Genomic DNA, 144,179 nt, shown 5'->3' with positions numbered 1-144,179 from the left:
TGTGCAAAAAGTAGTAAAAGTGGGATTGCAATTTTGCCACATACTCCATGGCTGTGAATTGTTTGCCAATTTTACTGCTCTGCTAATGCAACAGAGTAGATAAACAAGGCAAATATTTACAGCAACCATAATGAATTTCACGGCTGGGCATCAGTGTGTAATTATCAACATGCAGTTAAGATGTTTTTCTATTTTTCTTAAGACTGTTTGCAGCTAGTGTAACTCTGTGTAAACAAGAGCGTACAATTTTACAGCAGTATCAGCTATGATTGTTCTAAAATACACCGGGTTTTGTAGACAGCTGCTTATAGACGAACTGTTTATATTTTGCAGTGAATAATGCAAGTCCTTGAGAAGTAAGTGAACATAGTTAGTCACCTTTCAGAAAGACAGAAACTATTGTAATACTTTATTGTTTGTAGTTGTCTTTCCTTTAAAAATCTTTACTGATTAGCAAACACATTCAAGACTCTTTACCAGGGTTCGCGCTAAACACTAACCACAGCCAGTTATTATTCTGCTGCTAGTTATTAGAAATCAGCACTCCCTGCATTGCTGTCAAAAAACAGCGGCAGACTTGCTTATATAAACACTTACTAAACCTTTATATAAACACTGACATACTTCTAATATTTTATACAAACATCTGATAATCAAATTAGAACCAAAGTCCGGTTCCAGTACCACATCATAATTACAGAGCATTCTTGTATTTGTACTGAAGTTGGCCAACTCAATGCTCAATATTAAACTCAAAATGTGCTTTCGACTTACAGCCTACATTCATACTGTTTGCGGTTTACAACAATATCTTTGCTGTTTGAACATTAATACATCAGACTCTTAATCTAATCATGTAGTCATTTCAACATTTTTAGCTACTTCAAGTTTAATTTTGATAATCAGACCTCTTAACTCTACTCTTTGCAGGTGCAACTTCATAGATTGATCTACTCCTGACACATAAACTTAGTAAGAGGTTCACCTATTATAGAGTGACTGATAGAATGCACCAAATATCACTGTATGACCCATGTAGCGAATAGCATATAATTTATGACTGGTTCTCTGCAGCCAGATGTTTGAGATACCACCAGAAAGTCTCCCATCCTATGACTTGGGTACAGACAAGACACTCTGTGATGTTTGTCTAAAGAAGAGCTCACCAAGACAAAAAGCTATCAGCTATTGTACTTACTGCTGTAAGAAATTCTGCCCTGCTCATTTAGAGGTACGAGTAATTCCTTTATACATGATAATTTGAGTATGATGTGAGCAGTAGTTCTGTGTGAAGTTGTTAGTATATATTATTCCTTTACATCGAGCTGATGTTGATAACCAAATGCTTCATAGTGATATTCAGCTGCACAAAAGTACAATATGGAGATACTATAGAATTGCAATAAAAGGTTTTTTGCTCATCAGCAAAAATTTTATGCATGCTTAAATTATAGGCTGGACTATTTCTTTTCACAATCCAATGTTGTTTTTTAAAAAACTTATCCCTTTCATAGCCGTATGCCCATTCATGTGAATTCTATGGTCAACTGCCATATGCGCCTTTTGCGAATTTTCCAGCAATTGCGTAGTAATCTAAATTTATTATTTGCTGACAACATAAAAAACAATTTTTAGAACTTGAATGGCATTGACAGTGTTGTCCAAAAATTTCTCTTTAAAATTGGCCTAAATTCAGGAAGCAATTTTAAAATTTTCTTTGGGAATTTCTAACTTGAAAACAAACATTTTTTCCTTTCTGACTATTTAGTATTATTATGGCTTTGGTAAGTACCTCTCAAGTTAGAAAACAGAGAATCACTTATGTTGATAAAATTTGCTAACATAACTACTTGCTGACATTACAGCCAATTAAGATTTTAGTGATTACAGAGGTAATTAAAGAAGCAGCACTGGCTCTGATGGTTGTTAAAGGAATAGTTTGTAAGAGTAAGAGAACAGATGACTCGTTTAGCTTTGGAGCGATGATAGCTTCATATACAGCAGCTTTAGCAATGCATAAAGTATAAACACAATGAATTTTTTGCATAGCACTGTTTGTTAACATGTTGGTAAAATAAAACATATAACAAAAATGTTCTAGATAGAGTTTGAAGCTGAAAAATGTTGTATACATAGCATGAAGCAAAATCGGCAATTTTCGGTAAAATGGCTGGCAGTAGGCCGATTGCTAAATATGCACACGGATGGTAGTGAAAGGGTTAGCGTGTGGATGTGCAGTACTCTTTGATACTTTGTAATTTTAACTATGGTGCCTTTGGTCTATAATTGTAAGTTTTATGTTCATTTTAGATTCTTCATTTTTTTAAAACGATGAGAACTTATGTTTTAAAGTCGTAATTGTTTTATTATTTTGAGACAATAACTTACTGAGTCAGTATAGTGTACAGCAGGACAGCATATTTTAGTCTGTGTCTAAACAACTACTCATCAAGTGTTTGTAAATTAAGAACTATATACGCCTCATAATCGCTAAACTTTGGTAAAACCAACCTGATATGAGTCTGTTCCAAACTAGCTTTATTATTGTCAGATATATATTTTACTAATGACTTGTTCCTTGGTTCTTATTCCTTATTCTACATTGTAAAATAAAAAGGGATACTATCCAAAAAGTTACTGATAGCTCTGATATTTCAGTCCCATGATGACACAATGAATGAGTATCGTTATTGTTACATATATATTTTAAAGATGACTTGTTCCTCAACATTCTGAAATTGAAAATAATAGGTAGTAGCCAAAAGTCACAGTATTGTTTTGGTTTTTATACTTTAGTCTCATGATGATGCACTTGATGAGCATCATAAGATAACAATACTTGACTACTTGGCTCAACAGCAAAAAGCTAAAGTCAGCAGCTGCCCAAAGCATAAAGACCAACAATATGTTCTTGGATGTGGAGTCTGCTATGTTCTCAGCTGCCTGAAGTGTGTTCCTGACTTACCAACCTGTGACACAGGTATGTGGGGTTATTGTAGGTGTTTGTAGGTTTAAAAGTTTTATTAGATTTGTTAAACGCAATATATTAGTTGTCATATGATATCTAATTACTCAGAACACCAAGTCACACTTGATGATATCATCAACAGTCATGTTATCAGTGTAACATGATCAAATTGTATCAAGATATCTGCTTTCGGTTGCAGCGTGTATTTTTCTCTTTGTCTGCAATTATATAAGCAATGCATAAATCAACACCTAAATGTTCTTACCATTTAAAAGAATATATAATTTGTTAGGTAACATAGGTATATATGAACTTATCTTCTTGATTTAGGTTCTATGCATTCTTTGCTTCCATTAGAGGACCTGGCATCATCACTTCTAACCGGGACAATATCAGCTGAGACTTCAGATAGAGATGACCAGTTTGAAGTGCTGTTCAAACGAATATCTAAGATGGTCTCTGAATATGACAGTCAGACTGAAGATATGCTAAATATCATTCATAAAAAGAGAGATGAACAGGTTGGTGATTTAGCTCAGTCTATGTTTGTGTTTAATTCTTTTCTGCACCTCTTGATTTGCGTTTTCAACTCATTAATGTTTGTTTCCTATGTCATAAATCAATCATACATAGTAAGAGATCTAGAATTATTTGTAATTAGGAGCTGGTTCAATACACAAGTATCACACTGACCTAATCTCTATCTCAAGAGAATAAAAGTTCAATGCAGAAGTCTCACTACGACATTTTCTTTAGTTTAAGAGAATCAAATTTAGCTGAAGTATAGTTGACTCACAGCATATTTCAAAGATTTTGAAATTTGAAGTATCACCCCATCTCCCTTTTTTGCTTCTTTAAAGGGAAAAAATCCTAGACTTAACTTTTTCGTCAAATGACCGTACAGTAACTGTAGCAGTACTGGTTTGTATCAACAAATTTTCTTTATTTGCTTTCAGCTTTACTTAGCTTAGGGTACATGGCTGTGGTAATTTCACCGCTAAAATATAGTTTTTGACAAGACTAAAACTCATGCCTGTGACATTCAGTATGGAATATTGACACTCTGACGCCTGCACTGATCAGTCAAATTTAAGAATTTCTGAAAAACTTTACTTATTCCCTGTACTTCATTGACACACGATCTCACAGAGTAAATTAAATTTTGTATACAACCATAGAAATAACTGCATGGATAATTTATCTCTATATTTGTGCTAACGATTATTATAGCATCACAATTATACATTCAATTGTGATGCTATAATTACCACTATGCATATAGTTGGTATTATCAAGGTGGCCAGAACAATAATTCATCATAATTATTGCACAGGTTATTATGAGAATTATGATTATGTGTGTAACTACTGTAACAGTGATGACATCATTATTTCAATAGTGATGTAATCATTATTCTAATAGTGGCTAGAAAGGAAATGTCTTTTATTCAGATTAAAACTGAATCATTATATCTGTGAACTGCCTGAGAAAAAAGTGAGTTTCCAACTTTTCATATAAAGAGAAACATTCATCAGTGATGTTTATATTCATGTTTTGCATCAGAGTTGACTATAACTGTAGATAAACTCACTGAAGGAGCAGTATGATGAAATAGAGAAGAAGGTGCTTGAGAACAGGCAGAAGTCTAAAGTACAAATTACTGATTTCATGGAGGATGTGGTTCTTGACAAGTGGAGAAGTCTCAGGAATCACAGAGAAATGTTGGAGACTAAAATCAAACATTCTCCACCAGTGAGCAAATACTTGAATATCTTTAGTAGAACTATAGTGGAGGTGGCATTCAAATAAAGGCTGGAATTGTATTTTGCCAATGGCTTGTCAGAATTTTGAGAAGATAACTTTTAGTGTTTTTTTACAGGTGAAGCGAATGTCACCAACATTTTGCCCTCATTTTTGGTGGAGCGAAATTAAACCTTTTGGACGCAAAAACTCTGCTAGCTTACCACAATTTTGTCAATAATCTCCTAAAAATATGCATTGAAAAACTGAGAAATATTTTTGCCAGTTGATATACATTGTTTACAATTAGCCTGCAATGATATTAAAACCTCTCTCCTGTTAGATTTTGCAATTTGTTAGAGCTTTCAAGTTTTTATTTCATTCTTTTGAAGACATATTTTTACTTTATATCGGTAGTTACCAATTTTGCATAAAGTTTCATTGCGCTTAATGATATTTTTGCTACAGTTTGCAATCAAAACTAGCTTTTTATGTGCAATATATTATGAGTTACGCCCGTTGATGCATTGTAAGATCAGATTAATTTAATGGTGCTATCAAATAATATGCTATTAATCTGCAAGTTTACAAGTATGATAATCAATCAAATGCTACAAATATATATTCATGAACAAGCGACATAAACAAACCATAAAAAAACATTACATGCAGAAAGAAAATTTAATGTTCGTAAAACAAACATATTTGCATTTTTTGCTCGAATAGCTGCATTCTGATTGTTGCTTTCGATGGAACAAACATTTTATGGTTGTCCAATGCCTTCCACAATGTCTTCTGACCTCAACCTTTCCACTGCATTGCTAAACTAGTCGGTATTAGCATTCAAACATTTTTTTGGCAAAGCAAAACTTTTACACGTTATATGTAGCACAAATGCAACAGGAAAATGTTTCGCTTCCTAAACGTAACTTTTGGCCTAAAACTAGTCGTTCATCTACCATCATAAATGTAAACCGTTTTCATATACATGTACTTCAAAGTATCGAAACCATGTTAAACAAAGAACTACTATTACCTGGGACAGTTATTAATTATTTTTATGGTGTCGCTTTCAAAGTTTTAACAAAGAAAAAGCGAAAAGCTTTGAAGTTGGACCACAACATAATTAATTTTTATTGATATAAATGATGTATTATCAACTAGCTGTGCTACCCGGCATTGCTTGGGTAATAAAAAGGTCTTTGGTCAGAAAATTGATTTGTATTTAACATATAACAACATTTGCCATTCTACCTTTGAAACTACATATCCTAAGAAAAGTGTTTCATGTAATTGAAATAAATTAGGAAAGAAAATGAAAACAACTGTAAAAGTTTTCAAACATTTTCAAACAACTTTTAAACTTCATATCATGAAGAAAATGTTTCTTGCAGGTCAAATCAAAATAAAATAAAATGACGATAAAAAGGTTTAGATGTAAAGGTGAAATAATTAGCAAGTAATAGCAAAATTAAGTCGCTTTTGCTACAATTAAAATAATAGATGATTTGATAATGCAATTAACGCGAACGGAGAAAACAAAACAAAAATCCTGAATATGTACAATTAATAGTAACAATTTTGCATAAAAGTGTGTGTCTATAAAACATGTTACTGTTCCACCAAGTGCTATACATCAAAGATTTGATTTTGGAGACCCTCCTACTTTACGGAGACTCTTCCCACAGAGACAATGTGATTGTCCGCGAGATGAGAATTGGCCTGGATCCCAGATATAGTAATTGAACCTAATAAACAATATTTCTTAACAGGGGCATTATATCGCGTGGCTGCATTGGTGAAGTAATCGGCGTGCGCTATAGCTATAGCCGGAATGCATACAGACGTACAATATACAATGAGATACTGTGAGAAATACAGTATATACATAGATACGCTTTTTTGAACACTTATCTACTCATCACTTGATTGTATGGGTTCTTAAAGATCAAAATTTTCTACACTTCTGGTAAGGTAGAGATGGTGTTCAAACAGAGTGTGGCGCCCTACTTTTCAACTCTTCTCTCATAGTGGCCATCAAATAGAGGTGGCCTTCAAATGGAGGTGATGTTCAAATGAAGGTTTTACGGTATATATATAAGTGATTTAAAGTTTTGAGCAGTTTTAATACATCCTGCATGCTTGTTTGTGCTTGAGCTCACAATTAAATATATTATTATGAAAAAAACTTGGTCTGTTGGGTTATTTGATCGATCTTCTAGAGAGTAAAGGGCTGGTAGAGTCTTTTAAAATCTCATTTTAACATTTGTAACAAGAGGTACAAGTATTGTCTATCAAAATTTTGAATACAACGAGCTTCTACTGCAACAGTAACCTTTTTTATACATACTTCCATAAACTCCTTTTGTATCTTTTTTTTTAATTCATTTGAACTCCACAAAACTTTTTCACTTCATGAAGTTTAAAAGCTAGCATGTTATATGTTGTAGAATTTAGAATGTAATATGTTGTTCATGTTAAATAAAAATATGGTTTCTACAGAAGTAATTTTTTTATCATTTATATTGTTCACAGTTTTCGTATTTAGCAAATACAAAAATAGAATATTTAGTAAATACACACTCCTAATAAGCTAAAAAAGCTATAATACCTGAAATTCCACTGTCATACAGCCCATGACCTGATAATGGAATAAGTGATAATGGAAAAAAGAAATGGTAGTGCTGGTTGTTGAAAAAGTAGTTGTCACCAGGAATTGGCAGAGTATAGTGTAAATGAGAGTTGTTCGAGATGACATAAAATAAATTTGAGGGAGCACGACTTCAACAAGGTGCAACTAACAATTTCAACAAATATAGTTAAGTTAGATAAGTTAGACAAAATAATTAAAGCTGTAGGCCTAACCTACTGTAATGTATGCAGTTTAACAACAGCAATAAGGAAATATTTTTATTATAACTCTGAAATGCATTATTAGGAGTAAAATGTGTACTGCTGCTGTGTACTATACACAGTTTGAAAGTTGGTTGAGTTGAATGTAGAATGGTTTTGATAGTGATCTTTAACAGAAAGCAAGTATGAGCATTCACGCATCTGGAAATTTTTTGCAGACTGGAGCAAAATAAAAGGTGTTCTCGTTATAAAGGGGCATTGTAGTTCGGCCCTAGCTTGCACATAAAATGTAAATAATTTCGAAACAAACAGAAAAATATTAGAAATTTTAGCAACTAAACAACGCCATAGACTGGTGAAATGAGCATGTTTTTCTCCTGAAATGCGCACTGCTAAATAGTTCTACTATCTGTCGCACGCCTTTATTGGCGTACCGTAGACCAATCTTAATTATGATTAAAACAAGCTTTTTAAGTGTTTTTTGGCGATTTTCGGCGGAATTAATCTGTCTATCTATGTATAATCCAATCAGATGGGTAAGGTTTAGGATATTGTCTACACTTTTCAAAGACTCGGTAACATATTTAAATAGGTTTATTTGTGTTTTGTATCGTTATTACACTTAAACAACTCCATTAAAAATGGTTAAATTTGTTGATGAGATTTCGGTACAAGGGTTTGCGATGGCCATTGATAAATAATTCTCGTGAGTTGTGTGCTCATATGCATTTATCATAAACCTCTGAAACAATCGCTTCGCTCGTGTTTGGTTGTGGGATAGTGACATTGAACCAATTTATGTTTATAAATGATCAACAAAAACTAGTTAAGTTATATAAAATCATGAAAAAGTGGATGTTCTCCGAATAAACAGTTTAGCCATTTTTTAACATGTACATATGCTAATCGGCTAAAAACTTGAACATTGTATTCTTTGCTATAAACCACATTTGTTTTTTTCTCACAATTGCTCATGCAGATGCTGTTGGTCTATGTCAAGGTTATAACAGTTTTTAATAAATCAAACATGTAGGATGACATTGTGAGAGGGTTCAAGGAGCTGAAGGAACAAATGGACAAATTTATGGTTGAGGAGTTGCCTAAGCTGGAATTGGGAGGACAACTCCAAGTGAGACAAACAGGTATGTTAAAAGAATAAAAATAAATGATAAAAATTATAGTCGATACTAAGATATCACCATATTGATTATGTTAAAGATAAGTGTAGAGTAAAATTGTTATGTTTACAAGTGAAGAAGCTATCTAATGGTGATTGCTTTGAATGTGCACTGCGTTCAAGGACATGTTAGATATACAAGCTCAACGTGAGAAGTCAAATTATGCTGCAAATTGTGCAGGGGTTAAAAATAGGAAAAGGGATGAGTCGACACTGACTATTAGAAAAAAACAGCAATTCACATATTTGCATACTAATTAATTAAATAGGAATTTATGATAAAAATGGGGGATATTTTTTCTTTCCATCGTTCAATAATCAACAAGTTTTTACAATTTATCTCATATTTAGCTGTAAGTTAACAGAAATGATAAACGCAATTAAAATGCACAGATATGCCCACCCTAGACTTATGCTAGGAGATTACATAAAGAGATCCTGTTATAGTATCTTTGCCCTTGTAGCTTGTAAAATTAGACCGTCTCCTTTTAATGTAAGCTATACTCTCAGACTAAATAGACATATTAGAGACACTGTTAAGATATTTGTGTGCCGAGCTAGTAAATGTTAGCCAGTCTATACATGCATGATCTGCTCTCATGCTAAAATATTATAAAAACATTGTTACAGTATTTTGTTTATATACCTTAAATTTTTGTCCTTCCAAAATCTTTAGCACCTCTAAATTTTGTTAGTTGATAAAAGACTCCGTATTTTTATTATTCCCATCATTTTCATATTACACAATTTAATATGTTAAATTTTATGATACCTTTGATAGCATAGATGATTTGAGCCAATGAGTAATTAAATCATAATTATGTAAATTGAATGAGTAATTAAGTAATCTTTCTTTACTCTTTTCTATGATGTTGTACTGTGCTGCCAAAATACAAATATTTTGTTACTCCTTGAAAGTGTGTCATTATGTTATTATATAATTAATATTTCAGATGAAAAGCGTGAGATTGAGTTGAAGATTGTTTCAGCTGGTAACATAGTGGTTAACAGTAACCAGCACTCTGTAGTTCCTCAACAACCACAACTTCCTTTATCCCGTTTCCCGTTATTCCCTCCAAATTCAATGACTTTACTCATATCCATAGAACTACCATCACCTCCTATATCAGTATGTCAGCACGAAGGAGTTACATATGTAGGATTGCTCAATGGCAGAGTCAGTAGAATTGATAGCAACTACAAGCTGCATGACTCATTGATCTCTACTTCTGTTACTGTTGAGTCTATCAGCCTCCATGAGAATAGACTATACATATTGTCTCGTAGTGAGCCTCACACAGTAAGTGTCTATGATCTGTCAGGACAAGTAATCACAACTTGGCAGCACCCTTATCATAACTGTTACTGTAGCATGCTGACTGTAGCAGCAGGTAATGTAGTGGTTGCTGATCCTCCTAACAAGAGACTAACTATTTATTCTCTCACTGGTAAGACTCTGCGTAACGTCAGCTGCCCCCTTTCGAGTTATAATCAGGTCTCGATATGCACTGGGCATGGTGATGATGTCATCATAGCTGACTATGAGACAAATGAAGTCTTCAGATTTAATATCACTACTGGGAGTGTCATGTGGACTTTCACCCATCCTGATAGGCCACAAGGCCTGGTATGCTATGGAGACTACATACTGGTAGCTGCATTGAACAGCAATATCATCTACACACTCAGCTATCTTACAGGTAAATTGTATGTATGAGGTGCTGGTTAGTAACATTTATTGAGAGTGTCATGTTAGCCTATGAAACATTTCATAATTTATTAAAATGTTTTCGCCAGAAACTGTTTTAAATGTTTAAAAAAAAGTTTTAAAATATTGCTATTAGTATCTTTAAATCCATCATCATTTCAACTCTGATTTCTTCAATTAAATTACAGTATTCTATCCTTTGAAATTTTGTAACCAATCATGGAGATCTCCTTCAACTGTGTTCAAATGTACAATATATAGGAAGTAGATTATTGTCTATAACTAGTCCAGAAGTACTGCCATATGTTGGATAGTTTATGTATAATTTTATATTTATAATTTAAGATGAGTAAAAAACTCACTAACTTAGTAACACAATACAAAGTGGTTATTAGGTTGGTCTGTCAGAATCAGCTCTCCTTGTAGGTAGAGTATACCTCATAATGATAATTAAACAACACCAAAGCAATGATTATTGTATTTAATACTTATATTAACATACTAATAGATAGAGTCTAGTATTGACAGGTACATCATCTTGTTCCTCGTAATTACAGGTTATGTTACAGGTATGTTTGAACAAGTAAACATAGAAATGTGACAGCTTTCCTTTAGTAAGCTTGAGCAAATGTCCAAAGAAAGTCTTATTAAATATTTTATCAAGCAGAGCAGGTCAAGGCTCAGGGTACCAGCTTTAAGTTTGTTGCTCAAAGGACACAGTCAATCCGTGTATTACACCTTAATATAAATGTTAAAATATCTGTAGTTAAAGTTAATGTTAACAAATGGCAGTTGAGGATAAGTTGTTAAAGGTTTACCCACAACAACTTTCACATTACAGTTGTTTGGTATCGAAAAGTTCACCATGTTTTACTATACGGTGTTTTAGGTACGAAATATGTAGAAATGTGATTACACTCTATTAAAAGCTCAGAAATGAACAGTTAATTGCTGCCATCACAAAAATGCCGTAGTTTGGAATCTCTTCATTTTGATGATGTACTAAAACAATATAGTTATAGTTTTGACATGTGATGTTATCACGTGAAATTAAAGGGCAATAAAAAACTCAATATAAAGTGCCCCGTAGCACTAGTTTATGACAAACACTTTTGGTTCTACAGGAAAGCCTGCATCAAATATAGATGCTCGCTTCTTTACAGTTTTGTTTCGGTTTGGTCTGATCATCTAGTCGTAATCTGATCATGTGACCCATATTTCCTGCCAAATAACACGAACAATTTCTGCAGCATTTTTCGACTATAACAGGTAATCAACAGGCCTCACCTGTTTATGAGATGACGATATGCACTCCTTCGAGCTAAGGCTAAAATATTAAACTAATTTTTAGGCCATGTTTTGAGATAACAGTGCTCTAAGTGACATGATTACAATTATGATGAAATAGTTGCGTCAGGACAATAGACATGCTTTAATTGAATGCGTAAAGTGTATTTGTGACAATATTTTGACGAATGAGGCTGCATGAAAGTGTAAAAGCATGCACATTGTGTTCAACTACGTCCCAATTGAGCCGCTTTAGAGAATAACTCGAACATTCAGCGTTTTTGTGGTGGCTGTGGTTAACTGTTCCCTTTTGAGCTTTTAAGAGCTTTAAATCACATTTCCACATATTGTGCACCTACAACACAGCAGAGTAAGACATGGTGAACCTGTCGGACAGCAGACCGCCAAAACTTGTTCAATTTATCAGGGTTTCATTGGTTTATATGCTTATTTTTCATTTAGTCTTTATAGACACTTTTTGCTGAAGTTTTATTTGGTGCCATTATTTTAGTTTTTTGTATAATTACCTGACGCAGTCACCATTTAATTTTAATTGTGGAATAAATTAGTGGAAATATCATAAATTGTTATGGTTATGCTCGTCTTCTTAATGCAAGTTCATTATTATGGGAACTTGGGCATGCAGACGAGTCTTAAAAAACATTAAAACAATTACACAAGTGAATATTACAGTAACATCTACACCAATCATAGCGGTCATTTAAAATGTATGCTGGGTATAGTGGCTACAATAAATAACTCAGCCACGCCCACCCACAATTTTTAGGCTGTTTAAGGCTTTCTGATGTTATGACTACTTTCTAGCAAAATGATGTTAAGCTTTTGGAAGAACTTTCTTCCATAAGCACTATTTTCTCCAAATAATCAATTTTTTAAAATGTGTCAATATTGTTATGGTTTATTTTTGCTGCCCAATTGGTGGTCATGGCAGAATATTTATTGATCGCAAATAGAACCTGTAACTTATCATATTATAGCATATGTAAACGAGTTTGATTGTTTTTATTTCAGTATTATTATAAAATAGAATTACATTAGCTTTTTAATAGAAGTATTATCAAGTACTCTCTGTGTTATAATTAACCGTATCACTATATAATAAGTGTGGATTAGATGATTGTAACAGCAATAATAATTAAGATTTTTTTATACTTTTAATACAGGTAAGAAAGTATCAGAGATGAGAGGTGATGGTATTAGTATTGGTGTTCTCTTCAACCCTATCTATAGCCTGAGTGTTACTGGTCGCACCTTGGTTGTACCGAATTGGATGACGCACAAGTTGCTCTTCTATAAATTGAGTGAGAAATAAGGACCACATTCTTATTAATCATCATATAACAATATTCATGATCAGGTTTCAACAATACTGACTACCCTACTGTGAAGTTATACTAACAGTATCATTATTATTATTATTATCATATTTTTTCTTCCATCAACTTTCTTAGCTAAATGACTGACTGTATGATCTTAAACTGCTTATTGAGATGTAGTGCTGTCACAAGTTAAAATTTACCTTCTGCTCTGCTGCCAAAGCCTTCTTTTGTTAAAGTGATCAAAATATGCCAACGGTTTAGTTTTACATCATGATATTTCTTTCTAAATCATGAGATTTGTGTTCCAACCTTAAATACACATTTTTACATGAAGTTAATATATTTTTGTGATTATCAAGTTATACATTAACAATGATTCTGATATACATCTTCTATTATTTTGATGCTTTTCAATAAGATTTCTGTATCATATTACCTCCCCTTTTTATTTCAATTTTGTTGCATATTAACAGATACTATTTGGTGTAAAATTTTAATACATGAAAACTATTATAGACATGTGAATTGACATGATATGGACATTAAAATCGACAACACATGGGTATGGACGCTGACATGGGAATGGGCATTGGTCACAGGCATGAGCTTAAACATGGAAATGAAAATTAACAGGAAATAAGGCATACACTTCAATAAATACATGGGGGTCATAAGCTTGTTTGTGGGCATCTACATTAGCTGTGTACATAGATATGGATGCAGTCATAGAAAAAGACATATATATATATATATAAAATTGTTTCCTCACCCCGGATACCCCGTATGGGTGGTAAATTCTGCTCTAACTCGGGTCTCCTACCAGAGACCTGGGAGTTTGAGCACTCGCCTCAAGATCTTAGCTGTTCCCAATAGCGCACTTTTCTGCAACTCACCTGAGTTGATCGTTGTTGGTATTTGGGCAAGCCACATTTTATGCGCCAGTGTTATTGCGCCCAGTGCCCCAATGACTACTGGGATTACAGTTGTTCTTACATTCCAGCATTTTTCAATTTCTTCTCCAAGAGGGAGATATTTCTCTACCTTTTCTTTTTCTTTGCTGGCTATATTGTAGTCATTGGGTACTGCTATATCTATTATAGTAGCCCTCTTGTTCTCCTTGTCTACCACCACTATATCTGGTTGGTTTGCTAGGACATGCTTGTCAGTTTGGATGTAGAAGTCCCAGAGGATCTTAGCGCGGTCATTTTCATTGACCTTACCAGGAGCTTCCCACTAGTGTTGTGGTTTATTAAGGCCATACTCATCACATAGACTTCTATACGCAACACCTGCGACATGATTATGCCGCTCAGTGTATGCGTTCCCTGCTAGCTGCTTGCATCCACTGATGATGTGTTGGATGGTCTCAGGTGCATCTTTGCACAGTCTGCATCTTGGATCGTCTCTAGTGTGATAGATTTTCGTTTGGAGTTGCCATGTTGGGAGCACTTGCTCCGGGGCTGCCATGATTAGCGACTCTGTATTGGCCGTTAGGTTTCCTTTGTTCAGCCACATATATGTCTGGTGAAGATCGCCAACCTTAGATATTTGTTGGTGGTAAGCACCATGAAGAGGTTATACATATATATATATGTATATATATATATATATATATATATATATATGTATATATATATATTAATATACCTATTAATTAGGACCTGTTAATATAAATTATATACTTTTGTGATCATAAAACTATACATTAACAATGAGGCTGATAAACATTCTATTATAAGGATGATTTTAATAAGATTCCTGTATGGTGATTACCTCCCCTTTTTATTTATGTTTCGTTGCATGTTGCTAAATAATATTTGATGTGTATTTTTAATAGATGAAAATTATTATGGACAGAAGTTGACATCGGTATTGGGCATGAGCATGGAAATGAACGCGAACAGGAAATTGAGGACTAACTTTGAAAAAAAGTTTTTTTCCTATAATGTAACCACAGCATTTTAGTTAGACCGCCACAAAATAGCTTCTTCACTCAGAACTTAGGCAATTTCATAATTAAATATCAACATATTCAATCAGCATAAGCCTAAGTTTTACTTTACTTAACTCAGCATGAATATTTTGAGAGAACAGACAATTCCAAGTAATAAAAGCTGCCCTGTCACCCTGACAACCACGCTGGTTACAGAGAATTGTCTGACTAACACAAAAGCAAACAAAGAGAAGACAATGTCTGTAAGAACTCTGAATGTACACAACTTGCTTGATGTAAGCTAGAATATCAAGGTAATTTGACTGGCAAAAAGTCTTTGGTCAATTGTTGGTCAATTCAGTAATTGACGCTGTCATTTATTGGTTGTCTTTTCATTTTCTTTGATAGTCAAATAGGAAAAAATTTAAATATTTTTCGGATTAAAGTCAAACTAAAAATAGCTGTCGGAGAATTACAGCTTGAATGTCCTTACATGGGGGATAGTTTGAACGGAGGATGTTTTTAGTATGTGTAAATGTGACTGAGGTGCCTTGTCTCTAGTTCCAAACTATCTGGCAGTTATTTTTGTTACTTTTATATCTTTACATATAATGTGAGGCATTATCTCATTTTAACAAAATAAGTTCATACACATTTGTCCGCACATACGTACACCTACACAAACATGCGCATACAAATGCCCAATCACACGCACAATCACATGCATGAGTACGCACACGCATGCACATGCGCACACACACTCATATGCACACATGAACACACTCAGGTTCAAGAACACAATCACACACATGTATTACAAACTTTTACAATTAAATTCAAATGCATAACAAAGCTTTAAATAAACTGATGCTTTATTTGGTATTTCCAAATTAGAATTTATAAGTTCTCATCTTGAAGACAAAGTTGAAGTGTAGTAAAATACATATTAGAACTTAGATTTAACTGAAGGGATTAGTAAGCTATTATCATTTAAATTAAATTTAACATTTATGTTATATGTCTGTCTTAAAGGTAAGAACTCCTTACATCAAGTACGGCACATGGTTTATTGTAACTCCACATTTCATTGCAGCTCAAAACCCCTAAATACACTAAATACACTAAAGTCACTGCAGGTAACTATAGTTAGTACAATTAACACATTATTATGTTGCTATTTTTAATATAACCAGTGTGTATATTAAATTTTGATGATTTTCACCAAGGATTATTGGCATTAGATAGTTACAATGACTTTCAATACTCCTCTAAATGAAATTTTGGTCTGACGACACCAACAGTAATACTTTTTAAAATCATTTGCTAAGGGTTCATTTGTGTATTAATTATTATTCCTTTTTGTGTTTTTGCAATTTTCTCGAAAGCTGTTTTTTAACATTACAATTTTTTTCCTTTGTAATTCTAAAATGTTTCGTTTTAATGTCAAATGTCCTGTTAGACCTGTCGTTTCTGGTTTGGGTAAATCTGCCAAAGCTAAATGCTTTTTGTTTGGGCAACCGTATTCTCTGGATCAGGAAATGCCGCTACATTTTCTCTTCATTCGGTCAGACAAAGTATCGTACAACAAAACTTTGATATATTGTTATGTCATAACACTGTTGTCCGAGCTGAAGGTGTCAACTCTGAGAGCACTGGCATAGTCAGACAGAATCTTCTTATTAGGGCAGGAGTGGCGGCTATCAAAAAGCTGAGGGGACTGGGAGCTATCATGAACAGAAGGGGTGGAGCCTATTGAAGAATGACATATGGTAAAACCTCTAATTCAATGCCATGGCGCTCTAATTTTCAACGCTTCTCTCATAGTGGTCATCAAATAGATGTGGCATTCAATTAGACGTTTTACGGGATACATAGAAACGCTGTAAAGTTTGAGTAGTCTTAATGCATCCAGTATGCTTGTTTCTGCTTCAACTTATAAATAAATATATTATATTGAATAAACACCTGGGTTGTTGGGCTATCTGATACATTCTGTGGAGAGTAAAGGTATGATGAAGTCATTTACAATATCATTTTTACACTTGTCCCAAGAGGTACAAGTATCGTTCATCAAAACTTTGAGTACAACGAGCTTCTGCTGCAACAGTAATCTTTTTTATACAAACACTTCCAGGAACTCTTTTTGTATTTTTTTAATTCATCTGAACTACACGTCAACATGTTTTTCATGATAGGAAATTTAAAAGTTACAATGTTATATGTTGCATGTGTTAAATAAAAATAAAATTTTTATACAAATAGTTTTTATTATCGTTTACACTGTTTACATTTTGTACTTGTACAAAGGCTACAAAAGGCTACATTTTGTATTTATACAAAAATATTTAGTAAATACTCTCGTTTAACTCTTTCACTGCCATAGACGCATTATTGCGACTTTCCCTGCGTAGTTACCTCATTTTATAATTCGTTGACATCATAACCCACGGTCTTTAGGACTTTTATGAAATTGACAGTGTTGTCCGTGTTTTTGGCTATAAAATTAGCCTAAAATAACCAAGCAATTTTAAACTTTTGTTAGAGAATTTGTAATTTAATAACGAACATTTTTTGCGTGAGTTCATTAATTACCGCGCGTGAGTCAGAAAACAGGTAATTAGTAATGTTGATGACATTATAGCCATTTCAGATTTAGATTTTCGTGATTATACAGATAATTAAAGCAGCAGCACTGTTTCTGAGAGTGGTAAAAGTAATAATTTTGTAAGAGCCAAAAACATGGAAGATCGTTTTAGCTTCGCATCGATCATAGTATCACACAGCTTTATCATCGCACAAAGTATAGATCAATTGAATTTTTGCATAGCAATGATGGCTAAAATGTTAGCAAATTTAAATATGTAACAAAATTGTTTTAAATAGAGATTGAAATTGGAAAAAATACTGTTTACATATCATGAAGCTAGATCGGCAATTTTTGGTAAAATGGCTGGCACTTAGCAGATACCCAAATTTGTACATGCTCAGCAGTGAAAGAGTTAATAAGCTACAAAAAGTTATATTATAACAGCATTGAATATATCTATGTTTTAAAAGAACAAGAAAAATCAGTCAAGTTCACTAAAATCAACACAAAGTGAATATGTTCCTTGAACAAACAGTTTAACCTTTTTAATATGTCCGTAAGCAATGCTAATCAGCTAGAAACCTGAATATTGTATTATCTGCTATAAACCACATTTCTACCTTTGTTACAATAGCTTATACAAACGATGTTGGTCTATGTCAAGGTTATAATAGTTTTTAATACATTGAACATGTAGGATGACATTGTGAGAGGGTTCAAAGAGCTGAAGAAACAAATGGACAAATTTATTGCGGAGGAGTTGCCCAAACTAGAAGTTAGAGGACAACTCCAAGTACAGCCAACAAGTGTGTTGAAAGAATAAAAATAAATGATAACAATTGTAGTCTATAGTAAGACTTCAACCATATTAATTATGTTAAAGGTGAGTATAGAGTAAAATTGTTATGTTTACAAATGATGAAGAGATCTTTGGTAATTGCTTTGAAGGTTTATTGTGCTCAAAGATATGTTAGCTATACTAGAGCCATATAGTTTCACAGCGTCCAGCGATCAACATAAGCGTATATGGGAGCTCGCTCAATTCTAAACAAACAGGTCGCGCCTAATATTTTTATATAAGTTTTAATGGAGAAGCCGCAACATTAACCAACAAAAATTACTCCCACTGGCAGTCACTCTGATATTGATTGTTGTATTATACACCATTTGAGCGAGGATAAAATTGGCTACAAGAAACTACAAATAGCTTTTTGTATAAAGATATAGTAAATGCAAAAAAGTGAGAAATTGAGAGCGAGCTAAAAATATTTTAAAATAGATCAGTACGTCGATCGGTTTTGTTGGGAAACAAGCGTTTCTGTTTCCGGTTTTTGTCGCAGGACTCCGGGGAAACTATACGACTCTTGACTATACAAGCTCAATGTGACAAGTCAAATGACCAGTAAATTGCTTAAGTGTTAAAGGTAGGACAAAGGACGAGTCCACAATGACTACTGAAAGAAAAGCAGCAATTGACCTATCTGCAAACTAATTAACTAAATAGGAATATACATTATATTGTATAATAAAAATAGGCAATATTTTCTTTCTCGATCTTTCAATAATTAACAAAACTTCACAATTTGTCCCATACTTCTCTGGAAGTTAATAGAAATGATAAACACAATGAAAATGCAGGGATATGCACACTCTACTCTCCGGCTATGATATTACGTAAAGATAAATTGTTACAGTATCTTTGGTCGCATAGCTGGTTAAAATTGTACAATCTCTACATGCAAGCTTTACTCTCAAGCTAAATATATTAAAGACAGTCAAAAATCTTTGTGCGCTGAGCTAGTGAATGTTAGTCAGTCTCTACATGTATGATCTGCTCTCAGGCTAAGACATCATAGAAACACTGTTACAGTATCTTTGTTTACATAACTTGCATTTTTGTCACTCCAAAATTTTAAGAACCTCTAAATTTTAGTCAGTTTTTAAAAGAATCTGTATTTTCATTATTATTATTTTCATATTACACAATTTAATATGTTAAACTTTCTGATGTTTCTTGTAGATGATTTGAGTCAGTCAGTAAGTTTAAATTAGATGAATAGCTAGGTAATCTTTCTTTACTCTTTTCTAAGGCGTTGTGTTGTGCTGCCAAAATACAAATATATTGTTACTCCTTGTAAGTAGGTCATTATTTTATTATATTATTAATGTTTTCAGGTGAAAAGCGTGAGATTGAATTGAAGATTGTTTCAGCTGATGACATAGTAGTTAACAGTAACCAGTACCCTGTAGTTCCTCAACAACCACAACTTCCTTTATCCCCTCCTCCAAAGTCTATAACTCTACACAAATCCATAGAACTACCATCATATCCTGTATCAGTATGTCAGCAGAAGGAGTTACATATGTAGGATTGGATAGTGGTACAGTTAGTAGACTTAATAGGAACTACAAGCTGCATGACTCATTCATCTCTACTTCTGGTCGTGTTGAGTCCATCAGCCACCATGATAACAGACTATATATATTGTATTATAGTAATCCTCGCACAGTAAGCGTCTATGATTTGTCAGAGCGAGTTGTCACAACCTGGCTGCTCCCTGATCATGGCAATTTCTGCAGCATGCTGACTGTTGCATCTGATAATGTAGTGGTTGCTGATCCTCTTAACAAGAGACTAACTATTTATTCGCTCACTGGTAAGACATTGCGTAACGTCAGCTGCCCCCTTTTGAATAAAAGTAAGGTGTCGATATGTGCTGGACATGGTGATGATGTCATCATAGCTGACTATAAGACAAAGAAAGTCTTCAGATTTAACATCACCACTGGGAATGTCATGTGGACTTTCACTCATCCTAATCATCCACAAGGTATGGTGTGCCATGGAGACTACATACTGGTAGCTGCATGCAACAGCAATATCATCAACACACTCAGCTATACTACAGGTAAATTGTATGTATGAGGTGCTGGTTAGTAACATTTATTGAGAGTTTCATGTTGGCTTAGGAAGCATTTCATAATTTTGTAAAATGTTTTTTGTGAGAAACTGCTTTAAATATTTGAAGAAATGTGTATAAATATTGCTATTAGTATCTTTAAATCCATCATCACTGCAACTTTGATTTCTTCAATTAAATTAAAGTATTCTGTCCTTTTAAATATTGTAATCGGACATGGATATCTCCTTCAACTGTGTTCAAATTAAAAATATATAGGGAGTAGATTATTGTTGATAACTAGTCCAGAAACACTACAATATGTTGGATAGCTTATGTATAATTTCCTATTTATAATTTAATATAAGTAAAAAACTCACTAAACTAATAAGATAATACAAAGGGGTTATTAAGTTTTTCTGTAAGGATCAGTTCTTCTTATAATGATGAAAATACAAATCTGGAGTCGTGATTATTGTATTTAATACTTTTATTAACATATTAATAGAGTCTAGTATTGACGGGTACATAATTTTGTTCCTTGAAATGGTAGGTTATGTTACATACCCCACAGGATATAGCGATATAGCGCTGCTATCACCAAAATAATTATTTTGGTGGTAGAGAGAGCTAGTATTTACATTACACGCTAGTATTTACTTGTCAAGAGTATCAGCTTGATTTTATTGCCAGGCATCTGCCATATGGGCATAAACCGTTTTTATTTACTCCATTCATCGTTTGTAACAATTTACTTGTATTTGAAATATTTTATTTATACACTCAAGTTAGTAATAAATTATAATATATCTATACATGAAATAGATAAATAATATAGTCAAGTTTGCTGCAGCGATATCAAGGAGTTGTCGTTGATGAAGGGGTCTAGGTTGGCTGGTTGCTTCTCTGCCTATATTCCTGCCTTGATGAATTTTACTACTTGTCCCTAGTTTTCGTAATCATCGGGGTAATTTCTGTTTAATTTTCTATCTGCAGTAAACACGAAAAAAGAAAAAATATTAATAAAGGTAAAGGAAGTACAAAAACAACAGCTGAAGTATTTAATGAAAGCGATCAGTTTTTAAACAAAAGAATTAACTAAAGGAGTTAATTATGGAAAAACGTATCTGCACTACAAATCAAATACATACCATAATGTCCAGATCAAAATCATGATCGTCCTCAACTTCGGTATTAGAGATTGATGGAGTTGATCTCAATGTAACTAGACTGTAGGAGAGATTTTTGCGATGACGATGCCTTGCCTAATAACTTGTGAAAACCTTGAATAATTTTGTAAAGTTTGATGCAATGGCAATGGGGTTAACTCGAAGCCTCGGCAATGATTTTAAAAAGGTTTTAGAACTCAGCCACATTTAGTATTTATGCTTAGCAGCTAGTTTTTAATTTGAGGCAGCAGTTATTCTCCCTTGTGATTAAAAATAGAGCTAGTTGTTCGTGAAATTTAATAATTTGCGGAATTGACTGTTCGCAAAATCAGGAATTTTTGTATCCATTGAATATTTTTATTCTGTAGAGTATATGTTTGTACAAGCAACAAAACAATGTGACAACTTTTTTCTAGTAAACTTGGCAACCGTCCAAATGCAAGTTTTATCAACTTTTTTGATCAAGTAAAGCATGCCAGGGCTCATATGCCAGATTTAGGCTTGTTCCATGAAGATACGGTTGCATCAAAAAGGTTTATTTAATGAAATTGAGAACAACAAAAGGCTAAAGCAGCAGCTACAGTTTGATGTCGTTTTTGTCTTTGTAGTCTAACCTTGTCTAGAGACATATTCCTTTGAATGAGGCCATCTTTTAAAAAGCTCAGACCCCAGCAGTTGCTTCATTAGTGATTCACCTGAAAAGAGTTCACGAGGGATAAATATAAGATCTCTTCATTAGCCATTTATCAGCAGGAAATTTTTATATTATATAACTCATATCAAACATTATTGCTCGTAAAACGGGTTGTCTGTGATCTCAATTTTTTGGACTTTACTCTATTATTAAATTGCACGGACATCGATATTGCATATGTATTATCGTATGTTGGATATTTAATTAATACATAATGTCCTATTTATAATTTAATATGAGTAAAAAGCTCACTAACATAGCAATACAATACAAAGTGGTTAGAAGTTGTTCTGTAAGGATCAGTTATTCTTGTAATGATAAGTATACAACACTAAAGTCATGATTAAGGTCTTTAATACATATATTACCATTTTAACAGACAGAGTCTAGTATTGACTGGCGCATCAACCTGTTCCTTGTAATGACAGGTTGTGTTACATATAGGTTTGTACAAACACAAACTGTGACAACTTTATTCTAGTAAGAAAGTTTGGCAAATGTCCAAATGAAAGGCTTATTGAATATTTTATCAAGCAGAGCCGGCAGGGCTCAGGTACCAGCTTTAGGTTTTTGCCTAAAGGTTACAGTCAATCCTTGACTTACACCTTCATATAAATTTTAACATATCTTTAGTGATGAAAATTAACAACTGACACTAAAAACTTGTTTTATTTATCAGCATTTCATTAGTTTTTATTTTAATTGCTGTTATTTTCATTGGTTTGTATGCTTATTTTTTATTTAGTTCTGATAGATACTAGCTGTGCTACTTGACAATGCCCGAGTATTAAAAATAAGTTTATAAGCAATGAGAAGTAATGAGAGTTGCCTGCCACTTGCTATTAGCTTGGCAGATTGCCAATAGAGAATTTTGGTAAGCTAACTAATGACAATCACTTACTTATGCAATCATCTTGCGTGGTTGTAAAGTTGTTAGGTATGTGCTCCGGTATAGTGACTTATATCGGCAGGCTACCGACTCGCTCTCTAAACTTGTTCTATTTATCAGCGTTTCATTTAGTTTTTTTGTTCGTGTAGTATTGGTTTTCATTCCTATTATTTATTTAGTTTTTATGGAAACTCTTTGGTGAAATTTATTTGATGCTTTCATTTTACCTATATATATATAATTACCAGATATAGTTACCAATCAATTTTTATTTGTAGAAAAAATTATAGAAATTATAGGCAATTATTACAAGAATATGCGTGTCATCATAGGACAATTTTGGCATGCAGAAGAGTCTTGGAAAACATTAAAACAATTATATAATTATACAAATGAATGATACAGTAATATATATAGTGGTCATGTAAAATATGTGTCAAGGATAGTAGATACAATAAATAACTCAGCCACGCCCACCCACAATTTGTCAGCTATGTTTGTTGCTATCTGATGTTACAACTACTTTCCAGCTCTTTCTGGATGACTTTCTTCCAGAAACAGTATTTTCTCTAGTTAATCATTCTTTTCAATCGTATCAATGTAAAAAGGGTTTATCATTGCTGACTTAATTGTGGCCTTTGGCTAATTTTATATTGATATTTTCATAAATACAACATGCAACTTATTTTATTATAGCAAAATGTGATCGAATTAGTTTATCTCTTACAATATTATTATTTTTATTCATAATTACGTTAGATTGTAATAAAAGTATAGTCCAGTAGTAATTACCCATACAAGTATATAATAAGTGTAGAAGTGATGATTGATTATTATAATAATTAAAATATTCATGTACTTTTATTACAGGTGAGAAAGTATCAGAGATGAGAGGTGATGGTATTGGTTGTCTCCTCAACCCTATCTATAGCCTGAGTGTTACTGGTAACACCTTGGTTGTACCTCTAAGTTTGGCTAAGAAGCTGCTCTTCTATAAACTGAGTGAGAAATAAGGACCACATTCTTATTAATCATCATATAACAATATTCATGATCAGGTTTCATCAAGACTGACTACTCTACACTGAAGTTATACTAACAGTATCATTATTATTATCATCATATTTTATCTTATATCAACTTTCTTACCTAAATGGCTGACTGTATGATCTTAAACTGCTCATTTAGATGTAGTGCTTTCAGAAGGTAAACTTTACCTTTTGCTCTGCTGTCAGAGCCTCCTTTTTTTAAGTGGGCAGAACATGTCAATTGTTTGGTTTTACATCATTATATTTCTTTTAAAACATGATATTTGTTTTCCAACTTTAAATAAACTATGGAAAAGAAAATTTACAATGTCATGATCATCAAATTATACATCAAAAATTAGACTGATTACCACAATACTACTCATTACTAATACTCATTACCAGAATAATTTTGAATTAGATTTGCGTATGTTGATTGTCACCCATTGTATTTCTATTTTATTGCATGTTACCAACATGTTTACCATGCTATCTATTTCAATGTCTGCTATTATTCACCACAACGTATGCAGAACATTTATGAATTTAATTATAACGTAACCAATCAATGATAAACCAATAAAATGTAAACTGATAAAGAACTCAGTCTATATCGACCAATTGAATTGATTCTTTCAAGGTAACATAGTTAATGAACTGATGATTGAATTGAGGTGTTTTGCGGTTAAGTCTTTGGCGGAATCAATTCTCCCACAATCTATGATGCAAATTAATTGGGAGTTTAATTGCTAATTTGTTGAAGAGATTTGAATTGATTAACTTTAAGCCTTACACACATTTGAAGCCTTGCAAACTTCTCTAAATCGATTCTATACTATAAATTATTTGTAGGCCTACATGGAACGCAAATCTGTAACACTATTTCACACATTATTTATAAGAAATCAGAAACTAATTTGTAATTACGAAACAAACTTATAACTGGTATAGGTATATAAAAAACTAAGGTAGATCAGGGAGCTAATGAACATCAATCCTATTATAGCTAGTTTTCTTTAAAAGACAGAGGGGTGAGAAGCATGAGTGCCATTGAAAAGAACAAAACGGTTTAGAGAGAAAAATAGATTTAGGTAGCAGAATTACATTTTATTTGAGGAGCACCATAAAGAGTATGGGATGCAGTGGTGAAAAATATCGTTGGTTATGTTATCAACAAATAATGAAATTTTGTTACTAGCAATTGCTGAGAAAGTCGCAAAAATGTGTCTTCGGTGGTCGACCATAGAAAATGCATAAATGAGCCTACTTCAGTGAAAGGGTTGAAAACATTGAACTCGCCACTGTTTGTGATAGTAAACATGTTCATTTTCATCCGCAGCTGAGTTACTTTTATTTTTCTCCAGCTACGAGTACTACAGAACTACAGCTACTACAGAACTTGCACTCCAGGCGTGGCAACAGGCGACGGTGAGAAGAAAGCGAGCAGCGTATATTACAAAAAAGCACACCATCTCGTTCACTTTTGGAAACGCTTGAAGCAGTACAATGCCTCCCAAAAGGCCTTCTGCCCAAATGCAAGAACAAATTTATTCCTATCGAGAAAGAGCCCAAATTTGCAAAGCAGTGGCTAAATGACTCAAAACTGCAGAGCAAACACAGCTATGTCTACAACGAAACAGAATAGCAGCTGCTAGAAGAGCAGAAACCGCTGAACAAACCCATGTACATCAAGAGCAGGCCAAAATAGATGCTGCAACTGCTAGAAGTGCAGAAACTGCTGAGCCGACCCAGCAGCGACTCAAACGGCTCAGAGCAGCCACTACAGCGGCCAGATGTGCAGAAACCTCCGAGAAGATGCAGCGGTGACATGAACATGATGCACTAGCTAAAACAGCTGCTCAGTCAGCTGAATTTTCAGAGCAGATAAAACAGCGACAACAGCAAGATGCACTAACTACATCAGCTGCTACCAGGCGCCGTTTATGGACAGAAAACTTTGCACTTGACTACAGTCCTGCAACACAGGGCAGGATTTTTCTATAGCACGAATGTTCAAAAATGCTCCAGATGTAATGCCTTACATTGGAAAGGCGAGAGGCCATATATGTACCTTATATACAGTAGTAGATTTTATTAATAATAAATTTTAACAACACAACCGCATTACCGCTGCACAGTTTGTATAGGCCATGTCAAAACACAGGCTATAGATGAAGAATTGGTGAGTCATGATTAGTTTTTTAGGCATGTAGAAGTCTCGATTCAATAAATGCTGGCGACAGCTTAGCAGTGCAATAGCAAAATATTTTCTAGAACTTCTTAAAATATGGAAAACTTTTCAATACTGTCAGTTTAAAAAACTTCAGTTCGTCTAGCAATGTCAATTTCATTTTTAGTTTTATGTTCAAAACTAGGACAACTCCGATTTCAGTGGTTCGAGAGTCATGCATTGTAGACTAGCAGTAAAACACATTACATATTTCCATTGTTCTCTCCAACATTGTTGACATGTACAACTGCATATGCGTATGCGGCAGTCTGATCAGCACAAAAGTTTCAATGGGTTGCATATTTGGAGTTGTATTACAGTATGCAAGACAACTCTACGTTAATCTGTTTCTGATCACGGGTAATGCAGATAGTTCTTAATCAATGATGCAAAGCAAATTATGTATAGCTCACCTAAATGCTACCTAAACTATGTTATTATTACACTTCTGGCAATTTCGGAGCTATTTGCGGTATGTCTGTAAGCTTCAAACTAATATTAACATCGGTGATGATCACAATGTATTTGGAATTTCATATTTATTTACCGATGTACAACGTAAGGCCTGAAGTTATCAATCGTACCATGAGGAAGTGGAAGAGGATGGAAGAACTAGCAATGAGTGCGGAACAAAATCTTCTACGGTGTCCAGTCTGTAGCACAAAGCCACACACCATTAAAGTTGATGGTAACTCTAAGCTATTCCGCTATAAGAAAACAGGAGGGTAAGTTCTATTATACTGCCCGAATTTCTAAAAAATATTTATGTATGGCGCTTGTGATTGTCTTTCAAATAACACCTATAAGCAGTGTTATCTATAATTTTTAGGGTGACTGAGATTGATTATACAGGTAAGTCTGAGCTCATATTAGACTCTACTGATGTTGACAAATAGGTTGATAAACTCAGAGGCAGTAAATCAGGCACAGCTGTTCAAGAGGTGAACTGGAATTTGATAGCTCCATTTGATTCACACTTAGCACTAATTTTCTGTCTCATGAGTGCCATAAAACATAGATAGTTCATCTCAATTGCAACAGTCAAATCACAACCTAGATATGTTCGACTATTTTGTTGCACAAATATTTAGCTGTTAGTTGGATTTAATAGCAGAAGGCCTGTGGTGTTGCATCGGTATTGATTTCATGCATAAACTGCTAGCAGCATACTCAATATTTACAGCAACAATTTGTTGAGTTTAAATCGCCCTCCCAAGATAAGTTAAAGCTCTACTGGTATGGCGTGAGTACTTATGATACCGCCTCTACGCTTAGATAATTTTCACTTTTGCACACTTCTTTCTGTGCAGTTTTTGCTAGGGCAAGGCTGTGCAATATTTGCACCTCATTAGTTACGCTGATCTCCGCTTAGATAATTCTGTGAGCGAACCTTGACCACAACTACGATTGATGCTCAGGGTTGATCTCTATTCAAGACGCTTCCACGAGTATCAGTGATTACCACACTACACTTTCACCCGCTCCTAAAGCTCAGTGCTTGTAATCACAAGATCCCAGAGGGTTATCGCGTAGAAAAAAAATAACACCTTTTCTGCCAACTTTGGCTGATAAGACGTACACTATATTAATTGATGAATAGCACTGTGGAGATCAGCAAGACCGATGCTAAATGGTTTGGCTATAAAAGCTGCCGCAAAAACTCTTCTCATCACTACTGTGTCCATGGACGTTAAGAAGGAATCAATAGAGTCATTGCTGAAGGAGTTTTCTGGGAAACGAAAACTCTTTCGGAAAGAGATGAATTGACAGAGAATGTAAGTATCATGTAATAATGCTTTATTTACTTGTTTAACTGTTTTTATAACTAATTTAATTTCAGAGTTTGCAATATCATTTATTCTATGCTATGTATAGCAGAGTTGCAAAAAATTCTAGTGTATATTTATATTGTTTACCATAGGGAGCAAAAAGGGATGATGTCCAATTTACAAGTAAAAACGAAAGATTGCTGATGATAAGTGAGTATACCTTTAAAGGTTATCCATTTGAAATTTTATATTAATGCAATGTGTTTAGTTTTTATCCATAGGTAGTAAGCTAATGAATGTAGAATTTTAATTTGCTTTGTGACATAAATATATGATACGTTTGAAGGGAGAGCAAAGCAATCAAGAAAGTTTTGTTGAAGCCTGTGAAACCAGTGCGCCTGTTGATGGTGGAAAACCTGCAAGAGATGACATAGAGTAAGTACATTATTAGAAAGGGCAGATGACCATTTTTTGATAATGTATATAATGCATATTCTACATTAGTTGCTGCTGAACGAATTGAACATCATGCCATGTACCTAAAATTTTATACCCTGCTATGTGCACAAAATTGTACAGAGTGCCATTTGGACGAAATCGCGTGCTGTGTGCACAAGATTGTATACAGTGCTATGTGCGCAAAAATTGTACACCGTGACATGTTCACAAAATTATATACAGTGCTATGTGCACAAAGTTTTACACAGTGTCATGTGCACACAATTTTATATGGTGACAAGTCCAAAAAATATTTGCATACAGTATTGTTGTTGGTGAATAAAATTGTGCAGAATATTGATTGTAAGTAAATAAAGTTGCACATAATTTTGATTAATGCATGTATCTAATAAGAAACCTTGAGCAATGTTTTTACAATTTGAATTGATAACTGTCATACTTACACTACTCAATGAAGTAGTATGCAGAATCTACACGTATATATTTTAGAATCATTGATGAAGATAACTGGAATCGAGTGAATCCTAGTATGAAAGCACGGAGGAGGAAGGCGAGGAATTATCAAAAGGTTCATTCATTAAAAACGAGCTGCATTTTCTGGCGAGCGAATTGACGATCTGTCAAATCGATGCCAATAACTTTACGTTTTTTTATAAGAATGATTTGCGAGTATTCATGTCTGGGGAATACGTGGGCAGGTTACAAACTTTCCCATCAAAGTATTCTCACTCGATCTTGATCAAAAAAGGTGAAGTTCTAGAGCATATTAGAAATTGCGTTGAAAAACTTGATAGCAAAGATAACCTGGTTGTTAGCTAAATAAATAATGGAATGTTCAATCTGAATTTTACAGAAAGCCACATGTTGTGGTACAATCTGAATGATGACTGCACCAATACATATTCTACATACAAGCTATTTATTGAGAACAAAATTAGATACAAACCAGTAACAAATGATGATATTTTGTCAATCCATAATCAATACCTGGAGTGGTTGTATGATACGTACCAAGCTCAACCCCAAACCCATGAAGAATGGGAAGGGCTTCGCTTTGTGTTTTTAATGGTCACGAACTACCCATTTTATGCTGATGGTGAACTTCTTTGGGGAGTTAAACCTACAATACCTAAACCAAAATATGATCAATTTGTGTCGGGTGTATTTATTATTATTGAAAAAATCTATGAAGAGTTGGTGCAAGAGAGAATACAACTACATGTGGTATCTAAAATGATTATACTTGCACAAGTTTTTAATAGAAATCTGTTTACTGAGGCTTTACGATGGGTAGTTAAAAACTCAAATGAGAATTGTGAGTCCATTCGCTTTGCAAAATTTTATGATTTTATCTAATTCTAACATGGTTACATTTGAAATAATTCTTATGCCAAAACTTGTACGATCTGATGAGAGTGACTCACCAACTGTTAGAGGTGAAAAGGAATTTAGATGATATGGTTTAATGTGAACATTTGTAATACCACATTTTGCTAATTAATATTTAAATTAATAATTTAGCGTTTGAATATATATATATATATATATATATATATATATATATATATATAAGCAGTGGTCAAATCATGAAAAACTTTTGGTTATAATGTGCACAAAGTTCTAAAACATATAAAAACAGTTCCCTAGTAAACTATCAATGTCTTTGAATTTTAATAATTGGGTCTAGACTTCAGCCTTCAGCTGAAGTCTAGACCCAATTAACAACAATTGCTTCAGTAAGAATTAATTACTGCCACTAAATACCAGTTGCTGCATAAACACACCTTGTAAGTAAAACCTATCTAAATTTTCTTGTCTGGTGCAGGGTTAGCGAGCAGCAGAAGTTAGTAAATATATAAATCATGAGAACGCATGATGCGCTGTCCAGTTGCATTTGAAAACAAATTTATTCATTCGGAGATGAATGTCCTTTCCACCGGTCCACTTTTCTAAGTACGTATCGAAGAGCTAATTGTCAGCAACCGTGGAGTAGTTTTTCCAGTCTCTAAATTTACCTGCAAAAAATTACTTTATTTATATCAACAAATTCATACACAATATCAATAAATACAATATGTTTTGTAACAATCATTTTTGAGTTGAGGAAAAGCTACTGCAAGAGATGATAACTTCTCTGACAAAGTGATTTGTCTAAGCTATTCACCAAACTGCACGGAGATCTTGTCTATAGGTAATATTATCCCAATTCAGTTTTTGTATGAAGTGAAACTCCGACAGATTATTTGAGGTGGTTTTGTACCCGATTTCAAACATGTCTAGAAAAATATCGCTCTCATTGTATTTTGGACCTGACGATATTATGCAGATGCAGTGGCTTTCGCTCCAACCTCTATCCAAAGCCACGGGCTAGAAGTTGAAGCCTGCCACTGAAGGAGGTTAGGAAAAACATAGCATTGTGCTGGATTCAAACATGCAACTTTCAACATGGAAAACTGACATTAACAGCTGAGCAAAACAACAACATGCTAGCATTACAGAATAGTTGTACATTTAGTTATTTACACCTGCTGATCACTCACGGCACACCAGTCTTCGAGGGTACTAGTAATTATATAAATATGGTGAGAGAATGATAGGGGCAGATGAGAGTATGAGAGGTGGATATGCCAAATGTCGCTGGTTTGATTCCTGAACAAAGCAATCTGCTGCACAACCTCAAAACGTGATTTCAAAGGACGGCCACGGCCCTTACTATAGTAAAGGCAAATACGCTGCCAGTTCAGTGTGTAAAAACAGATAGCCAAGTGTGTCGATAAACCCCAAAGAACAAGCGTGTCATAAAAAGTGCTGGGACGATGTTACGATATTTCGGTATATCGTCAATATCACTTTCTGATACCGACCGTACCGAGTGGTTTCTGTCCATATCGAAATATCGAATATCGTCGATATTTGAGGATAATATAGATCCATCGGTTTTTTGACGTCATCGCCCTGTTTGCATATGCCCTTGTCTATGAAAAATCCGCCATCTTTGTAGAAAACTATCGTCAATCTCTTGATTAATAGTATTTTAGTTAGTAATATTTAATTTTGCTGATAACAAAATAACAAAAAGCCTCTATTTGCAGGTATATTATCAAATAAAATGAAAACTGTAAAAGTCTCCTGAATGCAAGATAGTAGTGAACAATTCATGTTTAGTTTGAGATTATTTGTGTAAAAATTAAAAGAAAATTTACATGAGATGATGACTTCAAATAAGTAATGCAGGATAACTTATACAAAAATAAATTGATTGATACTATATACAAGAGTTCAGGTCTGAAGAATAGATCTGCTATGAGTATTGATTGTGGCAAGATGGATTGTTATTAATAATTTGATGACTATAATATGGTCTGTACCATCTGACTGTGCCAGTGTAAGTATCGTTGATGTTTACATGATTAATAGTGTTTTTCGATGTTTTTTTGATACTAAAATAAAAATTTGAAAACAAAAGCATTGTTTGCAATAATTGCGGAAGCTTCGTGTTTTTAACGATAAAAGTTCTCCATAAAGATGGCGGACAACGATGGAATGACGTCACGAAAAACGGAGGATTGTCTACTCTATTTGATACCCGATTCTCCAAAGAATTATAATCCCATGGCAGCGTTTTCTGACAGATAAGACAACTCCGAATAACATAACCGATATTTCGATATATCGGTTGACTACGCCATCATATCATACTGAAATGAATTTTTGATATCGTCCCAGTACTAGTCATAAGTATTCCAAAATTAAGAAAAGTGAATGTGATGGTGTGTAAACTAAGCGTTGGAAGTTAAAATCCTGCGTTGTGCAATCTTTTTTGCACTGTCTTACTATTGCTTGAGACAGATGAATGGAAGCACAACTTGTTACAGTAAAAACCAGCTAAAATATGTCATATGGTGATGCTAAACTTTATAACATCTGAACTGGTTAATCCAAGTAACAAAACTGCTACTTAAAGGTGAACTCGCACAAAATTTTAGTAACTTTTATCAGAAAGTAATGGTAATTTTTATTGTTTGCAATTGTTTTCATATTTGAGGTGATCTGACTGCCAGGATGTCTCAAGATGTATTGTAGACAAAACTTGATCTTGGTTAAAACATTCAGAAATAAAATGTCTGTGAAATGACATAACTAGTTGTTATTGGTGCTATAGTTGATATCGACTATTGCATGAAGTTGCAGCATTATCTATCTCTATTCCATCAGTCTCTTTGCGACTTATGAGATCACAATCGCACCTTCGCTTTAGCTGAATGTTTTTAACAGTAATCAATATTTGTCAATTTTAATCTTGTTAAATCCTGGCTGTCAGATCGAAGCATCCTCGAGCATCCAAACCAATCGCAAGTAACAGAAAAATATATTTGCTGACGATAACACTTACTCAAGTTTTGCAAAAGTTCATTATCATGACATTCAGCATCTCTATTCCATCAGTCTCTTTGCAACTTGTGACATCACCATTGCACCTTCGCTTGAGCTGAATGTTTGTAACAGTACCCTAGCACACTTATGTATTCGCGGCATCTTCCGGCATGTATGCGGCAACTTTCGCATTTTCACGGTGTCATCCTCTCGCGAAAATTTCAAAAGCAAAACTAAACTATCATAATGAACGAGGAAAAACGCGATGTTAAATAGCTTTGTACATTGATATCCACAATAAAATCGTCATATTAGAAATGCAGGCAATTTTCGTCTGTGGTCGAGCTCAATGGGAAGTTTCTGGTAAACTCATTATAGCTAATATACCGACTGAGCAGCATGGCAAAGCAAATTAAGACATTATCAGTTTAGTCACCGAATTTGTAACTGATGAGGATGAAAGTCTGGTAGGTGAAGTTATAAAATTGAAGAATAATTATTATAGTGATGAATTTTATTACCAACCAAAAACAATATCAACCCTCATCAGGTCCAACCACATTATCTCTTTCACTGCTAACCATGTACAAATTCGCCATCGGCCCAGTGCCAGCCATTTTACCGAACTTGCCGATATTGCTTCATGATATTTATACAGTATTTTTAAGTTCAATCTCTACCTAGAACATTTTTGGTACATATTTTATTTTGGCAACATTTCAACCAATATCCATCGTTTTTTTTTGACGTCATCAAGTCGTTTGCGCATGTGCACGTTCACGAAAAAGCCGCCATTTTTGTAGAAAACGATCGTTTTTTTTTTATTTATTTGTACTTTTAATTGTTGTTTTGATACTATAATAAAAAATTGCAAACAAAAACATCGTTTTCAAATTATCATTGCAAAAGCTTCGTGTTTCTAACGAAAAAATTGTCTATAAAGATGGCCGACAACGATAAAATGACGTCACGAAAAAACGAAGGATTGCTATGCAAAAATTCAATGTATCCCTACTTGCGCGCGATGATAAAGCTATGTAAAGCTACAATCGATCCGAAGCTAAAACAATCCTCCACAATGTTCCTCACTCTTACAAAACTATTACTTTCACCACTATCAGAGACAGTGCTGTTACTTTAATTATCTGTACAATCATGAAAATCTAAATCTTAATTGGCTATAGCGTCATCAACATAACTAGTTACCTGTTTTCTGACTCGCGCGCGGTAGTTAATGAACTCACACAAAAATGTTCGATTTTAGATTAGAAATTCTCAAACAAACGTTTAAAATTGCTTTGTTGTTTTGGGCTGATTTTATAGAGAAATCTTCGGACAACACTGTCAATTTCATACAAGTCTTAAAAACTGTGGCTTATGTGGTCAATGAATAATAAAATCAGGTTACCACGCAATTGCTGAGGAAGTCCAAAAATGTGTTTATGGCAGTGGCCCCTAGAAAACGCATAAATGCGTTTATGGCAGCGAAAGGGTTGTACATGTACAGTTTTGGTCGTGAAGTTGGTTGTTACCTATCTATTTTCTTCTTCTTGGGACTCAAATGTGAAAGTCACGGCGGGAGGGACCTATACGCCATTGATAGTCCAAGAAACAAATGACCGCAAGTGATCAAATGGAATTATTGATCTCACCCACACATTTCAACTTGCGGTTTACAAATACGAACTAGTCCTAAATTGATTTTTTTTCTTATTAGCGAACTGGGTTTGAGTAATGTATTCTGTTTTTGTCCACTGCATTTATTTTCACATCACTATATTTTCGCACTCATCAGAGCCGCGAAATTAGGTTGCAGCGAAATTTTACTCTGTGTGCTACTCACGAAACTAAATACTAGCAAAATATAAGTGTCCTAGGGTCATCAATATTTGCCAATTTTAATCTTGTTAAATCCTGGCTGTCAGATCGAAGCATCCTCGAGCATCGAAACCAATCACAAGTAATAGAAAAATATATTTGCTGACGATAACACTTACTCAAATTGTGTAAAAGTTCATTATCATGACATTCAGCACCAGAAAATGATATAAATGTAGAAGCTTTATGAATAAAACCTATATTTTCATCCGCTATCATGCAGCTATAAATAAACCAATGCCATACTGCTTCTAGAAAGGCCCTACTTAAGGTGAGAACCTTTACTATAATAAGAGGCAGGTCTGTCGAAAGCTACCATTGCAGGTTGGAAAAAAGATTTCAACGCAGAGGATTTGATCCTGCAACACTCCCCTTTGCTCGCGGACTACAGTAATACTTCAACTTACGAGTGCTCCAACATACGAGAAACTTGAGAAACGAGCCAGCTTTTAAGCAAGTTTTAGCACCAACATACGAGCCATGTTTGAGATATGAGCACGTGAGTCACTTGCCAAGTATGCCGGAGGTGTTTTATGAGCACAGCATCACTCTGTATTTTTCAACTGCTCAGGTTATACTTTTGTATCGTGTTTTTTGAGCGCGATTTTCAGTGAAGAATTAGGTGAATTAAAAGTACTGTGCGTTGACCGAAAGTTTGCCAGTAAAATGAAAAATAATGCAAAGAGAAAGCGAATGATAACAGTTGATATTAAACGGGAAATTATTGAAAAATATGCAAAATATATATGCATGATTGAGCTAGCTCAGCAATTTGACAGAAATACATCCACAATTATCAAACAGAATGAATATAGTCAGGGCATTTAGTTCACAAAAGGACTAACGATAGTTTATAAACGGCACAGCGATCTTCATGACCGCTGATGGAGAGACTGCTCAAACATTGGATAAAAGATAAACAATTGGCCGGTGACAGCGTACTGAAACGATGTTATGTGAAAAGGCCGGGTGCTATCTATCAAAACTATAAAAATAGACATTTGGACAAGTTGGCTAGTGGTCGTGCCTTAACCCTTTGTGACAACACCTGTGTTCGTCCTAATCGCAACATGTTGAAAGGGCGACAAAGGCAAACGTCCTTAGATAGGTTTATCTTAAAACGGCCGGCTGGTCATGAAAGCGAAACAAAGGAAAAATTAGCTAACCAGCGAGAAACTTCAAACTATAAACGCCGAAGAAATTTTAATTACGTTAAGTCGAAAATGAAAGTTTGCTTTTAGGTTTGCTTCTAATTTGTCTTTTAACACTTTGATAAAATCCAAATTTATAAAAGTCAACTGTTGTAACGAAGGATAAGTTATATCTCCCTCCCTGGCAAACGCGAGTGTTAACTGCTATTGTATGTATTTAATTTTACATTTTACATGTAATTAATCACATTTCCTTGCATTATGTTTTATTTGCTGCTTTTTGAAAGCATGCAGTACGTAAGGAGAATAACCAACATGTTTTTTCTGTTACAATATCTTGTTTTGAGTGTTTTATTTGCTTTTTTTAGAGTATGGAAACCAATCAATATATATTTTATTGTTCTATATATAAATAAATTGCACCAACATGCGAGCGAATTAACATACGTGCTTAGTCACGTAACGCGTTAAGCTCGTAAGTTGAAGTATGACTGTACTAGCGATTAACTAACCTTAAGTGTTAAGTTCATGTTTGATTAAATAAGTAATTACGAGGCTCTTACTGGAAACATTTTTCTGGTTTTGGTACGTCTCTGACAGCGCTTCTAATCTGTAATGAGTGCTGAGCACTCTTGGAGAGGGGAAGAGTTTGCCGTCATCGGGTTTCTGAACAGGAAACAGGTTCAGCATGTAAAGCGCTTCAAACTCCTCTGTGTTAAGAGGTACTCGAAGTAGTGTGATCATTATCTTCTACATTAAGTTGGTTCCTAAAATATTTCTTATATTCGTAAGTTAACAGAACTTTATAAACATCACCATCTGTTACTGAAGTAGTAAATGTTTAGGTTTTCGATGACAACTTTTAAATTTGTTTTCATTCATAAAAAGTTAATTTATTTGTGAGTTTTCAACCCCTCTTTATTCTACGCTGTGACATACAGCTTCATTCAGGCAATAAATTTTAATAAACTCATTAGCAGTAGGCCTGGCAATGTCTGGCACCTCTTTAATTTATAATCAGGTAGTCAGCAGGTAGGAGTTTAAAAGGCTGCTTCATGGGGAGCCAGACAGAGTTCATAGGAACCAGTTCTAAAATGGAATATTTTAGCAACCTGGCAGAGAGCACGGATCATATGGGGTGAAGTTAACATAAAATCAGTAAAAAAATTGTAAAAAAGCATAACGTTTGCAAAGACTAACACACACACACTCACATATACACATACATACGCTCTCACACATACGCACACATGCATGCACGCATATACACATACATACCGACACACACGCACACACATGCGCACACACCCGCACGCATCCACACACACACAATAACAACGTGAGTTTTGTTAATTGAGATTAATTGTCTGTAGCAAGGAAAGATTGAATAAATTGAATAAAATTTACACTGAAAAAAATTGAAATAAATAAACTTCAAAACGAGAGAATTTGTTTAAGCACAATAAAATTTTATATCAGATATTTTTTCCTGAGGCGAAGAAAAGATATACCGCAGCGAGGATTCGTACCACTGACATACTACTGCGAAGTACACATAACTAGCAACTTTACCATAGTTGCTCTGCAGAAGCACATGCCAATAATGAGGTGTATTCATGATATCAATTACCAGAAAGATTAAATGTATTACTCTTTTTGCATGTTCATAGTACCAGTGTGTTTTAGATTTACTTTGAATTGTGTCAGAACAGCAGTACATGTGACCTTGAACAGCAACACAGGACCGTAAGAAGGAATACATATGACCTTGAACAACGATACATGTGACATTGAACAGCAACATATATGACATTGAACAGTGATACATGTGACCTTGAACAGCGATACATGTGACCTTGAACAACAATATATGTGACCTTGAACAGCAAAATATTTGACATTGAACAGCAATACATGCGACATTGAACCGCAATAAATGTGACCTTGAACGGCAATACATGTGGCCTTGAACAACGACACATGTGACCTTGAACAGCGATACATGCAACTTTACACAGCGATACATGCAACCTTATACATGCAACCTTAAGCAGCGATACATGCAACCTTAAGCAGCGATACATGCAACCTTAAGCAGCGATACATGCAACCTTAAACAGCGATACATGCAACCTTAAGCAGCGATACATGCAACCCTGAACAGCGATACATGCAACCTTAAACAGCGATACATGCAACCTTAAACAGCGATACATGCAACCTCAAACAGCGATACATGCAACCTCAAACAGCGATACATGCAACCCTGAACAGCTATACATGCAACCTTAAACAGCGATACATGCAACCTTAAACAGAGATACATGCAACCTCAAACAGCAATACATGCAACCTCAAACAGCGATACATGCAACCTTAAACAGCTATACATGCAACCTTAAACAGCGATACATGCAACCTTAAACAGCGATACATGCAACCTCAAACAGCGATACATGCAACCTTGAACAAACACATTTCAACCAAAATCCAAAATTTGTGTAAAATGAGCAAAACTCACCACTTTTCGGTTGGCTTGTCAACAGGATGTCCTCCGACTTTGTAGCGATGCATAATTTTCATCAAACACATCAGCATCGACAATCCTAGCAGGCAACTTTACGGAACAATCTTCACTGATGATGTACTAATTGGTTGTCTTGCCACCTCTAGGATGTGCTGGAACTTTCATTTCTTCTATACCAATCTCTGAATGTCACAATTGAGTTGAAGTTAGGACAAAATATCCGATTTAAATTCAAAGTCGCATTAACATTCAACCTTGAATCACTTCACGAAAAAAAGACTCTCTTAGTGCCGCGTTAGTTTCAAATACCGTACTTTTTGGACTGTTAACCGCACCCCTATATAACCCTCATATGTTTCATAAAAAAAAACGATAATAAAACAATACATAGGCAGAACTTTTTGTAAAGGCAGCAGAACTCATAACAGTGCTTTTTAACACGGCGGCAACTTTGCTTGTTAAAAAGGCTCAGTGCCGTTAGGCATTGTTTCATTTTTTCTTTCATCGCTAAAGCGGGACATTAACCGCAGTTTCCGGTTAATGTACCTTAGCGGTGAAAGAAATAGAATCACAGAATAGCCGCACACTTATATAAACCGCATGGCTCTAATCGTCAGAAACAAGTAGCTGCTAATAGTCAGAAAAGTATGGTAAACAGTATCATTGTAAATATGGTCAGAGAGCTCACTTTTGTTTTAAAAAAATATTTGATTTACTTAAAAATTAAACAAGCTGCATTAGCTTGCCTAATAACAATGCATACAAAGTGATTGTTTTGTTGAAAATTAAAAACTAGCATTTCGAAAAAAGCAAATCAAAATCAACAACTAGCAACTGGACAATAGCCACTAAAACTTTGCATTTATCAACAAGCAAGTAGCAAATATAACTTAGCAAGTAAACTTACCAGCAACTAGCACTTAAACAACAGGTAATTAAAGTGTGACTAAAACAGGCAGCCAGACTTACTGTAAGTGATAGTAGTGGTGGCCATAGAAGTGACTCTACGGGTAGATGTGCTAGTGCTAGTAGTATCTACTTATCAGTACAAAAGCACAAATGCTAGAGTTTAATCTTCCAACTCTATAAATCTTCATAATCTTCGTAATACTGACATAAGTTCAAGGGTCAAACTTTGAGTTGTCAGAGTGCGAGCACCAATTGCAACCCACCAAGCCAAGAGAAGACAATTGACTCTATTGTCTAATGAAACACATCTGAATGTTAAAATGAGTACACCAGCTTGTTAAAATACAGTAGAAGCTCCTATAATGTATACTTCCTATAACGAAAATTCCAAATAATGTTAGGATTTTATGTGAAGTTTTTGCTTCCTACTATACGAAAAATTCTGTACAACGCAAAGTGTCAAGTCAGGTGAGTTTTCAAAATTGGTTTAAATGTTACCTTATTTTACAGAAACCGCCGTGTGTTTATCGTTTTATCGATTATACATAACTTTCAGGACATTCTAGTTCATCGTAATAGATCGTTAAATGTGTCAACAATAAGGCTAATACGATAGCTGCACGATTGTTTATAAATACAAAGTTGATCGGATGGTACAGCATCGGTCTGCCAGTCCTAATGTCATTAGTTGGAGTATCGTCCAAAAAATATCTTTATTCTAACCATGACTCCAGGATAGGTATAGACGACAAACAGGTGGAACTGTTTTTTATAGTAAAAACATTTTGTTGTTTCACTTTAATGCAGGCATACAAAATATTTGTTATCAGCTTTACTTTGCAGTTTAGAAAAAGTTGTTGTTAATGAACGTCGAAATTATGCAGTCCCTGTTAACTTTTTGTAAATTTACCGCAATCATGGTCTATAAAACTAGTGAGATTGATCATTAAAATCTGTCGATGCAAACCAATAATTCAGCAGTTACGGTATGACCTACAAATTAAAAGAGTTGAATAAAGTTTTCCTTCTTGCATGGCCAAAGGGGTGAGTTAGGAAAGATCTTGGAACAGATCATGCAATTTACATGTGTTTTACTGTTCTTATAATGTAAGCATTCCTGGAATGGACTATTTACATTATAGGAGCATCTACTGTAATTATATTAAATTACGTTAATTCAAGTTCTCTCTTCAGAGCTTCTGCAGAAATTTAATTGTCAATTCGTTAACAAACCTTTTATAAGCTCATCTCCGTTTTTCTAATGCCCATAATATGCGGTTCTCTTTCAAGGCAGATAAAAGAGCATAAAGTTTCCATGACGTCGTGGATGACCATGACATCCAAGACCAGGCTTGCACTTTACAATGAAAACACCCTAGAAACAAGAAGAGCTGCTATGGGCATGCTGAACTCTGTACAATTGCTATATAAAACTATACAGTGGTTTTTAACATACACGCTATTATTATAAACTGTATATATATATATATATCAGTGTTTGTGTTTTAGAACACCCGTTGATGACCAGTTACGACAATTACAATCTAACAAATAATATGTATTGCAGTGGATTCCATCTTGGAACCTACAAATCTGGAGGCGGCTGACTTAACCTTTAGACGAGGGGTATAACTGAGCATCGCTATTAAAAATAGTCAAGATATTACATCGGTTAAAATGCACAGGCTTAAATCACTAAGCGCTTGCAGTTAGTAACTAGCACTGTTGATCATTACTCGTAACGTAATGATTATTAAGCTGTCTGCAAGCACAGCAACTGTTTTAGTGAAATTACTAACAAGCTTACGAGGTAAGGTACCCAAATTCAGTAGGTGATTATTTTATTACTGGTGCACCGCCGGGTATTTGGCTAGTTACACATGAAAGCTATCAAAAAATCAAAATTTTATTTTCATTGCTACCATACTAGTTACACTCTGATCAAGATACATCACTACAGTGGACCCTCTCTCATTACAATCGTCTCCACCACTACGATTGTAATTTTTTTTTACCGTCTGTAGGTAAATTAAGTCACCTGCAGTAACTTTATGATATTTAGTTATTAATATCTGCAATGAAATGTAACGTTACAATCTACTATGTGTAGTGCTTACCGTAGGAGTTCTTACTTTCTAGGTAGACATAAAAATAAATGTTGAGCTGAAAACTTAACGTGCATGAATTTAACATACTAAACACATACATAAAGGTAAGTTTTACTATGTATTCTTAACTATTTCACTAAACTTCAAGTTTTTCAATGCTAAAATCATAACACTAATCTTTTTCCGGTTTTATTTTGACTATAACTAATAACCATCATAACCAGGTAATCATAGTATAGTTAATAGGTCTATGATAACTAATAACGATCATAACCAGGTCATCATAGTGTAGTTAATGGGTCTACGATGATCAATAACGATCATAACCAGGTCATTATAGTATAGTTAATAGGTCTATGATAAATAATAACGATCATAACCTGGTCATCATAGTATAGCTAATAGGTTTACGATAACTAATAACGATCATAACCAGGTCATCATAATATAGTTAATAGGTCTATGATAACTAATAACGATCATAACCGAGTCATAGAATAGTTGATAGGTCTAAGATAACTAATAACGATCATACCCTGGTCATCATAGTATAGTTAATAGGTCTACAATAACCAATAACGATCATACCCTGGTCATCATAGTATAGTTAATAGGTCTATGATAAATAATAACGATCATAATCAGGTCATCATGGTACAGTTAATAGGTCTATGATAACTAATAACCATCATAACCAGGTCATCATAGTATTTTTAATAGGTCTATGATAAATAATGACGATCATAACCAGGTCATCATAATATAGGGAATAGGTCTATGATAAATAATAACGATCATAACCAGGTCATCAAAGTATAGTTAATAGGTCTATGATAAATAATAACGATCATAACCAGGTCATCATAGTATTTTTAATAGGTCTATGATAATTAATAACGATCATAACCAGGTCATCATAGTATAGTTAATAGATCTACGATGACTAATAACGATCATAACCAGGTCATCATAGTATAGTTAATAGGTCTATGATAAATAATAACGATCATAACCTGGTCATCATAGTATTCTTTTTAGGTCTATGATAACTAATAACGATCATAACCAGGTCATCATAGTATAGTTAATAGGTATATGATAACTAATAAGGATCAATACCAAGTCATCATAGTATAGGTAATAGGTCTATGATAAATAATAACGATCATAACCAGGACATCATAGTATAGTTAATAGGTCTATGATAACTAATAACGATCATAACCAGGACATCATAGTATAGTTAATAGATCTATGATAACTAATAAGGATCAATACCAAGTCATGATAGTATAGGTAATAGGTCTATGATAAATAATAACGATCATAACCAGAACATCATAGTATAGGTAATAGGTCTATGATAAATAATAACGATCATAACCAGAACATCATAGTATAGTTAATAGGTCTATGATAACTAATAACGATCATAACCAGGACATCATAGTATAGTTAATAGGTCTATGAGAAATAATAACGATCATAAACAGGTCATCATAGTATAGTTAATAGGTCTATGATAACTGATAACGATCATAACCTGGTCATCATAGTATAGTTAATAGGTATATGATAACTAATAACCATCATAACCTAGTCATCATAGTATAGTTAATAGGTCTATGATAAATAATAACGATCATAACCTGGTCATCATAGTATATAGCAAATAGGTCTATGATAACTAATTACGATCATAACCAAGTCATCATAGTATAGGCAATAGGTCTATGATAAATAATAACGATCATAACCAGGTCATCATAGTATAGGTAATAGGTCTACGATAACTAATAACGATCATAACCAAGTCATCATAGTATAGTTAATAGGTCTATGATAAATAATAACGATCATCACCAGGTCATCATAGTATTTTTTTTAGGTCTATGATAACTAATAACGATCATAACCAGGTCATCATAGTATAGTTAATAGGTATATGATAACTAATAAGGATCATTACCAAGTCATCATAGTATAGGTAATAGGTCTATGATAAATACTAACGATCATAACCAGGACATCATAGTATAGTTAATAGGTCTATGATAACTAATAACGATCATGACCAGGACATCATAGTATAGTTAATAGATCTATGATAACTAATAACGATCATTACCAAGTCATCATAGTATAGGTAATAGGTCTACGATAAATAATAACGATCATAACCAGAACATCATAGTATAGTTAATAGGTCTATGATAACTAATAACGATCATAACCAGGACATCATAGTATAGTTAATAGGTCTATGATAACTAATAATGATCATAACCTGGTCTTCATAGTATAGTTAATAGGTCTATGATAACTAATAACCATCATAACCTAGTCATCATAGTATAGCAAATAGGTCTACGATAACTAATGATGATCATAAACAGGTCATCATAGTATAGTTAATAGGTCTATGATAACTAATAACGACTATAACCTGGTCATCATAGTAGGCTATATAGCAAATAGGTCTATGATAACTAATAACGATCATAACCAGGTCATCATAGTATTTTTAATAGGTCTATGATAAATAATGAAGATCATAACCAGGTCATCATAGTATAGTTAATTGGTCTATGATAACTAATAACGATCATAACCAAGTCATCATAGTATAGTTAATAGGTCTATGGTAACTAATAACGAACATAACCTAGTCATAGTATAGTTAATAGGTCTACGATAACTATTAACGATCATAACCTGGTCATCATAATATAGTCAATAGGTCTATGATAACTAATAACGATCATAACCAAGTCATCATAGTATAGTTAATAGGTCTATGGTAACTAATAACGATCATAACCTAGTCGTAGTATAGTTAATAGGTCTACGATAACTATTAACGATCATTACCAAGTCATCATAGTATAGGTTATAGGTCTATGATAAATAAAAACGATCATAACCAGAACATCATAGTATAGTTAATAGGTCTATGATAACTAATAACGATCATAACCAGGACATCTTAGTATAGTTAATAGGTCTATGAGAAATAATAACAATCATAAACAGGTCATCATAGTATATTTAATAGGTCTATGATAACTGATAACGATCATAACCTGGTCATCATAGTATAGTTAATAGGTATATGATAACCAATAACCATCATAACCTAGTCATCATAGTATAGTTAAAAGGTCTATGATAAATAATAACGATCATAACCTGGTCATCATAGTATATAGCAAATAGGTCTATGATAACTAATAACGATTATAACCAAGTCATCATAGTATAGGCAATAGGTCTATGATAAATAATAATGATCATAACCAGGTCATCATAGTATAGGTAATAGGTCTACGATAACTAATAACGATCATAACCAAGTCATCATAGTATAGTTAATAGGTCTATGATAAATAATAACGATCATCACCAGGTCATCATAGTATTTTTTTTAGGTCTATGATAACTAATAATGATCATAACCAGGTCATCATAGTATAGTTAATAGGTCTATGATAACTAATAACGATCATAACCAGGTCATCATAGTATAGTTAATAGGTATATGATAACTAATAAGGATCATTACCAAGTCATCATAGTATAGGTAATAGGTCTATGATAAATAATAACGATCATAACCAGGACATCATAGTATAGTTAATAGGTCTATGATAACTAATAACGATCATAACCAGGACATCATAGTATAGTTAATAGATATATGATAACTAATAACTATCATTACCAAGTCATCATACTATAGGTAATAGGTCTATGATAAATAATAACGATCATAACCAGAACATCATAGTATAGTTAATAGGTCTATGATAACTAATAACGATCATAACCAGGACATCATAGTATAGTTAATCAGTCTATGATAACTAATAATGATCATAACCTGGTCTTCATAGTATAGTTAATAGGTCTATGATAACTAATAACCATCATAACCTAGTCATCATAGTATAGCAAATAGGTCTACGATAACTAACGATGATCATAAACAGGTCATCATAGTATAGTTAATAGGTCTATGATAACTAATAACGATTATAACCTGGTCATCATAGTAGTCTATATAGCAAATAGGTCTATGATATCTAATAACGATCATAACCAGGTCATCATAGTATTTTTAAAAGGTCTATGATAAATAATGAAGATCATAACCAGGTCATCATAGTATAGTTAATTGGTCTATGATAACTAATAACGATCATAACCAAGTCATCATAGTATAGTTAATAGGTCTATGGTAACTAATAACGAACATAACCTAGTCATAGTATAGTTAATAGGTCTACGATAACTATTAACGATCATAACCTGGTCATCATAATATAGTCAATAGGTCTATGATAACTAATAACGATCATAACCAAGTCATCATAGTATAGTTAATAGGTCTATGGTAACTAATAACGATCATAACCTAGTCATAGTATAGTTAATAGGTCTACGATAACTATTAACGATCATAACCTGGTCATCATAGTATAGTTAATAGGTCTATGATAACTAATAACGATCATAACCAGGTCATCATTGTATAGTTAATAGGTTCATGATCACTGATTACGATCATAACTAGGACATCATAGTATAGTTGATGGGTTTATGATAACTAATAACGATCATAACCAGGTCATCATAGTATAGGTAAGAGGTCTATGATAACTAACATCGATCATAACCAGGTCATCATAGTACAGTTAGCAGGTCTATGATAACTAATAACGATCTTAATCAGGTCATCATAGTATAGTTAATAGGTCTATGATAATTAACAATGATCATAACCAGGACATCATGGTATAGTTAATAGGTCTACGAAGTTGGAAGTTGGAAGTTAGAGAAATATATTTGTTGATATTTGTATTGCAAACAAAATTTCATATGGAGAGGGTGATAATCTAAAAGAACACACAGAGACTAAGTAAATTACTCATCCTATGCTATTTATAGAAGGCTGGCACATGATGTTTAGACTAGAGCCAAACTCAGTAGCTTTATTTAAATCAAAAGACTACTACTAGTGAGATGGGGGAGTGTAAAGCCTCCCACTGCTAATATATCCATCAGATCTTGACTCACCTCCAGTCCATGCCAAGACGATCCATAAAGGTAACAGTAGAGATTAAGGTGAATACAACCAGATTTGGAGCAAAGGTGAGATATTCCTATCACTGCCATCATGTACCTACAAGCAATAAACATAGGAAATCACTACAATGTCGTATCATTGAGGAATACAAAATAATAATACACCAGACTACATTGTTAAAATATTACAAATATGCAAGGAATTCAACAACGGATGGAATCAGCTATGCGAGTGAGTTTGACTTAAAAAACACGCAGTGCATGTTTTTTTACAGTTTGACTTGCAAAAATATTCGCATTATATTTATTTGGCATCAAAAAGTTCACCGTGTTTTACTCTGCAAATTCGTAGGTTCAAAATATCTTAGATGATAAATATAGAGCATATTCAAAACTACTCTAATCAAAATACAACAACTGAAGTGAGAGAATGTTTAGAATGTAATATCCTGCTCGGTATTATCTTGCGCATCATTTGTAAGTGCCATTTCAATAAAGTAATCAATCTGCCAGTCTTATATTACTGAAAGAATATAGATCTTAGATCATAACTCTATGGACACAAGGAGGAAGACTAAACGAATGTTTAAATACACACCGTATTCTACAAAATATGTTTGTAGAGCACCGTGTAAAGTGTACCTTACTGAGGTATGAGTAGGGAATCCAGAAAGGGCTCACAAACAATATCATGGACTAGAGTGCATTAGAATAATTAAAATGCTACAATTGCTATATATACAACTTACAATTATCCTTACACTATCCTAAGTCTACAATATACTAATAACCATGTGGATGAAAAGCATTGATTGGCTCTACAGTTATGCGTGCCCACAGTTATTGATGTAATCAGTTGAAACGCTTTTACATAAAATTCTAATAGTAAAGGTTTAACAAGAAAGACTACAACAATTATTTCAAACTACCCTGACAGTCTAATATGCTGTGATAAATCATCAGACGTGATGATATTCTGATGTTCTATAAGCTACTCTAGGAATTAGGGTATTACAGATTTTAAAGTATTTTTATCTAATATAGAAAGCATTCTGTACAACTTCTGAGCAACATAGTAGTTATGCAATGATACATTTTTAACCCTTCCACTGCCAACCGTGTACAAATTCGGGTATCTGCCAAGTGCCCGCCATTTTACCGAAAATTGCTTGATGATATGTAAACAGGATTTTTCACAAATTCAATCTTTATCTTGAACATTTTTATTACATATATTTTATTTTGCAAACATTTTAATCAACATTTTTAAGCAAAAATTCAATGGGTCTCTATACTTTGTGAGATGATAAAGCTATGTGAAGCTACGACCGATGCGAAGCTAAAACGATCCTCCACAATGTTCCTTACTCTTACAAAATTATTACTTTCACCACTATCAGAGACAGTGCTGCTACGTTAATTATCTGTAATTATCTTGAAAATCTGAATTTGATTTGGCTAAAATGTCATCAACATAACAAATTACCCGTTTGCTGACCAACGCGCGGTAATTTATGAACTCACACAAAAAATGTTCGTTTTTAAATTAGAAATTCTCAAACAAAAGTTTAAAATTGCTTCGTTATTTTAGGCTAATTTTATAGACAAATCTTCAGACAACATTGTCAATTTCATAAAAGTCTTAGAGACCGTGGGTTATGTTGTCAACGAATAATAAAATTATGTAACTACACAATTGCTGGTAAAGTCGCAAAAAAAGCGTCTATGGCAATGGTCCAAACGCATTTATGCGTCTACGACAGTGAAAGGGTTAAGTGAAGCAATTCTTAAAGGTTGACTTGCAACAAAATTCGCATTACAATTTTGCAGACATTCACCATGTCTTATTCTGTTGCGTTGCAGGTAAAAATCTGTGGAAATGTGATTACAAGCTCTTAAAAGCTCAAAAATGAACAGGTAATCGCCACCATCACGAGACCGCAGTAGATTGTAATCAGTTTATTTCTCTGATGTAGTCATTACATTTGGTTATTGTTTTGACTTCTTGTTTTGAACAATAGTGCTAATGAGCTGCCTATACAAATATACATGTATATGCTTTGTTGGATCAATGCGATATAGTACACCCTCAGGATACGATTACCCTGGTATACAATTTTTTACCTTACGAAGTAGAACGTGATAATGTTTTCACCTCATCATAAAATCTTATTTCACCATACCTATTGAACAAAATTGTTGATTCAGTTTGCATTTGGCAGTCGGTGCGGTGCTTATTACATGTGCCAAAAACTACAAATACACCGAAATACTGCTTGCCGATATTTCAACAATACCTGAAAAAGACACGATGACTGATATCTCTCAATTCAGCAATTCTCATGTGTAAAACGAGTAGCAAAGTTGAAGTTGTGATTCCTTCATACAGAAGGTCCAGTGGTCAGACAGCCTCTTTAACCAGCTAACAAAAATCTACTTCATCATGAAAACAGCATCGTGCAGGTATTCTTGTCGACTTGAATGGCATTGAAGTATTTCCGAATATTTCCACAAAAAACTCACTCTATAAGGTTTATCGACAAGCCTGACGATCTTTTACGATGAACTGTCAAGGTATGTATAACAGTGGTAACTCTATATGCCGCCGGTTTTCCTCCAGTATGACAAAAGAGTGATGAACTCACTGTCACCAGCTGAGACATTGTGTCTGACATAACGTCGTCTCAAGCCAGCAAACGCTACTACAACAGTATCTATTCCTATTGGCTCCTGACTAATTAGGTCAGCTGGCATGTGGCCAAGAGGCTCCCATCTTTAGAGAGAGCTGCTTACTGTTTGATATTATGGAGTAGAACATACAGTAGACGCTTCTATAACATACACCTCCTATAACATAAATACCAGATAACAAAGAATTCATATAAAGTTTTTGCTTCTTACTTCGTAAAAAATACCATATGACAAAATGTGTCAAGTCGAGCGATTTTTCAAATTTGATTTGAATCTTGCCAGACTTGCCGGCAAAGACGATGTGCGTATAAAGCTACATTTACCTATTATATATACAATTGTCGTCACATTTTGGTTCGCTGTGATAAATCGTCACATACTAAAATATGGCGACATAAATTACCAAAAAGGCTAACATTTTACCTAGGATTTACGTCTAGCAATGCAGACCAATAAGTTGGTTTCAAACGGACAAAAAGAGAACGCATTGCCAAAGCGTGGCCAATGGTTGAATATAGAAAAAACACATTTTGCATGTAGCCAGGCCTTGAAGTACACTGTTGGCACCTATGAAGCACACTGAAGTAGTGATTGTCCACGCTCTTCATAGGATATGCTCTGACACTAACCAAGTCGTGTGCTGTTATTCACGCTGCTTCCTCACACGATGTTAACATAATTTATTGTATAACCATTTTAACTTGATCATGCTGCAGACACACCTACTTCCTTCCATAGAGTATAGACTAACCATTGTTCTCATCAAAACACACTGCATCAACTTTTGACCCACCTGTACTAATGACATTAGTGTTGACTATATCATATAGATTGTCATCTACTTCCTTGGCATCATCCAGACTTGTAGATATTTTCGATGGAACAGTGAATTGTGAATCTGTAATAAGGACAAAAAAGACATGATTATCATTCTAATAGTAAATAGAGAGTTATGCTATGAACAGAGCAATGAACAGCCCAACTAGCCAGATAATAATTAGTCATCCTAGTCTATTAATAAAATATTGGCACACAACCAGGACAGGTTAAAAACTAAGATCATTAGGCCTACAGAGATTGGGCAGAATGCTTGCTTATGGATTCCTAGAGCAGAAACATCAGAAAACACTTCAATATAACTATAGTGGACCTTCGCCAAACGATTTTAATTCATTCCAGTGTTGGCATCGTGAGGAGGGAATCTTGTAAAGAAAGGTATAACAATCCATAGGGAATATCTAATGCCTACACCCTCTGGTGAAAATCAGCAAAATTGTGCGATTGTCGTCGACTCGTTGTGAGCGGCAGACGGGAAATCTGGCTGACAGGCAAGTTGGTTGGCGAGCCGACAGGCAGACCTACATGCAACTCTGTCTAACCATCGCATTTAGCTTAAACAATTGTGATACTACCATAGCAAGAGGTCTAATGCCAAATGTAAAGAAATTCACTTATAGAAATAGAACTAGTAAAATAACCCCCTATAAATTCACTCTACAGACTATTAATATTCCTTCTTTAGAATGCTTTATCTACACTCATAAGTTTCACTGTCAAATCAAACAGGAAACAGTAAAAACAGGAAATCCTAACGGACAAGTGAAAACCTGTTAATGCAACTAGAAAAACTTGTTTCACATTTTTAACTTCGGAGAAACAGACATAAAATCCACAGTCAAAATCGGCACCAACTGTCAACATGTTGGTCAATTCTAGAGAGTTCATAGTTGTGTAGTTTGTCACAAACAGTAAAAATAAAGATGCTATTTTGATGCAATTTATTTATGAACAAAAATTAGTAAAAAACACACGCCTACTCTACATACCGCATTTACAAGTACTAATTTAATAGACAATTTCTGTCATTCATAAGGGGTAGCCTATGTGATATAGTGTTAAGATTGTGGATAGCCTTGAATTGTTTAGTAAGCCTTAGGAGCTCCATGAAACAGCGGTAAAATTGTGAAATGACAAAATATGAGCATCAGCTATCGCGAGATATCCAGCATGTATAATATAGTTTCAACACGACTTGCTGCCAGCAAACAGCCATCAACAAAGGCTGTATAAATTTGTTTCTACAAATTGATCTTATAAGACTTGGAGGATACAAAACATAAGAAGGTCAGCATGAGGAGTAACCAGGAAACAGCCCATGATTGAACAGAGTCTGTAAGGGAGCCAATAGCTTAGTACTTATTAGTTCTTATTGAAGTAATCCAATCCATCTGCTGATATCAATTATATTAATAATAAACACATTAGTTAGTTCATAGTACAAGTCTTGGCGCTGTAGCGTATAGATCAGAATAGATTAATAATAAAAACTCTATATTTAGAGTAAAATCCCTTCAAAAGATGGAAAGTTGCCAATGTACAGCCATTATTTGCTGGGGTTATTACTGTATTATTGTTATTATACACTAAACACCAACATATTTTAAATATGAAATATGTAATTTGGGATCACAGGTTCCAACTGAGTAAAATATGTTTACTGTAAATAGCTGATTGTTACTGACCTACTACTACAGACTCCTTAAATGACCTTGACATTATCTGGCATTACATCAGTTTAGAAGTAGCCTACTAGAGTGATAGCTTTATTGCATGGCTTGTTCAGAAGTGAACCTGATTGGTGCAAATCACTGAAAGCTAGAAAAGAAAGTCTGAGAGCTGCTCTCTCGGAGTGAGTAGACCATCTGGCCCATACCAGAATGGATGACCCCTAAAATGGCTCATTCTGCGTGAGAAATAGTGGTGGTATGCACCGCAGCTCGTTTGCTGATGATGCAGTTTTGATGCCGGCCACTCGCTATTTTGAATCATGAAATATTGGCTAAATTTGGGTAGTAGAAAGGAAACTATCAATAATAATGCTACCTTTTAGTGATAGACAACGACTAAATGCATATCAATCCGCAATAGCCAGCCTTAATAATCGATTAGTTGTATAGAAGTTACATGAATAGCTTAAAATTTATTAGTTGATCGTACCATCTATAGCTACATTTACGCCAGCTCATAATCAAACAATTTGTATCTTCAAAAATACGAGTTGATAATAAACATTATGTTGGTTTTGGTAGATCTATCAGATCGATTGCAGTTTTATTTTTTCCCACAGATCAAGCTAGCATGTAATAGCACAGCCAGGGAATTACTAGTTAGTGCAGACCCAAAACATGCTGAGAAACAATGGCAAAAGAATGTCAACACTCTCCATAAGACGTGAGCCGATACCAGTCGAGTTGGTTATCATATGCACTGCTTATTTACATTTCCTAGTGAACCAGGTAAATACTATTTTATTATCGTTGTCACTTTGGGGAAAGACAAACAGAACCAACATATTTAAGTGTTTTACAAAGGCAAAATGCTACTACATGTTGTAGTTTTATAAATAAAATTAGAACAATACCCGGTTCTGTGGTTTTGCTACACAGGCTGACTTTTATAAAGTAGACTCTCACATTGAAGCTAAATTCAAGGCTATATTCTACTATATGTTACTATTTTAACGCCACAAGACAGTAATTGTGACTCTGATGGAGAATGCGGAGAGCCAAATGTGTGCTGGATTTCAACAGAATAAACCAAAGACAATACAAAAATGATGCAATCCGGTTCAACAACTGATCGCAGCGGTGTATAATAACAGTTCTAGCCAAACCGGGAGGGAAAAGAATATCTGACAGTTTAACTCTTTGAAACTCTAAAAATAAAAGCAGTATTTAGTTAGCATTATTCATCCTAGTATTTGTAACGATCGCTGAGAATTGTTTTCAGGTGTCGATTGCTGGAAACCTACGATTGCTGCAAACCTATGGACATCCTTGCATCCTAAACTTTAAACAAATCGCGCAATTTTAATAATGCGTGAGGCTCATAGACCTTCACTAGTCCATAGCTAGGCTAATATATTAGCAGCATGATTGAAATACTAATTACCCTAGGACACTTATATTTCGCTAGTATTTAGTTTCGTGAGTAGCACACAGAGTAAAATTTCGCTGCAACTTAATTTCGCAGCTCTGATGAGTGCGAAAATATAGTGATGTGAAAATAAATACAGTGGAACAAACAAATTAGATTCCTCAGGTCCGGTCCTCTAGTAAAAAAAGTTTTTATATTTGCGACTAGTTTGTATTTGTAACCCGCAGGTATAAATGTATGGCAGAAATCGATAATTCAACGTGATCGCTTGCTGCCATTTGTTTCTTGGACTATCAATGACGTCTCGGTCCTTTCCGTCGTGACCGATATGGTACCAATATCAGATCTCAAGTATTTATAGCAAGCGATGGCCATGGCACGTTTTGAGTTCACAATATTTCAAATTAAACAAAAATCAAATACAGTACATGTCTCATAAAAAAGAAAATAGATAACAACCAACATCACAACCAGAATTGTATAACATGGTTGGACCTGGTGAGGGTTGTTATCGTTTTTGGTTGGCAGTAAATTCATCACTACAATAAGTATTATTTAATTGTATGACTTCACCTACCAGACTTTCATCCTCATCAGTTACAAATTCGGTGACTAAACTGATATCATCATCTTCTTCGTTTGCCTTGGCTTTTCCAAAAAAACTTGTTATCTTAATTTGCTTTGCCATGCTGCTCATTCGGTGTATTAACGAATAAATATTGCTCATAAAAAAATAACGAATTTACTAGAAATTTCCCAATGAGCTCCATCACACACAAAATTATCTGCATTTCTAATATCACGATTTTGTTGTGGATATCAATGAACTACAGGGCCGTATTCCCTTGGACAGCTGGCCGGCTAAGACGCCCCAACTTTTTAGGAATTTCATAGTCCAACGGCTATAGAAAGGTTTTTATCGCTGTAGAATATCACTTTATTCGAAGCCATAGATACAAACATCAACTTTTAGTAGTTCTTAGGCGTCATTATTATCTTCATCAGCGGCAAAATATTCTTGTTAACGACTTTTATAAAGGTTTGCAAAATATCAAGTTTTAGCAAACATCTGCTTGCCCATATCCTACTTAATGAACTTGAAATAAAATCGGCAAAAATGCTCTTTGTTAAAACGCTTAAAAGAAAAAAGATGTCTTCTTTCTGAGCTTTTTAACTGCATACAAGTTTTGCCTGTTTTAATTTTAAAACGTTTTGTCAGTCACATCAGCTAAAACAAAGCAAATCTCAAAAAATAGAAAAATGTTGATACTTGCCAATAAAATTTTTTAAAACTTCACGTGAGAGGCCCGGCTGAGGCCCTACATAAGAGAAACCTGTTGGGAGCTTACAGCACCCCCCCTCCTTCTCCACACCCCAGATGTTCATAACTAGTCGTCTAACATTAGCCCCCCAACTTGCAACTAGTGAATACAGGCCTGTGTAGAACATAGCTATTTAATTTCGAATTTTCGCTAGTTCGTTATGATAGTTTAGTTTCGCGCATGAATTTTTCGCGTGATGATGACTCCGCGAAAACGCGAAAGTTAGATGCCGCGAATACTTAAGTGTCCTAGGGTACAATAGAATGAAAAAGCTACATCGTTAAATCTTACCATTGCTTGCAGGGTTGCTCAGAGTCCTTCGATAATATTCCGAGAAAACTACGAACGCTAGTTACGCACCCGCCAGCTAACAGTAGCTATAAACGATGTTTTCAAATTAGCGAGTAAACATCAGCCAATCACATACAGTAAAAAAATCTAGTCGCGCTCGCCTGAGCTTATAGGAGGCGGAGATAGTTCATCCTTGTAGAACCAACCCATTGAGTAGATTTAAAGGTCGACCTATAGGTGCCGTTGCTCATACGCGGCTAAACCTGCCAGACTAGCTAGAACCTAGCTAAGTTCACTTGGTCCCGCTAAAACCTGCAGAATGGGTGACAAACTGATTTATTGACCCAGTCGAGCTGGAAATAGCCTCTGGTCTACTGACTAATCATGTACTGACTAATATGAACGCTCTCCCCTACCATTACAAAACACAAATAGTTCTGGTTTAAATACTACTACTGAAAACTATCACAATTGTCTAACTGTGTGCACATGTGAGTAGAGATAATAGATAATTAATATTTAAATTCCTGTAATGTGTTTATAAATAGTCCTATTATTATGAAAATTGTCAAGATTTGTCTTCCGAGCGATTTTTGTAATTAATTTTTATCAATTTTAATTTAGAAACAATTTGGCAATCAGATCGTCTGAAACGTCAAAAACAGTCTTAAATAATAGTAAAATACTGATTTATTCTGATAAAGTCTACAAAAAGTTACAAAAAAGTTTTTAAGTTCATTTTAATGCCATTATAGTCATGGCAAAGTTTACTTCTCTGACTCACTTACTACTGAAGGGCACACGACTCCAAAATGAGTAAATATGGAGCTATTAGTAGCAAAACTTTGACTAAAGTCAGAGAATTTATATAATAATTAAGTAACAATTAATACAACCACCTATTGTTATCTTGTATTAACCTATTTAACACATATTTCACATAACTTAATATAAATATTTATTGAGTGCTATACACTTATTATTAGTAACATATTCAAAATATTTAATTTAGAGCATTTTTGTAGTCACGCTCGCCTGAGTTCATAGGAGGCAGAGATAATTCATCCTTGTACAACCAACCCGTTGAGTAGATTTGAAGGTCGACCTATAGGTGCCGTTGCTCATACAAGGCTAAAACCTGCCAGACTAGCTAGAACCTAGCTAAGCTCACCTGGTCCAGCTAAAACTTGCAAAATGGGTGACAAACTGATTTATTGACCCAGTCAAGCTAGAAATAGCCTCTGGTCTACAGATGAATTATGTACTGACTAGTATGAACACTCTTCCCTACCTTTACAAAACACAAATGGTTCTTGTTTAACTACTACTGCTGAAAACTATCACAATTGTCTAACTGTGTGCACATGTGAGTAGAGATAACACCTATTTAATATTTAACTTCCTGTAACTTGTTTATAAATAGTCCTATTTTTATGAAAATTGTCAAGATTTATCTTCCGAGCGGTTTTTGTGATCAACTTTTATCAATTTTAATTTAGAAACATTTTGGCAATCAGATCGTCTGAAACGTCAAAAACAGTCTTAAATAATAGTAAAATACTGATTTATTCTGATAAAGTCTACAAAAAGTTGCAAAAAGTTTTTAAGTTCATTTTAATGCCATTGTAGTCATGGCAAAGTTTACTTCTCTGACTCACTCACTACTGAGGGCACACGACTCCAAAATGAGTAAATATGGAGCTATTAGTAGCACAATTTTGACTAAAGTCAGAGAATTAATATAATGATTCAGTAACAATTTAATACAACCACCCATTGCTATACACTTGTTATTAGTAACATATTCAAAATATTTAATTTAGAGCAATTTTTTGTAGTTGCACTCGTCTGAGCTTATAGGAGGCGGAGATAATTCATTCTTGTACAACCAAACCGTTGAGTAGATGTGAATGTCGACCTGTCAGTGCCGTTGCTCATACACAGCAAAAACCTGCCAGACTAGCTAAAACCTAGCTAAGCTCACCGGGTCCAGCTAAAACTTGCAAAATGGGTGACCAACTAATTTATTGATCCAATCAAGCTAGAAATAGCCTCTGGTCTACTGATTAATACTGTACTGACTAGGATGAACACTCTTCCCTACCATTACAAAACACAAATAGTTCTTGTTTAACTACTACTACTGAAAACTATCACAATTGTCTAACTGTGTGCACATGTGAGCAGAGATAATAGTTATTTAATATTTAACTTCCTGTAATCTGTTTATAAATAGTCCTACTATTATGAAAATTGTCAAGATTTATCTTCCGAGCGGTTTTTGTGATCAATTTTTATTAATTTTCAATTAGAAATATTTTGGCAATCAAATTGCCTGAAGCGTCAAAAACAATCTTAAAAAATAGTAAAATACTGATTTATTCTGATAAAGTCTACAAAAAATTACAAAAAAGTTTTCTTAGTTCATTTTAATGCCATTATAGTCATAGCAAAGTTTACTTCTTTGACTCACTCACTACTGAGGGCACACGACTCTAAAATGAGTAAATATGGAGCTATTAGTAGCACAATTTTGACTAAAGTCAGAGAATTAATATAATAATTCAGTAACAATTTAATACAACCACCTGCTGCTATACACTTGTTATTAGTAACATATTCAAAATATTTAATTTAGAGCAATTTTTTGTAGTTGCACTCGTCTGAGCTTATAGGAGGCGGAGATAATTCATCCTTGTACAACCAAACCGTTGAGTAGATTTGAATGTCGACCTGTCAGTGCCGTTGCTCATACACAGCAAAAACCTGCCAGACTAGCTAAAACCTAGCTAAGCTCACCGGGTCCAGCTAAAACTTGCAAAATGGGTGACAAACTAATTTATTGATCCAATCAAGCTAGAAATAGCCTCTGGTCTACTGACTAATTATGTACTGACTAGTATGAACACTCTTCCCTACCATTACAAAACACAAATGGTTCTTGTTTAACTACTACTACTGAAAACTATCACAATTGTCTAACTGTGTGCACATGTGAGCAGAGATAATAGTTATTTAATATTTAACTTCCTGTAATCTGTTTATAAATAGTCCTACTATTATGAAAATTGTCAAGATTTATCTTCCGAGCGGTTTTTGTGATCAATTTTTATTAATTTTCAATTAGAAACATTTTGGCAATCAAATTGCCTGTAGCGTCAAAACAAATCTTAAAAAATAGTAAAATACTGATTTATTCTGATAAAGTCTACAAAAAATTACAAAAAAGTTTTCTTAGTTCATTTTAATGCCATTATAGTCATAGCAAAGTTTACTTCTTTGACTCACTCACTACTGAGGGCACACGACTCCAAAATGAGTAAATATGGAGCTATTAGTAGCAAATTTTTGACTAAAGTCAGAGATTTAATATTATAATCAAGTAACAATTAATACAACCACCTATTGCTATCTTGTAATAACCTATTTAACACATTTTTCACAGGATTCAATAAAAATATTTATTGAGTGCTATACACTTATTATTAGTAACATATTCAAAATATTTAATTTAGAGCATTTTTTGTAGACACGCTCGCCTGAGCTCATAGGAAGCGGAAATAATTCATCCTTGTACAGCCAACCGGTTGAGTAGATTTGAAAGTCAAACTGTCAGTGCTGTTGCCCATAAACGGCTCAAACCTGCCATATACTAGCTAGAACCTTAATTTGTAGATAGAATAAGCAAGTCACATCTTTGAAATGAATATGTTTGAGTACAGCTGAAACCAACTACATTTCTAAAGAGTCATGCATAGTCAACATTATCTAGTCATTATTAGTATAAGTTTGTAGAGATAATTTTATAGGTCACATTTGATTAGTTGATTTAAGTACAACACAAATGGATTTTCTTAATTGACAAAACTGCGTGTTTTTAGTGTGGACTCACTTATTTTCACTTAGTAGTGAGGAGCATAGAATCTTTTGACTAGCTCTCAATATTTGGCCCGTAGGAATTGAGTCGAGTGCAAAATCACTTGTCAATACAGCTCTTATTAAACCCTCATAAGCCAATCTGGCAGAAAAAAACTTTCGCAAAGGTAACAGCGAGGCAAAGATTTCATCCACATTTTATGCAAATTAAGTTTTGCATTATCTTTAAAACTATCATATTATTATATTATTTTATTATTATTACTATATTGTTTCACATGATCAGATTAGAGTCTAATCATTAGACCAAGTCAAAACAAAACTGTAAAGTAGTGACCACCTATATTTGATACAGGGTTTTCGGTAAAACCAAAAGTGTTTGTCATAAACTAGTGCTACGATAAGTTTCATATTGAGCCTTTTAATGGCCTTTCAATTCACATGACAAAACAATAACCAAATTAAATGACTATATGTCAGAGAAATAAACTGATTCCAATCTACGGCGTTTTTTCTTTTTTTAGCTTATAAGAGCTTGTAATCACAATTCCACATATTTGGCACTTACAGCACAACAGAGTAAGACATGGTGAATATTTTGATACCAAATAACTGTAATGCCAAGTTTGTTGCAAGTCAACCTTTAACGTTATCCTTTCTTGCGCTCCATAGAGTAATTGTAACATATGGCTAAAAATGTATGAACATATATACTTACATGTTTTGTAGCAAAGAAAAACTTGATCTTTCTTTGCACTAACATATACCTATATACTGTGTAGTACTATGTAATTCTCTGGCATGCTCTACTGACCATAACTGCATTGACTAACAGTAATAGCTGTGAGCTGATGTGAGTATCAGTAGTACAAATAACCAATTATACATGTTCATAACTCTTCCTTGTTTCTGTATATGTAGTCATTAGATGTGTAGCCATTATCTAATCATATGTTGAGGGTGGGCCTGTCTTTCATTACAAATTTTCATGAACCTAGCTGATCTTTTGACCTGGGTGAACTGGCTAAGATATATATATATATATATATATATCTAAAATATAAATACCCTGCATGCATGGATATGTTCATTTTTGTCCACAGTACAAGACATACTACAATCTGGAGATCTTTATACAAGCATGAACTAGCTCGACATCACCTGCATTGCATTAGCATAAACATTTTCCCAGCGCACACATCTCTCTCTCCCTCCCTCCCTCTCTCCCTTTCCCTCTCCCACTTCCTATCCCTCTCTCACTCCCTCTCCAACGCGCCTCCCTCTCCCTCCCTCTCCCTTTCTCTTTTTCTCCTTTTTTTTCTCCCTCTCTTTCTCTCTCTTTTTCTATCTCTCTCTCTCTCTCGCCCTTTCCCTCTCTCTCCCTCTCTCTCTCCTTCTCTTTCTCTTCCTCTTTCTCGGCTTTAACGTCCTTAGCTGATTAGCCCATCTACAAATGTACATTGGACTTTATATCAAATAAACTGCAAATCTTAACCTTGTCTTGATTTACTAAAGTATAGCAATACAGCGATACAGCTTAAGGGGGCTATTAAAAAGGCCCCTTTAAAGTAGCATCGTTGGAGTAACATGCTATTTCACAAATATGTCGAGTGTAACAACAACAACAACAACAACCAAAAACTGTTACAGATAAGTTGTTAATCATGTTGAAACATACATGTATTCAATAAAAATAAAATGGAAGTATAGCAACCCAGTAAACTATGATTATTAACAGCATCTTATCCTATTAGTTATGTATTTGGTAGTTATATGAGAAGTTGGGATGATGAGCTAGTAGACCCTGACCCAAATGTGACTAGCAAGTAACAAGTCATGTGATCATAGAGAGAGTGATGTTCACAGTAAATAATATAAAGGAATTAGTAGCATATGTATTTCTAATTGTACTGTAAAATATAGTTTAGGGAACAGAGGCTAACACGGATGTATCACATAGATGTACTTTTTATCAAGAAAGAACATTTCCATCCATTACTATTATTACTATTATTACTATCGTTACTATAGTTACTATTATTTCTGTTATTACTATTATTACTATTATTACTAATGTTACTATTATTACTTTTATCACTATTATTACTTGTATTACTATTATTTATTTTATTACAATTATTACTATTATTACTATTGTTACTATTGTTACTATTGTTACTGTTATTATTATTGTTACTATTATTACTATTGTCAAAGGAGACAAAATAAAATAAATAGGACAAATCTAAAGCTTTGTCACATGGGAAAAATTAGGTAATTTAAAATCTAAACAAACAAAATATAATTATATAAAAAAAACTATTTTACATGTAAATATAACTACAATATAAGTTTTAGAAAATGAAACTTGTACAAATGAATATAATCATGTTTTTATGTAGCTCTCCATAATTACCATTACCAGTGTTTACCCTCTTTTGGGACATTAGCTGCACATTTGGTATGCAATTTCTAATTTCGTGCTCATTATCATATCAAAATAATTATATACTGTCAGTATAATGTATATTTAAAAATATTCAAAATGTTTACATTTCGTTTACTCAACAAAATTTTAAAAATTTCTCCTAATACTTTGTAGTACATGTATATAATGTATGTTCAGTCAAAATGATAGCGATCAATTATGTCTTCAAAGCATATTACTGTAGTAGTAGTACTCGCCCAAATGGCCTTTCTCCCAGCAGAGAAAAGAATAAAAAACAGTAAGTTGCAGTAAAAGGTTGCAATATTTCACCCGTTTGGCCTCTTCGACCATTTTTTCTCTGATATAATCACTTTCAGAGGCTCCTTTTATACAGTCCGTTTGAGAATAGCAGCTATTTATGGACTTCTTTTCAGAATTTTGAAAGCTATGTGCAAATGCTGACTAAGCATAGGGCAACAACTTTGCTGTGGTAACCTATCACCTTAATTTTTGAAGAAGCCCACAATTTTGGTAAACATTAATTTGTCAAACTTCACAGTTTTTCAAAATATCTGTTCAACTTCGAAGTCATATTGTAAATTGTAAAGTTTACATATTTGTCTCTATCTCTTTTTTTTATTCTAAGAAATAGAAAAAAAATCTTGGCATGTATATATATATTGATTCATTATTTTGGTTTCTCTGAATCTCACATTGGAAAAACCTATTTTAGCTTTGAAAACTCAGTAAAGCTTAATTTGCAGAGTCTGTTTACCGCTAAAAACCAGCTCTTCAGGAAATTCAATGATTAAAAGGAGTCTCGTGGATACATTATAAAATGACTGTTTTTCATGAGTTTGATGGTTCTGAAGACCACTGACAATGCTCGTATAAAGTAAAACGTAATTAGCATAAATCCCAAAAATTAAAATTAACATAAAGTAGAAGGCATGAAATACAAAAACTAACATCTAAGCTTAAACAATACAATTCTTGTATATTGGACATACTCAACCTTGCGTTGTGACTCCAAGACATATGCATAGAGGCTCTCCTCTACTCTGTGTAGTCTGTTTGCAAGATTGGATAGCTGTTCCATTATCACGTATGTTTGTACAATGCGTATGCAATATTTTAATACGTTGAATCTGAAAGAGGGTATAAACCAATGTATACATTATGGTGAGGCACAGGAAATTGTGATTTTCCAGTCCAGTTAGCAGCTGACATCCTTTTGGGCTGTCCGGTGTGTTGTGTCTAAAATGAATTGAATTTCAATTGGTAATTGAATCTCCTTTCTGCAGGCATTGTTGTCATCAAAGGGCATAGTAGTTCATGTTTTTGTGGGCATTATAGGTTCTCATATACGTAATTTTTCCAGAGCTGATTGCTGACAGTACCGCATCTCGTGTCTTGTAGACAGTCTGTATCCTGTTACAGCCGATAACTAGCGCTGTGTTGTTATATGTGTTATCGAAGTATTTGACTTACTTGACAGCACAATAACATCAATGATTTATCACCGTTAGCTCTTCTCCAATCTAGACTAATTTTACTGTGGTTGATTAAGTGTGGGCAAGCCGCCTGGTTTGTTCAATGATTGATTAAAGTGTGTGAGTTCAATTTATGGGACTTGACCCAGATCTTTAGTGCAAGCCTCAACTAGCTGAGCTCCGATGTTGATTGTTAGCAAATAGCAACACTCTTTATTTCATGAACCAAAACCTAGTATACAAGTAGCAAAGTTCTAGAATATGAGAAAGATAACAAATAGTGAGAAAACTAAGTAATATAAATCTCTTACGCCAACATCAAGCTTGTGTCTGCCCTTAAAGCTCAGTCTTACACGTCTGTAAGTGTCGCTGCCAAAGAGGCTGAGCTATTAAAAAACACTAGCTTTTATAGGCATTTAGGATAGCCTGAGGACGGGTATATAATGTTTGTATCATATACTATGTTGTAGGAGTAAGTCCATTGGAAGGAACACTGTCTTTGGATACGTCACATGGAGAGCGCCGAGATTGTGGCTGGATGCTAGTATTGCATAATATTGTTTCCGTCAGCACCGTAATATGTTATGGAAAAATACCGGCTTAGGGTGAGGGTAAGTTCAGATATTTTTGGTAGTGCTTGGGGTTGGGTGGATAGATGTAATTACTCCCAAATTCCTTGGCGGTTTCCATAGGCGGTGTTGACTCATCAGTTTCCAGATTGATGTATTATAATTTTGACATTTCCAATTAGGGAATCTTTTGATGTCTCTTAGGCGTCTCGATGCTTGTTCGAATTATAAGCTTGTACGGCGGTCTGGCTACATTCCTTGTTGTTATTTTGTTTTCGAAGTATTTCCATACAACAGTGTAATAACATTTATTGTCATAATTGGTAAGTTATTGGTGGGATGTAAGGATTAAAGGCATTACTTTATTTACATGTACAATGTAGTGAAGCTGTTATTATTATTATTATGCCTGGTCTGTAGGTGGTACAAATAGCCCAGCATAATAATTAGCCCTATCAAGCGTAGCTCCTTATCCTGATAAACGACATTGGAATTGCGCGCCACGCCTACTTGTGCGTTTTCTAATGCGCTTCGCTTGAACAACACCGTAAATTGCAAGCGTATTTGACAAAGTACAGCAGCGTATCCGTAATTCCAATATTTATTAAACAATGCGCTAAGGCTGAAGTTCCGCTTGATTGCCCGGCAACGCAACAATTCCGTTCGTTACGAAGCTGGTGGTATCTTAGAGCTATTATACATTCGGTAAGCACATATTTAAGCTTTTACCTGATTTTTACAACTTTAACAGATTGGATGCAGTTTGCATCGCAATACGTTTTACCCCGATGTCATATTAAAAAATAAACTTATTTATTCACTTACTTACTGCGAGGAAAATAGACGACGCTTTCATCAATTTTAAAATATGTCTGCAGTTTTTCTACATGAAAGAAAAAACAGCAATTCAAAAGGCTGCATATCCTGTTTTTTTTACAATAGATTTTTATAAAAATTGAGGAATATATAGCGTAATGAAGTGTTTATATCGCTAACAATGCGTCAACAGGCGGGATCACAATTAATATTTTGTTCCCATTCAACTGCGACGAAAAATCATTACAGTGTGAATTATTGTGTGTTACAAACACATGTGTTTAAACAATTTATAATTAAACTTAGCACTTAGAAAGTTGAAAAAGAAGCAACATTATGTTTTACAAAATAGATTAACACAAAAAAAGTTTCATGAAATGTCACACATGCTTCAATGAATGAGTTTTTATTTAATAGCTAGTAATTCTATTCTATCTTTATGTGGTTTTTGATTGTTTGATTACAAGTATTTTCTTGTTTTTAGTTAGTTAATAAACAAAAAGAATCTTAAAGTACAACATTTATTTAGTTATTAGGTTAGTAGCAATTAGTAAAATATTTAACGGTGCTAATTTAATCTTCTAATCCTTCTTCATGCAGCCTGAGATTACAGAAAATAATAAATTATGCTGGTGAGATGCACTATATAACTTGAGTTAGTACTGTTCTGACTCATGAACAGAATGTGATATTAAAAGTTATTAATTGTCTCGCAGCCTGAAATTACAGACAATAAACTGCACTGTTGAGATAAAAGTTTGCTTTTAAATTGAATAAAGTTTATTGCTGCTAAAATGCTCAGAAGAAAAAGATGTGCACCGACTCGCCCAAAATGATGTATGTAGGGAGGCAGCCTGTCTCTTTCTCTCTTATTCAAATTGGCCTTTGCGGTGAAATTCGAGTCATATGTGGCTGTCTCAGCATAAGCTTAATGACGTATTTCCTCATGATTGAAAGAATAACATTTTTAGTTTAGCTATTTATATATTGCTACAAATGCCTCAAATAAGGTAATTAAAATTTGTCCCAATAATTTTTTTATATGTTGTGCAAACATTTGAGTACCGACTACAACTCTGCCAGTTTATGGTAATTCGGTCGTCGGGTAAACCTAGTTTATCGAGGCCTTTGTATCAGCAAAGTTCTCAGTTGCTATTCAAACTGAAAAGTAGTTAGTAGATGACATAAACAAGTCGCATCTTAGAAAATATTACATTTGAATATAGCTGAAACCTAATACGTTCCTAAAAATACATGCATATTCAACAGTATCTAGTCATAATTGGTATCAGTTTGCAATAATAAAGGCAATAATCTATTCCACGATACACTTGGGCTAACTTCCTTGTCGCTTACAAAAGCTGAAATTTATGAATCTGTAACAGTTGAAGTTCCGATCTTACGCAGAGTATTAATCCAGTGAGAAGAGAGTCCTAATAACAGTGTAATAATCATGTATTATGGTACACACACTATTAGTATCACCTTTATTATTTTATCAAAACTCATCACCAATAGTCAAATCTATGAAAAAAACTTTTTCAGTTTCTGTATATTACATATATCATAAACTAATAATAATTTCCATCTACTGCTTATATATTTATCTGCTGGTTGCTGTCTGACAAGAGGAACCTATTTAAAGACTAAACAATTATTATACCACCTAGATTAAATGAACAAAAACATTCTAATATTATTATTATTACTGTTATTACTATTATTACTATTATTACCATTATTACTATTATTACTATTGTTACTATTATTACTATTATTAATAATGTTACTATTATTACTATTATTACTAATATTACTATTGTTACTATTATTACTATTGTTACTGTTATTACTATTATTACTATTGTTACTGTTATTACTATTGTTACTACTATTACTATCATTACTATTATTACGGTGGTTACTATTGTTACTATTATTACTATTATTATTATTGTTACTATTATTACTATTGTTACTGTTATTACTGTTGTAAAAGTTTTTCTTCGCCTTCGTGTAGTGGTAGGTGACTGGTTGTGGTCCATGTTGAATCCGGGTCTTAACAAAAGGCCAAAGGATCCAACATCTTCCTCAACTCCACTAAGAGAGGACCTTCCTCAAATGTGAGCTGTTCCTAAGATGGCCGTCTTCTGTATAGTCTCAAAAGACATGTTCATTCCCACCTCCGCCAAGTATGCTACATGCCTCATTGATATTGTTCCAAGTGCACCAATTACTATTGGTATCACTTCGGTCTTCACCTTCCACAGTCTGTTTATCTCGAACCCAAGCTCTTTGTATTTACCAATCTTCTCATCTTCCTTCTGTACTACCCTTGTGTCTCCAGGTATTGCTATGTCTATGACCTGGCACAGTTTGGTTTCTTTATTTATTAGTATAAGGTCTAGTCTTCTAGCTTCAATAACCTTGTCTGTTTGCACATTGAAGTCCCATAGCAGCTTGACTTTCTCGTTCTCCGATACAGCTTCTGCACGGTGGTCGTACCATTCTGCTGTGTGGGGCAACTCATGTTTCTTACATATGCTCCAGTGCACCGCACTTGCCACTTTGTCATGCCGCCCTTTATATTCTGTTTGTGCGATCTTACTGCATTCGCTGACTATGTGCGACACTGTTTCATCTTTCTGCTTGTACCATCTGCATTTCGGATCGTTTGTTGACTTTTCTATCTTGGCCTTCCTATAGTTGCTTCCTAATGCTTGATCCTGCGCAGCAATGATCAGGCTTTCAGTCTCTCGATTGAGACATCCCCTCTTCATCCATTGCCATGTTTCCTTTGCAGCTTGATCTTCTGTCTGTCTTAGATGTTGTCCGTTCATTGCTTTATCATGCCAGTTTTGCTGTCGTTCAGTTTTCTGATGATTTCTATACTCTTGTCATCCATCTTCACTGTTGGTATTTGTGATCTTACTTGCTGTTCTTATAAATTCGACTGAGCTGCCTTCTGTGTACTTTTTCAGACTGACTGTCGTAATTTACAGTTTCCTCAACACTCATTAATCCCCTTCCCCCTTGGTCTCTTTCAACATATACTCTATCTACATCAGATATTGGATGAAGACCTTTATGCATTGTCATCAGTTTCCGCGTCCTTCTGTCCAGTTGCTGTAACTCGGTCTTCGGCCACTGAATAATCCCTGCTCCATATCTGTACAATGACACAGCCCATGTATTCATAGCGGTAATGAGATTTCCCGCAGTCAGCTTTGATTTCAGCACTTTCACAAGCCTGTGAATGTATTCCTTCTTGATCTTAGCTTTCATTTCAGATTGTTTTATGTCATCCGCCTTCATAACTCCTAAATATTTGTAGCTTTCATTATCTTCTAGTTCATGGATTTCTGTTTCATTTGGTAGCATGATATTTCCTCTGCCAGTTAATTTCCCTCTTATCATGGTGATGGTAGCGCACTTATCTAATCCAAACTCCATACCAATGTCATCACTGAAGATTCTCACTGTGTGTATCAGTGTCTCAATCTCATTCTTGTTCTTCCCATACAGTTTCAGGTCGTCCATATACAGTAGATGGTTAACTGCACATTTGTTTTTGAGATGGTACGCTGGTTTAACTTTGCGCAGTACAGTTGTGAGGGGTATCATTGACATCACAAACATCAAAGGAGAAAGACTGTCCCCCTGAAAGATACCTCGGTTGATCGATACTTTTCCTAGTTCTTTCCCTCCACTTTCCAGCTCTGTTTTCCATTGTTTTATATCTGCTGTCATGAACCTCTTGATGTTTTCTGAGATCCCTAACATATCCATTACTTTGATTATCCATGAGTGGGGAACCATATCATACGCTTTTCTGTAGTCGATCCATCTCATCACCAAGTTGGTTTTTCTTGCCTTACTGTCTTTCATAACACACTTGTCTACTATCAATTGATCGTTAGTTCCACGACTTTTTCTACCACAGCCCTTCTGTTCCCATGGTAGTCACTCATTTCTCTCCAGGTGTTCATAAATGCTGTCCGAGATCATTGCGGTCAGTTCTTTGTACACTATTGGCAGGCAGGTAATCGGTCTATAGTTTGATGGTATGTTGCCTTTGCTTGCATCCTTAGGTATTAGTACTGTTCTTCCTATTGTCATCCATGATGTCGGAGTGCCTCTCTTGATAATCTCATTCATCTGATTCACAATATACTGTTATTACTATTATTATTATTGTTACTATTATTACTATTGTTACTATAATTACTATTATTATCATTGTTACTATTAGTACTATTATTACTATTGTTACTATTATTACTGTGGTTACTAATATTACTATTATTACTATTAATAATATTGTTACTATTATTACTATTGTTACTATTATTACTATTATTAATATTGTTGCTATTTTTGTGTTGATTCTTTTGTTACGTTGATTCTATTGTTACTATTATTAATATTATTAATATTGTTACTATTATTACTATTGTTACTATTTTTACAATTATTACTGTTATTACTATTGTTACTATTATTACTGTGGTTACTATTAATACTATTATTACTATTATTAATATTGTTACTTTTATTACTATTGTTACTATTTTTACTATTATTACTTTTATTACTGTTATTACTATTGTTACTGTTATTACTGTGGTTACTAATAATACTATTATTGCTAATATTATTATTATTATTATTGCTATTATTACTATTGTTACTGTTATTACTATTATTATTATTGTTACGATTATTACTATTATTACTTTTATTACTATTACTACTTTTGTTACTATTGTTACTATTATTATTGTGGTTACTATTATTACTATTATTACTATTAATAATATTGTTACTATTATTACTATTGTTACTATTATTACTATTGTTACTGTTACTACTATTGTTACTATTATTAATATTATTACTATTATTACTTATTATTATTATTATTACTATAATTAATATTGTTAATACTATTACTATTGTTACTATTTTACTATTATGACTTTTATTACTATTATCACTATTGTTACTATTATTACTATTATTACTGTTATTACTGTGGTTACTATTAATACTATTATTACTATTGATACTATAATTACTATTATTACTTTTGTTACCATCATTACTATTGTCACATGAGAAAAAATAAGTAATTTAAATTCTAAACAAACAAAATATAATTATATAAAAAAACTATTTTAAATATAACTAAAATATAAGTTTTATAAAATAAAACTTGTACAAATGAATATAATCATGTTTTTGTGTTGCTCTCCATAATTACCATTACCAGTGTTTAGCCTCTTTTGGGACATTAGCTGCACATTTGGAATGCAATTTATAATTTCGTGCTCATTATTATAACAAATTAATTATATACTGTCAGTATAATGTATATTTAAAAATATTCAAAATGTTTACATTTTGTATACTCAACAAAATTTTAAAAATTCTCCAAACACTTTGTAGTACATGTATATAATGTATGTTCAGTCAAAATGATAGCGATCAATAATGTCCTTAAAGCATATTACTGTAGTAGTAGTACTTGCCCAAATAACCTTTCTCATAGCAGAGAAAAGAGTAAAAAACAGTAAGTAGCAGTAAAAGGGTTGCAATATTTCACCCGTTTGGCCTCTTCGACCATATTTTTTTCAGATATAATCACTTTCAGAGGCTCCTTTTATACAGTCCGTTTGAGAATAGCAGCTATTTATGGACTTCTTGTCAGAATTTTGAAAGCTATGTGCAAATGCTGACTAGGCATAGGGCAACACCTTTGCTGTGGTAACCTATCACCTTAATATTTGAAGAAGCCCACAATTTTGGTAAACATTAATTTGTCAAAATTCAAAGTTCTTCAAAATATCTGTTCAACTTCGAAGTCACATTGCAAAGTGTAAAGTTTACATAATTGTCTCTATCTCTTTTTTTATTCTAAGAAATAGAAAAAAAATCTTGGTATATATATATTGCTTCATTATTTTGGTTTCTCTGAATCTCACATTGGAAAAACCTATTTCAGCTTTGAAAACTCATTCAAGCTTATTTTGCAGAGAGTATGTTTACTGCTAGAAACCAGCTCTTTAGGAAATTCCATGATTAAAAGGAGTCTCGTAGAGGCATAATAAAATGACTGTTTTTCATGAGTTTGATGGTTCTGAAGACCACTGACATTGCTTGTATAAAGGTAAAACGTAGTTAGCGTAAATCCCAAAAATTAAAATTAACATAAAGTAGAAGGCATGAAATACAAAAATAAACATCTAAGCTTAAACAATACGATCCTTGTATATCGGACATACTCAACCTTTCGTTGTGACTCCAAGACATATGCATAGAGGCTCTCCTCTACTCTGTATAGTCTCTTTGCAAGATTGGATAGCTGGTCCATTATCACGTATGTTTGTGCAATGCGTATGCAATATTTTGATACGTTAAATCTGAAAGAGGGTAAAAACCAATGCATAAATTATGGTGAGGTAGAGGAATTTGTGATTTTCCAGCCGCTGACATCCTTTCGGGCTGTCCGGTGTGTTGTGTCTAAAATGAATAGGTAATTGAATCTCCTTTCTGCAGGCATTGTTGTCATCAAAGGGCTTAGTAGTTCAGGTTGTTGTGGGCAATATAGGTTCTCATGGAGATAATTTTGCACGGCTGATTTCTGATAGTACTGCATCTCGTGTCTTGTAGCGGGCGTAATAGCGTGTAAATAGCGTGTAACTAGCGGGCGTAATAACATTTATTGTCATAATTGGTAAGTTATTTGTGTGATGTAAGGATTAAAGGCATTACTTTATTTACGATGTAGTGAAGCTGTTATTATTATGCCTGGTCTGTAGGTGGCACAAATGGCGTAGCTCCTCAAGCGTAGCTCCTTATCCTGATAAACAACATCGGAATTGCGCGTCACGCCTACTTGTGCGTTTTCTAATGCGCTTCGCTTGAACAACACCTTAAATAGCAAGCGTATTTGACAAAGTACGGCAGCGTATCCGTAATTCAAATATTTATGAAACACTGCGCTAAGGCTGAAGTTCCGCTTGATTGCCTGGCAGCGCAACAATTCCGTTCGTAACCAAGCTGGTAGTATCGTAGAGCTATTACACATTCGGTAAGCAGATATTTAAGCTTTTACCTGATTTTGCCGAATTTAACAGAAATGATGCAGTTTGCATCGCAAACTTGGCATAATTTTATGCCTAACAACAATACTTTTAACCCCAATGTCTTATTAAAGAATAAGCTTATTTATTCACTTACTTTCTGCGAGTGTTATATAAACGAGTGTACTCACATGCGGTTGATGTAAAGAAGAAAGCTCTCCCAATCTCCCCACGCCTTTATACTCCTGTAACTTCTCGTACTTCCCGTAACCTCTCGTACTTCCCGTAACCTCTCGTACTTCCCGTGACCTCTCGTAACTACCTGTAACTACCATGACCTCGGGCATTAGCGTAGCCCGCGGCCCACCAGCTCGATTATACAACATGCCCTTTTTCTTTTCTTTTTTTGTATGGGCCACTAACCTTCCAGAAATACATTGGAACTTATTCATCAACTCACCTTGCTGGTGAAGTTTACCTTATGCTTTAACCCAGGTCTTCCTCCATCGACACCTCCTGCGTACCATCATCACTCTCGAGCAACCCGGGGCTGCTGTCGTACTCGGCCGCACTACTCTCCTTATCTCCTCCACCTCCTTCACCACCTCCGTGACCTCTGTCACCCCCACCGTGACCTCCTTCACCATCTCCGTGACCTCCGTCACCACCACCGTGACCTCCGTCAGCACCACCGTGACCTCCGTCACCACCACCGTGACCTCTGTCACCACCACCGTGACCTCTGTCACAACCAACACTACTTCCACCAACATCTCCAACACTACTCTCAACTGGCTCGGAAACTGGTAGTTGGGCCGATGACGACTCCTCAACCTCAGATTCCGCCCCTTCCGTCATGACCACGCTCTCCCAGTGGAGACGGGCCTAACAGGCATCCTGTGGGAAGTCTCCCCCTCGGCCGTAATCGGCTACTCAGGGGGTGGCGCCACAGAGCTAGGAATTGATATAGGCCCAGACCTATTCACCTCGGCCTGACCCTCCTCCGGTGCAAGCCTACCACCCGCAATCCTCCTCTGAACTTTGGCCAACTGCTCAATGGCCGCCCTGAATGCCTCTGCATTCTCAAACTCACTGACCGCTGCCCTGCGCTCGGCAGCCAGTCTGACCAACTCTGTCTCGAACTTCCTACGTACCTCCGCCTCCTCTCGCTCAATACTAGCGATCCTCTTCCGGCAACCTTCCATGTCCATCATCCCATCACTGGTCACGTCTGCTAAAAAAGAGCTCACCTTCCCCATAATGGGTACTGGTGCAGCAACTTGTCTAGCACCGCCACTCACCTCAGCATAACTCCTCACCTTCCTCTGAGGCGCTGGTACTTCCTCACTGCCCTTCCTTTTCCCCGCCTCCGTGCTCACTGGACCACCTGTACCTCTACGGGGGCATCCACTAACAGCGTGCCCGGTCTCCCCACACCACTGGCAGATGGGTACCTTGCAGTCCTTCTGCCAGTGTCCACTTCTCCCGCACCTCCTGCAAGCATTACCAGGGCAATTTACCGCCAAGTGATCTCGTTTAACTCTACATATCATACACCAAATCTTACCGCTACTGCCATATACTACAGGCTTCTTAGCCTCACTACCGTCCTTCCTCTCCCCCACTCTCTCCTCACTGCAATCCTTCTCCGGTCGTCCGCCACCACTAGCCTCGCCACCTGAACTGCTTGCCATTTGTGATCGTAGTTTTGATGGAATTTCTTTACAACAATCTGCAACATGGCAACCATCTTTTAACAACGGTTAATAGTAAAAACTATCTTTATCTAGCCGAGGTTTACTGACCCGACCACTCCTTGTAACAGTGCTTTTGGCTATTGCCCCTTCTCTAGTACCCTGCGAGGTTCGGGTATCTCGACTACTCACATCGGGATCCCCACTGGCTAGGCCACTTCCAACCGTGGCACCGAGTGGTTCCTCCGATTCATCATTTAAACCACCTATTCTCTCCCCGCCTACACCAGGCCTAGGCTGGTTGTCTACCCAGTGCTGCGTTTCACCTTCCTCACTATCCTCAAACAACTCACAGAAATCATTAGGGATGTTATGGTTAGCACCCTGACTACCGGTGTTAGTATCGTTAGAAGAACCCCAGGAGAGATTGTTATTAAGAGGAAAAAGATGTTTCCTATTTCTCCTGATCTCACCCGAACCAACACGTATCCAATAACTCTCTGGTGTACTGTCTCTCCTTACCACCGTACCTGCTGCTCCTGTGTCAGTAGGCGCTTTCACGTAGACAACCTGTCCTGGCTCTAATTCCGGCAATTTTGATACCCTATGCTGGATATCCCAACTACTTTTCAATTTCAACTTCCTTTCCCTTTCTCTACTTTCGAACTCCTCGTAATCTACTTCCCCTTTACTTCTCACACCCAAATTCGATTTAACCGCTCTGCCAAACATTAGTTCCCCGGGCGAGTACCCAGTTGACAAAGGGGTTGTTCTATTCACTAACAATGCCATCTCCTTATCCCGCTCTTTTCTCCACAAACTTTTCACTGTTTTAACTGCACTTTCTGCCAAACCATTACTCTGCGGATATCGAGGGCTATTAGTAATTACCCTGATACCGTACAAATCTGCAAACTTTCTAAACTCTTGACTATCATAACAAGGCCCGTTATCTGACCGCAGAATGCTAGGAATACCGAATCTAGCAAACACTTTCTTCATAACCGCTATTACCTCCCTAGATGTTTGAGCGTTGATGTGCAGTGCCTCAATCCACCTGGAATAGTAATCAACTATCAACAAATAAACTTGCCATCTAATACAAACACATCACTACCGAGTACTTCCAAAGGCTTTGTTGGCAACTCATATTCAACCATGGGTTGGTGCTTGACTGTCCCATGGATGATACAGGTATCACATTGCCCTATGAACTCATAGATATCTACGCTAACTCCTGGCCACCAGAAGTGGCACCTAGCTCTCCGACGACATTTATCAATTCCCTGATGCCCAACATGACACTTCTCTAGATACAACCTTCTCATAGACCTAGGTATGTATACCCTGTCTCTAAAGAAGAGTAAATCATCCCGTACAGTAAGCCATTCCCTTGCACTATAAAGCTTTAGGAGCTCACTGCCCAACCTTTTGCCACCTCTCGGCCAACCTTCCGTAACAAATTTTAAACATTCAGCAGCCTCATCATCTACCAACATTTCCGACCTTAATTCCATCGTTAAACTGTCCGTAAAATTGTCAATAGTCACACTGCTAACTACAGCGGTATCTACATCCTCACTCCTACCCATTTCATTTTCGCTGTCCAACTTGCCATTAGGTCGGCTCAAAGAGTCGGCCAAATACATTTGCTCCCCGGGTGTATGAAATATTGTGTAGTCATACCTCATTAACCTCATTTTAAACCTCTGAACCCTGACTGGTAAGGCTGACAAGTCCTTCTCACCTAACAGTGAAATAAGTGGCTTATGGTCAGTCTCAACCTCAAACTTTCTGCCTACTAGATAGTAGTCAAACTTCTCACATGCCCATGTAATTGCCAATGCCTCCTTCTCTATCATCGCATACCTTTCCTCTGCCTCAGACATTTTTCTCGACGCATACTCCACTGGCTGCCACACATTACCCTCCGTCAATTGTAGCAATACTGCCCCTACTGCGTTTCTACTGGCATCTGCAGACACCTTATGCCTCCTACTCATATCAAGGGCACACAAAACGGGTGCTTTAGACAAGGCTAGTTTAACCTTCTCGAAAGCCTGTTCCTGATCTGGACCCCAATACCACTGTGATCTACTCCCTGACACCTTATATATAGGCGTACACAACTCTGCCAACTCGCTACTGAACTTACTCAAATAATTTACCATCCCTGTAAACCTCCTAGCCTCAGTTTTATTAACCGGCGACTTCAAGCCTAGAACTGCCTCTACTTTACATGGGTCTGGCTTAATGCCAGCCGCACTAACCAAATGGCCCAGAAACTTAATTTCACTTTTCCCAAACTCGCACTTATCCTTCCTTAACGTCATGCCTGAACGCCTGATTTTTCCTAGCACCTCCCTTAACCTTGACCAATGCTCATCTGCATCCCTTCCATATACTAGGACATCGTCCATTAAGCATACTACTCCCTTCATGCTCCCGATAACTTTTTCCATTGCTCTCTGGAAAAATTCAGGAGCTGAGGAGATACCAAACGGCATTCGATTGAACCTATATCTACCCCAAGGGGTGATAAAGGTCGTCAATGACTTTGATCCCTCCTCTACCTGAACTTGCCAAAACCCCGAATTCGCATCTAACTTCGAAAACATCGTCCCCTTAGACAACTCACTGAGCAGATCTGAAATCTTAGGCAAAGGGTAAACCTCTCGCTTGACAGATCTGTTCAGTCCAGTTAAATCAACACACATCCTTATCTTCCCTCCTGCCTTAGGCGCTATAGTTAGCCCTGAGCACCACTCAGTAGGTTCTTCAACCTGCTCAATCACTTTATTTTCCAACATATCATCTAACTCCTGCTTAGCCTGTTCCCTTAAACCTGCTGCTATAGGCCGAGGCGAGTACAGCCTCACTGGCTCTATACCTTCCTTCAACTTAATCTTAAAGATACCTGGCATAGTGCCTAAACCTTCAAAAACTTCCCCGAACTCCTTTACTGGGTCAAACTCGCTGTTGCTCACCGCGTTGACTACAGCCAACAAATTCAGCTGCCTCAACTCGGTTATACCCAACAAGTTTGTCCTAGATCCCTTCATCACGTATACCTCTGTCTCCATAAATCTTTATTTACTTTCCAACTGAACACCTGCTTTACCGACTACTCTTAGCTTACGACCATCTATTCCTGCCAAAACAGTAGATGGCTCCTCTAGCCGTAGGTTCAGCCTTTCGGCCGTCCCCTCGGTTACAGTCGACACCTCTGCTCCAGTATCAAACGTAAATTCAACGTTCTTTCCATTGACCTTCAAAACCTCTACAATTCTCCTTCCTAGTCAACTGTCATCCTCATACTTATCTCTAGAACCAGAGAACCTAACACTTCTGCCCTTACTACTATCTTGGTACCTCTCCTTATATTTCTCCCCCTCAAACCTATCCATACTGTTGTCTCTGTACCTGCCAAATTGGCCTCTAATTTCGCGGGGGCTTTCTCGGCCCCTGTACCTCTCCCCACTACTGTCCCTGCTACCATACCGCTCGTAGCTATTATCTCGACTACCTCCTGACCTCCTACTACTACCTCGCCCGTCATAACCTACTTCTCTCCTATCCCTACAATAACGGGATACATGTCCTCGCTGTCCACAAAAAAAACACTTAAGGGAGGGACAACTCCTCATCTCATGCCCACTACGTTTGCAATTGTAGCATACTCTACCTCCACTGCCTTCTCTACTGCCTGCTCTATGTCTAGAGACATGCCTCTCCCTGCTATTATCTCTATACTTTCTACTGTCACTGTCCTTGTGATACTCCCTGCCTCTTGTCCCATATCTACTAGTACCTTGCTCTTCACTACCATAATACTCTCTACTACTCCTAGGGCTACCCCTAGGGGAAGATTTATCTGCTGAGTCATGACTTCTATCTCTATCCTTACTCCTGTACTGCACTCGGCTATCAAACTCTGATACCTTTGCTACTTCTCTCTTAACCTCACTCTTTAAATCTGTACTTCTACCCTCACCTCTCAAAAATCTATCAGAGCTGTTGGCCATTTCACGAGCCCTCAATGCCTCCTGCAATAATGCCCACGTAAGATTGGCATTCTTCATTAACTCTCTGCTTACTTCTCTATCTCTCAACCCGTTAACCGCCACAATAAGGGCAAACCTTACCCTATCATTATCGTTAGTCACCTCTGCATATCTGCTCAAACTCTCTACCCGTTGCAAAAACTCTCTATCACTTTCCCCAAGTGTCTGCCTAGCCGTAAGGAACTTATGCCCCTTTACGAACATACTCTCCTGTCTACCATAATAACCCTGTAAAACCTCCACTGCCCCTTCATAAGTAGAATTTACGCCATCTACGTCAAACCCTGCACCCCTCAATACTTCTCTACCACTGTGCCCAATAGCTCTCAATAGTGGCACTAACCTGCCTCTACCTCTCATAATAGGGCGTCTATCGCCACCTTCACCTTCATAACCTCTTCTCTCAACTGCACTCTCAATACATAAATTCATCTCCTCTATGAATCTCTCCCACGACCCATCACTGTGCTCTCCAAACACCAGCTTCGGAAACCCACTCTCCATCTCTACCCGATACAATATCTCCCTCGCCACAAATACACTCTACCCCACTCGTACAATTAGTATAACTCCCACCTCCGAATATGTAATAAATAATTACACCTCACCAACACCGCTACTTCACCGCTACAACACCTCACAACACCACTCTAACTCACGTCACCTCGCCTGCACGCCCGTGAAAGGGTCTACTCAACCGTTTTAATTTACCCCGCAACCAGAAAAATTATCGCTAATGATAACAAACAAGAAAAAAAAAATCAGAGCTTCGTCAACTGCGCCATGTTATATAAACGAGTGTACTCACATGCGGTTGATGTAAAGAAGAAAGCTCTCCCAATCTCCCCACGCCTTTATACTCCTGTAACTTCTCGTACTTCCCGTAACCTCTCGTACTTCCCGTAACCTCTCGTACTTCCCGTGACCTCTCGTAACTACCTGTAACTACCATGACCTCGGGCATTAGCGTAGCCCGCGGTTATGCTCGATTATACAACAGCGAGAAAAGTAGACGACGCTTTCATCAATTTTAAGGTATGTCTGCAGTTTTTCTACATGAAAGAAAAAGCCGCAATTCAAAAGCCTGCGTATTTTTTTACAATAAACTATTATAACTAATTGGGCGATATATACCGTAATGAAGTGTTTATATCGCTAACAATGCGGCAACGGGCTGGATCACAATTAATATTTTGTTCCCACTCAACTGCGACGAAAAATCATTACCGTGTGAATTATTGTGTGTTACAAACACGTGTGTTTAAACAATTTATAACTAAACTTAGCACTTAGAAAGTTTAAAAAGAAGCAACATTATGTTTTACAAAATGGATTAACACAAAAAAAGTTTCATGAAATGTCACACATGGTTCAATGAGTGAGTTTTTATTTAATAGCTAGTAATTCTATTCTATCTTTATGTAGTTCTTGATTGTTTGATTTCAAGTATTTTCTTGTTTTTGTTTAGTTAATAAACAAAAAATCCGAAAGTACAGCATTTATTAAGTTATTAATTTAGTAGCAATTAATAAAATATTTTACGGTGCTAATTTAATCTTCTAATCCTTCTTCAAACAACCTGAGATTACAAACAATGATAAATTATGCTGGTGAGATGCACTATATAACTTGAGTTAGTACTGTTTTGACTCATAAAGAAAATGTGATATTAAAAGTTATTAATTGTCTCGCAGCCTGAAATTACAGACAATAAACTGCACTGTTGAGATTAAAGATTGCTTCGAAATTGAATAAAGTTTATTGCTGCTAAAATGCTCAAAAGAAAAATATGTGCGCAGACTTGCCCAAAATGATGTATGTAGGGAAGCAGCCTGTCTCTTTCTCTCTTATTCAAATTGGCCATTGAGGTGAAAGTCGAGTCATATGTGGCTGTCTCAGCATAAGTTTAATTATTTAAGTATTTCCTCATGATTGATAGATTAACATTTTTAGTTTAGCTATTTATATATTGCTACAAATTTCTCAAAGAAGGTAATTAAAATTTGTCCCATTAATTTTTCTAAATTTTGTGTAAACATTTGAGCACTGACCACAGTTCTGCCAGTTTATGATAATTAGGTCGTCGGGTAAACCTAGCTTATCGAAGCCTTTGTATCAGCAAAGTTCTCAGTTGCTATTCAAACTGAAAAGTAGTTAGTATATGAAATAAGCAAGTCACATCTTCGAAAGTATTACATTTGAATATAGCTGAAGCCAAATAGGTTCCGAAAAATACATGTATATTCAACATTATCTAGTCATTATTGGTATCAGTTTGCAATAATAAAGGCAATAATCTATTCCACGATACACTTGAGCTAACCTTCTTGTCGCGTACGAAAGCTGAATATATTAATCCATAACAGTTAAATCTCCGATCTTTTCCAGAGTATTAATCCAGTGAGTAGAGAGTCCTAACAACAGTGTAATAATCATGTATTCTAATACACACACTATTAGTATCACCTTTATTGTTTTATCAAAGCTCATCATCGCTAGTCAGATCTATGAAAAAACTGTTTCTGTATATTACATATATCATAAACTAATAATGATTTCCATCTAATGTTTATATATTTATTTATCTGCTGGTTGCTGTCTGACAAGAAGAACTTATTCAAGGACTAAACAATTATTATACCACTTAAATTAAATGAACAAAAACATTCTATGTCTCTGATAAAGGGCTCGTTCCAATAGCCATTTACCATAGCGATGGTTGCAATGGAATACACTTAAATTGGTGATGAATGGCAGGGCATGCCTGACATGAGGGTCACAGTGTCAATTACATAACATGATAAAATTGATTCCACAATAGGCCTACTGATGTGGTGTGAAGTTTACATTGATTGTGATTGATAAAAGTGGACAAACATGTGAACAATATTTTAGGGGTACGTGTCTCTCCAGTATCGGTTCAACCAAATTTACCAATAATTTAAATAACTCATTGCTAAGAGAGAGATACATGCCTTTCCAGATTAAGATGTTATGATTTATAATAACTTGATAACTTCCATGCTACGGAATAGAGTTCATTGCTACACTGTCAGGGTATTTGCAGCCAGACATAATACATTTGTGTAATAAATAATGTAATTTACTCATTGCTTCCTAATGCTGCTTGCTAGACTATGAAATGCCACTCAAAGTTCGAAAGCGCATCAAACTTTGTAATTGGTTCAAACCAAAAGCTTTCACAAATTTTGTTGTACTTTGCTCTTGAAAGTTTCAGCCATGATGCTGTACTTCTACATATGTAGTAAGATAAATCTCAGACATGTGCATTTTATTTCTAGATTATAATGGCTGAGGCTGTATCAGATGTTGACCAGCCCTCGTAATGAGCTTGAGGTTGAGTTTTTGAGTATTGTTTAGCATTTGTAGCAGGTACTTGCAGGTGCTAATTTCTCTCGACTTCAGACCTTCACACACCCTTAATCATTTAACTTTTAAAACTAAATTTCAACAAATATTGGTTTTGTTAAAATTAAACATCACAATGGCTGAAGCTCTAGCAGATGTTGAGTGTGAATTTTGCTGCCGTAAAAGTGACACCATTGTCAACCCCAAAGTCCTACCATGCAGTCATATTCACTGTATGACCTGTTTGACCACCTACTATGAGAGCAAACACTTGCTGCTGTGTGGAAACACTGAATGCTGGTGAGTCCTACTATTTGTTGGTTAAACTTAGATTATATAATAGTGCACATAGCCAGGGCTGTGATGCATTAAAACTGAATTGCACCATTGCAGCGCAGTATACAGTAACTTTGCAATCAATTACAACATTCTAATGTGCAGCTGAAGCTTATTGCTACTGGAACTGCATTCTTACTGCAATTTCTTCCTGAGATCCACTGGAGATTTATTCCCATGACGCTCATGAAAGGGAACCTAGCCATTCATGTGCACTGCACATGCACACTCTTCAAAATATGAAACTGCACATGTACTGCAGCTGTGCTTTAGTATGGGGTTAATACTATGGATCAGCTTACACTGCTGACTTTCCAAGTGCTTACATTGCATTGTACAAAATTGTCCTTTACTGTGTTTAGTAAGTTAAAGAAATTGCTCTATAACTCCCATATCATTTCATGAATTTCATGCAGCATGTTTGGTCTGTGCAAGCAGGCATATCATGTTTTAGCAGAATCTGAATAGTAAATAACATTTCAGAGGGACAAAAACTATGTATCAAAATTTCATGCAAGTTTATCTTTAAGATTAAAATATCTTGTTCAGTTTAAAGACAAACTTAATATTCATGTATGTTATTATCTGTATGTTTGTCTCAAATGGTATTTAAGAAAAACAGAGACCAGACTTTTAATCCAATGATGTAGTCATGTCTATATTTTAGCTACTCCAGCTTTAATTTTAATAATAAAACCTCCCCACTCTGCCCTTTACAGGTGCAGATCCATAGATTGATCTACTACCAACATACAAGCTTAGAAAAAGACTCGCCCATCATAGAATGACTCATATAATGCATTACCTATCACTGTATGACCCATGTAGCAAATCGTTTATCACTTATCACTAATTATTTGCAGCCAAGTGTTTGAGATGCCACCAGACAGTCTTCCATCCTATGACTTGGGTACAGACAAGACACTGTGTGATGTTTGTCTAAAGAAGAGCTCACCAAGACAGAAAGCTATTAGTTATTGTACTTACTGCTGTAGGAAGTTCTGCCCTGCTCATTTGGAGGTACTAGTGTTTCCTTTTCAGACTCATACATGATAGTTAAAACTGGGTATGAGCAGTAGTTTTATGTAAAGTTGTTAGTATATATTATTACTTTGCATCAAGCTGATTTTAATAACCAATTGCTTTTAGTATCCTACTATGCAAATACACAAAGGTACAATGTGAAGATACTATGAATTGCAATAAAAAGTTGTTTGCTCATCATCAAAGAATTTACTCATGTTTAATTTATAGGCTGGACTTTTTATTTTTACAAACAAATGTTGTTTGTAAGAAAAATTTAAAAGGTGTACTTCAACTTCATTGTACATGTAACTTCAACTATGGTGAATACGGTCTATTGTGCATCTTATAGCCATTTAATATTTTTGATTTTTCAAACAATGATAACTTATGTTTTAAAGTCATAATTGCTATATTGTTGTGAAATAAGAACTTACAAAGTCATTATGATGTACAGCAAGAGAACATGCTTTAGTCTTGAGTCTAAATACCTACTCATTGAGTGTTGGCAACTTAACATCTATCTAAGCCGTATAATCTATAAACTCTGGTAAAGGCAACCTGAAACAAATCTGTTCTAAACTAGTTTTATAATTGTCACATGAATATTTTACTGATGACAATTGTTCCTCACCATATTGAAATAGAAAACATGAGATATTAGTCAAAAGTCACAGTATTGTGCTGCTTTTATATTTCAGTCTCATGATGATACACTTGATGAACATCACAAGATAACAATACTTGAGTACCTGGGTCAACAGCAAAAAGCTAAAGTCAGTAGCTGCCCAAAGCATAAAGACCAACAATATATTCTTGGATGTGGAGTCTGCTATGTGCTCAGCTGCCTGAAGTGTGTTCCTGACTTGCCAACCTGTGACACTGGTATGTAGGCTTGTTGTAGGTGTATGTAGGTTTCTAAATGTTATTATATTTGTTAGATTCAATATATTAGTTCTAGTTAGATATTTATTTGCTCAGAACACAAAATGATTGTATTTGGTTGTAGCTGTTGTGTATTCATTCACCACCACTTCACTCCCCTCTAGCAGAAAGAAGAATGCTCTCTTATACACCCTTCTCCATATTAATTTAGCTATTCCTTAGCTTTATCAATAAGCTGAGAAAGCAACATAATCCTGCAAGCCTGTGTGAGAGGCTTTGCCTCCAAAAGCCTGTCTGGCTCCCTTAGCCCAAGTTCATGTAACATAGTCAGGTGCACAAGAGATGCCTGCATATACAACAGTAGCAAGTGTATGCTCTCTTTGTTTGCAAATAATGTAAACAATGCATAAACAAACACAATAATGTTTTTACTATTTACCAAAGTTGTTATTTGTTATGTATGATTGGTATATGTGAAGTTATCTTCTCTATTTAGGTTCTACACATTCTCTGCTTCCATTAGAGGACCTGGCTTCAGCCCTTTTTGCAGGCACAATATCTGCTGAGAGTTCAGATAGAGATGATCAGTTTGAAGTACTGTTCAAACGAATATCTAAGATGGTCTCTGATTATGACAGTCAGACTGAAGATATGCTAAATATGATTTATAAGAAGAGAGATGAGCAGGTTGGTGAATTAGTTCAGTCTATGTTTGTGTTTAATTATTTTCTGCACATTTTAATTTGCCATTTCAACTTGTTGTTTCCTATTTTATACATCAATAATAGAATAGGGAGTGATATAGAATTATTTGTAATTAAAATCTGGTTTAATTAAGAACTCTCAATATGACATATTCTCTATTTCAGAGAGCAACAGCTAGCTGAAGTAAAGTTGACTCACATCAAATATCTAAAAGATTTCCTTTCATGGCGTATGCTGACCTTGAAATTTATGTTGGTAGATTTACACTCAAACTAAAGATTGAAAAAATTTGAAGAATGCCCCTTAACTCACATCTTTGCTGCTTTCAAATGGAAAAACCTAGACTTAACCTTTTCAGCAAATGACCATACAATAACTGTAGCAGTATTGGTTGGTATCGACAAATTTTCTCATTTTCATTTCGGTTTTACTTCGCTTATGGTTCATGGCTATGGTAATTCTACAATGATATAGGGAACACATACTTTCAATGGCATCTCAAAGGTTTTTTTTTTGTTTTTCTAGAAAGCATGGTCTATAATGCAATATTGTAAAAGTTTTGTGCGACCTTCATTTTTCCTCCACTAGTACAAGACTCGGTGCATGCGTTTATACATACAGTCAAACATGGATAACTTGCCCACGGATAGCTCGAACACATGGTTAATTCGAACGGTTTCTTTGGTCCGTTCCCACGTAATGATAAATTGTTATATATAACTCGAACTCAACACTGTTAATTCGAACTGTTTTTTTGCCCAACGGCTACCGAAACGGTTGTTATTGCTTTAGAAAATCACTTTATTCAAAGCCATAGAGCTAAACCTCATCTTTTTGTAATTCATAATCGTCGTTATTACCACCATCGGCAAAATATTTTTGTCAACGACTTTTCTAAAGGTTTGGTGAAATTTGATTTATACTGCTATTCGATGAATAGCACGGGCTAGCTGGGTTACGCCACGCGCGCAAGGATTTTCGCCACGCACATACAAAACAAAAATCGCATGTTGTTTTTGTTTTGTATGTGCGTGGCAAAAAACCTTGAGTGCATGGCGTAACCCAGCTAGCCCGTGATGAATAGTTTTCCGACGTTGATTCCATGTTGAATCAACGTTGGAATATTGAATGTTTAAAACGTCTTAAAAATTGTTGTAATTAAACGTATACGTTGTCTTAGCTACAAAACACTATTCATCGTTTGACCTAAACACAGAATACGTGTGTACATTCAATAAGTATCTATTAAAAAAGCGTGAGTGATACAGAATGTACGTAAAACCTCGTAAAACTTCTAATTGAACTGCCTCGGAGTGTTGCTCTTAACGAATCCCAGGTAAAGTGAGGTAATCTTTGCATAAACTTCAAGAAAAAACGGCAAAAATGATCGTGAGTAAACCCCCAAAAGAAAAAAAATGTCTTTTCTTTTGAGCATTTCAACAACAATCAAGTTTTGCCAATGTCATTCCAAAAAACGTCCTGGCAATAACATCACCTCAAACAATGAACCAATCTCAAGTGATAGAAAAATCTCTATAATTTTTGATAAAAACGTTTTAAACTTTACAGTAGAAGCATTTAATTCGAAACAAGCCATTTGTGCTTTTGATTTATATTATAGTTTGTATATGTACATGTATCTACTAATAAATAAGTAAATACATGGACTTGTGACAGTGCTCTAATAACTTGAACGCTCTGATAATTCGAACACCTTTGCTCGGTCCCGTGAAGTTCGAGTTATCCATGTTTCACTGTATATTTCTGCTTAGTTCATAAGTTGTACAATAATGATCAAGTAACCGACAATGAACAGGCCCAGAACAGCTCTGCTCTTCTACACAAATGTTCAAGCTTATATAGCTAGCAAGCTCCACCTCCGTTCTACTTGGCTGGACCCGGCACGGCTCGGCTTGGTCTTGCCTTGGCACGGCTCTGGCTTGGCTTGGCTAAACGTAAGGGGACACCATCCGCCACATTATGAAAATAATAAAAACGTTTTGTTCTGTCTAATATAAATTGAAGTAAAAACGGTGTCCTTAATATACCTAAAATTATAATGTCTGTCTAACTTTCCATCTAAGGTTAGGTTGAAATATAGTTTTTGATGAGACTAAAACTCATGTCTGTGACATTCACTATCGTATACCGATACTCTGACGCCTGCCCTGATGAATCATTTTTAAGTTATTCTGAAAAATTGAACCTATTCCCTGAACTTTTTAGAAACACTATCTCACACAGTACATTTATTATTGTATTTAGCCATAGAAATAACGACATGCACTGTCTCCTCTCTACCTTTAGGCTAACTTTAGTTATAGCATCACAATTACACATTCAATTGTGACGCCATAATTGCAACAGCATTATTACAATTCATACCGTGTTTGATAGTTCGTGCCGGATTGTTACTTTACGGCATGTGAAAGGTTGTATGTAGCTCGAAACAAAAACTTTACATAAATTCGTTAGAGTTAGTGGAACTTACATTATAGGCGGTACACTTTATGATAGTGTCTGTTGTAGTTGCTGAATGGGGCCAGCAATGATGGCCAATGTCAACATACTTTATTGAGTATGTTGGGGTGACTGGGGTCATTTTAATTTGTTGAGTAAATCAACACTTGTGCATTTGCTGAATTATACATGTGTATTATTATAAATCGTTGGTGTAAGTAGTTGCTTAGAATTATCTACAGCTCCAAGATCGAGATAATATGGTAAATGGTAGATACCACTATGCATATGAATGGTATTATCAATGTGGCTGTAACAATAATGCATAAAATCATTACACAGGATATTATAAGATTTAGCGTTATGCATGTAACTACAGTGATGGCATCATTCATTTAATAGTGGTGTCATTATTATTATTAAAATAGTGTGCAGAAAGCATATGCATTTTATTCAGATTAAAACTAACTCAGTATACTTTTGAACTGCTTGAACAGCAAGTGAGTTTACAATTTTATATATATATATATAGAAAAAAATTGAGTATCGTTTATATTCATTTTTTGTATCAGATTTGACCATGACTGTAGATAAACTCACTTAAGGAGCAGTATGATGAAATAGAGAAGAAGGTGCTTGAGAACAGGCAGAAATCTAAAGTACAGATTACTGATTTTCTGGAGGATGTTGTTCTTGACAAGTGGAGGACTCTCAGAAATCAAAGAGAGATGTTAGAGACTAAAATCAAACATTCTCCACCAGTAAGTAAACAGTTGAATATATATAGTAGAACATCAGAGTAGTAGCGGACTCCTTATAGAGATGTATCTAATACTGAAGTTGTAATTGAAAGGTCATGACATCATACCGTTCTCTATATAAGCATTATTAATTATAACATGGCTGGTAACTTTATTTATATATATAAATCTCAGTGTTAGTCTGTACTCGTTCTTCTGTCCAGTTATAGTAATAAGGTTTTTTGTAACGAAAAGTCACCTTCATACTAAATTCCTACGGTGTGTGGTGCATAATGACAATTTTATATAAACATTTTGCTGTCATGTGCAACACAATGTTTTTGCCTACACTACCTGAAATCTTTTTGAGCGATTTGATAACACAATAAGTTTTGAGTTTTTGGAGTTCATATTGCTGAATATATCAAAATAATGAAGATGCTGATAGGCTGTTTGCCGAAATCCCTCCAGCTAACGTTTTAAAAAGATAGCTCGCTTGGTCTCTCTCATTTTAGCATTAGGGGCCTATTCGTTATTACTTGTGGTATAAACTAACTTGGAAACAGAAAAGCAGTAAAATTTTAGCTGAAGACAAAGTTGAAGTGTAGTAAAATACATATTAGAACTTAGATTTAACTGAAGGGTTTAGTACGCTATTATTATTTAAATTAAATTTAACATTTATGTTATATGTCTGTCTTAAAGGTAAGAACTCTTCACAGCAAGTACTACACATGGTTTACTGTAACGTCAGACTTTATTGCAGCTCAAAACCCCTAAACACACTAAATACACTAAAGTTACTGCAAGACTCTATAGTTACCACAATTAACACATTATTATGTTGATATTTTTAATATAAACAGTGTGTATATGAGATTTTGACAATTTTCACCAGGGATTATTGGCATTAGATAATTACTATGAGTTTTTATACTCCTCTAAATGAAATTGTTACCTGACGACGTCCACAGTAATACTATTTAAAATCATATGACAAGGGTTCATTTGTGTACTAATTATTATTCCTGTTTGTGTTTTTGCAATTCTCTCGAAAGCTGTTTTTTAACATTACAATTTTTTATATTTGTAATTCTAAAATGTTCTGTTTTAATTTCAAATGTTCTGTTAGACCTGTTATTTCCGATTCGGGTAAATCTGTCAAAGCTAAATGTTTTTCGTTTGAGCGACTGTATTCTCTGGATCAGGAAATGCCCCTACATTTCCACTTTATTCGGTCTGACAAAGTATCGTACAACAAAAATTTAACATATTGTTATGTCAGAACACTGTTGTCCGACCTGAAGGGGTCAACTCTGTGAGCACTGAGTTTAACCTCTTTAGTATATCCGTAACAGCCTTTAACAGCTTTTAACCCATTGAACATGTAGGATGATATCGTGAGAGGATTCAAAGAGCTGAAAGAACAAATGGACAAATTTATTGTGGAGGAGTTGCCTAAACTGGAAGTGGGAGGACAACTCCAAGTGAGGCTAACAGGTATGTTAAAACAATAAAAATAAATGATAAAAATCATACTCGATACTAAGACTTCAACCATATTATTTATGTTAAATATGAGTAAAATTGTTACGTTTACAAGTGAATAAGCGATCTTTGGTAGTTGCTTTGAAGGTGTATTGTGTTCAAAGATATGTTTGCTATATCAGAGCCGTATGGTTTCACAGAGTCCCGCCACCAAAGAAGCGTATATGGGAGCTCGCTCAATTCCCAACAAACAGGCCCCGCCTACTATTTTTATATAACTTATAATGGAGGGCTGCAACATTAACCAACAAAATCTTCTCCCATTGGCAGTCGCTCGGAAATTGATTGTTTTATAAAACTCCAATTGAACGAGATAAAATTTGGTACAATAAATTACAAATAGTTTCTTGCATAAAAATATATTAAATGCAAAAAAGTGAGATATTGAGAGCGAGGTCAAATTATTCCATTATAAATCAGTATGTCGATCGGCTTTGTTGGGAAACAAGCGTCTCTGTTTCCGTTTGTTTTCGAGGCTTTCTGTGAAACTATACGGCTCTGAGCCATACAAGCTCAATGTGACAAGTCAAATTACGGAGGTGTGTAAAATAGGACAAGGGATGAGCCAACAATGGCTACTAGAAGAAAAGCAGCAATTGACCTATCTGCATACTAATTTAATAAATATGAATATATTCATAAACATGAATCATATATGTAGGATTTATGTTAAAAACAAGTGTAGAGTAAAATAGGTGATATTTTCTCCCTTTTAACAAATCTTTACAATTGATACTATATTTGCCTGTAAATTAACAGAAATGATAAACACAATCAAAATGCAGAGATATGCATTCTCTACTCTCAGGCTGGGATAATACATGAATAAATATTAGTGCTGGGCACGAGTACTTCTTGGTCAACGGGTTTAGACCCGCCCCCTTCTGTTCGGGTTTTTCGAGTATCGGGTAGCTAGTAGTGCTAGGCTCGGGTATTCCTTTGCCTAAGGGTTTTTCGGGTACCGGGTTTGTTGATATGGATTTTATGTTTAAATTTTCTAAACAGATATATCTTCAAATTTACAAAGCAATTATATTTCTTTTCTATTTATTTATCATTTTTCAGTTTTCATTGACTAACATTCGTACTTGCAGCGTTAACAGGTGGATTGTTAAACAGTCAAGATAGTCTGGAGCTACAGGGCATTTTCATGTCAACAGGTGGCAGAAGATAGGGGTCTATGGTAGCTTAATACTTAAGCATGTTCTATGTACCTCTCTGAATTTTTGTAGATGGTGCTCCAAATCTCATAAAAAACTTTACATTATCGGCTTTTTCCGTTAGTAAGGCTTGTTGGGTTAGTAAAACTTGGTTATAATGAATTATGTAATCCATAATAGCTAGCTGTGGTAATCAATTTAGACAGAGTTATTAAATTTTCACTGCTACTATCAACGCTGATAGCTGTTTCTAACAAGGCGATAGCGGAAACAGACTGCCCTATGTGTTATCGGTGAAAGCAAACACTCGCCGTATTAAAAATGGCATAGATTTGTTTACGAAGCCGATTTGGCTAATTGCGCAAATAAAATTTGATGTAAGTATTTCTTCTCACCTTTTAATGACAAGTAATCACTGCTTGACTGCAATATCTCCGGTAGGTATGGTAAATAAGGTATGATATATTTTATTCTATCTATTAAATTAAAGACTCGTTAAACCCCATTGTCATGCCTCCTTAGCAAAAATGACACAGAAATGCCCTGTGGTCCCAGTCTAAGAGCGCAGGGTGCAATAGACCGAGTTTTTGTTAACACTACCCGGCGGATCCGTGTACCAAAACCCGAACTTGAAAGTCAAAACCCGAACCCGAAGGACCGGAATACCCGAAATCTCTATTACCCGATACTCGAGAGAAGATAAACCCGCGAGTTCAACGAGTATTACTACCCGTGCCCAGCACTAATAAATATTGTTGCAATATCTTTGCGTGTATAGCTAATAAAAATTGTATCGTCTCTAAATACAAGCTTTACTCTCAGGCTAAAATGAATTAGAGACGCTGTTAATACGTTTTGTGCACTGAGCTAGTAATTGCTAGTAATAATGAGTAATTACGTTTTAATTATTTCAATTAAATGAGTGATTAAGTAACCTTTATTTTCTCTTTTCTAGGATGTTGTGCTGCGCTGCCTGCATATAAATATATTGTTACACCTCGTAATCATGTCATTATGTTATTATATTATTAATGTTTCAGGTGAAAAGCGTGAGATTGAGTTGAAGATTGTTTCAGCTGATGACATAGTAGTTAACAGTAACCAGCACCCTGTAGTTCCTCAACCACAACTTACTTTATCCATTCCAAAGTCTATAACTCTACTCAAATCCATAAAACTACCATCAAATCCTTTATCAGTATGTCAGCATGAAGGAGTTACATATGTAGGATTGCATAATTGTACAGTCAGTAGAATTGATAGCAACTACAAGCTGCATGACTCATTCATCTCTACTTCTGGTCCTGTTGAGTCCATCAGCTTCCATAAGAACAGACTATACATATTGTCTCGTAGTAAACCTCACACAGTAAGTGTCTATGATCTGTCAGGACAAGTGATCAAAACTTGGCAGCACCCTTATCATGACTATGACAGCTGTAGCATGCTGACTGTAGCAGCAGGTAATGTAGTGGTTGCTGATCCTCCTAACAAGAGACTAACTATTTATTCTCTCACTGGTAAGACTCTGCGTAACATCAGCTGCCCCCTTTTGAGTAATAATCAGGTCTCGATATGTGCTGGACATGGTGATGATGTCATCATAGCTGACTGTAAGACAAAGAAAGTCTTCAGATTGAACATCACCACTGGGAATGTCGTGTGGACTTTCACACATCCTAATCATCCACAAGGTCTGGTGTGCTATGGAGACTACATACTGGTAGCTGCATGCAGCAGCAATATCATCTACACACTCAACTATGCTTCAGGTAAGTTGTATGTATGAGGTACTGTTATTAACATTTATTGACAGTGCCATGTTAGTTTCTGACCCATTTTGTAATTTAGTAAAAGTTTCTGCATGAAGTTGTTTTATTATAAACAAAATTTTAAATTCTGGTACAAGTATATTTAAACCTATCATAACTTAATGTATAATTTTTAAAATTAAGTTAGAAATGTTATCATAGTCAAATTGAGTAAAAGATCATTGATTCTTCTTTTTGTTGTTTTCCAATGTTGAATATTTGAGATGTATTTTTTGGTCATAACTTGTTCAAAAGCATAACAGTATGTTAGATATTTGATATATAACTTCCTATTTATATTTTAATATGATTAAAAAGCTTGCTAAACTAGTATAACAATACACAGTAGTTATTAATTTGTTCTGTCAGGATCAGTTCTCCTTGTAATTATGAGTATACAACACTGAAGTCATGATTATTGTATTTGATACTTATATTACCATATTAACAGATAGAGTCTAGTGTTGACTGGTACATCATCATCCTTTTCCTTGTAATTGCAGGTTATGTTATATATAGGTGTGAACAAGCAAACACAAAAATGTGACAACTTTCTTCTAGTAAACTTGGCAGCTGTCCAAATGAGAGTCCTGTCAAATTCTTTATCGAGCAGAGCCGCTATGGCTCAGGTACCAGCTTAAAGGTTGACTTGCAACAAAATTCACATTACAGTTATTTGGTATCAAAAGATTCGCCATGTTTTACTCTGTTGTGTGGTAGGTGCCAAATATGTGGAAATGTGATTAAAAGCTCTTAAAAGCTCAAAAACAAAAAGCCGCCGTAGATTGGAATATCTTGATTTCGATGACGTATCCGCGCTGTATGGTTATTGTCTTGTCACGTGATGTTCTCGCGTGAATTGAAAGGCCAATAAAAAGCTCAACATCAAACTTATCGTAGCAATAGTTTATGATAATCACTTCGGGTTTTACCTAAGACCCCGTATCAAATATAGATGCTCGCTACTTTACAGTTTCGGCTTGGCCATTCCGTTCGACTATTCATGTCTGAGTTGCGATCATAAAAAATGTCAAATTCTGAAGAGTTAAGACCCTGGCGTTTCGAGCCTGACGCTCTATCTGAAGAAGATCCTCAACAGAATCAAACCTCCCAGCAAGTAAGCACCGCCACTAGCCAGCTCTTATGTGCCAAGCTAGCTAGTAGTAATAGTTTTAGCTTGAGAGTGATAGAACGAATATTATTATATATGATTTTAATGATAATAATTATCGCTTCAATATTGCGAAAAAATAATTACAGATTTTTCTCGAATGACAACATTAACAATTTTAATATTTAAATCTAGTGCTGCACTGATATACTGTTGGATAACATCGACCTGATGTATTAGCTATGGTTGCATAGACATATCTGTTCATTTCTTTAGGAGCTAATACCACCGGCTACAGAGTGGTGTGCCTGCGAGCGTTGTCAAGACATGCCATCTCTTCCTGAATGTTTGTGCTGCCATTATGCTGAGTTTGCGCATTGTCTCCTTGACCGAGGGGAGCATGAATGCCTGCGTATGCATCCTGGTGTAAACGAATTTGTGGCGTCTGCACCCCTTGAATTGAGGTGGAATAATTACCTGCGATATCATAGTGAGTTGGATATTCATTTAATGCCAACAACACCAAGGCTATGCTAATGTGTCAAGCATTATCTACAATTCTTGTGTTACACATTTAATGCATCAGTTGAATACACATATTCTGAACTCGTGGAACACAAGGAGAACTGGTATATTTGGCTTGTACACTTACTACAGTAGAGAGTGTATTAGTTTTATGATTTTATTATATAAAGATCGAGATTATTTTGATGATCAGCAATTATTGTTTTTCAATAGTTGTTTTGGTAGATAATCTATTCCCATTTGGAGAGCCATCGCCAAATGCTCGGAAAAGGTTGTGTGCATACCGCAATCTTGTGTTTTGGTTTATGCCGCAAATCTTGTTTGCAAGTCTGCAAACTCTTCTTCATCATCCGTTGGTGGGAAAAGAGCCCGAATCTTAGACACCAAGCATGCAGGTAGAGGCCGTCGCTCACGGCGACAAATTTGCGGCATAAGCCAAAACACAAGCTTGCAGTATGCACACAACCTTTGTAACAACATCCGTTGTAATGGACTTCACTCTCAGGCCGTGGGAAATTAGATCGGACTGGCATCGCTTGAAGCCTTCCAGCTCCATGGTGTTAGAGCTGGTGGTCTCTGTTGACTGCAAAGTAAAGAAAGTTACGACCAACAATTACTTTCACATTATTTGAATGAACTATTTAGCTAGATGAGCAACTTCATGTTTATGTATTGATAACTACTAAAAAATTTGGGTTTTTGTCAGGCTGTGAAGTAAAAACTGTCAAAGTTTTACCTTGACAAGATGGCTGCTGACTATTAAACCGCAGCTCTGATCCATCATAGTGTAGGCTCTGTATAGTGCGCAATGCCCCGGACTATCGCATCTACCGTCACCTGCCAAATCAAGCTCCCAATCGATTGCTGCCATCAATCCCTCGTTATGCAGGGTGTACTGCTCAGCAATACACTGTAAAATATTGTAAAACTTCATTATACAAGATTAATTTGTATCATTATCATTAGTCTAAGAATGTAGAATCCTCTTCCCCCTTTTTGTGCTATATTATGATGAAGAATCAGAATTTTGAATTATAATGTATTTTGCTTGAAGGATGACATATTTTCATTTCAAGAAAAAAATTGTTTCTAAATGTTGTTATTCAATTAGTGTGTCAAGCTTTTACTCACATTTTCCAAGTTTATGAGTAAATATTAACACTCACACCATGTAAGTATTCTCTTTGTTGGTAGAGGCAAACGCTGTGGCTTGGTATTGCGATGTTCAGGAGCGACAGAAAACGGAGGTTCTGCGTAAGGCATCCGCCAGAAAAGAGTGATGCAGCTGCCAGCAGGGGGTTGATGACGTGAGCTCTGTTCACCCTGGCAGTTGTTTCCCAAGTGTACGATAGGTGACAGGAGGCACATGTAACCTTGAACTCTACCCATCCGCCTTCTCGCACCATCGTGAATGAGCAGGGGAGGGCGCAGGTGTGACAGTGAAATAGTCGCTGGAGTGCTGTCACACTTACTATTATTTTCTCCTCTTTGAAGGAGGATTCGGGTCTGAAATCACAACACAATAGTTGACTTGCAATAAGATTTGTACAACATCATTTCCTGTTATTATATCATATTTGCTTGATCAGAAAAAGAATAAATATATAGCCATGCAATCATGACACAGATTTTACGAAACCCTATCAGAATCCATGATATTGTAAACATAAAATGTGAGTAATAACTCTATGGATATTTTTTATATTTTGTCAAGTTTGGTTTAGTTCAGCTCTATCTTACATGTAATTGGAGAGCGTTTGATGCTGGCCAACATAGCGCTCAAACTCTTCCCAGTCTTCAGTGGTTGGCACAAACTCTTCATCTAATAATAATCAACTAATAATATTAATATGCTAATAACGATGATACCAGAAAATGACAATAACTATTTTATATAACATATCTATAAGTGAGTGGGGGTTAAGAAATTTGGCGAAATTAATCGTGAGACAACATTATTTTATCAATTATATATTACGTTTTACAGATAGATATGCGGTATGAATTAGTTTTGTTATTATAATAAGAATAATACACGTAATTAAAAAGATAAAATACTAATAATATAATATTACAATTAAAAGACATTAATATTGTTATATTAAATATAGATTAATACAGTACTATTACGAGAATAATAGAAAATAACCCGAGTTACAACTACTAATACAAGTAGTTCATAAAATAAATTACTCACGTGCTTTGGTGATATGTGGAGTATTCAAACAGGTTAGAAAACATGTCGTCTTTGAACTGGCGAAAACAAAGGTAAGAGCAATGATATACAGCCCAGGGCTGTATATCATTGGTAAGAGTAAGCAGGCGAATAAATAAAATTTGTCACATCCAGCTTCACCCAGTTGCTCCACGCCCGGTGAAGGTCTGGTCTTTTCTCAGCTCTTGGCCAAAAAAAGGTGCTTCTCAGCTTGGCAGCTGAAAACACTATGTGGCGCGTTAGTCATGATGACGAATTGAAATAAACAAGTTTAATATGAGAAAGCGTGTTTGCTATTTGCGATAGATCAAACTTGAACTGAAACTAACATTATCTGATCATGTGACTTACAATTCCCGCTATATGGCGCGAAAAATTTCTACAGCATTTTTCAACCATCATAGCGGACCAAAAGGCTCATCATTTTTATCAGAGGATGATATGCAATCGTTCAAGCTAAGCTTAAAAAATTAAACATATTTTTATGCTACGTTTTGAGATATCAGTGCTCAAAGTTGCAGCATTACGATGCCGATAAAACAGACGCGTAAGAACAATAGACATGGTTTTTATCGCAAGCGTGAAGTATATTTGTGAAAATAGTTCGACGAATAAGGATGCATGAAAGTGTAAACATAAAATATCTCGCACACATTTTAGCCGTTTTAGCACACATACGTCACATTTTAGCCGTTTTGGAAAACGAATCCAAACTAGGGCGATCTCGTGTGGCTGCGATTTTCTGTTCGTTTTTAGCTTTTACGAGATTTTAATCACATTCCCACATATTTGGCACCTACAACACAATAGAGTAAGACATGGCGAATCTTTTGATACCAAATAACTGTAATGTGAATTTTGTTGCAAGTCAACCTTTAAGGTTTATGCCTAAAGGTTACAGTCAATCCTTGACTTACACCTTCATATAAATTTTAACATATCTTTAGTGATGAAAATTAACAACTGGCAATAAAAACTTGTTCTATATATCAGCATTGCTTCAGTCTTATTCTTATTTTTCATTTAATTGGATAGTTACTCTTGGCTAAAGTTTCATTTGAAGCTTTTCCTTATAGTTTTAGATATAATTACCAGATGTAGTCACCAATAAATTTTGATAGTTGAATAAATTAGTGAAATTACAGTAAATTTTAATGAGAGTATTCACATCATCTTATGGCAATTTTGGCATGCAAAAGAGTCTTGGAAAGCAATGAAACAATTATACAAATAAATTATGCAGCAACATTTATAGTGGGCATGTAAAAGGTGTGCTAGGAATGATAGCTACAATAAATGACTCAGCGACACCCAATATCTGGTGGCCATGTTTGTTGCTTTCTGACGTTACTACTTTCTAGCAAGATTAAATTGCTTTCTCAAGACGTCTTTCTTCCATAAGCTCTATTTTCTTGAATTGATTGATTTATTAAATTGCATCATCATTGCTTACCTTTACTGACCAAATGGCGACCATGGCTAAACTTTTTTTGATCCTTTTACAAATAGAACCTGCAACTTATCGTATCTTATTATAGCAAAATATGAGCTTGTTTGTTATCACTTACTATGTTATGTTTAACCCTTTTACAGGTGGTGAGACATTAATGTCGTTTTGCAATATCGATCCTAGTGGGTGGTGCGACATTAATGTCGATATCGCACGCACTACGTATTAAGACTTACTACTGGTCTGTCATCGTTTTTCTAATCATTTAAATACGTTATAAAGTAAAAGAACACATGTGGCGACTTGAACAACTAAATTTTAGCCATGTATCTTTTTGTTTCAACTTGTTTTGGGGCGATCGTTATCAAACGTCGTTCAATGTTTTTTTATTCAGTAAGATACTAAGCCTTTTCCACCGAATCGAATTTTATGCTTTTATGTGAACAAAAGAACTCGCGTGTATTGGTCTGTGTTCGTTATTCTATCAAATTAAGTACTTTTAAAGTAAAAGAACACATGTGAGGACTTGAATAACTACATTTTAGACATGTATCTTTTCATTTCAACTCGTTTTGGGCGATCGTTATTAATATCGATGTGTTTTTACTCGGTAAGATACTAAGCCTTTCAAAGTGTGGTTCTACTTGTAAAATGCTTTATTTGTAATATAAATACAGAATATGCTTTATTCAACAATATAACATTATCACAAAAACAATCAATTTTTTCAATTTTCTTAAAAATTTACATGTGTAAGGGTAGTTTAAATTGCTCATATAGGCACAAAGGGTGTAAAACTGTTTGTACAATGCCTTGTTATATGATACAAACATATCATACAACCATAGTGTAGCAAAAAATATCATTTCAATAAAGTTTCAGAATTTTCATTTTTTTGAAAAATTAATTCACCCATGACGAGCTGATATAGGCTCAAAAACTCACCTGCGAAAGGGTTAATTAGATTTGTATTAGCTTTTTAATAAAAATGTTGCAAGGTACTCTCTGTGTAGTAAGTATCTATACAAGTATATAATAAGTATGGGTGTGATGATTGTACAGTAATAATAATTAAGGTATTTATATACTTTCATTACAGGTAAGAAAGTATCAGAGATGAAAGATGATGCTATACGTGTACATGCGCATAGACTCTTCAGCAACCGTATCTATAGCTTGAGTGTTACTGATAACACCTTGGTTGCACCCCAGTGGCAGACCTACAAGCTGCTCTTCTATAAACTGAGTGAGAGATAAGGACCATATTCTTATTAATCATCATATAACAATATTCATGATCAGGTTTCATCAAGACTGACTACTCTACAGTAAAGTTATACTAACAGTATCATTATTATTATCATCATATTTTATCTTCTATCAACTTTCTTAGCTAAATGGCTGACTGTATGATCTTAAACTGCTTATTTAGATGTAGTGCTGTCAGACCGTATGCTGCACTATTTGTTCTGCTGTCTTAGTATGTCTTTGTTGAAACAAACGGAATGGATCACATTTTTATGTTAAAATTGTGCAGGTTGTGTTGCAGCATTTTGCAACACAAGATTGTTTGCGAATTAAAAATATATCGTCTTGCAAATTTTTACATGAAGTTAATATACTTTTGTGGTCCTCAAATTATACATTAACAACAATGTTGATAAACATATTCCACTATCATGAAATATTTTCAGAATGGTTTTGAACAGGACTCATGTATGTTGATTTTCACCCCTTTTATTTATATTTTATTGCATACTACCCACATATTTACCATGCTATCTCTTTCAATTTTCGCTATTATTCACCACAAATTATGCAGAAAAGCTATGAATTTATTTGTAATGTAACCAATCAATGATTATCCAATAAACTGTAAACTGATAAACAACTCTGTTTATATGGATCAATTGAATTGACTCATTCAAGGTAAGATAGCTAATGAACTGAATTTGAATTGAGATTTTTGGTGCTTAATTCTTTGACAAAATTAATTCCTCCACAATCTATGATGGAAATTAATTGGGAATTTAATTGCTAATTTATTAATGTATAATTTGATAAATAATGTATAACTGATAAACAATTGACTCTGACTATATTAATGAATTGAATTGATTTATTGAAGGTGAGATAGCTACAGTACTGATTTGATAATTGAATTGAGGCATTTTGCATTTAAATCAGAAAGATCCTATCAAGTTGCTTGATTATCGTGTGAAAGAGTAAATGTAGGTTTTTATTGCGCTACTCAAGATTCCACTTTCAGCATAAAAATAATGAAAAAATATAGAATGTTTTGTTAGTTTTAAAGTAATACTTTTCACTAATCTATAACAAGTATATGTTATAATAGCTATATCATAATGAAGATTTAAAATTTTGTCAGGGTTTTTAAAATACAAAATATTGCAATAATTGGTGAGCGCTAGAAATAATTGATGATGTGCGTTTTTGAAGATGCACCAGCAGTGATGTCAGGATCAGCACTAATGTTTGTTAGTTACACAATTGATTAAGTCAAGAAGGATAGCTAGATGTCTATATCAGTTGTTAGTTGCAGATAAACAACTACTTAATATAAATAAATTAATATATACTATTAAAGATAGAATCAAAGTAGCGTAAATATTATTTGGAACAAAAACAAGAGGTGAATAAAAGAACTCAACTGCTATTTTAACGGCTCTACAACAGAAATAGAAGTGAAAACAACGAGGAAGTCACTCTTTGGGTCGGTGATAGAAGTAAAGTTAGCAGCACGTTCCTCAATACTGTTAATAGTTATGCTGTTAGAGTCCACTTGCTGGTAATTAAGATGTTCCTTTATCTCGGCTCTCATCAGCTGATGTTCACTAGTCATCTCTTTTGTAGCTACATCATTCTTGCACATCTTCAATTGTTTCCTTGGAGTTGTCTTCTTCTACAAACTCCACCTTATCACCGACACAGGAAGATTTTTATTACGGTTATCAAATATTAATTAGTAGTTATTAATTTTAGTATGATTATTATTATTATTTCTAGCGTGAAAGTTAATCAATTTTTAAAAGTTTTTAACATTCTCTAAGTTTAGTATGTCATAGTATAACATCTGACCTATTTAAAACTTGAAAAAAATTATAATCGTCCTATTGGCCTATATATTGTCAAATTGTGACGTCCCATCGGGATGCAAATGTATGCGATAAAAGAGCACCATTATAATCAAGAGACACTAATAAACTTGGTAGCACAGTATGTCGTGAGACCTGGTGTTTACTGACTTGCAGGAATAAAGTACACTGTTTTGGTGTTTTACATACTTCACCTCTCTTAGCTTGTCTCTTCTCCTCAGTCATGTTATAACAATAATTAAAACACCACTGATTTTTCATGACTTATTTTCCTGTTGTTTACAAAGCTTTTAGTATCTTTTATCTTTTTCAATTTAGGTGGCAAATTTTAAAGGCTTATTTGATATGGCATATGTAAGTTGCACCAGTAGTGAATTATGCCAAATAGCCTGCATATACATTATAGTACCTTATTCGTAAAGCGAACAAAGTAAAACATTATAATTGTTTAGTCGATTTAAAGAAAATAACGCCATACTCATTACTAAATTAAAGGAGATTTAAATTAACTAACATTCTATCAATATACACATGCTGCATTCAACGAAGCTATGTATATTTAATAAGTTACACTAAAATATATCATGTACCAATTCTACTAAATTAAATTAGTAACTCTGTTTTGTGACTACACTAGGACACTTATATTTCGCTAGTATTTAGTTTCGTGAGTAGCTCACAGAGTAAAACTTTGCAGCAACCTATTTTCGCAGCTCTGATGAGTACAAAAATATAGTGATGTAAAAATAAATGCAGTGGAACAAACATAATTAGATTACTCAGGTTCAGTTCACCGATAAAAAAATATAAATTTGCGACTAGTTTTTAATTGTGAACCGCAGGTAGAGTGGTGTGGGCAAGGTCAATAATGTAATTTGATCGCTAGCTGCCATTTGTCTATTGGACTATCAACAGGCTCATTTTTTCTGGGGCGGCTGGCCAGCTGAGCCACCCCAACACTTTGGGAGTTTTTTACGGCAAGTACAGTCCAATTCGGATAACTCGCCCTCGGATAAAATGTAACGTTTCATCTCAAACACAAGATTAACTCGAACGAATTTGTTTGGTCATTTCCAGCACAATGATAAATTGCTTCAGATAACTCAACCTCAACATCATTTATTGGACACGGGTTTTATCGCTGTAGAATATCACTTCATTCCAAGCCATTGAGACAAACATCAACTTCTAGTAGTTCTTAGGCATCATTATTATCATCATCAGAGGCAAAATATATTTGTTAACGACTTTTATAAAGGTTTGCAAAAGATTAAGTTTTACCAAACACTCGCTTGGCCATGTCCCATTAAAAGAGTAAAAGCCTCCGAATGAACTTAAAATAAAATCTGCAAAGATGTTCTTTGTTAAAATGGTAAAAAAAGATGTCTTTTTTCTGAGCGTTTTAACTGCGGACAAGTTTTGCCTATTTTAATTTAAAAACTTCTCATCAGTCACATCACCTAAAACAAAACAAATCTCAAAAATAGAAAAATGTTGATACTTTCCAATAAAATCTTTTAAAACTGCACACAAGAGGCCCGGCTGAGGCCCTACATAAAAGAAACCTGTTGGGGGCTTACACCGCCCCCCTCCACACCCTAGGTGTTCATAACTAGTCGCCTAACATTAGCCACCCCAACTTGCAACCAGTGAATACAGGCCTGACTATCAATGAACAAAGCTATTTAGTTTCGCTTTTTAGCTCGTTTGTTATGATAGTTTAGTTTTGCACATGAAATTTTCACGAGAGGATGACACCGCGAAAACGCGAAATTTAGATGAGGCGAATACATGAGTGTCCTAAAGTATATACTGTAAACTGCCTATTTTATTATAAACATACTGGTTTAGGGATTTTGACACCGTACTGCGTGCTATAGCTGGGTTAGCTATACAGTGACAGACATGGAAACAGTGACAGTGAAACATTATTGTTTAGTCGATTTAAACAAATTAACTCCATACTCATTACGAAACTAAAAGAGATTAAATTTAAACAAATCTCTATCAATATACAGATGCTGCATTCATTAAAGCATTCTATAATCAATAAATTATATTAAAAAAATCTTATTTACCAATTCCACTAACTAAAAATTAGTAGCTCTGTTTTGTGACTAGTTAAATTGGTGATAACTAACATTTGAAAAACCTTTTTTATAGAATATGAACAATAATCATTTTACAAGCAGTTGTAATATGAACCTAGGTAAAATCTAATACAGTGTCATATTATTTCTAGTAATGAACCATAATATAATTGGCATTAAGTAGCTATATTACATTATCACATAATTGTAAATAATATAATAATGAATATTTAAATTGTAAATTTAAACTGTAATTTATGATCAAATTAGCACCAAATATAATGCGATAAATTATATGCTAAAAATATAAAATCTTATTAGATATTATATCTAGAAAATACCATTTAATGTCATGTAAAGATAAAAGCATAACTGGAAAATTATATATTATTTATGATCACAAAGCTAATAGCATAATTAATTCATGTTTTTAAATGTTTGCTTTATTGTTCTTTACTATCTTACTATTTACCTGCATTGTTATTAATTGTTAACTATCGTTGATCGTTGTTTAGAAGAAATGGAAAATAACATGTGACAAGAAGATTTCAAAAGCACATCAACCTATCAATTTTAGTAAAACATCACATAGTTTACAATCTAACCTATGAACTATTTATTCTAAACTTTTTAAATTTTTCTAATAAATTCTAATTTTTAAAACTTTACCACAGGTCTGCATATTTGTTTTACAACGCAAATTGCTAACGAAAATGTAGATATGCGTTCATTAAACAGTAAGGAGTGTGACCAACACCTTTGCTCGTACATGTATTGTACATGGCTTCATCAGTATGACCATGTGGAAAAAGGCATAAATAAAATATGTGCTACTGAAAACGACAAGCAATTTACAAGGATCTTTTTTGCATGTACCATTATCAGTATATTTCAGTTTGCAAATTAAATATACAAGTTTTTTTTTCATTGTTGAAGTTTGACATCAGGATATGTTTAAGTTTTTTTGCTATCATTGTTAAGTTAGAGTGTCATATTCATGGCATAATTTTTTTGCAACGCTGGTGTTTCAAGACTAATTATGGTTGTAAAATCTGCTATAGTTTTAGAATTTTTGCATTTTGCCAAAGGTTTGTTTGATAAAGGTTTTTACAAGTGAAACTACATGTATTACAATTGCTGCAAATTTTACTGACCAGCGTGACGCCTTTCTGCAGGTGTTACTAATGGTAAAACTGGTGCCTAGAAATTGAATTACTTGCAAACCATATTAAAACTGTAATAATAGTTGTTTCGCTTTTACAATCTTTGGAAAATTTATAATTCAACTTCATACAGGCAACAAAACGATAAAACTGAATGCAGAGTCCAAATACATTGCCAATGCGACCTCGATGGCCAACTAAATATTGATTTTAATTTTATTTTTAAGGTGTTATTTCCAGTATTGTATGGTTTACGATGGAATAAACTATGGAGACAAGAAAATAGGAAGTTTATTTGCATCACTACACCTACAGTATGTTTTCATTCAGTTTTTTATAGAAAATTCAAAAATCTGGCAATTTGTTTAATAAAAAATCTTGCAAATATGCATAGACGTAGATATAGATGCGAACCATAGACGTTGATAGAATTATAGCTACAGATGAAAACATGGACAAAGATGTAGGCATAAAAATACATGCGTACATCAATGAAAACAGTAACATAAAATAGATTAGGACTGAGATGAGGATATAGACATAGACTCAGTCATCTTCTATGCTGTAGATGTGGGCTTGAAACTTTGTAATTTGTAAGGCTTGAGTAAGGCTCAAGTAAGACATGAGTAAGGCTCCAGTAAGGCACAAGTAAGGCACGAGTAAAGCACGAGTAAGGCACAAGTAAGGCGCGAGTAAAGCACGAGTAAGGCTCAAGTAAGGCGCGAGTAAAGCACGAGTAAGGCTCAAGTAAAGCGCGATAAAGGTGTGAGTAGAGCTCGGGCAGGGCTTAGAGTGATTGGGACCAGTTGTGCTTGCCTTTTGATGCTTGAAAATCTTTACTAAATTATATCAGGCTCCATATGTACCACACCTTGTTTCTAGTAGACAGTCTATATGATGCAACTGCTAGCAAACTGCCCAACATAATAGCATCTATAGTCGTCATTGGTGGGTTATTAGTAAAATATTAGAACTAGGAGTGTTACTTTATATACGATATAGTAAAGCTAGGTTTTGAATTCATGACTAATATCTAGTAGTACAAACAATCTGCCAACCTAAGAGTGGGGCAATGCGTGAGATTTGGTTTTGGGGCAATTGATGAATCAGTGTTAGTATATATAAAATTGTGGAAATTGGGGCAAAAATCTCACGCATTTCTCACGTATTTTCATTTTATCTTTGGGGTGATTGCGTGAGTCTCACGCCCAATGCGGGAGAGTTGACAGCTATGAGTACAAATCAACCAGGCTGAGCCAGCGTAATTACTAAATCTAATACTATATGGCGCCTTACAGTGCCTCGCATTGCGTGTTCGCAACTAGAGTTGTACAACTCGGCCTCGGTTTTTGATGAATTCGAGTTGTGTTACGCACGGGTTTGCAAAAAAAGTGAGTAATTAGGGCGTCTCATTTACAAATCACTTACAGAAATTTAATAATAATAATTTAAATATATATACGCATTTGAATTATAAATATTGGCGATATTTGCGCACATTTGTTTCTATAAGTATAACGAAACAAAAACAATTGTAGAATGTAAAAGGCAAACAAAAAAACAGTCTACGTGGGAGCCGGGTCACTTCTTTTTCAAATGAAAAAAGAGTTATCCCTCTAAAACCTGACAAGAAACTGAATGAACACCGAAAATAAACATAGAAATTATTTGAACAGCGTTTATTGATGCACCAAAATAAATTTCATATATAGAAAGTATACCGTTGCTAGAGAAAATAAAATGGTGAGATGTTCTCAAGCCCAGTTGTTGAACCTGAGTTGTTGTTGAAAGAACACAGCTTGGGTTTTGATGAACTCGAGTTGTGCAACTCGAGTTGTACAACTCGAGTTATTTTTACAAACTCGAGTTGGTAAATATAACTCGAGTTGTACAACTCGAGTTATATTTACAAACTCGAGTTGGTAAATATAACTCGAGTTGTACAACTCGAGTTTCAAACTCGGCACAGTATAATTCGTCATTAGTTCTAGTTTTACAGCACATACATGTATATAGTTTAATTTCTATTAGCTAACGGGTGCCTCTTGATATACCATTGGTAATATAACTAGATCTACGTAAGGTTATGCTACTGTAATATCAATATACTACACCTTACTTTTACAAAGTCGCGTTGCAAGTTCACAATTCGAGTTGTGCAACTCGAGTTGTACAACTCGAGCTGTGAACGCGCAACGTGAGGCACTGTAAGGCGCCATACTAATAAATAACATTTGCATTGTACGCTTACTTGTACGTTCTCTTGTGCGCTTCGCTTGAACAAAACATTTGACTTCAAGCGTAAGAAGATGAGGCGTGCCTGTGTTATCCGATCAATTATTTATCAAATTGCTAAGGTTGAGGTTCCGAATGATTACTAAGCAACATAACAATCTTGTTCGCTATGAACCTAGGAATGTCTTGGAACGAGTACACATTCGGTAAGCAAAATAGTTTAAGCTCTTTCTGCATCTTGATCCATTGGACAGCAATGGCAGTGTTTGCAGCGCAAGAAGGCTATTGCACCGTTACAAAATGACCAATACTTCTACCGTAACACCTTTTCAATACTAATATAAATTACTATGTTACGAGCTATAATGGAAAAACACGACAGGGATCAGTTTTAAGATATGTACAAAAGTTTTCCTACACAAAAGAAAGCTGTAGGTCAAAAAACTACCTGATGAACTAAACGTTAAATAATGTTCATGTATCAATTATGTATTATATGCCTTTCATAATGTGTTCATTTGGTAAAAATTGTCAACAGGTGGTTCCATTATTAATATTTTGTTTTTACTCAACAGCTCTGGCATAGCATTAACTGCGTTAGTACTTTTGTGTTTCAAATATGGACGCTTTAATATTTGGGGTTTGATAGGTCTTTGCAAATTTTGAAGTTTTGAAACCAAACTTTACAAAAATAACTACTTGTATGTAGAAAAAGTTCCATGCCACGTTACACATGCTTTAGTTTACATTGATGATGATGAACTCTTTATTGATAAAATAAAATATGATATACAACAATGAAACACAAGCCTTTTTTTGCAGGCTAAGTTGAAATGAAATTGTATGGTCTGATTATAGTACATATTGATCTAAATAGGTTTTAATATATTATATAGCAAAAAATACAACTTCTTCGTAGCACGTAAACTCGTCAGCTACAAATATTTGTGAGTTGTGTGACCTCTCCTGCATATCGTGTGAATTCGTTCTCCTAATTCCTATGATCAAAGCCACAACTTCGAAGCTCAAAGATTCGTAGCATGTAGCACTAGTGACTGACAAATGATCTCACTGTCCAATATTGATGAGAAGCGAGATATGCATTGTATGGGTTTCAAGGTGCCAGTGAAAAGTACATTATGCAACTAAACTAGTTTTGCATTGCTATTTAATAGAGCTTGAAGTTTACATAGAGCGTGGTAATTAGAATTAACAAATGCAGAGATGTATTTGAGATGCATCTACTTTAGAGATGTATGCTAGCACTCTAGTAGTTTGTGGATCATATTCACTGTGTGATTTTAATAATACTTTATTACGAGTCAGTGATACATTTATACAGATTGTGATGTTATAATTTGTGACTGCAAACTAAACATCAATGTAACATTATATAACTATTGATAAACTAGATTTGTGTGCGAAAATTTGAGTAGTTACAATAAAAAAGGCATTTTTATTGGTTACTAACAATAAGTTAAGATGATTAATGATATGGTTTATAGTATCATTGAGTCATTATCAGTGAGTCTATAATCTGGCATACAGATTATAGACTCACTGTAAACCCTAATCTGTTATTATATAATTACAACCGATTAGATAGTCTTGACTTTAACCCACTGAAGCAATTGTAAGGCACAGTTAAATGCTTGTCACACCGAGTCTAATAATTTCAAACTCCAGTCTTACACAAACTTTGCTTATTGTCTCCGACTGCTGCGAACCACAAAATGAAAGGTCACTTAAAGGTCACTACTGCCGGTTAAATTGTCATTACTTCAAACTAAAAGCTCTCACAAATTTACTAGCAGTTTGCTGTCAAGTTCCAGTTAAAGTGAGGCAAACTCCAAAGCAAAGAAATTTGAGACACTATGTACTTTATTTCTAAGTTACAATGGCTGAGGCTGTAGCAGATATTGAGTGTGAATTTTGCTGCCGTAAAAGTGATACCATTGTCAACCCCAAAGTGCTACCGTGCAGTCATATTCACTGTATGACCAGTTTGACCACCTACTATGAGAGCAAACACCTACTATGAGAGCAAACACCTACTGCTGTGTGGAAACAATGGATGTGGGTCAGTCTTACTATTTGTTGGTTAAACTAAGATTATGTAAAATTAGTCAGGTGGCCACAGGGCATTCTACATGTAGGCCTATATAATAGTGCATATAGCCAGGGTTGTGATGCATTAAAACTGCATTGCACCATTGCAGCACAATATTCAGTTATTTTGCATTCAATTACAAGTTTCTAATGTGTGGTTAATTGACACTTATTGCTACTGGAACTGCATTCTTACTGCAATTTCTTCCTGATATCCACTGGAGATTTATTCCCATGACGCGCATGAAAGTGAACCTAGCAATTTGTGTGTACTGCACATGCACATTCTTCAAAATTTGAAACTGCACATGTACTGCAGCTGTACTTTAATATAGGTTTAATACTACGAATCAACTTACACTGTTGACTTTCCAAGTGTTTATACTGCATGGTACAAAATTGTCCTCTGCTGGGTTTATTAAGTTAAAGAAGTTGCTCTATAACTCCCATAGCATTTCATGTATTTCATGCAGCATGTATAGTCTGTGTAAGCAGGCATATCATGTTATAGCAGTATTAGCTCTGATTGTTTTAAAATACACCAGGGTTTGTAGGCAGCTGTTTATAGACAACCTGTTTATGTCTTGCAGTGAAGTATTCTACCATGTTTGTTGATAATTAACTGCTCAATAATTAATAACCTGTAAAAGAAATAGACATTATGGTACTACTTTCTTGTTTTTAACTGTTTTTGCAGTTGACAGACCGTCGTCTGTTGACAGACCCACCTTGTCTTACTAAACACAGATTGTCTGATAATCCGTGAAACTTGAAGTGATAAAATTTTAGTAACGAAAAGTCCTTTTCCCGCGGATTTTAACTCAGAATCTTCAGATCTGCAGACTAACTAGCTAACTCACTACACCATGATGTCTAACTCTCCATAGTGATGAATGATTGTTACGACCAACATCCTATCAATTAAAGTACTTGAACTTGAGGTGCTTAGGGTGATCAACTAGTACAGTTGGTAGTTACGAGTAATAACCAAATTAATCATTATTAACCTAGCAATTCATGTACACTGCACATGTACATTCTTCAAAATCTGAAACTGCATACGTACTGCAGCTGCGCTTTAGTATTGGGGTTAATACTATTGATCAGCTTACACTGCTGACTTTCCAGGTGTTTATACTGCACTGTACAAAATTGTCTTCTGCTGGGTTTAGTAAGTTAAAGAAATTGCTCTATAACTCCCATACCATTTTAAAACAGAAAGTCAAGTGTTATCACCGTTCAGATAAAACTGGGACACAGTATCTTTATTATATTCACATTAGCATTATACATTGAAATTATATTATATAAATTTATATTGTATTATCGTTAGTATTGTATGTTGAAACTATTATACTATAGTTTCTTCCTAACTTTGTATATACTGTTCTGATTGTGATGAACTTGTTTGCCCAGGTAATCATTCACATCTTGCATTTATTTTGTGATTGCCTTGTTTACTAAATGCAGTAAAACTTGGATAACTCAAACTTCATGAACCAAGGGAAAGTGTTCGAGTTATCAGAGCATTCAAGTTATCAGGGCAGTGTCACAACTGCATATAATTATTAGTAGATACATGTACACATACAAGCTATATATAAATCAAAACCATAAATGGATTGCTACAAGTTAAAGGGCCTCTAAAGTAATTTTTTAAATTTCATCAGATACTGTTGATATTTTTCGATCATATGAGATTTGTTCGTTGTTTTGGGTGATATTTAATAAATTACACTAAAGTATATTGTGTACCAATTCCACTAAATAAATTTATTAACTCTGTTTTGTGACTAGTTAAATTGGTGATATCCAACATTTGAATTTTTTTTATAGAAAATGAACAAAAATAATTTTACAAGCAGTTGTAATATGAACCTGGGTGAAATTTTAACGCAGTGTTATACTATTTCTAGTAATGAACCATAATATAATTGGCATTAAGTAGCTATATTACATTATCACATAATTGTAAATAATATAATAATGAATATTTAAATTTTAAATTTAAACTGTAATTTATGATCAAATTAGCACCCAATAAAATGTGATAAATTATATGCTGAAAATATAAAATCTTATTAGATATTATATCTAGAAAATACCATTTAACGGCATGTAAAGATAAAAACATAACTTGGAAATTATATAATATATTTAATCGCAAAGCTAATAACATTATTAATTCATGTCTTTAAATGTTTGCTTTATAGTTCTTTACTATCCTACTATTTACCGGCATTGTTATTAATCGTTAATTGTTGATCGTATTTTGCAGAAATGGAAAATAACGTGTGACAAGAGGATTTCAAAAGCACATTGATCTATTAATTTGTGTAAAAATCACATAGTTTACAATCTAACCTATAAAATATTTACTCTAATTAAAGCTGTACTACCGGTCTGAATATTTGTTTCACAAGGCAAATTGTGAACGAAAATGTAGATATGCATTCACTAAACAGTAAGCAGTGTGACAAACACCCCTGCTCGTACATGTATTGTACAAAGCTTCATCAGTATGACCATGTTGAAAAAGGCATAAATAAATTATGTGCTAATGAAAACGACAAGCAATTCACAAAGATCTTTCTTGCATGTACAATTATCAGTATATTCTAGTTTGCAAAATAAATATATAAAAAAATTTTCATTGTTGATGTTTGACATCAGGATATGTTTAAAATTTTTTGATATCAACGTTAAGTTAGAGTGTCATATTCACGGCATAATATTTTGCAACGCTGGTGTTTCAAGACTAATTATTATTGTAAAATATGCTAGAATTTTAGAATTTGTGCATTTTGCCAAAAGTTTGTTTAATAAAAGTTTTTACAAGCAAAACTACATGTATTACAATTGCTGCAGATTTTACTGACCAGCGGGTGATGCTTTTCTGCAGGTGCTACTAACGGTAAAACTGGTGCCTAGAAATTGAAATACTTGCAAACCATATTTAAAATGTAATAATAGTTGTTTCACTTCTACAATCTTTGGAAATTTTATAATTCAACTTCATACAGATTACAAAACAGTAAAACTGAATGCAGAGTCTGGATACATTGTCAATGTGACCTCGATGGCCAACAAAATGTCGAGTTTAATTTCATTTTAAGGTGTTATTTCCTGTATTGTTGGAATAAAGTATGGAGACTAAGAAAATAAGAAACTTATTTGCAAAACTACACATTACAGTATGTTTTCATTCAGTTTTTTTATAGAAAGTTCAAAAATCTGGCAATTTGTTTAATAAAAAATCTTGCAAATATGCATAGACGTAGATATAGACGTTGATAAAAATATAGATACAGATGAAAACATGGATATAGATGTAGGCATAAAAATACATGCATACATCAATGAAAACAGTAGCATAAAATAGATAAGGACTGAGATGAGGATATAGACTCAGTCATCTTCTATGCTGTAGATGTGGGCTTGAAACTTTGTAATTTGTAAGGCTTGAGTAAGGCTCGAGTAGGGCTTGAAGTGAATGGACCAGTTGTGATTGTATTTTGATGCTTGAAAACTATACTAAATTATATCAGGCTGCATATGTACCACATATCATTTCTAGTAGACAGTCTATATCATGTGACCACTAACTAACAGCCCAACATAGGCCTAATAGCATTTATAGCCGTCATCAGCAAGTTATTAGTAGATTATAAGAATTAAGAGTGTTGTTTTATTTATGATATAGTAAAGCTATATTATGACTGATCTCTAGTAGTGCAAATAAACCAGGCTGAGCAAACGTAATTACTAAATCTAATCAACAGCGTTTGCCTTGCCTGCCACGCTAACTTGTACGTTTTCTAGTGCGCTGTGCTTGAACAAAGCATTTGATTTCAAGCGTAAAAAGATGAGGCGTGCCTTCGTGACCTGACCTAATCATTATCAATGCACCAAGGTTGAGGTTCCGCTTGATTGCTAAGCAACGTAACAATCCAGTTTGCGATAAAGCTGGGAACGTTTTGGATAGATTACACATTCGGTAAGCAAATAGTTAAGCTCGTGCCACATTTTGATCCATTGGACAGCAATGGCTGTGCTTGCAGTGCAAGTAGGTTTTTTCCATGTTACAAAATGACCAATACTTTTACTGTAACACCTTTTCAATACTAATCTAAATTACTATCTTACCAGCTATGATGGAAATACATGATGGGGATCAGTTTTAAGATATGTACAAAAGTTTTCCTACACAAAAGAAAGCTGTAACTCAAAAAACTACCTGATGAACTGAGTGTTAAATTATGATTATGTATCAATTAAGTATTATATGCCCTTCATAATGTGTTTATTTGCTAAAAATCGTCAACTGGTGGTTTCACTACTAATATTTTGTTCTCATTCAGCAGCGCTTGCAAAGCATTGACCGCTTTAGTACACTGTGCCTTACAAATATGGACGTTCAAAAGTTCGGGCTATAACAAATCTTTGCAAATTTTGAAAAGTGTTGAAACCAAATTTTACAAAATTAACTATATGGAAAAGATTCCATGACAAGTTACAAACGCTTTAGTTTATATTTAATTCTATTTTTAGTTTTATTGTTTTAATTATATTATTATTCTATTTTTCCTATTCAATTATTTATTTTAATTTTTTATTTAACTACGTTAATTATTATTTAATGTAGTTTTTGAGCTGTTGATTAAGTCAATATGCACCTATTTAGTTAGGTCTGATTGCTAAACCAAAATAAGCAAAATCAGCATCAATCACTTAGGAAACTATTTTGTAAGAATTAAAATACTTTATGGTTCTATTTCAGTTTTTAAGTCTTTCTTTATACAGTCTGAGATGGCAGACACTGGTAACCGGTACTGGTGAGATGTGTGACAGAACATGGGCTAGTAATATTTTATCACATAAAAAGAATATGATGTCAAGTTACAAGTAATTATACAAGATGTGTTGTATTTTCAGCGTTTGTATAACTAGTATTTTACTTGTGATCTTTATTACTAGTCTATATATATTATTATTAGCAATATGTTATATTGCATCAGCATTTTTCACCATTATGTTGTATTGCATCAGCATTGTTATTAGCAATATGTTATATCGCATCAGCATTTTTCACCATTATGTTGTATTGCATCAGCATTGTTTTAGCCTTATAAGGCTAAAAACAATGCTGATGCAATACAACATAATGGTGGAAAATGCTGATGCGATATAACATATTGCTAATAACAATGCTGATGCAATACAACATAATGGTGAAAAATGCTGATGCAATATAACATATTGCTAATAATAATGCTGATACAATACAGCATAATGCTAATACAAATGCTAATACTGACTTTATGATCTGACCATAATTTCACCTTTCAATTTACTTTGAGAAAGAAATTGGACTTGTCTTCCCTTGGTTTGCTCACATTTGATAACACGCTTAACATTTGCTAAAAATAGATATTATGCAACTTTTGCTTGGCACTATTAAAAAAAATAATTTTACTAATATTTGGCATTAAGGATATCATTTGTTTTATAGAACTAACAAGTATATAAAATGTGTTTGTTACATTTGTATTTCATAAACTGAATAGCAACAAGTAAGTCCTAGCCTGTGAGCACTGGCTCTGAGTAACAAGATCTAATTAATCACAATGATTACTAGACAACGGCTGCTCTCTATATCTGCTATGTTTTCTCTATATGCTCTACTCTCTAGAGTTTTATAAATGTCTCACATACATGACAGGTAGCACCTGATTGATATATGTTATTATTGACACCATGAAGACTTCTGTGTGATCCGAGTACAATCAGACCTCAACACGCTAGCATACCACGTTCTGAGACTGACCTGGTATGTCAGCTCTCTGGTATCTCAAATTAATTTGTACCAAGTAAAATATTAAAATGTTAAATTACAGTCATACTTCAACTTACGAGCTTAATGCGTTCCTAGACTGAGCTCGTATGTCAATTTACTCGCATGTTGGTGCAATTTATTTATATATAGAACAATTAAATATATATTGATTGGTTTCCATACTCTAAAAAAAAGCAAATAAAACACTCAAAACAAGATATTGTAACAGAAAAAACATGTTGGTTATTCTCCTTACGTACTGCATGCTTTCAAAAAGCAGCAAATAAAAAATAATGCAAGGAAATGTGATTAATTAAAATGTAAAATTAAATACATACAATAGCAGTTAACACTCGCGTTTGCCAGGGAGGGAGATATAACTTATCCTTCGTTACAACAGTTGACTTTTATAAATTTGGATTTTATCAAAGTGTTAAAAGACAAACTTAGAAGCAAACCTAAAAGCAAACTTTCATTTTCAACTAAACGTAATTAAAATTTCTTCGGCGTTCATAGTTGGAAGTTTCTTGCTGGTTCGCGAGAAATTTTTCCTTTTTTTCGCTTTCCTGACTAGCCGGCCGTTTTAAGATAAACCTATCTAAGGACGTTTGCCTTTGTCGCCCTTGCAACATGTTGCGATTAGGACGAACACAGGTTTCGTCACAAATGGTTAATGCACGACCACTAGCCAGCTTGTCCGAATGTCTATTAAATAGTTTGGATAGATAGCGCCGGCCTTTTCACATAGCATCGTTTCAGTTACGCTGTCACCGGCTAATTGTTTGTCCAATGCCATCAGCGGTCGTGAAGATCGCTGCACCGTTTAGACACTATGGTTAGTCCTTTTGTGAACTAAATGCCCTGGATATAATCTTTCTGTTTGATAATTATGAATGTATTTCTGTCATATTGCCGAGCTAGCTCAATCACGCATACACATTTCGCATATTTTTCAATATTTTTCCGTTTAATATCAATTGTTATTATTTGCTTTTTCTTTGTATTATCTTTCATTTTACTGGCAAACTTTCGGTCTACGCACAGTACGTTTAATTCGCATAATTCTGCACAGAAAATTGTGCACAAAAAACACGGTACAAAAATATAACCTGAGCAGTTGAAAAATACAGAGTGATCTTGTTCTCATAAAACGCCTCCGGCATACTTGGCAACTCACTCAAGTGCTCGTATCTCAAACATGGCTCGTATGTTAGTGCTAAAACGTGCTTAAAAACTGGCTCGTATCTCAAGTTTCTCGTACGTTGGAGCACTCGTAAGTTGAAGTATTACTGTATTAAGTTATTATAATTTATAATTACAATTATTATGAGTTTATTTACTGAAATAAATTCATTTCCACCCACTAAACAAAAACCAAATGTTACGGAAAATTACAATGAAAAGGTGTTTTTTTAATTGTTTTATATCACTACATACACTCACAAAATAACAAATACCTATCTTGTGGTTATGATATGTAATAAAATGCAAACATATTATGTACAGTACTGAGCAGAGTTCCTACCTTCAGGACAGGCTCTAGTGGCTATTAGTGGTGTGAAAGAGACTTGATGGAAACATGTTTGGTAAGCCACACTTTTGTTACACTTTGTTACATAACAACTTTTAAAATTCTAATTAAATCAACGCATCTTAATACACACACATTACAATAAGTTTCCATATTATGTTACACAAAACGTAATTTAAACTTGTCTTTAATGTTTTGTTTTTCTCTTTTAATTCTCGTGCTCGGTCACTACTACTACGCAAGCTGTATAATATTTTGGTGTTTCATAAACAACAGGCGTACCCTAAGGTCTTGAATTTTTTGCCTTGCTTTCGACTTCCTTTTATCTTCGATTCTACCAAGCCTATTTAAAACTTTTTAAAAAAGTTCAAGTTTTAAAAACCGAAAGATGCTATTTTTACGAGTGGCTTCTCCCTTCATAAGTGGCCAACTAGTAACCACATGGAGAACTGTTTCATATACTTGTATTTAACATTTGCATCCGTATCTATTAGCAAATATCTGTTCAGAAGTTTTGTCATATCTAAATAATCTCGTATGTCGGGCACTCATATGACTAGGTATAACTGTAGCATTACATATAAGTAAACTATAGAACAACCTTTTAATTATTGATATCTAAATATTGGCATAATGCCAGAAGACAAAAATTTAAAAACAACCAGCGAATAAGTTTAGGGAACTTCAGAAGGTTTTTAATTAAATTCAAACCAAACTGTAGTTATTTAATAAGTGGAGATTTCCTTACAACCTACATAAGGTTGATAATTACATAAACCCTTTAGATATTGTAAAACACTCACACATCTCACACCACTCTGTGTGTCTTATTACTTTCTGAATGGCTAGTCACCCTCTGCTTGTCCAGCCACTGTCTCCTTGACTATCCATCTTGTTCATGTCCAGCTACTTGTTCAACCAGTTTCACCTCTTCCTGACATACCTAACCATCTTCTACCAAACTATTTGGGATATTAAACACCAATTCCGACCATCTATTTCAATAGGTCAACATAGCCTAACAACCAAGCCAAAGGATTAAACATTGAGTATTCAATTAGCAGCCATTAGGCCAGGCTACCTTCTCAAAGATATTGCATAATCAACCTCACGGAGTAGACAGCTGCAGTCAGGACTAGGATTGCACGATAGCACGATAATCGATTGATCGATTGCGATAGTAGATGGTTGTCTTCTCGATATGAATATAGTTGCATATTTTTAGCCAATCGAAACACCCGAAACTAATTTATCGTTATCGAATAATAAAAACTCCTATAACCCAATAGTTATTGCCCTCAGATAGCTCAACCGCATGGTTAACTCGAACAGATTTGTTTGGTCTGTTCTCACGCAATGATAAATTGCTTTAGATCACTCAACCTTAACTTTACTAACAATTTTTTCCCAATGGCTATCAAGATGTTTGTTATTACTTTATAATATCACTTTATTCCAAACCATAGAGATAAACCATCAATTTTTAGTACGTAGTTCTCAGGCGTCATTATTACCATCATCGGCAAAATATTTTCGTTAAGAACTTTTCTAAAGGTTTGCAAAAATCAAATTTCGCCAAATATCCGCTTAGCGATGGCCCTCCGAAAGCAAGAAAAGTGAGCTAATCTTCGAATAAAAAGCGGCAAACTTGATCTTGGTTGAAACGCTCAAAAGAAAAATATGTATTTTCTTTTGAGCATTTCAACAGCAATTAAGTTTTGCCAATGTTAATCTGAAAAAGCCCTGGCAAAAACATCGCCTAAAACAACAAACCAGGATCAAGTGATAAAAAAGTCTCTATACTTTTTGACGGAACTTTTTTAAACTTTATACTAGAGGCCTTTTAATTTGCAACAAGCCATCTATGCGTTTGATTTATATATAGTTTGTATATGTACATGTATCTACTAATAAATACATGGACTTGTGACAGTGCTCTAATAACTCGAACACGTTTTCTTATCCCTTCCCACAATCCTCGATCTTTTCAGGGACGATAATACGATAGTTTTACCAACTGCCAAGTCATGCGATAACTATCGGTGAACTCTGTTTGCTCATCAATAATTCGATACTATTGCTTTCGGTGAAACAACTCCAACGATAGTCAATAACACCTTTTTGAACAACAAATGCCATCCCTAGTCAAAACACACCAATGCTAGTAAACAAAGCTTTGTACCAAATAATTAATTAAAAAAGGAGAATTGGCTTTTTTTGGATGAATTAGCAAATTTTTTTGAAGGCCCTGACATTTAACTGGGTCTGCCGCAACAAAGGTGAGTTTACCTCCGCACAGTGCTAAAAATGAAAATGTTAGTGCTTTTAATGAAATGTGTCACCAACATCAGCACTCTAATTCTTTGCTAACTAGTAAATAATATGCTAGTTAGCAAAGAATTACTACACTTTTTTCTACAAATTTATTTTAGAAATATACATGTATACTATACTAGAAGATTACAGTTCAGCTTCATAAACATTTATAGAACCAATCAGAAAAGAGACAATAATTGATGAGGCATCTGGGTAATGAGATTGAACTGAAATAAGACATTGTGTTAGACAGCAAACTCTGTAAGAGGTTATACTTGCCACTAACCTGGCATGCCAGGTTAGTGCCCTGGCATGCCAGGCAGTCTAGTCAGCCATGAGAAATCATCAAATATAATAATAATCTACAACAAATGATTAGCATATACAATAGTGTCAGAGTTGGACAACCCAGAGGTTGTGGGTTCAAATCTCTAACGAGTCACTCTTTTTCCAATATCAAACCAGGGCTTTGGACATATACAGCTTTTATTACAGTAATAAAGATAATCGAAAATATTCAGTGCACGAGGAGTTGCTCTCACATGACTGTTCATGATTGAATTGTTTTTATTTTTTACTACACAAAAGACTACATGTCCTGAATATTACAGAATATCTAGTTTTACCAATTATGAAATTATTTCACTTGGTTGGAGGGTGCTTGGATAATTATGAGTCACCCGCCGGCATTAGGAAAATTATAAAAATTACTTATTAGTTTCGAGTAGGATAAAATAAAGGTTGATTCGCAATTATATGACTTACACAGCTTACTTACAGCTCAGTATTAAAAAGCTGAACTGAATAACTGGCAGGTGCTACCCATCACTTGACATCTCTAAGAGATATAAAAACTAGAGCTAACATATATATATATATAATGATGTCGTGATGAAAGCCATTGGGGTAGAATGGTTAAATATACTTATAAAGATATCTCACATGTAACATCATAAACCGATGTCTATGGTACTGTTATTCTTTGATTTTCCAGTAATTAGATTAATTACTTGTTCACACGTGCTTATAACCCTTGCGAAATACTCGATGTTATAAATAATATACTAATTCTCTTTAATAAGAAAAATAATATTAAAAATAATATAATTGTCGTAATAATTATTTGCATAGTTATTCCAAAAGGCCACAAAATGAATGATTCGCGCATGATAGTATGGCAGTTGGTAAACCCGGATGCCGTGGGTTCGAATCCAGGCCGATGCAATCTTTTCTGCGACTATCATACCAGTTTTGATTGGAGTGATGCTGGCTTGCATCAGATAAGTTGACCAAAGGAGTTATCTTATCTATATATATGAAATGTTTTCTTTTTGACTTCTTGTTAAACCCTATATTCAGTTTTAGCAGTTAAAATCTAGCAATGAAAAATCTGCATGGCGCTGGATTAGATCTTGGGACCTCACGCTCAAAGCGCTTGCTTGTGGTTAATAACTAGCAGTGTTGACTGTTACACGTAATGATTGTTATGCTGGCCCAAAACTCGTGTATTGTTTTAGTAGAGATTTTAGTTAAGATCAAGCTTTCCAGGTAACCCAACTAACAACGACATTCCTGGGATATTCCGTAACGTTACGCAGAAATAACGTTCCTAACAAACATTGTCATAACGTTCTACAAACGTTATTTGGTGATCATTGTAGAATTATGTTCCAACAATGTCGCAGGAACGTTGCATAGAATGTTGTGCAAAAATATTACCATAACGTTTAGCAGAATGTTACAGGAATATACTTTGCTAACGTTATCATGACGTCGTTAGAGAACATTATTAATGAATGTCCCAGGAATGTCCCAGGAACGTTACTCTGGAATGTTCGAGTGCAAACATTCATGTAACATTGGCTTGCAATGTAACTAGAATATTATGGGGTGACATCATATTTACATTCAAATAATTGTCCCAGCAATGTTTCAGGAATGTTACTTTTGAATGTTCGAGGGTTAACAATCATATATTATTGGTTTGCAATGTAACTAGAATATTATGGTGTGACACTATATTTAACTTCAAATGAATGTCTTAGGAATGTCCCAGGAATGTTACTCTGGAATGTTCGAGTGAAAACATTCATATAACATTGGCTTGCAATGTAACTAGAATATTATGGTGTGACATCATATTTAAATTCAAATGAATGTTCCAGAAATTTCCCAGGCATGTTACTCTGGAATGTCCGAGTGTTAACATTCATATAACATTGGCTTGCAATGTAGTTGGAATATTATGGTGTGACATCATATTTAACTTCAAATGAATGTTCCAGGAATGTCCCAGGAACATTACTCTGGAATGTTCGAGTGCAAACATTCATGTAACATTGGCTTGCAATGTAACTAGAATATTATGGGGTGACATCATATTTACATTCAAATAATTGTCCCAGCAATGTTTCAGGAATGTTACTTTTGAATGTTCGAGGGTTAATGTTCATATAACATTGGCTTAAATGTAGTTAGAACATTATGGTGCTACATCAATTGTACTTTCAAATGAATGTCCTAGCAATGTTACAGAAATGTTACTTTTGAATGTTCGAGGGTTAACATTCATGTATTATTGGCTTGCAATGTAACTAGAATATTATGGTGTGACACTATATTTAACTTGAAATGAATTTTGTAGCAATGTTTCAGGAATGTTACTTTTGAATGTTTGAGTGTTAACAATCATATAACATTGGCTTGCAATGTAATTAGAATATTATGGTGTGACATCATATTTAACTTCAAATGAATGTTCCAGGAATGTCCCAAGAACGTTACTCTGCAATGTTCGAGCGTTAACATTCATATAACATTGGCTTGCAATGTAGTTGGAATATTATGATGTGACCTCATATTTAACTTCAAATGAATGTTCCAGGAATGTCCCAGAAACGTTACTCTGGAATGTTCGAGTGCAAACATTCATGCAACATTGGCTTGAAATGTAACTGGAATATTATGGGGTGACATCATATTTACATTCAAATAATTGTCCCAGCAATGTTTCAGGAATGTTACTTTTGAATGTTTGAGTGTTAACATTCATATATTTAGGTTGCTTTGGAGATGTAATGTTGGTGGAATGTTGTATAGCTAAAGGAAAAAATATTGTCGACGGTTATGCTCGGTACATTATAGTAACGTTGTACGCAATCCATTAGAGGATCATTCTGTGAAACATCAAAATGTTAGAAATTGTCTACACAGTTACACCCAACTAATGTTCTGGACGAAAACGTTCCTGGGATGTTAGCTAATATCTTTGAGGCAACATCATGGAAAGCATGCTTGTGGAATATTCTGTAACATATTTTCCCCATGTCGTAGGAATTTTGCACCAGATCATCTGCTCAATGTTGCATAATGGTTAAACTCCATACTATTCCGAATATATTAGAAAACAATATTATGTGAATGTTTACACCCAAAAATTTCAAAGTAGCAATCCTGTAACATTGCTTGGACATTCAATAACAATGTTTTGTAACAACGTTATAATAACGTTAGCAAACCTTTTCCACTAACTTTCTAGCTAAATTGGTACAAAAACGCATGATTTAATTTTTAGAAGTTGTCACCCTTTCATAATAAAAAATTATTTAAAATGATGCAATTTAAAGATTTTATAGATTTTTTATCACAGATATAGAAACAAACAAAATAATGAAAAACAGTAATGATAATTTTGAATGATTTATGTAAATGAATTGAAAAGTCACTACAAATTTCAATTTTCGCACTTCATTAGACGTATCGCGAAAATGACTAGGGTCCATTAAGCTTTCTGGGTGCAGTAAAGTGTCATACCATGACGCGACGGTGTGAGTGCATCGCAACTGAACACATTCTGGGACTTGTTGGGTTGGTTTCAAGTGTTATGTGCTAGTCTATTTACAGTAGATTAAAGCTATGTCTGGCTAGCTAATGAGTATAAAATCATTACTTTCGTTGAGCGAACCCAATGCCCAACCATGTGTCAACAACTTTTCTGCCTTTAAATTTTGTTTCAGCTCAACGAAGCAATGCGGAAAGGAAAGCGATGCGTAATAGCTAAGAATACTACTATATACTACTAAGATGGAAAATCCCTACGCATTAATGTCCCATCAATGTTCTAGGCGTAAACTTCCTGGGATGTTAGCTAATAGCTTTGAGCCAATATTATGGAAAAAATGTTCGTGGAATATTACGCAATGTTCTCCCAATATTGTGGGAATGTTATGCGAGATCATCATTTGCTAACATTCCAGCAATGTATTTCTCGCAACGTTGCTGGGATGGTGTGGGAAATACGTTCCAGCAATGTATTTCCCACAACATTGCTGGAACGTTGTGAGAGTTACGTTCCAGCAATGTATTTCCCACAACGTTTCTGGAACGTTGAAAATGTGTCTACAAATAATCTTGTGACAACGTTACGATGAAACGTTTCTGGGACTTTTTGGAACATCCCTGGAACGTTCTGGGAACGTAAAATTGTTAGTTGGGAACTTACTCAAATTCATCAAGTAATTATTTTATTACTTGCGCAATGCCGGGCATTCACCTAGTTAACTATAAATACAGCAAATACAAGTTTATGTGCTAGTATATAAATTTCATATGTAGACCGATATTTGATGAAATACAATGTAACATAAGAAATGCCTTAAAATTTGATGAAAAAACTTAACAATGTTTAATGTGTCTGCTGCAGATATTGCCACAGGTTCTTGTAAATAGCAATAAGTAAACTTTGAAAAAACTCCAAAAAGACTTACAAGAAATGTAAAAAAAACATTTCCTACTTTGTTTGAGACAGACCATACAACGCTCCTCATAATGCATCATATAATTAAAGTTATAAGAAAAGTGTAACTAAAAAAATATATGCTCTAGAAATGTATCCATAAAATTACTTCTTTTAAGATTTCAATAGATTACTTTGACAAAAAGGGCAGGTGGTTGAAAAAGAATTTAACCCAAGCAAAAATCTTTGACAATGAATGGTGATACGAGGGAAACACAAAGGTGTAGCGGTTCAGAGAAAGTGTCCATGTTTTGAATAGAATATGATATTTGAGTTTCTGAAAATGAAGGTTTTACTACCCTGTATAATGCGAGTTTCCTTAGGAAACATTTTACATAGCAAACAAATTAAAAAGCATGTCTTAATTACATATTTTGGCGCTAATAAAATTAAACATTTTATTGAGCACTCCTGGGCGATTAATTTGATAACCTGCAGAAGCCTACACACAAAAGATTTAATAATAAGCCAAAGAGCAAACTTCAAAGAATTATATTATAGTATAGAATTGTAGTGACAGAGAAATAATAATTTTATTAGTAATTTTCGTTGCTACGATTAAGGACTATTATAAACAGTTTAACGAGAGACAAGTTTAGTAGAATCAAGTTTATCATGGGTGTAGACTAACTTGTTATGAATAAAAAAAGGGGTCAGCTGAATATGATCAGTAAACTTTAGACTAGCAGCAAGACTACTTTTACTGACTTTCTGATCTGACAATAATTTCACCTTTCAATTTACTTTGAGACAGAAATTGGACTTGTCTTCCCCCAGTTTGCTCACATTTGATAACACGCGTAAAGTTTGCCAAAATTGGAAATTATGCAGCTTTTGCTTGGCAATATTAAAAAAGATTTTTAATAATATTTGGCATCAAGGATATCATTCGTTTTATAGAACTAACAAGTGTATAAAAGGGTGTCTATTACATTTGTATTTCATAAAAAGGTGTCTGTTACATATTTCATCAAATATGCTGATATAAATTATCATTGGATAACAATGAGTAAGACCTAGCCTGTGAGCACTGGCTCTGAGTAACAAGATCTAATGAATAACAATGATTACTAGACAACGGCTGCTCTCTATATCTGCTATGTTTTCTCTATATGTTCCACTCTCTGGAGTTTTACCAATTTCTCACATACATTGGTAGCATCTGATTGATATATATATTATTATTGACACCATGAAGACTTCTCAGTAAACCGAGTACAAGTAGACCTTAACATCCTAGCATACCACGAACTGAGACTGACTTTGTGGAGCAGCTCTCTGGTATCTCAACTCAATTTGTACCATGTAAAATATTAAAATGTTAAATAGATTATTGAAATTCTTAACAGTTTATAATTATCATCATTATGAATTCAGAACCCTTCAAAACAGACTGTAGTGGGTATTGGTGGAGTGAGAGAGACTTGATGGCAACGTGTTTGGTAAGATGTATTTTTGTTACACTTCGTAATGTAACAATATGTTAAAATTTTAATTAAATCAGAGAATCTTACTACATACCGATTGCAATAAGTTTCCATCTTACGTTACACAAAACGTAATTTAAAGTTTAATGCATTCTTTTTCTCTTTTCATTTTTGTGCTCGGTCACGAATACTACGCAAGCTGTATAATATTGTTGTGTTTCATAAACAACAGGCGTACCCCAAGGTCTTGCTTTTTTTGCCTTGCTTTCGACTTCCTTCCGTCTTCAATTTTACCCAGCCTTTCTAAAACTTTTACAAACTGACGTAATAAAAAAACCGAATGATGCTATTTTTACGAGTGGCTTCTCCCTTGATAAGTGGTCAACTAGTAACCACATGGAGAAGTGTCTCATATGCTTGTATTTCACATTTGCATCCGTATCTATTAGCAAATATTCGTCTAGAATTTTGGTCATATCTAAATAATCTCGTATGTTGGGCACTCATATGACTAGGTTTAACTGTAGCATTACATATAAGTAAACTAAAGAACAACCTTTTAATTATTCATATTTGAATATTGGCATAATGCCAGAAAGCAAAAATTTAAAAACAAACAGCGAATAAGTTTAGGAAACTTCAGGAGGTTTTTAATCAAACTCAAACCAAGCTTTATGTATTCAATGAGTGGAGATTTCCTTACAACCTACATAAGGTTGATAATTACATAAACCTTTTAGATATTGTAAAACACTCACACATCTCACTCCTCTCTGTGTGTCTTGTTACTTTCTGCATGGCTAGTCAACCTCTGCTTCTTCAGCCACTGTCTACTTGACTATCCATCTTGTTCATGTCCAGCCACTAGTTCAGCCTGTTTCACCTCTTTCTGACATACCTATAACCACCTTCTACCAAATTATTTGCAGTATTAAACACCAATTTAGACAATCTATTTCAGTAAGTCAACAAAGATTTACCATCAAGCCAAATGATTAAACATTGAGTATTCAACTAGCAGCCATTAGACCAGGCTACACTCTCAAATATAATGCACCTCAAGAGGTAGGCAGCTGCAGTCAAGACAGACCAATGGTAGTAAACAAAAATTTGAACCAAAAAATCTATTAAATAGGAAAGTTGGCTTCTTTGGCTAAATTGGGCTATTTTATTGAAGGCCTGACATCTCAACTAGATTTGCCACAACAAATGTGAGTTTACACACCTGAGCACAGTGTTAAAAATGAAGGTGTTGGTGTTTTAATGACACCAACACCAATGACATGTGTCACCAACAGCAGCACTCTAGTTCTTTACTAACTAGCATACGACCTGCTAACTAACAAATAATTTGCTAGTTAGCAAAAATACTGCGCTTTTTTCTACAAATTTTTTTTATTGAACTATACACTAAGAAAGACTACAGTTTAGCTTTAAAAACATTCAGAGAACCAATCAGAAAAGAGACAATAATTGATGAGGCATCTAGGTAATGAGATTGAACTGAAATAAGACATTGTGTTAGACAGGAAACTCTGTAAGATGTTATACTTACCATTAACCTGGCAATCTAGTCAGCCATGAGAAATCATCAAATATATTAATAATCTACAATAAATGATTAACATATACAATAGTGTCACAGTTGGACAACCCAGAGGTTGCGGGTTCAAATCTCTAATGAATCACTCTTTTGTCAATATCCAACTGTAGCTTTGGACATATACAGCTTTTATTACAGTAATAAAGGTTAGGGAAAATATTCAGTGAACAAGGAGTTGCTTTCACATGACTATTCATGATCGAACTGTTTTTAATTTTGTACTGCACCAAAGACTAAATGTCCTGAAGATTACAGAATATCCATTTTTACCGATTTCACTTGGTTGGAGAGTGCTTGGATAGTTATGAGTGACCCGCCGGCATCAAAAAAATTATAAAAATTACTTATTAGTTTAGAGTACACAAATACAGGTTCATTCGCAATTATATGACTTACATAGCTTACTTATAGCTCAGTATTAAAAAGCTGAGCTGAAGAACTGGCAGGTGCTACCCATCACTTGACATAACTAACAGGTATAAAAACTAGAGCAAACATATATATATATACTGTGATGTCGTGATGAAAGCCCTGAAGGGTAGAATGGTTAAACCTACTTGTAAAGATATATCACATGTAACATCATAAACCGATGTCTATGGTACTGTTATTCTTTGATTTTCGTAGTAGATCGTTTGAGATTGAAGTAGTTACATTAGGTACTTGCTAACACATGCTTATAACCCTTGTGAAATACTTGATGTTGCAAAGGATATAACAATTCTTTTTAACAACAAAAGTTTTTTTAACAATAATATAATTGTTGTAATAGTTAGCTTTTTCATAAGGCAACGAAATAATTGATTCGCGCGTGATAGCATGGCAGTTTGTGAACCCAGATGCCGTGGGTTTGTATCCAGGACGATGCAATCTTTTTTCCACTATTTAACCACAGTTTTGATTACAGTAAAGATTAAGCATGATATGGAGTATTCATTTTCAAAAAATACTATTCATGATAGAGTTAGCTATATTTATTTCTACAGCAAATATGTCATGATCCTGACAAAGTGCCCAATTTTATTAATTTTTTAAAAAGAATTGCAAGATTTTACATCACATAAATTTTCTACAAATTGATTTTATGTTGTAGCCAAATTTAGAGTTGCTGCCCTTGCTTTGATCTTCAAGTGGTTTTGCCTTGTTCCTAAAATATACTTTATTAAACATGTTTTGTTTCCACGGTAACCAGTTTAATTTATAGCAAACAATGTGAACATAGCATATATTAGTAATAAATAAAGCAATGGTATTGTATTTTCTTGTGGGGAGTTGCTGGCTGGCCTGACAAGACAGTTGACAAAAGGAGTTTTACTTATCTATACATGAAATGTTTGTCTTTTTGTCTTTTTGTTAAACCCTGTGTTCAGTCATGGCAGTTATAATCTAGCAATGAAACATCCGCGAAGTACTGAATTTCATCTTAGCACCTCCTGGTGGCGAACATAACAATTAAGCCGGACACGAAAAACAATGGATTCTGCAGTAAGATGCTCACGCTTAAATCGCTTGCTTAAGGTTAATAACTAGCACTGTTAACTGTTATGCGTAACGATTGTTATGCTGGCCCAAAACTCGCGTATTGTTTTAGTAGAGATTATAATAAAGATCAAGCTTTCCAGGTAACTTACTCAAATTCATTAGGTAGTTATTTATCATCCATTGCAATGGGGGCCTTCAGCTAGTTAACTATAAACACAGCTAAAACAAGTTCATGTGCAAGTATATAAATTTCATATATAGACCAATATTTGATGAAAAACAGTGTCAAATAAGAAATGCCTCAAAAGTTGCTGAAAAAAGCTTAACACTGTTTAAATGTGTCCGCTGCAGACATTGGTACAGGTTTGTGTAAATAGCAGTAGGTAAACGACAAGACAACTCCAAAAAGACTTACAATTAATGTGGAAAAAATAATTTCCTACTTTGTTTGAGACCATAGGCCTATTAACTATACTAGACTGGGCAATTTAATGCATCATGGCTCAGTATTGTGTCCTACCTAAACAGTCACATTCACATTAGTATAGTTAATAGGTCTATGTTTGAGACAGACAATACAAAACTTCCAACAATACATTACAAATCTAAAGTTATAAGGAAAGACAACTCAGAAAATATAGGCTCTAGAAATGTATCCATAAAATTATTGTCTGTGACTTGTACACTTGATAATTAGTAATGTATGTACTTGTTCTTGTTAGCGATAGACTCTTTGTTAGCAGTCGACCGACTTGTTAACAAATAATTTGCCTATAAGGAAAGTCTCTGGTATCTCAACTCAATTTGTACTGTGTAAAATATCAAAATGTTAATTAGATTATTGAAATTCTTAACATTTTATAATTATCTTTATTATGAATTCAAACCCTTCGAAACAGACTGTAGTGGGTATTGGTGGAGTGAAAGAGACTTGATGGCAACATGTTTGGTAAGCTATATTTTTGTTACACTTCGTTACATAACAAGTTTTAATATTCCAATTAAAACAACACATCTTACTACACACACATTACAATAAGTTTCTATCTTACGCTACACAAAACGTAATTAAAACTTGTATTTAATTTTTAGTTTTTCTCTTTTTAGTTTCCTTCTCGGTCACGAATACTTAGCCTGTCTTGATAAAACTGTTGTTTTTTGCGGAGTTGTTCCCCCGTCGAGCGGCCGAGCAACACAACAGAGTGTCACAAAACGTACTGCACCTGATGCATCAGCTGCGCTGAAAAGGAGTTGTTCTCTTCTGTCAATGCGGCTTGGTTGCGATGTTATGTCGGTCGCTCCATCGGTTATCATAACGAATTTCGCGCAAAAATTTATGTAGAAAAAATAAGATTAGTACGTTTAACCAGCGACCAGTCTCTGCGGTAAACTTTAGTAGAACTTGGGAACTTAAGCAACAACAGCAACTAAACATGTCGTTATTTGTTCGCTCAGTCAGTTTTATTTCTATTTTTGTATCGGTCAGTTTTATTTATTCTTAAAGATTTTATTTTCACTTTATTTTATTCTTAAATTTTACTAACGTTTACGACAGAGACTGGTCTTTGGTTAAACGTTGTAATCTTATTTTTTTCTGCATAAATTTTTGCACAAAATCCATAATGATTACTAATGGAGCGACCGCCATAACATCGCAGCCAAGCCGCATAGACGGAAGAGAACAACTCCCTTTCAGCGCAGCTGATGCATCAGGTGCAGCACGTCTTGTGACAAGCTGTTGTGTTGCTCACCCGCTCGACGGGGAAACAACTCCACAAAAACAACAGTTTTTCAAGACAGTCTAACGAATACTATGCGAGTTGTAAAACACTCTAGCATTTCATACAAAACAGGCGTACCACAAGGCTGTGCCATTTTGATGCTGTTACAATATATTTAGATAATCTAGAATTACTGACATAATATTATATTTATTTACCAGAACAATAGCTACAAACATCAGAGTACTTGGCATCACACAATATATTTATCTGTGACTTGTAGCTTGATAATTAGTAATGTATGTACGCAAATTCTTTGCTAATACGCAAATAATTTACTAACTCTCAAAGGATCTTCAAACTAGCAAATAATTTGCTAGTTAGAAAATCATTTGCTGACTTTATTTCTACTATTACTAGAATTTTCTTCAGGAAAGTTTTTTTTTAAAAAGCTTGAAATTAAGCTTTAAAAACATTCATAGAACCAATCAGAAAAGAGACAATAATTGATGAGGCATCTGGGTAAGGAGATTGAACTGAAATAAGACATTGTATTAGACAGTAAACTCTGTAAGATGTTATACTTACCATTAATCTGGCAGTCTAGTCAGCCATGAGAAATCATCAAATTTAATAATAATCTACAACAAATGATTAACATATACAATAGTGTCAGAGTTGGACAACCCAGAGGTTGTCGGTTCAAATCTGGAATGAGTCACTCTTTTTCTAATATCCAAGTTGCTGCAAGAGTCTGGAAAAAAATCAAATGGCCAACCACAATCTAAATTATAAAGTGCAAAAACTGGAAATAATCTTCATTTTAATAAATTTAAAATAAACTTAAAACTAGAAAAAAAGTTCAAATGTTTTTAAAATCTAACGAAACTTTTTGTATTCAAAAAGCGAAGATATCCTTGTAAACTAGGTTAAAAATTTCATAAACCCTTTAGATATTGTAAAACACTCACACAGCCAGCGTCTCACTGTGTAGTCTTGTCACTTTCTGCATGGCTAGTCACCCTCTGCTTGTACAACTACTGTCTCCTTGACTATCCATCTTGTTCATGTCCAGCTACTTGTTCAATCTGTTTCACCTCTTCCTGACATACCTAACCACGTTCTACCAATTCATTAGCAGTAGTAAACACTAATTTAGACAATCTATTTCAATAGGTCAACACAGCCTTGCCATCAAGCCAAAGGATTAAACATTGAGTATTCAATTAGCAGCCATTAGGCCAGCTAGGCTACCCTCTCAAAGATATTGCATAATGAACCTCAAGGAGTAGACAGCTGCAGTCAGGACTGACCAATGCTAGTAGGCAACAAACTGCACCGATAAATCGAAAACCAACTAAGATATGACCTTGACCTTACGAAGATCCTGGGATTTTAGCTGGCTGTACCGTAACAAAGGTATATTTATACCGACTTGCAGTTCTAAAAATCAAGGTGCTGGTGTTTTTGATGCCATGTCATAAGTGTCACCAACATCAGCAGTCTACATGTGAGCAGCATGAGCAGTACTGCTGGTGTTTAAATGCATGATATGAAACAGTACGTTATTTTGAGCATCTAAACACAATATGGTAGCCAATCAGAGCTTTTATTACAAAAGTGTCAAAAATGACAATCATTAAAATATTCTAAGCAGTTTGCACCCTTTTCGACGTGAGCAGTTTTAAAAAACATATATTCATTTCAATTATTCATTGCATATTATAAGAATGACAGAGTGATAAGACAGCTATTAAGAAGATGAGTATGTTTGGGAGAAAAAATAAGCACCTTCCTTACGTGTCACATGATTCCAAAACACAAGTCATCAGCTGAACAGAAATAAATATTCTATTTCACACAGCTGCGTATGACCAGGCTACATTACAGAGACAACTGCAGCTAGAGAGCTACAATAAATATCAACTGATTTCTTATTGGCTAATGTAAAACACTGTTCAAAAACTGCAAAGTATTTAGCAAAACCTATTATAGATTTGCTTTTTGTTAATGCAATTTTGTCAACAATGGAATAGCTTATTTGCAAATGTTTGGCTGAAAAGGACATCATTTGCTGATATGTAAAGGACTTGCTCATTTTCAAATAATTGGCTAAAAATGACATCATTTGCTGATACGCAATGGATTTGATTGTTTGGACATCATTCATTTTAATTAAAAATTGCTGTTTTCAACCACCTGGCATTTTATAAGCAATAGAAAATAAGTTTATAATTTGGTAAGTTAATTCAAAAGAAGCAATTGGGTCAAAATGTTTTCTTCATAAACTATTGAGTATTTATGATGTTCTGTGAATAGTATAGGCTTATGTTATCAACTGTTTTACTGTTTGTAGTTATGCTAGGCTTTTTTACTCATCTCCAACTCCCGTATCTCACATGATGACCGGCTGACGCTCACTCAATGCTCCAGAAATCCATTACGTAAGTCCTGATGAAAACATGATTACTTACCCTTGTTATACGCAACATCCAGCCATGCCTCTTTACTTCATGTAGTTTTGGTTTTTCAACATAGGAATGCTATTTTGAGGTCACAACTAGAGAAGAACAACTAATATTATCGGGAAAACATCAATTCATGCGAACTCAATGACTACAAGTAAAACTGCTTCATTTGTTTCTATTGTCATTGACACGACTTGCTTACAATTTAAGAGTGGCTCTCACCGTCACAGATATTTTAATTTTGTGGTTAAGTTTTGCGACTTCAAGATGGTATGCTCTCTAACATTTCAAGCCACAATGGTTAGTATGATCTCTGACCATATTGTTTATTCTTCCACCTATTGGTTACACATTTGACAAACAAGAGATCAAGGAGGTAAGCCGCTATCATCAGAGTATATTTAAGGGTCAGAGGTATATGTTTATAACATCAATATTCATAGTAGACTACAGTCAGTTTCATATTATTCCTGCATACTACGGACATTGATAAATTGCACTGAAACGTATCAATAGAGTAAAGCAACTTCATGGTAGTTTTATGAAATTACTCATTAAGTGTCTACTTATAAGAGCAAATAGCAAAGAATCTCACAGAAACACAAAACATACCAACTTTTTGTTGGAATAAAATATTCTGAAATCACAAATTTCCTGTAACTATTTAAATACCTGATGGTATATGAAGGAGTGATTTGTAAGTGTCAAAACTAACCATAACTAACCTCAGATAGGAAATGAGGCTATAGATGAATATGAAGACTATGAGTTTATGAGTTGACCCTACAGTAATGCATCGATGAAATCTCATTTAATCAACTGTAATTTGACCTGCCGTTAGAGAGGCAATTTGCCGTCACATCTGCACTGTCAGTTTTTCTCTGAGTACTAAGCGATAAGGGTTTGATTTTTTGTCAGCCATGGGGATGGGACCCTGAAAAATGAAATGGTTCTAAGAATATAAATTGACAATGAATAGATACAACATAGGACTTTAAAACATTAGATATATACGTTTGAAAAGGACAAGGTGTGTGCGAAAAAAATACTAATAGTTGGCCAATCAGGGTTCAGCTTACAGAGCCAAGAAAACATTTGACCAATGAACACCTCTATGACGGAATATTTAAAGCTAAGAAAATGACTAATATTGTGACTAAACATTATATTTGAAGTGATATAAATAATTCTATGGCTAAGAATCTAATGCTATAAGCCTATGAATAGCTATTGGACTAAGAACCTTAACCTTTTGAACCCTGGCAGTTCTTGACAATGCGCGTCAGTAACCCTGGGCAATTTGTCCAATGATCTAAAGATTCTAAACTTTTATTAAATATATCTGACTATGCTCATAATGCCATGATATTTGGTAAACACTAGCAAAAAAGTCGTGTAACCCACAGCAAATGTCACTACACAGCAAAAAAACAGTATTTCTTCATTCCCAGAGCTAAAGCCATAAAAATTAGTACAATTTAAAAAACCTCTAAAAAAATAATTACAGTAGCATCATATCCATTGTGCACACATTCATTTTTAGTTAATGGCTCAAACTAAACTGGATAATTATAGTTAGTAGCATAAAATTCTTCCTCTGTATAGCAATGATTTATGACCAACCATAAAATGAGACATCGGTTTTTTCGCGATATCGTTCCTATAAAATTTGTTATTGGAATGAAGGAAGTAGATAAAGATATTTAAAAAATGTTACAAATGGAAGAGAAATTTTTGGTCTAACGCCATGCGCAAGAAGTAATGTGATTTGTTTACACTGTTACTTAGAAATAACTTTGGTGAATACAGCAATGTTAATGACGGTATCCCAGCTGCTAAGGTTTCTGACACACTCTACGCGACGCCAGAACAACAGCTGTTAGGGTTGAGTGGGTTAAGCCAAAAAAATTAGCTAAAATTAATAGCTCTATGATTGAAATACTCAAACTAAAATGCTATAAATATGTATATGATTAAACACTAGTGTTGGGCCGGTAAGGAGTTATCTGCTGTTACCGACACCGAGGGATTATCGGTATCCGGAAAAACCAATCATTTCAGTGACAGTTATTCGCGTCCAGTTTAATATGATCTGTATTTATCCGTAAAAGCCTATCGGCAAATGGTTATGTGGATAGATTTTTGTATTGGAAAGGCTACAGCATTACTAGCCGCGTGTTGCGCGGGAGAATCTCACGCATAATGAGCTGCTTATGAAAGAGCTCATTTGATGTCTCGCCCACAATCGCCATGTAACGGAATGAGATTACAAATGTGCGTCAATTGATGTTATGGTTGATTGCTAATCAAAAAGAGTCCCTCAGCGCACATTGGCAATCACAACTTTTTTTCTCCGACTTTCTAAAAACACAACACACGCGAATTATATTATAACTCTTTCTTCAACAAGCATTTTCACGCTTACCTAAATGTATCCAGTATAATATTACGTCCTACATTAATAAAATGTAAAATACGTTTTATATTTATCAAAAAGAAAACGTATATTACGTTTGATATTTGATACGTTTGATATATTTATATGTTTTATATTTCATTTATCCCCACCTGCGTTATATAATAATGGGCAGTAGGTAAGCTGAGGCTAAACACACACTGAAAAACATGTACCGAACTGCTATACCGACAATACCGAACTTTCTTAGTTGGCAAAGGATACCGAAGATGGTTAATACCTAGAATACCGACACCGGGAAATCCAATAAAAAAGTGCAAGGATATCCTATCCGACTCTAAATTATATACCACAACGCTATTAAATACCTTCGAGCTAAACAACGATGATCAGAACCCTCAAGCTAACAGGCTATAAATAGGTCTATTACTGAAATCTTAAAGCTGAAACATACACAGGGGTGTACCATAAACGGACACATATTATACACACGCACATACCATGCACAAGTGGATACCATTCACAGACGGAAACCATTCACAGGCGCATACCATATACAGGCTTAGACACAGGCGCGTACGTTGCAAGAGTACATACCATACAATAGCGGATACCATTCATGGGCAAATATCATATATGCAGACGTGTAATGGCTCATACACAGTTTCATATCATATACAGGTGTGTACCATGCATGGGTACATACCATACATGGGTACATACAATCCACAGGTACATCCACAGGTACATCCACAGGAATCCATTCACGGGTTCCTACACAGGCCCATACATTGCACGGGTACATATCATATACAGGTAAACACCATACACAAGTGCAAATGTACAAGCGCAAACCATACACATATGCATACTATACACATATGCATACCATATAGGAGTGCAAAGCATGCACAGATGCATACCAAACGTTGGTACATACTATATACAGGTACATACCATACAGACATGTAGGCCTACCACACCCAAATATACTACATTCATATATTGAATGCAATGGATTCACCGCACTAAACTTTTGCCACCCTGCACGAAAAAGACTTGAATTCAACTTGAATGAATTTTGTGTAATAAACCCACACGTGAAGCTATATTTTAAATATTTATCAGATGTGCTTTAATTATGTCATCTAATTTTTCTAGTATAATTAGCCTCGGTTTGCCTCGCGTAGCCTCCAACTTTTAGCCAAACTTTTATAAGCATTTTTCAAATGAATTCGAGAAGAAATACCAAACAATGGTGTTTACGAAAGCGGTTTCTCGGATACTTGGCCATATAGTGGCTATATAGTGGCCAACGAGAACCAGCTCCTATGTTCGTATCTCCAAGAATACTCGTATCTCAAGGAAGAAACTTGAAAGAAAGTCAACTTGTATATCAAGTTTTTTGCATGTTGGAGTTGTCATATCATAACTCATATGTAGAGTTATGACTGTGACTACAGTGCTTTCCTGACTATAAACCGCACCCCTATATAAGGCGCATCTGCTTTATTTTTCAAAAAAATGATAATAAAACAATACATAGGCTGCACCTTTGTACGGGCCGCAGAACTCAGGACGGTGCTTTTTAACACGACAGCAACTTTCTGGTTTAAAATATAACAGTGCCTAACGGCACTGTTTCGTATTAACCGACGCTTTTTAACCTAGTGCCTAACGGACCAGTACTGTTAGGCATTGTTTTGTATTTTTTTTCACTGCTAGAGGTACACTAACTGGATATTCTGGTTAATGGGCCCTTGTGATGAAAGAAGAAGCCACAGAATAGCTTATATAAGCCGCATGGTTCAAATCATCAGAAAAAAGTAGCGACTAATAGTCTGAAAAGTACGGTAATGTAGAGGAGTATAGACATTGTATACACATATAGTACAGTGTACACACTGTCATAAAAATATATTTTAAACACGGACATAAAACCAAAGTTAAGAAAACTATTTCTGTTTCCCACATCAAAAAGAAGAACCTTGATAAGGGAAACTTAAAAGTATGCCAACACGTAACGATTTTTTCTTTGGTTCTGACCAAAATCACGAAATAAACGAAAATCATAAAATTATTCGGCTGAAATTCACAGAATGTGCATGCACACAGAAATCGTTGACGAAATGCTTCAAATAGGCTAAGCAGATTATTAGCGATAACGATTTTAGCAACTTTTGCAACTTATATAGTCCGGGCACATAACGCGACACGCAAGAAAAATACTAATGTAACTTACCATAGTAAATACAGTAAACTGACTTGATTGCACTAAATCTGGCAAGTCTCGCTACAACGGGAATTGTGTGCTGCTAAATAAAAATTGTCATTGTTAAAAAAAGTCAATTTTTAGCTGTCTGGAGAATAAAAACCAACGATAGCGCAATTTAAGCAATTGCATCGTATGTTTTATGCTGAATTACAACGGTACTTCAATTGTGAGTCGTAATACGTTTTTTGGACTGTATAGCAATTGCGAAAGCGGCGAAATTCTTGCTTGCTAATAATTTGTTTAGACAATTAAAAGCGTTTCGTCGACTATCTTGGTGTGCATGCTAGTGTTGGGACGATATATAATTTAGTGCCGGATAGGATATCCTTGCACTTTTTTATCGGTTTTCCCGGTGTTGGTATCCTTGGTATTTACCGTCTTTGGTATCCTTTGCCAACTAATAAAGTTCGGTATTGTTGGTATTGCAGTTTGATACAGTCAAACATGGATAACTCGAACTTCAAGGGACCGAGCAAGTGTTCGAATTATCAAAGCATTCAAGTTATCAGAGCACTGTCACAAGTCCATATATAGATATATATATATATATATATCCTTGCATATATTTCCTTTGAAATAGATATATATATATATATATATATATATATATTGATGCATATATTTCCTTTGAAATAGATATATATATATATACATCCTTGCATATATTTCCTTTGAAATAGATATATATATATATACAGTGAAACTCTGATAACTCAAACTTCAAGGGACCGAGCAAAAGTGTTCGAATTATCAGAGCGTTCAAGTTATCAGAGCACTGTCACAAGTCCATGTATTTACTTATTTATTAGTAGATACATGTACATATACAATCTATAATATAAATCAAAAGCACAAATGGCTTGTTTCAAATTAAATGCTTCTAATGTAAAGTTTAAAACGTTTTTATGAAAAAGTATAGATTTTTCTATCACTTGAGATTGGTTTGTTGTTTGAGGTGATGTTATTGCCAGGACGTTTTTCAGATTGACATTGGCAAAACTTGATCGTTGTTGAAATGCTCAAAAGAAAAGACATTTTTTTCTTTTGGGGTTTTACCCACGATCAATTTTGCCGTTTTTTCTTGAAGTTTATGCAAAGATTATCTTACTTTACCTGGGATTCGTTAAGAGCAACACTCCGAGGCAGTTCAATTAGAGGTTTTACGTACATTCTATATCACTCACGTTTTTTTAATAGATACTTATTGAATGTACACACGTATTCTGTGTTTAGGTCAAACGATGAATAGATTGTTGTAGCTCAGACAACGTTAAAGTTTAATTACAACAATTTTTAAGACGTTTTAAACATTCAACATTCTGACGTTGATTCAACACGGAATCAACGTCGGCAAACTATTCATCACGGGCTAGCCGGGTCACGCACTCAAGGATTTTCGCCACGCACATACAAAACAAAAACAACATGCGATTTTTGTTTTGTATGTGCGTGGCGAAAATCCTTGCGCGCGTGACCCGGCTAGCCCGTGCTACTCATCGTATAGCACTATAAATCAAATTTCACCAAACCTTTAGAAAAGTCGTTGACATAAATATTTTGCCGATGGTGGTAATAACGACACTTATGAATTACGAAAAGATGAAGTTTACCTCTATGGCTTTGAATAAAGTGATTTTCTAAAGCGATAACAACCGTTTCGGTAGCCGTTGGGCAAAAAACAGTTTGAATTAACAGTGTTGGGTTCGAGTTATCTATAGCAATTTATCATTACGTGGGAACGGACCAAAGGAAATGTTCGAATTAACCATGTGTTCGAGCTATCCGTGGACGAGTTATCCATGTTTGACTGTATATGGTTTTCGGTGTGCGTATAACTTCAGCTTACCTGCTGCCCATTTTTATATAACGCAGGTGGGAGATAAATCAAATATAAAACATATAAATATATCAAACATATCAAATATCACACGGGGGTTTATCAAATATAAAACGTAATATCTGTTTTATATTTGATTAATGAAGGACGTAATATTATACTAGATACATTCAGGTAAGCGTGAAAATGGTCGTTGAAGAAAGAGTTATAATATAATTCGCGTGTGTTGTGTTTTCAGAATGTCTGAGAAAAAAAGTTGTGATTGCCAATATGCGCTGAGAGACTCTTTTTGATTAGCAATTAACCATAACATCAATTGACGCACAATTGTAATCTCGTTCCGTTACATGGCGATTGTGCGAGAGACGTCAAATGAGCTCTTTCATAAGCAGCTCATTTTGCGTGAGATTCTCCCGCGCAACACGTGGCTAGTAATGCTGTAGCCTTTCCAATACAAAAATCTATCCGCATAACCATTTACCGATAGGCTTTTACGGATAAATACCGATCATATCAAACCGGCCATGGACAACTAGCTGTCACTGAAAATGATTGTTTTCCCGGATACCTATAATCCCTCGATGTCGGTAAGAGCAGATAATTCCTTACCGGCCCAACACTGGTGCATGCACAGCTCAGATAATTCTGTGAATTCCGGCCCATTAATTCTGTGTTTTTCGTACATTTCATGATTTTGCTCAGAACTATCGAAAGAATAGCTACGTGTGGCCATACTTTTACTCATCCTAGACCGCTTATAGAAAGAAGGCTGGCACAGTACTTGGACTAGTGCCAAATTCAGAAGCCTTATGTATATGAGGCTTTTTGTTGTTCGATGGGAAGTATAAGCTTCAAACTGCTAATATTAGATATCAACTCACCTCAGTCTATGTAAGGATGATCCATAGAGTAGTAGAAATCTAGCTGAGTACAACTAGATGTGGAGCAGAGGTGAGACAGTCCTATCACTGCCCTCATCTACCTACAAACTATGAACATAAGAAAACACTGCACTATCTTATCATTGAGCAAAACAAGAATAATTCGCAAACCAACATTGTTAAAATTTCACAAATACGTAAGGAATTTGACTATACACATGATCAGCTATGCAAGTCAGTTTGATTTTAGAAAACCCGCAGTATACCATACCCATGCGCATATCATCTACAGGAGTGTATCATATACGGGTGTATACTATACACGGGTGCATGCTAGTGCTGGGCACGAGTAATATAACTCGTTGAACTCGAGGGTTTATCTTCTCTCGAGTCTTGGGTGATAGAGATTTTGAACACTTCGATCTTGCCAGTTCAGGTTTTGACTTACGAGTTCAGATTTTGGTACACGGATCCCTCGAGTGGACAAAAAATTGGTCTATTGTGCCGGCACTCTAAACTCTGTTAAATAACCCGCCTATTAACCCTTTGAACTCTGGCATTTTTTATCTATGCATGTTAGTAACCTTGGACAATCTGTCCAATGATCCAAAGTTATCAAACTTTCATTATATATACATGTATATATATCTGAAAATGCTCATAATACAATGATATTAGCTGAAACACTAGTAAAAATAGTTGGGCCACCCAGTGCAAATGTCATCAAACAGAATAAAACAGTACCTTACCATTTTTCAGGGTGAAACTGAAAGTTCGTACGATTGAAAAAAACTCGTAAAAACATTTACAATAGCACCATATCCATTGAGCACATGTTCATCATTGTTTTATGACTCAAAATACACTGAAAAAATGTAACTAGTATTCACACAACCATTCACATCCTACCAACAAACCAGTTGTGGCCATTTTATTGCGACATCATTCAAATAAAATTTCTTATTAAAACCAAGAAGGCAAATAGAGACATTTGAAAACTATTCCAAATGGAAGTGAAATTTCTGGTCTAACAACTTGTGCAAAAATCAATTTGGGTAGTTTACGCTGCTACTTAAAATTGGCTTTTGTGAACAATGCCAAGTGAATTCCTGCCAATAGAGATTCTGACACACCCTACGCCATGCCTGAAGACTGACAGTTGGGGTTCAAACTTCAAAAGGTTAAAGCTGCGAGCACCAATATCGGTCGTTAGAAAATAGTAAAAATAAGATTAAAAAGTTGAATAAAATTATAATTGCATTGTGAAATTTAAAATATGTCTGATGTTTGGAAATTTTAGACATAAAACCTGTATCAACAAACCCGATACCCGAAAAACCCGTTGGCCAAGTACTAATGCCGTGCACTACCATCTACCCGATACTCGAAAAACTCGAACGGAAGGGGACAAGTCTAAACTCGTTGGCAAGAAGTACTCGTGCCCAGCACTAGCGCATACCATATACGGGTGCACACCATACATGGATGCATATAATATTCATCGTATATTATATGATGTATATTATATGATGTATATTATATGTATATATCGTATATAATCTGTACATTGGCTTCTGGCATAAGGTCAAGGGTACAACTTGGAGTTGTATGCCAGATAGCAATAACTGCAGCCCAACAAGGCCAAGAGAAGACAACCGCCACTTATCAAATGCAGCACATCTCTAATTGCTAAAACAGACACAGGGACTTGTTCAAATAACCATGTCAAAATAAGTTAATTTCAAATTCTTCCTTGAAAGCTTCTGCAGGAATTTCATAGTCATTTCCTTTTCAAACCTTTGATAAGCCCTTTCCGTTTCTAATACACCATCCTATTCAGTTCCCTTCCGAGGCAGATGATATAGCATAAGTTTCCACAACAACGATGTTTACGGCAAAATTTAAAAAAAACTGTAACAATACTAATGAACGGTGATCAGGATACATCATTACCTGAAGAAACATTAGAAGGTTTTGGAGCATACGTTGGCTTTATAACAGCTCGATAACACAAAAACATTGATCATGGATGACAAGGTTAACAAAATTTACCAAAATCATGCCATCGTAAATTTAGGATCTTAGTCTATCATTTAGCACAAACAAACAACAAGCAAGTTTTCTTTTCACTCAGAGATCACAGAGCAATATCGCTGTTATATTTTGACGTTTATATTGAATGAACAACAATCGCAAATGTCGACTTGAACATATTTTTGCTAGCAACCTTCTTTAACATTAGGCCCAAGATATTTCTGATAAATATAATTTTATAAGAAAATGGTGTCCACGTTTTGGTCACACTGCAAAAAAATGGTGTTATTTGTTGGCAGCAGGCTTCCTTGAACTTCAAAAACCAGATCACTTGAGCGTGTTCAAAGTGGTCTTCGTTTTTCTGTCACTTTGTATGCAGACATGCCTTGACATGATGGTCACACAACCATCACTCTACTATTAATACAGCCCTATTGAAACATATCTACTTGTCAGCACAGCATATCACTTCAGCACTGGCTCACCCAGGCGTCTCTACACTATCACTGTATGGAAACTTGGTAAATTACTCATCCTATAGAACGCTATTATTAGAACGCTGGCACACAACGTTTGGACTAGTGCCAAATTCAGTAGCCTTATGTAGATGAGGCTACTACTGGTCAGATGGGGAGTGTAGGCCTCAAACTGCTAATATATCCATATGATCTTGACTCACCCCCAGTCCATGTGAAGACAATCCATGAAAGTAATAGCAGAAGTCAATGTGGATACAACCAGATGCGGAGCAGAGGTGAGACAGTCCTATCACTGCACTAATGTACCTACAAACAATGAACAGAGGAAATCACTGCACTATCTTATCATTGAGCCATACAAAAGAATAATTTACAAACCAACATTGTTAAAATTTCACAAACACGGAGTTTCATTGAGGAATTCGACAATACACAGAGACAGCTATGCAAGTGAGTTTGACTTTAGAAAAACCTACACGGTTTTGGGACTATTGTGTTTTTATGGAAAAATCAGAGGCCTTCCCAAAATAACCACTAATAAGTCTACATGTAAAATGCTATGTACAACAGCAAAGAAAGATCGCTGTAGAATACATTTATCTCAACAAACTTTTTCATTAAAACTTCCTTTTCCAAACGGAATTCTAGCAGACGAGCTAAATTCAACCAAGTCAAGTGTATTAAATGAAGAAGTAATTAATGTTCTATCATTTTAGAAGGATCAGACTAGCTATATAGTATTCTACTAACATCAAGGGAATCACAAAGGAAAGTCATGTGAGTTGAGTAAAGGCTAAAGTACATTGAAGTAAGATCCACTGAAATTCGTTGACTTTGAATCCTGCAGCTAACTCTAGTGATAAACACTTGTGTGTATGTACTAGGAGTGCTTAATATTTACCCCTGCTGTTTAGTCCTGATTGGCTAGGAGAGTCCAGGTTAATATTTAGAGGTTGACTTGCAACAAAATTCACATTACAGTTATTTGGTATGAAAAGATTCACCATGTCTTACTCCGCTGTGTTGTAGGTGCAAAATATGTGGGAATGTGATTGCAAGCTCTTAATTAAGCTACCATGTAATAAATGTTGAATGGAAATTGCAGTTGCAGATTAACACAGGTAAGTAGTTAACAGAGATGAGAACTTCTATAGCAGAGATAATAGTAGCACATTTTTGACTCACTGGCAGCTCTTGAAAAAGGAATGAATAGAGTATAAAATATGTATAAAATGGAATAGCTCGCCTTGCATTTAATCGCACATCATTTTCATGTGCTGTTTCCAAAATTTGCTTGACTCGCTGGTTTTTGCAGTTTCAATCTTGTGTATGATGCAAACTCACAGACTAACCGAGTCATGGAAATTTAGTGATATAAATGGACACCCACAAGTTTTCTATTTAAAATGTATGCCGTGATCAACAGAAGGTTCTGTTACCAGCTGAGACGTTGTGTCTGACATAACGTCTTCTCAAGCCAGCCACAGCTACGACACCGACAACGTATCTATTCCTATTGGCTCATGGCCAACTAGGTCAATTGGCACGCAGCCAAGAGACTGCCTAGCTTCTTTGGAGAGCTGTTTACTGTTTGAGTAGGGTATGGACATGGCAGTGAATAGAGATTAAATATTAATACTCAGCATCATTGTTTCAATCTAAAAGAAATTACATTTACAAGCTTGATAATCTTAGAAACAAATATACAATAACAGAAATAAATAAAAAGTGTGTCATAGGTAAAAAATTCGCTACCTTCCATTGATTCTTATCTGTGACCAACATATTCAGTCCCCTGCAGACGAACTGCGATTGGCTAAACCAACAGTTCAGTCGGTGTGACTAGAAATTACTACCTACCAGTTTAATATGTTATTATTTATTGTTTTATTACCACATATATGTTATTTCACATTTTTGTAAAGTACTAGCAGCGAGTGCGGAGTTGTCTAGGATTTTTTAAATTATCAATAATGTAGACCCAGCAGGCTTGTAGAATTACAACACAAATAGCTATACAATGAACCCTTGCCATAGAGTATAGACCCTTGCCATAGAGTAGACCATTGCCATAGAGTAGACCCTTGCCATAGAGTAGACCCTTGCCATAGAGTAGACCCTTGCCATATAGTAGACCCTTGCCATAGAGTAGACCCTTGCCATAGAGTAGACCCTTGCCATAGAGTAGAACCTTGCCATAGAGTAGACCCTTGCCATAGAGTAGACCCTTGCCATAGAGTAGAACCTTGCCATAGAGTAGACCCTTGCCATAGAGTAGACCCTTGCCATAGAGTAGAACCTTGCCATAGAGTAGACCCTTGCCATACGACTTTAATTCGTTCCACATGGGATCATAAGACAGATGTGTCCCATAGAAGTGCATAGAAACCCATAGTGTTTATCTAACACAAACACTCCTCACAAAATTCATCAAATTTTCATAACAAAAATTATTTTGATTTGCAAATTTTGCCAGTTTCACCTTGCGGATTGATGCAAACATGCGCATTATGGAAACAGCAATTGAACTCGCGGAACGATACAATTTTGGCAACAGACGGCCACTGATTTCCAGTAGTTGTATACAAACATCTGATATACTAAGTGAATGCACACAAGTGCATACAATACGGATGCCAACACTAAATGAGCCAGTGGGCTATGTAGCAATAGTAAAGATAGCCCACTCTCTATAAGACATGGGCTGACACTAACCAAGTCATGTACACACTACTTCCTTACACACGCTAGTAAAACTATGTTAACATCATTTCTTTTGTAATAGTTTTAGCTTAATCATGCTATCGGCCTACTTCCCTCCGTGGAGTACCAACTAACCAATATTCCCATAACACACGGCATCAACGGCTGACCCACCTCTATAGATGACGTTAGTTTCTATCTCCCGACCATTATCATGGTTTGTGGAAGTTTCTGATTAGCAGTGGTTTGTAGGAGCTCAGCATCGTCTGTATATATTCAGGGATGCGATCTCAACAGACAAGAAGAATACGTCTGCAAAGACAGTGGTTTGTAGGAGCTTAGCATCGTCTGTATATATTCAGGGATGCGATCTCAACAGACAAGAAGAATACGTCTGCAAAGACAGTGGTTTGTAGGAGCTTAGCATCGTCTGTATATATTCAGGGATGCGATCTCAACAGACAAGAAGAATACGTCTGCAAAGACAGTGGTTTGTAGGAGCTTAGCATCGTCTGTATATATTCAGGGATGCGATCTCAACAGACAAGAAGAATACGTCTGCAAAGACAGTGGTTTGTAGGAGATCAGCATCGTCTGTATATATTCAGGGATGCGATCTCAACAGACAAGAATAATACGTCTGCAAAGACAGTGGTTTGTAGGAGCTTGGCATCGTCTGTATATATTCAGGGATGCGATCTCAACAGACAAGAAGAATACGTCTGCAAAGACAGTGGTTTGTAGGAGCTCAGCATCGTCTGTATATATTCAGGGATGCGATCTCAACAGACAAGAATAATACGTCTGCAAAGACAGAATAGAAAAAACTTCAAATATGATTTTGACGCAGTGTAACTATAGATTTACTGGTGATAGGAAACAAAAAGTGATTAGATTATAATTATAATACAGTCACACCTCGACATATGAGTGTCCCAACATCCAACTTGAGACACGAGTAAATTGACAGCATGACTGTAGAGAGTTTAACCACAGACTATAATATTCAAGTCAGCTATGAACAGCCTAGCTAGCTAGATAGAACTAGCCTAGTTTATTTATAGAACATTGGCACACAGCCAGGACAGTTTAAAAACTAAGATCATTGCAGAGATTGGGCAGAATGCTGGCTTATGGATTCCTAGAGCAGATACATCAGAAACCACTTCAATGCAACAATGGACCCTCGTCAAACGATTATAATTCATTCCGGTGTTGGCTTCGTAAGGAGCACATTTTGTATAGGAGGGTATCAAAACCATAGTTGATATCTAAAATTTTATATACCTACTGTAC

At 34.9% G+C, this 144,179-nt stretch overlaps 2 protein-coding genes and 2 long non-coding RNA genes across 4 annotated transcripts in view; 1 reads left to right on the top strand and 3 right to left on the bottom strand.

Annotated features, from left to right (window-relative positions):
* Nucleotides 1-76,263: 76,263 nt before the first annotated feature.
* LOC137402310 (transformer-2 protein homolog) lies at nt 76,264-77,980 on the bottom strand. The gene is made up of 3 exons (XM_068088808.1): nt 77,837-77,980; nt 76,799-77,010; nt 76,264-76,543 (listed from the first exon to the last, which is right to left on the bottom strand). Exons 1-3 carry the CDS (start codon nt 77,978-77,980, stop codon nt 76,264-76,266), a joined length of 636 nt encoding a protein of 211 aa, XP_067944909.1.
* A 2,553-nt stretch (nt 77,981-80,533) lies between these two features.
* Nucleotides 80,534-91,706, top strand: LOC137402309 (uncharacterized). Its single transcript, XM_068088807.1, has 8 exons — nt 80,534-80,697; nt 81,597-81,753; nt 82,458-82,641; nt 83,138-83,328; nt 86,397-86,567; nt 87,938-88,046; nt 90,295-91,026; nt 91,585-91,706. The coding sequence occupies exons 1-8, from the start codon at nt 80,534-80,536 to the stop codon at nt 91,704-91,706; spliced, it is 1,830 nt and encodes a 609-aa protein (XP_067944908.1).
* Nucleotides 91,707-130,637: 38,931 nt separating this feature from the next.
* On the bottom strand, nt 130,638-137,771 carry LOC137402025 (uncharacterized). The gene is made up of 2 exons (XR_010979423.1): nt 137,668-137,771; nt 130,638-131,192 (listed from the first exon to the last, which is right to left on the bottom strand). It is a non-coding gene; the product is annotated as an uncharacterized lncRNA (long non-coding RNA).
* Nucleotides 137,772-140,349: 2,578 nt separating this feature from the next.
* The window catches only part of LOC137402024 (uncharacterized), a 9,159-nt gene continuing 5,329 nt past the window's right edge, over nt 140,350-144,179 (bottom strand). Inside the window, exons 3-4 of the long non-coding RNA XR_010979422.1 lie at nt 143,058-143,195; nt 140,350-140,486 (exon numbers count right to left, since the gene is read on the bottom strand). This is a non-coding gene — a long non-coding RNA (uncharacterized lncRNA). The remainder of the gene's footprint in view (nt 140,487-143,057; nt 143,196-144,179) is intronic.

This window comes from Watersipora subatra, chromosome 8 (genome assembly GCF_963576615.1).
Source record: "Watersipora subatra chromosome 8, tzWatSuba1.1, whole genome shotgun sequence".
Classification (NCBI taxonomy): domain Eukaryota; kingdom Metazoa; phylum Bryozoa; class Gymnolaemata; order Cheilostomatida; family Watersiporidae; genus Watersipora; species Watersipora subatra.
The sequence above is the reverse complement of the archived record's forward strand: the minus strand, read 5'-3'. Positions and strand labels throughout refer to the sequence as shown.

Excerpts from the sequence above, each read along its gene's own strand:
- LOC137402309 (XM_068088807.1), top strand. The coding sequence starts at position 80,534 with ATGGCTGAAGCTCTAGCAGATGTTGAGTGTGAATTTTGCTGCCGTAAA. Across the intron at positions 80,698-81,596 it reads TGTGGAAACACTGAATGCTG|CCAAGTGTTTGAGATGCCAC; the intron begins GTGAGTCCTACT and ends AATTATTTGCAG. Across the intron at positions 82,642-83,137 it reads CTTGCCAACCTGTGACACTG|GTTCTACACATTCTCTGCTT; the intron begins GTATGTAGGCTT and ends TTCTCTATTTAG.
- LOC137402310 (XM_068088808.1), bottom strand. The coding sequence starts at position 77,980 with ATGGTAGTTACAGGTAGTTACGAGAGGTCACGGGAAGTACGAGAGGTT. Across the intron at positions 77,011-77,836 it reads CTTCTTTACATCAACCGCAT|GAGGCATTGAGGGCTCGTGA; the intron begins GTGAGTACACTC and ends GCATTATTGCAG. Across the intron at positions 76,544-76,798 it reads AGCCCTAGGAGTAGTAGAGA|GGATAGGAGAGAAGTAGGTT; the intron begins GTATTATGGTAG and ends CCGTTATTGTAG.